This window comes from Aotus nancymaae, unplaced genomic scaffold, assembly GCF_030222135.1.
Source record: "Aotus nancymaae isolate 86718 unplaced genomic scaffold, 86718_ANA_hifiasm-v0.15.2.pri h1tg000051l, whole genome shotgun sequence".
Lineage (NCBI taxonomy): Eukaryota > Metazoa > Chordata > Mammalia > Primates > Aotidae > Aotus > Aotus nancymaae.
The window spans coordinates 7,577,422-7,699,317 of record NW_026988465.1 but is presented as its reverse complement, the minus strand read 5'-3'; the positions used below and the strand labels follow the sequence as shown (position 1 = coordinate 7,699,317).

Here is a 121,896-nt window from a genome sequence, read left to right as displayed (position 1 = left end):
CAAGGCTTAGTCTTTCTTAAAAAAGAAAGAAAGAAAGAAAGGTCTAAAACAACAAGTTGCAAAAAGTCATAATTTCTCATATTTATATAATCAATTCATTTTGAAAAAATCTGCCAGTATATCTATGCATTTGTGGTATTCCCACTGTATATACAAGCACATACACATAACTGATGCCTGCCTCTATAACTGTGCTGTCCAGTGTGGTAGCCATTAGTCACATGTGGCTATTTAAATTGATTAAAGCTGGCTGGGCGCAGTGGCTCACGCCTGTAATCCCAGCACTTTGGGAGGCCAAGGCAGGCAGATCACCTGAGGTCGGGAGTTCGAGACCAGTCTGGCCTACATGGTAAAACCCCTTCTCTACTAAAAACACAAAAATTAGGCAGGCATGGTGGTGTGAGCTTGTAGTCCCAGCTACTCAGGAGACTGAGGCAGGAGAATCACTTGAACCAGGAGGCGGAAGTTGCAGTGAGCTGAGATCACGCCACTGCAGCCTGGGTGACAGAGTGAGACTCTGTCTCAAAAAAAAGAAAAAAATGCTAGATAAAATGTGAAAGAATATTTTCCAGTCATACTAGCTGTATTTCAAGAGCTCATAGTTTATGTGAGTGGCAATTATATTGGACAGTGCAGTTGTAGAGCATTTTTATCATTGCAGAAATTCAACTGGACTACTGAACAGCCTGCTATAGGTTATATCAGTACATTGAGAAAGCACTTACGAAGATATAGCAGATAAGACCAGGTATGATAGCTCACGCCTGTAACCCAGCACTGGGAGGCCGAGGCAGGTGGATCACTTGAGCCCGGGAGTTTGAGACCAGGCAGGATAACATGGCAAAACCCTGTCTCTACAAAAAATACAAAAATTAGCCAGGTGTGGTGGTGCATGCCTGTGGTCCCAGCTACTTGGGAAGCTAAGGTGGGAGGATCACCTGAGCCCAGGAGGTTGAGGCTGTAGTGAGCTATGATTGTTCCACTGCACTCCAGCCTGGTTGACAGAGTGAGACCCCATCTCAGAAAAACAAAAACCAAAAAAGCAAATAAGTGATTACATCTGGAGAAGGTAGTTCAGTTTTTATTCTCTATTCTTCATTATTGCCATGTTTATGAGCATGTACATATTTATTATTATAGTTTAAAATTTTTTTTATGTTTTAAAATATTTTTTATTTATTTAAAATATTTTTATTTGAAAAAATGATGGATAAGATGTCCTTTAAATGAATTTTTTAAATGTTGGCACTTGATAAGTAATTATGGTAATAACAACATAAAACTTTTTCCTAGTGTATATCTTGATTTTTTAAATGAATAATAAAGGCAGGTAAATAATAAGTTAACCTATTCCTGTCTCAAATTTTAAAAATAGTTGTGCCCTTACAAAAAAACAAAAAAAGTTGTACCCAATTCAAATGATACTGATCTTCTATTGTGCCCTCTTCTCTCTCTGACTCCCACTTACTCTCCCCAACCCCCCACAATGGGAAAGTTTAATCATTTTTCAGTGGATGGTTGTTTCTTAGACAGACATGCCTATATGTATGAATGTAAATTTTGCTTAATACCAGGAGACTTGCCTAATTAGATATACTCTTTAGTGAATTTTTAACCAATTGTCAAATAAAAATACACAGTATCCCCAAAGTGGAAAACAATATATTAATTTATTTCCGAGAAAACAAAACATGGAATCTCATCGAAAACAAACATCAGATACAGTAGTTTCAGGACATTCCCATGGGCTGTCCGAGATCCACTAGCCCACACTACGCTCTTCCAGCATTAAAGTATTTAAGACATAGGAGAGATGCCCAACAACGGACATGTAAACATCTATTCCAGAAAGAGTTCTCGTTCTGCATTAGAAACATCCAGTGTAAAACATTTCTTCTCAGGTGCTGTCATTTAAATAAGTTGAAAAGAGACAATTTTTAGACTTCACTACTGACCCTGGGTGCATTCCCTATCTCTGCACCTGTTTTGTTTTGAGGCAAAGTCTTGCTTTGTTGCCTGGGCTGGAGTGCAGTGGGGCGATCTCAGCTCACTGCCACCGCTGCCTCCTGGGTTCAGGAGATTCTCATGCCTCAGCCTCCTGAATAGCTGGGATTACAGGTAGGTGCCATGACGCCCAGCTAATTTTTTTTAGTAGAGACAGGGTTTCACCATGTTGGCCAGGCTGGTCTGGAATTCCTGGCATCAAGTGATCCCCTCGCCTCAGCGTCCCAAAATGCTGGGATTCCAAGGCATGAGCCAGCACGCCCAGCCCAAGCCAGAGCTCTTAAAAGGGCACTCATCTCATCATGAGGATCACACCCTTGTGACCTTATCTGAACTTCCCTTACCAAAAGGCCCCATCTCAAATACCATCACTCTAAGAGTTAAGGATCCAACATATGAATTTTGGGGTGGGGGACACAGCCCCATCTATAGCAATGACAATGTGTGCTTGGAGCCCACTCTGGTCACCGTAGCGGGGCTGGCCTCTCTGCAAGTGACAGGTTTTCACATGTGGCCTTCGATGGTTGCTTGTGTGACGAGCCTTCTCTACTCCTTAACGCTTTACCACCCAAAACAATTCCATTTTTTTTTCAGTAGCAAGAAAAAAAGATTTTACTTCAAAGTCATTCCCTTTAAATATGATTAACATTCAACAAGTACAGATATAGAAAAAAAATAAAATTGTGTTCATTAAATGTATCATCCATTGTAGTAATTGCTTTTTGTTAGAATAAATAAATATTTAGAAACTCAATGGGTTATAGGAATAGTAAAGCAGACTTCACATTTTTTTCTGAGCTGACAGGACTTTTTTTCATTATTAACACTGAGACCATTCTTAAAATCTACCTTCTCTAGTATCCTAAATATGGCTTTATTTCACCTTCTCTCAGTAAATCCACCTCAGGAAATGAAATCAGGACACCAGTAACAGAGTCCTAATTCTCACAGAGAAATTATTCCCTGATGCTATTAACCTTTCTAGGCCTCAGTTACTTCATCTGCAAAATGGGAATAATTATATGAGGGCCTCACAAGACTGTTGTGAGGTTTGAATGAAATTCAATACGTAAAGGACTACCAGAATGCCTGGAACACAACAGGCCCTCGCTCTGTGTCCTCCTTTCTCTCTCTCTGTTGATTAAACTCTGATTTAACCCCTAATTTGTAATTACTGATCTCCTGGGCCTGGTATCATGCTACACAGACCTGTGCATTCCTGTATTAAGATACAATCACTCTGTAAGATTCTCCAGACGAGGCTTTGTGGTGTTGACATTATTGCCAAGATTTTTAGAGTGAAAAAGCTCTTGGCTGGGCGCGGTGGCTCATGCCTGTAATCTCAGCACTTTGGGAGGCCGAGGCAGGTGGATCACCTGAGGTCAGGAGTTCAAGACTAGCCTGGCCAACATGGTGAAACCCTGTCTTTATAATAAAAAAAAAAATTAAAAAAAAGAAAAAGAAAAAGCTCTTGTTTTTCCTTTTTGTCTCAGTACATGTCCTATACATAATAGACACTCAAGAAATGTTTATTGAATGCAGGCTGAATGAATGAATGGATGAATGAATGAGGGATAAATAACAAGAGATGCTCATGTACAAATGAAGGCTCTTAAAAATCGAGCCCCTCCTATCAGTACCAGACATTGTAAAGCTACTCAGAGAATATTATGGTGCAATTAAAAGCCTCACAGGATAGAATTTGGTCTCTATTTTGCAAGTAAGATAATACTGGGGAGAGGGGGTCACAGAAGAGGAAAGTGTTCCAGACTTCAGACAGGTCTATGCGATAGCACCTCTCTTGAATGCTTACCTTCATTCTTGCAAGGACTTTTCAGTGTTCTCAATGGAAAACACGACATAGGGACCAGCCTACATTCCAGCATATAAGAGAGAAATGTTCTATTAAGCAACAGACAGTGAATTCTGTCTTAAAGCACATCCTGTTTCTTGTTAATGACTTTATACTATATACAGAACTTTGGCCATGAGTAAACCAAAAATGCTAGTGTTGAAACTTGGAAACAAAATCAATTCTCCATTCAAGTAGCTTACGTTTTCAAGGAAATTGGTGAATTACCCAGAAAGCTGTTTCAATACCTGTCCGGTTGAGCGGAGTGGTGACTGTTAATGTGTTTATAAAAGATTCCTTCTTCAAAGAAACCTAATTCTTATTTTCCTAGACAGTATTATCTACAATTCTCTTTTTCATTAAAACATTTGTATATGATGAGTATCTGGTGCAAAGATCTGATATCATTTAAATTTATCGTTGATCATAACAATAAGCTAATATAGAGGTGAACATCAAGAAATAGCAAGACGAAAACTGGCCAGAGTGCCCATATTGCTCCACCCAGCCATCCTGTTAGCGTATTTCACAGTGTCCAGTGGATTTTTTTTTTTTTTGAGAAAGAGTTTCGCTTTTCTTGCTCAGGCTGGAGTGCAATGGTGCGATCTCGGCTCACAGTAACCTCTGCCTCTCAGGTTCAAGCGATTCTCCTGCCTCAGCCTCCCGAGTAGCTGGGATTACAGGTGCCCGCCACCACGCCTGGCTAATTTTTTTGTATTTTTAGTAGAGACGGGGTTTCTCCATGTTGGTCAGGTTGGTCTCGAACTGCCGACCTCAGGTGATCCACCCGCCTCGGCCTCCCAAAGTGCTGGGATTTACAGGCATGAGCCACCATGCCCGGCCTGTCCAGTGGATAATTTAAGTATAATTATGTAGCCAGGTCCTGAAGCTATAAATGTGGTCCTGAAACCATTAACATTAGGAAGGCAAAAATCTCTCCCAAAGACATGCTCCTCTTCCCAGCTGCAATTTCCCTTCAGTCAGGAGTTACCATAGCTCAAAAATACCAGCTGGGTTGTATGGCAGTTTCACTCTGATTGAGGGTTCTTTCGCGATGCCTCAGTTCTAGGCATTCCACAGTAAGGGGGTAGGTATTAAGCTCAAACTTGTTAGCAAACAGGCTTGGTGAATTAACCAGCCACTTTAAGTCTCCGTTTCCATAGATACAAATACCATGTACATAGTGGCCTGCAAAAGAAAGAACAAGAAACACAGTCAAAACATGCTTGCTTTCAAAAGGGTGATGGACTTAACAGAATACTAGAGTTACTCTCTGACTGAGTAACTACAACTGTGCCAATGCCACAGGATTCAAATGAAATATGACTGTGCAGTCTCAGCCCACAGGGAAATGGAACTCTAGTTAGAAGAACAACAGGTACAGCTGGCTGGGCACAGTGGCTCATGCCTGTAATCCCAGCACTTTGGGAGACCGAGGCAGGTGGATCACGAGGTCAGGAGATCGAGACCATGGTGAAACCCCGTCTCTACTAAGAAATACAAGAATTAGGTGGGTGTGGTGGCACGCACCTGTGGTCCCAGTTACTTGGGAGGCTGAGGCAGGAGAATTGCTTGAACCCAGGAGACGGAGGTTGCAGTGAGCCAAGATCGCGCCACTGCACTCCAGCCTGGTGCCTGGCAACAGAGCAAGACTCTGTCTCAAAAAAAAAAAAAAAAGAACAACAGGTACAAATCCATATTTGAAGAAAATGAGAGTTAAATCATACAAGGCATACAATAATTTTATATCATTTTAAATTTGTGTTAGTAACATTATAGGTGTTACTTTGGGCTGGATGATTCTTTGTTGTGGGGGCTGTCCTGTGTTTCGTAGGATGTTTAGCAGCACCCTTGGCCTCTACCCAGTAGATACCGATAGCATCTTCTCCTCAATTGTGACAACCAAAAAAACATCTGCAGATATTGCCAGATGTCCTATGGGTGAGCAAAATCACCCCATTTGAGAAACACCTGTTACTGTTTTCATTATTACGTTAATTGTTGTGGTCATTGTCAATATTAATATTAAAATTGTGTTAGTAACATTATAGGTGTTAGAAGGCCATTCATGCACAGTTGTCCCCTCTTAGCTGCAGTTTTGCTTTCTGAGGTTTCAGTTACCCCAGGTCAGCCATGATCCAAAAATAGTAAGATATTTTGAGAGAGAAAGAGAGACAGCACATAACTTTATTTTTCTTTTTTTGAGATGGAGTTTTGCTCTTGTTGCCCAGGCTGGAGTGCAATGGCACATTCTTGGCTCACCGCAACCTCTGCCTCCCAGGTTCAAGCGATTCTTTTGCCTTAGCCTCCTAAGTTAGCTGGAATTACAGGTGTGCACCACCACGCCTGGCTAATTTTGTATTTTTAGTAGAGATGGGGTTTTTCCATGTTGGTCAGGCTGGTCTCAAACTCCTGACCTCAGGTGATCCACCCGCCTTGGCCTCCCAAAGTGCTGGGATTACAGGAGTGAACCACCATGCCCAGCTAGCTTTAATTCACATAACTTTTTTATGCACATAACTTTTATTCACATAACTTTTATTATAGCATATTGTTATAATTGTTTATTTATAATTAATTATTATTGTTAACCTCTTACTATGCCTACTTAAAAATTAAACTCTATCATAGATATGTATGTACAGGGAAAAAAAGTATATTTAAAGTTCAGTACTGTCTGTCTTGAAATGTATCCCCTGTGGATGAGGGGGGCCTACTGTATTATTAAATGAGAGTTACAGATGAGAAGTTCTACAGTGATGCAGATGGGAGAGGTCTTTATGGGTTGCATTGGGTAAGTCTTTTCCCTGAGCTCTGGCCTACTATTGTGTTACACTGGGTAAGTCTTTTCCCTGAGCAAGTGCCTACCTTATATCTCTGCCTAGATGTGTAATAAACCTCAGAAATGTAACATGTAAGATTTGAATTTGTTTTTTAACCTCAATAACTTTTGTGGTGGGGACTTTCTGCTGGAAGAGGGGGTTTTGTAGGGTATAGGTTAGAAACAAGAATGGTAGGAAGTTATAACCATTTTCCAGAGATTGCTCTGGGCACACAATAGAACAATTGCTTTTTTTTTTTTTTTTTTTTTTTGAGACGGAGTTTCTCTCTTGTTACCCAGGCTGGAGTGCAATGGCGCGATCTTGGCTCACTGCAACCTCTGCCTCCTAGGTTCAGGCAATTCTCCTGCCTCAGCCTACTGAGTAGCTGGGATTACAGGCACGCGCCACCATGCCCAACTAATTTTTTGTATTTTTAGTAGAGACGGGGTTTCACCATGTTGACCAGGATGGTCTCGATCTCTTGACCTCGTGATCCACCTGCCTTGGCCTCCCAAAGTGCTAGGATTACAGGCGTGAGCCACCGCGCCCAGCCCTGAACAATTGCTTTTTGACCAACTTCACAAACTGAAGGGTTGGGCCTTGTATCCCATAAGCATGGAGAGTCCTTAAAGATGTTTAAATAGAAGAATCGAATTATGAAACTGATTTTAGCAAGATTAATTTTGAAGTGTTTTGCAGGTACATTAGAAACCAAGAGGCTGCAGTAATAACAATGTAAACTGTAGAGCTCGTTCAAAGTGAATGATTGATGAGTGGGAAAGGGAAGATATTGAAAATGCTAGTGCAGGACAGACAGAATGTCATGCATGCTGAAGAAAGTGGTGATTAATTCAGTGGGCAAGGAAGAAGCATCGTAGAGAGCGGCAATCAGGCCGGGCGCGGTGGCTTGCACCTGTAATCCTAACACTTTGGGTGGCCGAGGCGGGTAGATCACAAGATCAGGAGTTCAAGACCAGACTGGCCAACGTGGTGAAACCCCATCTCTACTAAATAATACAAAAATTAGCTGGGCACGGTGGCTCGTGCCGGTAATCCCGCTACTTGGGAGGCTGAGGTAGGAGAACTGCTTGAACCGGGACCTGGGAGGTGGAGGTTGCAGTGAGCTGAAATAGCGCCACTGTACTCCAGCCTGGGCTACAGAGCGAGACTCCATCTCAAAAAAAAAAAAAAATAGAAAACGAGTGGAAATCACAGGGGAAAGAAGTCAGAATTGTAGGAAGTTAAAGAAGTTAAAAGAAATTTCTTGGTGAATTGATCTAGTCTGAAGTCTGGAACGCTTTACCCTTCTGTGACCAGGCAGTGAGAACTGAACACACAGGCCTCATGCACACGCTTAAGGAAACAGAAGTGAACAAGGAAAGAGTATTTCAGCCTGGAGCAAGCAGAGGATTCATAGGCAACTTGATATCTTCAGGATGGGGGCAATAAGTACATGCTTTCAGAGAGAAGGCAAAGAGGCAGCAGAAAGGGAGAGGCTGAGAATGCGAAAGGGCAAGGGGAGAGAGGGTGCCTACCGATAGCTGAGACCATAGCTGGTGGCTTTGTTGGGGGGATGGGTGGCTTTTCTTCTTGAAACAGGAGGGAACAATAAGAAGGTGTGTCCACACTGCTCTAAGATGACGGGGCGGGATGACATGACAAGGGACTAGATGATGGAATTCTGATTACATATCTTGAAAGTTCTTTTTCAAGTTGAAATGGTCACTTTTGAGAATAGAAAGGCTGTTTTGGGATAACCTTGTGATATGATTTGGCTGTGTCCCCACCCAAATCTCATCTTGAATTATAGCTCCCATAATTCCTACATGTTGTGGGAGGGACACAGTGGGAGAAAATTGAATCATAGGGGGCGCTTTCCTCCATACTGTTCTTGTCATAGTGAATAAGTCTCATGAGATCTGATGGTTTTATAAGGGGTTTCCCTTTTTGCTTGGCTCTCATTCGCTTTTGCCTGCCGCCATGTGAGATGTGCCTTTTGCCTTCTGCCAGGATTGTGGGGCCGCCCCAGCCACGTGGAACTCTGAGTCCATTAAACTTCTTTTTCTTTGTAAATTGCCCAGTCTTGGGTATGTCTTTATCAGCAGTGTGAAAATGGACTAATACACCTTGGGAGCTTAAAGGTAAGCAGGAAAGCTGAAAAAGTGAACCTTAGGAAGGGCACTAGGAAAATAATGAGGTAAACAAAAGGATAAGTAGGTAGCCAGGAGGCCTAGCTGAAGTTAGATAACAGGACCCAATGTTAAGCACCCAGTCTGTGCTAGGCAGCCCTAGCAAACTGATATTCATGCCCACTATATGCTGGACAATATTCTGAATGTGCCAGGACTGATAAAAACTCTTTTTCATAAAGTTCTATAGAAATGGAACTGACTTAGGATTTCTAGTTCCCTTCCATTCCGAGGGGTACCCTTCTTGCTAGTGTCACCTGTCAACCACCATGCCAGAGCTGTGCAAACCCCGACAGCTCTCCAAGCCCCTGGGAAGGCTGCCTGTAGGGGGAGCAGGGACTGGCCTGAGGGATGGGGGCCCAGCTTGCTCCGTGGTGAGAACATGACATCACTTCTCCTCTCGACCACTTTCCCCTCTGAACAGCTGGGCTCTCAGAAGGCACAGCAAGAGGAATAAACAAAAGGAAAGCTGACTCTACAGGAAATAATAATAATAATAAAAATTAGCCAGGTGTGGTGGCACATGCCTGTGGTCCCAGCTACCTGGGAGGCTGAGGCGGGAGTCCTGAACCCAGGCTTTTGAGGCTGCAATGAGCTGTATTCATGGCACTGCACTCCAGCTTGGGTGACAGAGTGAGACCCTGCCTCTAAAGAAAGAAAGCTGAAAACTAGCAGGGAGAAAATGGCATCATGATTTGAACCCATCTTTTCATCTCCCTAGGTAATTGTAAGTTGGTGAATATCAGTGAAATGTTTAAACTTATTTTTGAAGGACTGTGTCTTGAAGCCTCTGGCTTCTCAAATAACTAACAGATCGATCTAAATATAGCAGCAGTTCTCTCTCCATGAGAACCTTGGATTCCACAGCTATCTTCCTGCTAACATCAACAAGCAGTATCCTAGAAGCATGGAAGGAGAGCCTCACCATGGCAGCCTCCATGTTTGTCTTCCATGTCATTCCACTTTATAGCTCTGAGGTTTCCAGTCCAGGATGCATTTGGCATAGAGCCAGGAACACCTGCAATGTAGGTAAAGAAGAAGTGAAGAGATGAGAACCATGAGAGAAGGGTATCAATTTCATCAATTAAGGCTCCAAGTCAGGCTTACTTTCTTTCAGTATATTACCTTTCACATTTCATGTGGATTGGTATGTACTGATCTACCCATCTTCTGTTTCCTCCAGTTGATCTTTTGACCAGAATTTTAGTTAGCTCGTAATCTAATTAGTATAACATCTAATTCAATCAGCATACAAATCAATACACTGATACAATCCTGATCCATTTACTAATACCTAATTCGGTTGCGGGTGGGGTGCTTAGGCTGGCATCTTGCTAAGCTAAGGTTTCTCAACCTCGGCATGATTGACACTTTGGGCTGGATGATTCTTTGTTGTGGGGGCTGTCCTGTGTTTTGTAGGATGTTTAGCAGCACCCTTAGCCTCTACCCACTAGATACCGATAGCATCTTCTCCTCAATTGTGACAACCAAAACACGTCTGCAGATATTGCCAGATGTCCTGTAGGTGAGCAAAATCTCCCCATTTGAGAAACACTTGGTAAGTGTTTCTCATATAACCCTGTCTATGTAATAAATTTTGGATAGGTCATAGAGATTGAAGGGTCTATTTATAGTTATACTCCAAGATTATAATATACAAATCATTACTAGTGAAGAAGAGGTCAGATATAGGGGCTCATGCCTGTAATTCCAGCACTTTAGGAGGGGGAGGTAAGAAGATTCCTGGGCAACATAATGAAACCCTGTCTCTACAAGAAATAAAAAAAATTAGCTGAGTGTGGTAGCACGTGTTTGTAGTCCCAGCTACTCTGGAGGACCATGTGAGCCTGGGAAGGTCTAGGCGGCAGTGAACCGTGATTGTGTCACTTTACTCCAGCCTGGGCCACAGAGCAAGACCCTGTCTCAAAATAACAAAAAATTAAAGGCCGGGGTGGAGGCTAATGTCTGTAGTCCCAGCACTTTGGGAGGCCGAGGTGGGTGGATCATGAGGTCAGGAGATCAAGACTGTCCTGGCCAACATGGTGAAATCCTGTCTCTACTAAAAAATACAAAAAATTAGCCAGGCATGGTGGCACGTGCCTGTAGTCTCAACTACTCGGGAGGCTGACGCAGGAGAATTGCTTGAATCCGGGCGGCGGAGGTTGCAGTGAGCTGATATTGTGCTACTGCACTCCAGCTGGGCAACAGAGCAAGACTCTGTCTCAGAAAAAAAAAAAAAAATTAAGAAAGAAAAGGAAAACATGGGAATCAACAAAAATGCAATTAAAAGATAAAAACTTTGCTTAAAAGCTGCAGCATTTTTCACCAGTGAGTAGTGTAATTTGGATGTAATGGCACTATGCAAATGTTATCAGTACCCAAATTGCAATAGTCCTCTCTTAGAAGATTCTTTTTAATTATTGATAAGATATAGTGTGGTAGGCAGAATAATGGCCTCTACCCACCCCCTCAAACACACACAGCCAGAACAGACAAAGATGCCCACATCCTAATCCCTGGAACCTGAGAATGTGTTATTTTACATGGCAAAGGAGAATTAAAGTTGCTGATCAGCCGACCTTAAAATAGGGAAGTTATCCTGAATTATCTGGGTGAGCTCAGTGTAATCACAGGGATCCTCAGCATTGGAAGAGGGAAACAGGAGAGCTGGACAGAGTGATGCGATGTGAGAAGGCTCCACTCTGACTCTGCCTTTGCTGTGTGAAGATGAGGGAAGGAGTCACCAGCCAGGAATGTGGGAGGCCTCTAGAAGCTGGAAAAGGTAAGGAAATGGATGGTATCTGGAGCCTACAGAAAGGAGCCTGACCCAGCCAATGCCTGGATTTCAGCCTCGTCAGGCTTTTGTCCTACAAAATTGTAAAACAGTATATTTATTTTGTTGAAGCTGCTATATTTGTGGTCATTTGTTGCAGTGCCAAGTAAAAGGCTAATACACATGCTAATGAGAAAAAAAGACTCAAGGGCTGCATGCAGTGGCTCATACCTATAATCCTAGTGCTTTGGGAGGCCAAGGCGGGAGGATTGCTTGAGGCCAGGAGTTTGAGACCAACCTGAGTAACATAGTGAGACCCTATGTCTACTAAAAAATTTTTTTTAAAAATTAGCCAGGCATGGTGGCTCATGCCTGTGATCCCAGCTACTCAGGAGGTGGAGGCAGAAGGATCACTTGAGCCCAGGAGTTCGAGATGCAGTGAACTACGATTGCACTACTGCACTCCAGCCTGGGCAACACAGAGAGACACCATCTCCACAATTTTTTTTTTTTTTAAATAGCCAAGTATGGTGGTACACACTTGTGGTCCCAGCTACCGGGGAGGCTGAGGTGGGAGGATTGCTTAAGCCTAGGAGCTCAAGGCTGCAGTGAGTTTGAGTACCACTGCATTCCAGCCTGGGTGACAAGAGAGAGGTCATTCCTAAAATAAAAGAAGAAAAAAACTACTTATTGAGTATTTTTAATAGCTTTTAATAAGGAAAAAAATTGGACAAAACCAGTATTTTAAAGAAATTTAATTGAATTAGGCTTTTAAAAATATTAATAAAAATGTGCCTTTTCAGAAGAAAAAAGGTCTGTTCTTCTGCCCTGATGTCATATGATAATTATATGATGATCTGATTTGTAACCAGGCTTCCTTACTAAAATGAAATTTTGTTGCATCCTTTCCTGTAAATAGCATGAGTCTTAAACCCTAAGGTCTTTCTATAAGGCAAGGGTCTTTTCTTCTTGCTACCTAAACTTGAATTTATTTAATACAAGTACTCAAGTATTCAAGAGAAACACTATTAAGCAATATGTCTTTCTTTCTTTCTTTTTTTTTAAATTTTTTTATTTTTTTGAGATGGAGTCTTGCTCTGTCGCCAGGCTGGAGTGCAGTGGCATGATCTTGGCTCACTGCAACCTCTGCCTCCCGGGTTCAAGCGATTCTCCTGCCTCAGCCTCCTGAGTAGCTGGGACTATAGGCATACGCCACCATGCCTAGCTAATTTTTGTGTTTTTAGTAGAGACAGGGTTTTGCCATGTTGGCCAGGTTGGTCTGGAACTCTTGACCTAAGGTGATTGACCTGCCTTGGCCTCCCAAAGTGCTGGGATTATAGGTGTGAGCCACCATGCCTGGCCTATTTCTATTTCTTTAACTTGCATTTTAATACTTTAAAATTATTTTGGTGCTTGCTTATCTAAAAATAATCTTCCTTGTTTTGTGCTTTTTTTTTTTTTTTTTTGAGACAGAGTTTCGCTCTTTTTGTCCAGGCTGGAGTGCAATGGCATGATCTTGGCTCATTGCAACCTCTACCTCTTGGGTTTAAGTGATTCTCCTGCCTCAGTCTCCCGATAGCTGGGATTACAGGCATGCACCACCATGCCCGGCTAATCTTTGTCTTTTTAGTAGAGATGGGGTTTCACCATGTTGGCCAGGCTGGTCTTTAACTCCTGACCTCAGGTGATCTGCCCACCTCGGTCTCCAAAAGTGCTGGGATTACAGGCGTGAGCCACTGCACCCAGCCCCTTGTTTTGTTCTTAACATGCATTTTAAAAGAAATTGGAGTAAAAGTTATCTGGTTAAGCTGTAGGGTGGGGAAGGAGAGCCTGGAAAGCAAAGAGAGAATCTGCCTTACTTATCTACTTCTGTGTGATTAGCTGATGTGTGTTATTATGAGCCAGTGTCTATTATATAACCACATTATAAAAGTATGAAGAGTGTGTTCCCATGACAAAAAGTCATTTAATGTTGACATGACTGTATTTTTGAGAACACAAGACATTTTTCTTCCTCTTTCAATCTCTTTACTATTGATCATCTCAAACTGACTCTTACTTAGAAACAGATTCCATTATTCCAGGGATAAGACTGTGACATTTATAATTAATGACCTGCTGTCTTTATAAAATGAATACATAACACCTACTAACTCCTGCTAGTGAAATTCTAAACCTCAACTTCTATACTTTCTGTTTGATGACAGGTGTCAAACATGTCTGTGCTTAGATTTTATTCATGTTTGTGCATTAAAACATTACATTTTTAAAAGCAGAAAGGGGAAGAAGGGCAAACAGAGCAAGTCGAATTCTATTCTTTTTGCAAAGAATTCTGAGGTACAGAAATATCTGGCAGGAGTGGGCACAGACCCTTGATATTCAAGTGTGGTTCTTGGAGTAGGGGCATCAGCAGCACCTGGAAGCTTGTTAGAAATGCAGAATCTGGCATTCTGCATTTGGGAGGCCAAGGCTAAGTGGCTCACACCTGTAATCCCAGCACTTTGGGAGGCCAAGGTGGGCGGATCACCTGAGGTTAGGACTTCAAGACCAGCCTGGCCAACATGGTGAAACACTATCTCTACTAAAAATACAAAATTACCTGGGTGTGGTGGCGCTTGCCTGTAGTCCCAGCTACTTGGGAGGCTGAGGCAGGAGAATCGCTTGAGCCTGGGAGGTGAAGGTTGCAGTGAGCTGAGATCGCGCCACTGCACTCCAACCTGGGCTACAGAATGAGACACTGTCTAAAAAAAAAATGCAGAATCTGGCCAGTTGCAATGGCTCATGCCTGTGATCCCAGCACTTTGGGAGGCTGAAGTGTCAGAGGCGTGTGAACCAGAGCAACTCCATCTTAAACAGGAGCTTGGTAAAATGAGGCTGAAACCTACTGGTCTGCAATCCCAGACAGTTACGGCATTCTAAGTCACAGGATGAGATAGGAGGTCATAAAATACAGGTCATAAAGACCTTGCTGATAAAACAGTTTGCAGTAAAGTTGCCGGCCAAAACCCACCCAAACCAAAATGGCGATCACCTCTGGTTATCCTCACTGCTACCCTCCCACCAGCACTATGACAGTTTACAAATGCCATGGCAACATCAGGAAGTTACCCTCTATGGTCTAAAAGGGGTAATAATCCATCCCTGTTTAGTGTATCATAAAGAAATAACCATAAAAATGGGTAACCAGTTGCTCTGTCTATGGAGTAGCCATTCTTTTATTCCTTTACTTTCTTAATAAACTTGCTTTCACTTTGCACTGTGGACTCACCCTGAATTCTTTCTTGTGTGAGATCCAAGAACCCTCTCTTGGGGTCTGGATCGGGACCCCTTTCCTGTAACAGAGGCAGGTGGATCTCTTGAGTCCAGAAGTTCGAGACCATCCTAGGCAACATATAAAAACCCATCTCTATGAAAAATACAAAAATTAGCTGGGTGTTGCAGTGTGCACTTGTGGCCCCAGGTACTCAGGAGACTGAAGTGGAAGGATCATCTGAGCCTGGGACATCAAGGCTGCAGTGAGCCAAAATCAGGCCACTGCATTCCAGCCTGGGTAACACAGTGAGATCCTGTCTCAAAAAAATGAAAAAAGAAAAAAAAGAAAGATAAAGAAGAGAGAAAGAAAGAGAGAGAAAGGAAGGGAGAAAGGAAGGAAGGAAGGAAGGAAGGAAGGAAGGAAAGAAGGAAGGAAGGAAGGAAGGAAGGAAGGAAGGAAGGAAGGAAGGAAGGAAAGAAAGAAGAAATTGAGCCCCATGCCAGGCCTCTTGTACCAACATCAGCATCTTCACAAGATCGCCAGGAGAGTGTTGTGTGTGATCGAGTGTGAGTAGCTCTGAGCTGTAAGCAACGCTGGGAAGAGGATGCAGCTTGTCCTGGGCAGCAACAGCACTATCCTTTTTTCTTCCCCTCCTTGACCTCCTTCTCTCAGTCTTCACCAGGCTTTTAGGTTAGTCTCTTACTAACTCTATTCTCACTCAAAATCTGCTCTTATGAACAAATCTGGTCCATATATCCTTGGGTTAATTGTAACTGACTTGTCCCCACTGCTAGGAATATATGCATTTTAACAGACTGCTCAAATTACCTCCTTGAAGGCATAGCCCACCTGTTATAGGAGAAAGCTGCACTGAGCAGAGGTCCAGCTCTCTCAGTGCCTTTGACTTCATAGCACTTGGCCACCAGGAGACTGTCAACCAATGTTAAAGGAATGAATGAGCGTCCATTCCCAATGCAAGGGTGGCCCCACTGACTCAGTCAGTCTTTAGTGCTGATGGGGAGGACCGTTTAACTTGTGTGAGGATCAGACAGGCCTGGATACTGTCTTGATTCCCCAAAAAGACATGGCAACTTAAGGTGGAATAATCTCTACTTCTCAGTATCAAAAAGCATTTCTTCTACCTTCTTTTTTTTTTTTTTTTCTGAGACAGAGACTTGCTCTGTTGCGCCGGCTGGAGTCCAGTGGCATAATCTCAGCTCACTGCAACCTCTGCTTTCCAGGTTCAAGTGATTCCAAGTAACTGGGACTACAGGTGCATGCCACTATGTCCGGCTAATTTTTTGTATTTTTAGTAGAGATGGTGTTTTACCATGTTGGCCATGCTGGTCTCAAACTCCTGACCTCAAGTGATCCACTCGTCTAGGCCTCCCAAAGTGCTAGGATTACAGGGGTGAACCACTGTGCCTGGCCTCCTCTACCTTCTTAGTAAGCACCAACCCATTTTGGTTTGCCCTGCAACAATAACCCGAGTGACCAGCAATCATCCATTCTCCGTATCTGTCCTGCTTCGTTCAACTTGCTTAGGGAAGAGATAAAATATTCAACAAGACTTCTGGTGACAGCTCAATTTGAATACTTAGTAAGTATCACTTGATTATTACTTTGAGGAGATAATGGCAAGTTTAAGATTGAAGACCCCGAATGTACAATGTGCCCACTTTTCAGTAAGTAATTTAACTTGACTTGGGCTGAAAGATACATGGAGATTCCAAAGCTAAGAGCCCCATCACTTGTGCCAATGTCCAACTGCTCCTTCTCTACTCCCTAAAAGCCTCTCTGTTAAGCCTGTTTCCTATTCCCACCTCATCCTGAGACTGACCCCAGGCTGAGCACCCCGATGGAGCAAGCACTGGTCTAGGGATTAGGGAACTTCTGTTCTCATTCCAGCTTGGTCATGAACCAGCTGGGTATCCCTGGACATCATTTAACATTTCCAAACCTCGCCTCTCAAAGGAAGGAGTAGGTTAGATCAATGGCTTTTCAACTTTTTGGACTGCAATCCACAGAAAAAAAACACCTGTATACCATCATACATACACACATATATAAAGCAAACAAAAGTTCCATAAAACAACACTTGTGCTTATTACATGCGGTGCACTTGTTAACTTTATATTGTTTTCTAGTCTAGTTTCATCTGAAAAATTCTGATCAAAAACTACTAAAGTGATTTCTGTATCCTCTAATGGGATATAACTAGTATTGGAAAAACACTGGACTTGATTCTATTATTACATTTGCTGTGAGGATCACTATTGTTGTTTGTCACGACTCTGGGAGGGTAGTTACGGGGAGCATGGGTAGGAACCTATCCTTCATTCACAAGAATCCTAGCAAAGGCCTATTTTTTATTATTTCTAGGATGGGGCAAAACAAATGTCAATATTATCTGAGAAAACATTTTAAACTATAAAATCCAATTCTCTCATTTGCTCTTCATAGGCTTACGTAAACAAAGCATTTGAGGCAAAGTTTACAGAGTAGCCAGGAATGTTTTTCTTGGGGCTCAGCCTTTCTTAGTCAAATAACTGTATTTATTAAATAAATGAACATGATTCTTTGAAATGCAAGCTTTATTTATATTGACTTGACTTTCTCCTTATTATTCTTACACAGTTTGGTCCTCATTTTGGGAGACCTATCTGTGGTAACAAGTTCCAGAAATTGCTTATTATTTAAGCTCATATATTTATATATATATATATATATATACACCTTTTAATTTCTTAAGTAAACAGGAATTTTGTTTTTAAATGTCAAATCGCCAAGGCTGATGAGAATATATTGAAAGAGCTTTCTCACAATTCAATGAGGGTGCTGAAATTGGTTCCGTTGTAGAAAATCAATTTAGAAACATGTAGGAAAAGTCACCATAACTGCCAATTCCCTTTGACTCTTTAAATTAATATCTTTGAAATAAGCTAAGGAAATAACTTTTAAAATGCAGAAATCTGTATATGAAGATGTTCATTATGACATTACACAAAATAACGAACTGCACAGGCTTTGAAGTCAGAAAAGCGTTGCTACTACTAACTGTATGACTCTGAATAACTCTTGAATCTCTTTAAGACATGGTGTACTCATCTTTAAAACCTCACAGGGTTTTGGGAGGGTTAAATGAGAAAAATGTATGTGCAGTGCTTTGCAATGCCCGGCATACATAACCACTAAATACATGGTTGAAAATATAATCCCTTTAATAAAATCATGGGGACAATGTCTGTGGGAGAGACTGCTTTTTAACTATAATCTAAAGCAGTCTTCTCAACCTCAGCACTATTGACATTTGGGCCAGGTAACTCTTTGTTGTGGGGACCGACCTATGTCTTTTAGGATGTTTAACATCGTTCCCAGTCTCTTTCCACTAGATGCCAGTAGCAGGCCCCCAACCACAGATGTGACAGACCAAAATCTCTCCAGACGTTGCCAAATGTCCCCTCAGGTACAAAATCACCCTGGTTGAGAATTACTGATCTAGAGTTAAAACAAAAATAAAAACACCAGAATATGAAATTGTATACTATTAATAAACAATGCACAAATATCTGCATGTGAAATGTGAGTGGAGGAAAATGCCAGTGTTTTTCTTACTTATAAAACTTACTTTAAAATGTCACATTGCTTTTATATCTTTTACAAAAGTTGATTGATATACATCTGAGTATTTTTGGGGCTTCATTGATTTAGTAATTGTGCTTGTGACTAATTCTAGTAAGTCAACCGATTATCTTTGACAAGAAAAAAATAGAAAATTACCCAATGGCTGAGAATTGTAGTGTTAAATAACTTGTAGGCTCTTATTCCACTTGCTAATTTGGATCATTTTTAGAAATTAAAGAATATATATTTGTTTCCACCCACTACTGCTTCATTGATCAATTGATCATTTAGGATTTTTTTTTTTTTTTTTAAATAGATATGGCTCTCGCTATGTTGCCCAGGCTGTCAAACTCCTGGACTCAAGCAGTCCTCCCACCTTGGCCTCCCAAAGTGCTGGGATTATAGGCATCAGCCACCACGCCTGGCCTATTTAGGATTGTTCACACAAGAAACTTACTAAAAGACACCCTGCTTTGTTTGATGTGGATGTTTCTAGTTTTGTAGTCCCTGAGACAATAGTATAGCATTCTTAATATGACATCTCTGTGTTCACCTCTCATAACTGCCAACAAATTCACTCCTTAGTTATAAAAGGAAAAGATGAAATGAAAGAAGGAAAACCCCTGAATTTTAGAATTGAATGGATTTTAGAGCTTTTTCTAATGTTTTCCCCTCATTACCAAGCTATGCAAATTAGAGCCTAGAAAATTCACTTAAATTTTCTAGGCTCTAGTTTAGGAGTGCAGATGTGCTAACGAACTTGTTGATTTTGTTTCCAGATCATTTACTCACTTACTCAAATACTTTCTTGCATTCCTCCAAGATTCCAGAGTAGATGTTGGAGGTAAAGCCATGAATGGGATATTCTTGGGGTTTTCAGCTTAATGTATTTAGAGAATTTATGTTTATCAATATCTTCAGGCTGGGAGTGGTGACTCACGCCTGTAATCCCAACACTTTGGGAAGCCAAGGTGGGTGGATCACGAGGTCAAGAGATTGAGACCATCCTGACCAACATGGTAAAACGCCGTCTCTACTAAAAATACAAAAATTAGCTGGGCATGATGGTGGGGCGCCTGTAGTCCCAGCTACTCGGGAGGCTGAGGCAGGAGAATCACTTGAACCCGGGAGGCGGACGTTGCAGTGAGCTGAGATCGCACCACTGCACTCCAGCCTGGCGAAAGAGTGAGACTCCGTCTCAAAATAATAATAATAATCATCATCATCATCAATATCTTTAGAAGCAGCCTAAACGCCTTCACACCAGAGTCATTCTTGGACGTCTTCTGGTGACAACTGGGCAAGGTCAGTAGAAAGTTTAGAAACATGGGCAATCCTTGGCTCAGAGAGTTCAGATTTCATTACAATGCTGACATGGTCCACTGGCCACCTGCCTACACAGCTCTGCTGTTTATCATTTTCAGCTCTTGTCAAACACTCCTCTAATTACAGCAAATTTTCCTGAGGTGGTGAAGGCCTTCAGGTTCCATAGTCCCAGATATGTAGCCTGAGAATGCTCCCTTCTTTGCTCCACTAACCCATGACATGCTTCAAAATCTTTCACCTGCATGATTAACCTGATCCACTAGTTATTCCCTTCCAGCTACGACTGTTGAAATTTTGCACAGTACAGGAGTCCCCAGAGGATTTCCATCATCTACCAGCAGTTCTCCAAGCTGGTTAATAGCATTGCTCAAACACATACCTTTTGCTTTCCTTTGAGGCCACAGCCCTCGCTCAGGTGCTCCATATCTCTCATCAAGACTATTGTGAATTGCCTGCCAATGGGTCTCTCTGCCTGCAGTCTTTCCACTAGATGCAGTCATACCACCACATGGCTCTTCCTATAATCAGCATTGATCCCATCACCCTTTTATTTGGTGTAGGGGGGTGCAGGTTACTTTGAATGGTTGACCCTGTGTCTGATTTTTCAAGCCAGTTTGAGATGCCCCACAACCACTCACCCTTCAACAAACTCAAACTTGCCCTCATCCTGGACCTCTTCTGTCACTTCTTACCAGAATTCCAACTCCTCATCTCATTTCTCTTTTTACATTTCTACATTTGTTCCTCCTGGACCCAGCTTCGTGCTTATCTCCTCCGTAAAGAGCTAGATTCTGAACTGTCATTTCTTTCCTTTGCTTCAAACTGTCACTAACCAAGCAGACTGCTCCAGCCAGCTCCTCAGAATTATAACCCTGGCCGGATCCATCACTTCAGTTCTATAGATCACATTCTGGCCAGGAAGATGCCAAAATGCTGACCACAAACACATAAGAGCTTTTACAATCTTGCCCTCTGCTACGGTTTGAATGTGTTGGAAACTTGATCTTCAGTGCAACAGTTTTGAGAGGTGAGACCTTAAGAAGTGATCAGGTCAAGAGGGTTCTGATGTTATGAATGGATTAAAGTCATGATTTTGAGTATGGGTTCATTATTGCAGGATTGGGCTCGTTATCACAAGAGCAGATTTACTGTAAAAGCAAGCATGACCCTCTCTTATGTGCTCTCTTGCCCTTCAACCTTATGCCATGGGATGATGCAGCACAAAGGCCCTCACCAGATGCCGTGCCATGTTCTTGAACTTCCCAGCCTCCAGAATCAGAAGCCAAATACATTTCTTTTCTTTATAAATTACCCAGTCTCAGGTATTCTGTTACACAGCAGGAAACAGACTAAGACACCTACAGACTACAAACAGTAGTCTGGGAGCCCAAAAGCCACATTTGATTGGTAGACTTGTTTGGTTTGACCCCTGCAGTAGGATGGAATGCAGCCAACATGGAACAACCAGATTTTCTATGGAAGTCTGAATTCCCACTGTCCCTTGACAACAATTCACTGGGGCTTTAGGCATCCAGGAGCTCTCCAGCCACCCTGGCCCCATCGTGTTTCACTCACCTACATTGTCTGGCCCTGTTGACATGTAGTTTCAACACTGGGTTCCAGGCCTCATCTTTCTTTCTTTTTTTTTTTTTGATTTGGAGTTTTGCTCTTGTTGTCCAGGCTGGAGTACAATGGCACAATGTTGGCTCACTGCAACCTCCACCTTCTAGGCTCAAGTGATTCTCCTGCCTCAGTCTCCTGAGTAGCTGGGATATAGGCATGCGCCACCACACCCGGCTAATTTTGTACTTTTAGTAGAGACAGGCTTTTGCCATGTTGGTCAGTCTGGTCTTGAACTTCCAACCTCAGGTGATCCACCCACCTCAGCTTCCCATAGTGCTGGAATTACAGGTGTAAGCCACCACACCTGGCCCAGGCCTCATCTTTCAACACTGTGCACACACACCCAACTGTCCTGCCATGTATCTGGGAATTCCTGAATTGAACTTTCATTTTCACATAGCTCTTTGCACCTTGGCTTATGCAAATGTCTAACATAAGAAAATATGCTCAAATTTGTTAGGAACTGAAGTTACTAAAGTTAAAACCCTAAGATAGCCTCTCTTTTTGTGTTTGTTTTGTTTATTAGAGATGAGGTCTCTGCTATGTTACTCAGGCTGGATTTGAACTCCTGGGTTCAAGGGATCATCCCATGTCAGCCTCCTGAGTGGCTAGGATTACAAGCATGCACCACTGCACCTGGTAATTCCTCTTTTTATACTTATCAAGCTGGCAAAGATTTAGAAAATAATAATGCCCTATGGTGAAACAGGTGAAGTAAAATGGACATCTCAAACCTGCAGGTGGGAGTATAAATTGGTACAATTTTGCAAGAGCAATATGACATTCTGTATTAAAAGCCTTAAAAATGTGCATATCATTTGACTCAGCACTTCAATCTATTGGAATTTGTCCTAAGGAAGTTATTTATAAATTACTGTTTGAGGCAGAGGAGAAATTCTGAAACCTAAGCAGGTTCTTGAACCTAAGCAGGATTCAAGTGCCTGCTCTGTCAATTACTGTGAGACCCAGGTTATCTAAGCTCTCTGTTCCTCAGTTTCCCTTTCTGTAAATTGGAGTTAAAAACAGCATGTTTACCACATAAACTTACTGTGAAGTACATAATATACTTAATACACTCTGAATGGTGCTTGGTACACAATAAGTTCTGCTAAAGTATCTATCATCATTATCAATTTTATTAACAAAACTATTACTAATAAGACCTTCCAAATGTCCATAAGTTAGGGCTTTTCTAAATAAATTATATTACATTCAAATGATGGCACACTACAGAGCTAATAAAAATTGTGACAAATTCTTCATGACATGAAAAGCCATGACATACTGTTAGGTGAGGTGAAATGGTTTGGATCTGTGTCTTTGGGCAAATCTCATGTTGAATTGTAATCCTCAGTGTCAGAGGGGGTGCCTGGGTGGGAGGTGACTGGATTGTGGGAGCAGTTTCTAATGGTTTAGCACCATCCCCCTAGTGCTGTCTCGTGATAGAATTCTTATGAGATCTGGTTGTTTAAAAGTGTGTGGCATCTCCCTTACTCCTCTTCCTCCTGCTCTAGTCGTGTGAGATGCTTGCTCCCTCTCTGTCTTCCGCCATGTTTGAAAGTCTCCTGAGGCCTCTCCAGATGCTGAGCAGACGCCAGCATTCTGCTTCCTGTACAGCCTGTGGAACTGTGAGCCAATTAAGCCTCTTCTCTTTATAAATTACCCAGTCTCAGAGGATCACCTGAAGTCAGGAGTTCGAGACCAGCCTGGCCAACATGGTGAAACCCAGTCTCTACTAAAAATACAAAAAGTTAGCTGGGTGTGGTGGTGCGCCCCTGTAATCTCAGCTACTTGTGAGGCTAAGGCAGGAGAATTGCTTGAACTCAGAAGGCGGAGGTTGCAGTGAGCCAAGATCATGCCATTGCACTCCAGCCTGGGTGACAGTGAGACTCTATCTCAAAAAAAAAAAAAAAAAAAGAATAAATTGATTAAATAAATAACCTAGTCTCAGGTATTTATTTATTGGAATATGGGAATACACTAATGCATGAGGAGAGCTGGTTATAAAAACCAGTAAAAAACTAAACACCGCATGTTCTCACTCATAAGTGGGAGTTGAACAACGTGAACACATGGACACAGTGAGGGGAACATCACACACCAGGGCCTGTCAGGGGGTGGGCAGCAAGGCGAGGGAGAGCATTAGAAGAAATACCTAATGTAGATGATGGGTTGATGGGTGCAGCAAACTACCATGGCATGTGCGTACCTATGTAACAAACCTGCATGTTCTGCACATGTACCCCAGAACTTAAAGTATATTTTTAAAAGAACAGTAGACATGTAAAAATACGCTTTTATATAAAAAACATATACTGAACTATTATCTCTAAGTATTGAGTTTAGTGATAATTTTTATTTTAGTTTTTATAGTTTTCTGTATTTTCTTTATTTTTAAAATGTCACTTTTATGACGATTGCTGGGTAGGTAGTGATTTAAAAAATTTCTTAACCACTATTAAATTTCTTGCAATGGAAGTTAAAGGTACATTCTCAAAATTAACTAAAAATATATATTATTTTTAAAAGAGATCCCAGTAAATATCTTGCTTTATGTCTCCACTAAACAAGGATATATTTTGATTTGTTGTGGCAGATTGCAAAAAATGGTCACAAATGTGTCCCACTGCTATACGCAGGCCGCTGTTCAGTATGACTTTGCAGCTTTTCCATTAAGAGGGGGGAAATGTTTCTCTACCTCTTGGATCTAGTCTTGGCCATGTGACTTGTTTTGGCCATTGGAACATGAGCAAACATGACATGAAAGCATCTGTCACCCAGGCTGGAGTGCAATCTCGGCCCAGGCTGGTCTCAAAACTCCAGGGTTCAAGAGATCCACATGCCTTGGCCTCTCAAAGTGCTGGAATTACAAGCATCAGCCAGCACACCTGGCCCAGAGATAATATGGTATAGTATTATCTGTAGTACTAAAGCACCAAGGATTGTGTCTCAGTAAGGAGAGAGTTTATTTTTCACCAAATACAGCCACTTTAGGTTTTGGAGATTTTCAAAGTACAGAAAAGTTCAAAGAAGCAGCCAACTGTTTATTTTCCAACTCCCTCAAATTAGCTAGTGTTAGCATCTTGGCATATTTACCTTATGAATCTTTACTTTTCTTCTCTTAAAACTAGTATTCTGTAACTTGTACCAAATAGAACAGTGGTTATTAGAATAATTTCAAATAATACATAAAAGGACAAAGAACAAAGATCAAATTTAAAAAAGCACATTATGAAATTGTTACTTACAAGTAACAATCATTAGCATTAAGAAAGCATTATTCAAAAATAATAATTCCAGCACTTTGGAAGGCCGAAGTGGGCGGATCACCTGAGGTCAGGAGATCGAGACCATCCTGGCCAACACGGTGAAACCCTATCTCTACTAAAAGTACAAAAATGAGCCGGGTGTGGTGGCTCGTGCCTGTAGTCCCAGCTACTCGGGATGCTGAGGCAGGGGAATTGCTAGAACCCAGAAGGCAGAGTTGCAGTGAGCCGAGATCGCACCACTGCTTTCCAGCCTGTTGACAGAGCAAGACTCTCTCAAACAAAACAAAACAAAACAAAACAAAACAAAACAATACAAACAAAAAAAAACTGTGTTAGCTGGGCAAGGTGGCTCACACCTATAATCTCAGCACTTTGAGAGGCTGACGCGGGTGAATCACTTGAGGCCAGGAGTTCAAGACCAGCCTGGCCAACATGGTAAAACCTCATCTCTACTAAAGATACAAAAATTAGCCGGGTGTGGTGGCGGGCGCCTGCAATCCCAGCTACTCAGTAGGCTGAGGCACAATAATCACTTGAACCCAGGAGGTGGAGGTTGCAGTGAGCCGAGATTGCACCACTGCACTCCAGCCTGGGGAACAGAACGAGACTCTGTCTCAAAAAATAAGTAAGTAGGCCTGGCTCGGCGGCTCATGCCTGTAATACCAGCACTTTGGGAGACCAAGGTGGGCAGATCACCTGAGGTCAGGAGTTCAAGACCAGCCTGGACAACATGGTGAAACCCTGTCTTCTCTACTAAAAATACAAAAATTAGCTGGGCATGATGGCACATGCCTGTAGTCCCAGCTACTCGAGAGGCTGAGGCAGGAGAATCGCTTGAACCCAGGAGGCAGTGGTTGCAGTGAGCTGAGATCACACCATTGCACTCCAGCCTGGGGGACAAGAGTGAGACTTCATCTCAAACAATAAATAAATAAATAAAATAAAAAATAAATAAAAATTAAAATAATTTTAAAAAAAAGACTGTGGCTTATGCCTTCCCCTCCCCGTTTGCATCTGGACTGACACGGGTGCTTCCTGCTGTGGCCCTGTGTGGTGTGCTGTACCTCTTGTTTCTAGGGGAACTGTGAATAACATTAAAGTTTTGTTCCAATGGCAGAAACAAAAGGAAGAAAACACGATTTCATAAAACATCTTTCTGCACAAATAAATACTTCCTTGTCAGCTTATGACAATAACATAACTATTAAATAGCTGACTAAACTGTATTGAACATAAATTGAAAACAAACTTCCTTTTTTTTTTTTTGAGACGGAGTCTTGCTCTGTTACCCAGGCTGGAGTGCAATAGTGCGAGCTCGACTCGATGCAACCTCCTCTGCCTCCTGGGTTCCAGCGATTCCCCTGCCTCCGCCTCTGGAGTAGCTCGGACTACAGGCATGCATCACCACACCCTGCTCATTTTTTTTTTTTTTTTTTTTGTAGAGACGGGTTTCACCATGTTGGCCAGGATGGTCTCAATCTCCTGACCTCGTGATCCGCCCAGCTAGGCCTCCCAAAGTTCTGGGATTACAGGCGTGAGCCACCGCTCCTGGTCTGAAAACGACCTTTCACAAGGGACCTGCACCATTGAGATATACGAGGTTTCCTTACATTAAATGAGGTCAGGCGTCACTCTTGTGCACGTTTATTACTTTGATGGGTTTTTGAGTTCAAAAACTGCCTCCTTAGGACTTAAGTTTTATTGGATTCCAGAAATGAGAGATTCTGTTGTTTACAGCACTTTAACATCAAGTAGTAAGCTTTTTCTGCCATCTACTTATTCAGATGTGTTTGTTCACAGTTTGACTTAGGTATTTTGCATTTCAAGTGGATTTCCTAGGTTTCACTGACTCTTTCAAATAAAAGTACAGCATTGATTTGCCTCTCACAGCAGGGTCGTCTCTCTCACTGAAATCAATAGAACACAGTATGCCCTGTACTGTTTTGTTTGCAAGCGGGAGGAAAGTTCTTAATGACTCCACTAGACAAATTTTCATCTTGCCTTGCACACAGTGCCTTCTTCACCTTCAAAACAAGGCACCAGGCTGCACCCAGCTGGATATAAATCAAGAATTCATTTGCAACTTGTAAAACCTTCCCTCCAATTCCATGTAAGAGCAGCCAAATAAGAAATTATGCTCACTTAAAATTCTTGCCTAATTTTAACCCCTATTTACAACCCAAGACAGGTCAAGAGTTGTTTAAGGTCATTGGTAAATTCCATTTGTTGCTGCCTGTGCTGGGGTATATGTAGGCTGCTAAGTCTGGGAACTAAGTCCCTATCTCCTGCAAGCCTAATGTTTTATAAAGAATAGTGGGGTAGTTCTGTTTACAGTGTTATTCTTCGAATATGGAAAAAACACCTAAATAAGCTTTTTAAAAAAGCAAAAACATGAGAGACAGAGTCTTTTAATGTGCTGGGGAAGCTCTCCCCGTCCCCTGGCCACAAAGAATATGCAGAAATACAGGGAACCTAGGCCTGGCACTTCTTCCTGAAATACCCATTTAACCTGGACATTTGGATGAAAAGCCCTGGCTTCAGTTAGAAGTTACACAGTGACCCAAAACCACACACATCTAATTCGGGATAATTGTTACTCTTGGAAGTGTCTGGGAAGGAGCCCTTGGTGGGTAGGGGGGATTATAGGAGTACCAGGAACATGGTTTCTTGGGCTGCTTATACAGGTAAGAGCAATGTGAAAATTCGTGATCTGTTCAATTCTGATATGTGCAGTTTTCTGTATGTAGTATTATATTTCAATAAAAAGTTTACAAAAGTTATAGAGTACAGAGAAATGTAATATTTAAATAACTTTGTAAACTAAAGCATGAGACTTCAAGGAAATGTCGACCTCTTCAGTGGCTTGCCTTCCTACCCTCTCCTCTGCCCAGGGCCAGTTTAGGGACTGTAGTAGAAGTTTTCAGTATCCAGTTTTCAGGCATTAAGGGATTTACTTTTTTTTAAGCCTCAGCCTCCTGAGTAGCTGGGATTACAGGTGCTGGCCACCACGCCCAGCTAATTTTTGTATTTTTAGTAGAGAAACCGTTTCACCAGGTTGGCCTGGCTGGTCTTGAACTCCTGACCTCAGGTGATCCACCTGCCTCAGCCTCCCAAAGTGCTGGGATTACAGGCATGAGCCACTGTGCCTAGCTGGCTTTACTTTTAAATACTTGCATGTTTTAGAAACAGAATTATGGGCATCTTCAGATCAAAACCAATGACTAATATATTCAATTTATAGGAAAAAATAAACCAGTGAGCCATCTGCAAACCTAAACAGAGCTTCTCCTGTATGAATTCTGATAAGAAACCATATTGGGATGTTGTGACATGCTCACCATGACACCCTTTTATGATCTGATTGGTTGATGGCAAGTTTTGTGAGTCAGTCACATGTGTTTTCAAAATAAAAGTGGGACACACTTTTGGTTGGTCTTGTTCTACCAATTAAGTTCATGGTGTTTCTACCATTTCTTCTGAATCACTGATATTGAAAAATTAAAGGTGGCTGGGCGTGGTGGCTCACGCCTGTAATCCAAGCACTTTGGAGGCCAAGGCAGGCAGATCACCTGAGGTCGGGAGTTCAAGACCAGCCTGACCAACATAGTGAAACCCCATCTTAAAAAAAACAAAAAAGAAAAAGAAAAATCAAAGGTAATAAAAGCACAAGTTTGATTACATAATTAAATGCTGTGCTTACTTTTGGTTTATTACGCCAAAGAAGTAATATTACTAAAAATAGCGCTACTTTAAAAAAAAATAACAGGCCCAACTGCTTCTGTTATTTATGGAGAAAACAAATAATATGGAAAGAGAAAAGCAGGGTAAAAGGAACCAATACTCAACAGATATTAAAACTACCAGAGGGCTGGGCACAGTGACTCACACCTGTAATCCCAGCACTTAGGAAGGCCAAGGCGGGTGAATTGCTTGAGTCCAAGAGTTTGAGACCAGCCCGGGCAACATGGCAAAACCCCATCTCTACAGAAATTTCACTGGGTGTGGTGGCATGTGCCTGTAGACCCAGGTACTGAGGAGGCTGAGGTGGGAGGATTGCTTGAGCCTGGGAGGTGGAGGCTGCAGTAAGCCAAGATTGCACCACTGTACTCCAGCCTGGGCAACGGAGGGAGATTCTGTCTCACAAATAAATAAATAAAAATAAAACTGCCAGAGGATCTATGAGAGACTCTCACGACCACCTTGTCACATACAAAAGGCATTCATTTAATAGAAAAGAAAGAATAAGCAGCTGCTTTTTCAGCCCCCAATGGCTACATACTCTATGATAAAAATACGATGTTCTGGAAAAGGCAACAACAGGGATGGGGAACAGGTCAGGATTTGGCCAGGGGATGCTGGGGTTAGGGCTGACTACCAGCAGCAGCATGAGGGAATGCTGGGGACTGATGGAATTGTTCTTGATAGTGGTGGTGGACGTGTGACTCTATGCCACTGTCAAAACACATAGAACTGCACACTCAAGAGGGTAAGCTGTATGTATATAAATCAAAAAATACAGGCCGGGCGCGGTGGCTCATGCCTGTAATCCCAACACTCTGGGAGGCTGAGGCAGGCAGATCGAGGTCAAGAATCAAGACCATCCTGGCCAACATGGTGAAACCCATCTCTACTAAAAATACACAAATTGGCTGGGCATGGTGGTACACGCCTGTGGTCCCAACTACTCGGAAGGCTGAGGCAGGAGGATAGCTTGAGCCCAGGAGGTGGAGGTTGCGGTGAGCTGAGATCGCACCACTGCACTCCAGCCTGGCAACTGAGTGAGAATCTATCTCAAAAAAAAAAAAAAAAAAAAAAAAGAAGCTGCTTCAAAGTCAACAACAATGTAAAAGAGAATGGATCTCCTTCATGGTAAGTGTATATATTTTTAAAGCTGTATTATATAGTACCCTGTAAGACTTTTTTGTGAGTAATATTAATATTCACTATCTTCTTCCATAAATTCTGAACACGTTTTAAGAATCCTGTCATTAAAACCTGTATTTCAGTATTAGTATAGATACCAAAATATTCATACTGCCCCTTTGCCTAGATTATCTGTGACATTTCAGAAATAAATTATAAGAAGCACTAAATATACAAAGACTATTGCCTTGAAGGACTTAAAAGTCCCATCTTTTTTCTTTTTTTTTTTGAGATGGAGTCTTGCTCTGTTGCCCAAGCTGGAGATCAGTGGTGCGATCTCAGCTCACTGCAACCTCCGCCTCCCGAGTTCAGGCAATTCTCCTGCCTCAGCCTCCCAAGTAGCTGGGACTACAGGTGCCCACCACCACGCCCAGCTAATTTTTGTATTTTTGGTAGAAGTGGGGTTTCACCATATTGGCCAGGCTGGTCTTGAACCCCTGACCTTGCGATCCACCTGCCTTGGCCTCCCAAAGTGCTGGGATTACAGGCGTGAGCCTGTGCACCCGGCCAAAAGTCCCATCTTTATAACCAAGTTCAACTGCTAAATCATGCAACATGAACAAATCATTTCGTCTCCCTGCACTTGGTTTCTCTAATTTTAAACGATGAGAGTATCCCTTCCAGCCCTGGCACACAATTACCCATTCCACTTCACAAAATGGAGCTTGAGTTTCTACTGCTTTCATATCTTCCACTCAAAAAAACTTCATCACCACAACCCTTCTCTTTCCATGCACCAGGAGTGAAGCTATTAGTTACGTTATTAAAGAGTTAGTAATTCATGGCTCACAGCATGTGCCTTCTCCACCCTTGCCACCATGAGATTAGCAGTTATTATCATTCCTTGGCTGAGAAAACCAAGTGGAGAATGGAAAAGATTTGTCCAAGATCATAAGCTACAAGAAGCCATGATGTGAGCCCCCTACCCTTGGAGAGAGGGGAAGCTACCCTCTTCATTCTACTATAGCTCTCAATTCCCTGGGGACCACTGGCAGACTCTGAAGGTACATGGCTCATGTCTAATTCATATGGCACACTTTCTCCTGCTCTTGCCTCTACTGGGATACAATGGATGGGAGCTGACAGGGAGATGGGCAAGGTTCCCCTCACTGAAACATCCTGTTTCAGTCCCCCTCATTCTGGTGGAAACAATACTGCATATTTTACTGAGGCAGGAAGAGAGAAGAGTCAGGTTATTTGGGAATTGCAGGTGTTCTTTTTTTTTTTTTTGAGACAGAGTTTTGCTTTTGTTGCCCGGGCTGGAGTGCAATGGCACGATCTTGGCTCACAGAAACCTCTCCTGCCTCAGCCTCCCAAGTAGCTGGGATTACAGGCATGCTCCACCGCAACCAGCTAATTTTGTATTTTTAGTAGAGACGGGGTTTCTCCATGTTGGTCAGGCTGGTCTTGAACTCCCAACCTCAGGTGATCTACCTGCCTCGGCTTCCCAAAGTGCTGGGATTACAGGGGTGAACCACAGCACCCAGCCAGGTGTTCTCTTTTTGAGAGTCAATCAACACCAGCCTAGGATTTTGCTGGCTACCTGTGTTTCCCAGCATTGCAGCACATGAACTGACGCGCCTATGAACAGTGCACATGGTGTAATTGGTCACACTTACTAATGCGAGATTCTTAGCTACTCTGCTCCTCTCATTCCTCTTGCAGGATGAGTCCTGGTAGTATGGGAAGCTGACAGACAGAGGGAATTCAAGCTGCTTTTGTCTGAGTTTGAGAAAATTGTCCAGATCCTTTGCAGTAGCATTTTGGGGAATTGCATTTTTTCCTAGCCTCTTAACAAGGGGAAATTGTTCATTGTTAATTTTACAAGGGCAATTGGTGGAATAAATACAACTAACAGTTATTTACACTTACTAGGTACCATGCACCATTCCAGGCACTTGATATGTATTCATACATTTCATTTGCACAATGGTAATATTAGTATTGCCATTTACAGTAACTGAGTTTATCTCTCTACATTTCTCTACATACAGAAACTGAGAATCAGAGAGATAACATAATTAGCTTCACGTCACACACATTAGGAATCTGCAAAGCTGGATTTGAAGCCAAATGGTCTGGCTCCAGAGGGTCCCCTCCCTCCCCAACACTGAATACACTACACTAGCCTTGTCCAGCTCCCTGTCCCTGGGCACATTGAGAAAATACTCTTGGAAACAAGGGGAAATGTGCTATATTAAGAACAACCAGAGAGGTGAGGATATTGTGTGAGTACTTGCTACTCAGTTTCCTCGTTGGTCAGAATTTTACAGCACAGAAATCACCCACACACACTGCCTAGGGTGACTGGCCTGAGATCTACATTGTGGCAGTGGTGGTGGCTGGCATCCAGATGTGGACACGGTGACCATGACAGACAGAAATTCGACGCCCAGAGGCCATTGTTTCATGAATTCTATGGGACACAGTGTAATATAAATAGGAATGTGGTGACATTAATATGCTGTAGAGAGGGAGAAGGGGGAGGGATAGAGGTGATAATAGAACAATGGCTGAGTGGGGAGATACACCCCTCATTGTCTGTAATTCTCACAACAATCTTAGGAAATCCTTGTCCTCGATTTACAGAGGAATAACCTGAAGCCCAGGGTTAATTGCTCAAGATCTGACAGCAATTAACCTATCTTAACTTAAGCTGACAGCAGGTAAATAAAACCTAAGTCTGTCAGCCTCTAATACTTTTGTTTTTTTCACTACATGTTCCAGAGTTATAGCAAAATACAGGAATCTCTTCTGAGACCACCTAGCCCAATTTCTTCATTTTATAGATGAGGAAACCGAGGCCTAGAGAGGTTAAGTCAAGGTCATGCCCAAGGTCAAACAGCTATTTAGAGACAAAGGCTAGAACTTAGAACAGAATTAGTGTGGGTATCATTAGCCTCTCTTACACAGTACTTGAAAGCACTTAAAATTCACAAATGGCTCATAATCCTTACTGTCCATTTGCTTAGTATTCTACTGTTCTTTTTTTTCCAGCAGTTTGCTAAATGCCCTGTTTATTCTGCAAACAAGGCTTAGAAATGTGTAGACACAATCTGTAGGTTGAGAAATCTCTGCCCCGGCGCAGTGGCTCACGCCTCTAATCCCAGCACTTTGAGAGGCTGAGACGGGTGGATCAGGAGGTCAAGAGATAGAGACCATCCTGGCCAACATGGTGAAACCTAAAAATACAAAAATTAGCTGGGCATGGTGGTGAGTGCCTTTGGTCCCGGCTACTCTGGAGGCTGAGGCAGGAGAATCGCTTGAACCCGGGAGATGGAGGTTGCACTGAGCTGCGATCACGCCACTGCACTCCAGCCTGGGTGACAGAGCAAGACTTCATCTCAAAAAAAAAAAAAAAGAGAAATCTCTGTGTAGCTGTGACTTCACAACTACCTCAAAAGCGGTAATAACGGCGGCATCTGAACACATTAACCGACCAATGTTTTGTTTAGAAAGAGCACAGTGAGAATGGATTCCTAATGGACTGTTTCTCTAAGAGATCATCATATTTTGCCGCTTTAGTCTTTAAGAACAAGTGGAGCCTTCACCTGAGCCGCCACCTCCCTACCGCTCAGGGCTTCAACAATTGCAAGTGCAAACTTGAAGCTGGTCCCAGGCCCCTGGCTCGTAAGAATCAGGCCGTCCTTTTCCACGCGATTCTCGGAGTAGGTGTAATGACCCCCATTCATCATTTTGTCTTTAGCAAGCAGGTGTGTTGTAACTTTACTTCCAAAACCTATTTCATGAGCCAACAGAGCAGTGGGACCTGCGCAGATGGCGGCTATCAGGCCCTTCCAGTTTTCCTGCTTGTTCAGTATCTCCTTCACCACAACAGATTCATAAATTCTGTGCACCCAGATTACCTCCTGGCAGAACCCCATGTCATCCATGCCTAGGGTCCCTCTTTTTTTGCATCTTCAAGACTGGCATCAGCACAAATGACAACAGCACAGCTACACTGTACTGGATCTTTTCCAGCCAGACCTGCAACAGTGACCTCAATCCCAGCTCTCCTCATGACATCTACAGGGATGATCGTCCCCATTTCCTCTGTTCCTTTAGCCAGCATGACCAGAGCTCTTTTGGAAGCCATTTTTATGTTATATGTTTTAAAGGTTGCACCCTGTGCCTCTTCCTGTGGACGCGGTACCCCGGCCCGTCAGGGACCACTCACCCCACAGCAGGCAGAAGGTGGACGCCAGTATTGTACCATTCTTAGCTGTGCAGCGTGAAGTGTTTAAAAAGTCAAAGTTCATGAGCTACTGTTCCAATCCTTAGTGTCTTCTGGGGTCATCAACACTCATATCCTGGCGGGTGTGGTGGCTCACACCTACAATCCCAGCACTTTGGGAGGCCAAGGCGGGAGGATTGCTTGAGCCCAGGAGTTCAAGACCAGCCTGGACAACACAGTGAGACCCCATCGCTAACAAAAAATCAAAACTACAACAACAAAAACCCTTCATAATCCTTGGAGCCACCCAGAGATTCTTCTGGTCCTTTTATACACATCTTTGAAAAGCAATGTTAGCAAGTCATAGTCACTGCTGTGAGACTGTCTCCAGACCAATTCCAGATATATTTTATGGGGTGGAAGTTGAATTAAGACAATTCCCGGGCCAGGCATGGTAGCTCTTGGCTGTAATCCCAGTACTTTGGGAGGCTGAGGTGGGCGGATCACGAGGTCAGGAGTTCGACACAAGCCTAGCTAACACAGTGAACCCCGTCTCTACTAAAAATACAAAAAATTAGCCAGGCGTGGTGGCACGTGCCTATAGTTCCAGCTACTCGGGAGGTTGAGGCAGGAAAATTGCTTGAACCCGGGAGGCAGAGGTTGCAGTCAGCTGAGATTACGCCACTGAACTCCAGCCTGGGTGACAAAGCAAGACTCTGTCTCAAAAAAAAAAAAAAAAAGACAATTCCTGGCCAGGTGTGGTGGATCACACCTATAATCCCAGCACTTTGGGAGGCTGAGGCAAGAGGATTGCCTGAGCTCAGGAGTTCGAAACCAGCCTGGGCAACATGGTAAACACTGTCTCTACTAAAAATACAAAAAATTAGCCAGGCGTGGTAGCGCACACCTGTAGTCCCAGCTCCTTGGAAGGCTGAGGGACAAGAATTGCTTGAGCCCAGGAGGCAGAGGTTGCAGTGAGCCGAGATCATGCCACTGCACTCCAGCCTGGGCGACAGAGTAAGACCGTGTCTCAAAAAAAAAAAAAGGCAATTCCTACTTTCTAATAAATTCTCAAACACTTTGAAAACTTTCTTTAATGTCCTAAAACCAAAATTAACTGAGGCTCAGGTTGGTTAAACAACTTGTTCAGTGATTGACAAGCTGTTAAATGACGAGGCCAGGATTCAAAAGATCTGTCGTATTCTAAAGTTTGTATTCTCTCATCCACATCACCCTGCAAGGTCAAAGTCCCCACGTAAAGTAACAAGGCTTAATAACTGGGCATCTCAAATTAAATCACAGATGTGAAAAATTACCAGAATATTGACTCTCATAAAGAAGCCTCTGTGAGAATACGCAGTAATGGAAAATACATTCAGATTTGGCTGAAGGCAAAATATCTTCTTATCAATTCTATATTCACACATACTTTGGTCTCATTGTCTTTTTTTTTTTTTTAATAGAGGAAGTGGAATATTCAGTCCGGAGAAGAGACGAAAACAAGGGACCCTTAATGGCTAGAGAGTACACAGGAAACAGTGTGCCCCACTGACCAATTTCCTACTCTTAATACCACACTCCTTTCCATTTTTCCTCCAGGAAAAGGAAGGCCAAGAGAATGGAAATCTTAACAAGCCGCATTCTGCCTCTTACTTTGAATGTCTAAGAGCTTGTGCTTATAGATTAAGCTTTGTAGCTGAAAAAGAAAAAGAAAACTCAGTCTGGTTCAGGTAGTATATCCTAAAAGTTGAAGTTGGATGAAAATATTTTCACTTTTCAGTGAACTGTTATTATGGGATGAGGAGATAGCCTCAGTCTGGAATATTAGAATTTTGCATTTTCTTTGAAAAGAGGAAGCTATTCATTTCTGAGAATTATAGAGTCGACTCTAAGATTTGTCATAAATGTTAAGTTTTTTTGCCTTGAGTTTGCATAACAAGTTGATGATTGTTGAAACCAGCTGATGAGTGCATGAGGATTACATTACTATTCTCTGCACTGTTGTGTGTGTTTATAAGTTTTCCTATTATAGTTTAAAAATTACTCCTGTGCAAGGCCAGCCAAAACCTGTATAGAATAATTGTGAAAAAGGCTTTCATTTTTTCCAAGTCTTGGCTTTGTTGATTTCTAAGAAATTGTATTATGTTCTAAACAGACATCTTAAGTCCCTTCTGGAACATGGTACAGCTTAAGAAAATAAAGCAACCAATTTAACCCAATTCCTGCTCCTTTCCTGTGATATGATTGATCTCAAAAATAGATACTATTGACATCCTCCATGTTTTTAAGGAAACACTCTTCTAATGGATAATACATACTTCACAGTGTCATGTAACGGGTAAGCGAAGCTTTTTGGTGGTTATAAAACTTATAACAATAATACTAATGGAAATCAAAATGATCAAAAACCGATATCCCAGTCTGGGCAACATAGTGAAACTCCATCTCTACAAAAAATTTAAAATTAGTGGGGCTTGGGGAGGCATGATTATAGTTCCAGCTACTAGGTAGGCTGAGGTGGGAGGATCGCTTGAGCCTGGGAAGTTGAGGCTGCAGTGAGCTGTGATGGTACCACTGCACTCCAGCCTGGGAAACAGAGCAGAGACCTTGTCTCAAAAACAAACAAGCAAACACAAAAACAGATCTCCGTCTGAACATGTCAATTTGCTTAAAGTTTCCCACATTTCCTCCTATCCATCTTTGGGTATATCTATATGTTTTCATATGGTTGGTGAGTCATGGCATGGACATCCTTCTCTAGTGAGATTTAAACTGCTTTTATTCAACACCTTGAGGCTCTTGTTAATATAGGAATACTAGACCACATTTAGGTTTTTCTCAATATATGTTCATATTAATAAGTGGATAAATACTTAACCTGTCATTTTACCTCATTTTAAAAATTTAATTCTCAAAACAGCCTTACTAAGTAGCCATCATTATCATGACTACAAAATGAAGAGTTTTAGGTTTAGGGTACACAAGGTCATAAAATGAACGGAGATAAAACTAAAATTCATTATTGGGTTTGTCTCACTCCAAGGCCCATAATAGTTCCCCAATATGAGTACTTCCCAAACATCAGTCATTTGCATAGCACTTTCATGAAGTCTGCCATATGTGATCAACACCATAAAGCTTTTGCTTATATCAACTTGTCTTGATTTTTACTGGTGGCTAGAAATGAACAGAATCGGCATTTGCTGCCAATCTATACACGTGCCAGCCTCTGTAAAAGATGGTCCGTGTCAGCAGTTCTCAAAGTGTAGCCCCCAGATGAGAAGCCTCAGTATAACCCAGCAAACTGTCAGAAATACAGATTCTGGGGACTGCTCCAGACCTGCTGAATCAGAAACTTCAGGATAGGGCTAAAAAATCTGCTTTAACAGGACCTGCAGAAGATTCTGAGGCATGGTCAAGTCTAGGAACCCCTGTACTATATGTACTAGCCTATTTAATACTCATAACTTCTCTAGGAACTAAGCACTATTTATTATCGCCATCATCACAGATGAGTAAACTAAGGCTCAGCATAAATTAACACCAGAGTCACCAGTTAGCAAATATTGGGAAGACAGACTTATACTATGTTTGTCTCCAAAGTCGTTTTCCCAGTATCATATGGACTCAACCAAAGAAGGATGGAAGGAGATGTTTTTGTATTGTGTAAAGAGAAATAGGGTAGACATATATATTTTCGAGAGATAATTTAGATGTTGCATATATATTGATATATGTATATGTACTATTACATTGTACTATGTACATTGACATATACATATATTATGTACTATGTATACTGACATATACATATATTGACATATGTATATGTACTATGTACATTCACATATACATATATTAATTATATATAGCTTTGATATACATCGAATATTTTATTGTTTTTAAGAGCCACTGAAATGCAATACTTTGTTTAAAACAAAGACAAGTGTCTAGGTGCGATGGCTCACACCTGTAATCTCAGCACTTGTGGGAGGCTGAGGGGAGAATCAGTTTAGCCCCGGAGTTGGAGACCAGCCTGGGCAACATATTGAGATCCCATCTCTACAATTTTTTTTTCTTTTGAGACAGAGTCTCACTCTGTCACCAGTCTGGAGTGCGGTGGTGCAATCTTGGCTCACTGCACCTCCGCCTTCCGGGTTCAAGCAATTCTCCTGCCTCAGCCTCCCGAGTAGCTGGGACTACAGGAGTGCGCCACCATGCCTGGCTAATTTTTTGTATTTTTAGTAGAGATGGGGGTTTCACCATGTTGGCCAGGATGGTCTCGATCTCTTGAACTCGTGATCCGCCCGCCTCGGCCTCCCAAAGTGCTGGGATTACAGGAGTGAGTCAGTTCGCCCAGTCTACAAAAAATTTAAAAATGAGCCAGGTATAGTAGTGCATACCTGTAGTCCTTGCTACTTGGCAGCCTGAGGCCGGAGGATCACTTGAGCCCAGAAGGTTGAGGCTGCAGTGAGCTGAATTAGTGCCGTTGTACTCCAGCCTGGGTGACAGAGGGAGACCCTATCTCAAAACAAAACAAAAATAAAAACAACTGCTGTTTCTAGAAAAAATTATCTTATACAATTGATAAGGAATGACAGAAAGTTGAATGAGTTGGAAAAATGATCTTGCCAGTACTGAAGCAGTGGAAAGGATGTTAATAATCCTTTGCGCCAGAATTAAATTCACGTTAACTTCAGTTTAGTGGATGTTTACCAGTCATGATTGTACTTATACCTAATTGAATTTTCACTTTAAATATACTTTACACTAATATGTACTTTAATCCAATTTTTCTTATTTTATAAAATGTTCTAGATATTAGGAATTAAGAGGTAATTAAGAGTAGCGTTTCCCAATTATTTCCTTTTTAGGGGTAGGGGACAGAAATGTTAGGGTACAGATTCCCCAATGAAGGAAATGATCCTTCCCAAACAGTACAGTGGAGCCAGTGGCTGGAAACATCACAAATGATTCTATAAATGGCTATAGTGTCAGCATAGCTTATCGTGTAAATACTTTATAACCTGTCTAAGGTTTCTCTACCAGGAGCTCAGCATCCTATGACGTAGACTCATCAGTCTAGGTACTCAAGAGCAGGGATACACTGTAAATTAAAATCTTCCCCTGTGATCCTACCTGAATTACTGACCTGAAAAGAACCTAGAGTCCTTTACTGAAGAGGTTAAATAAGCCAAACAGGTCCACATCACTAATACAATATTTTGAAAATCATGTTCAAATTCCTTATGCATACTTAATATTATCTGGCTATCCAAAAATATTATTTTAAAACTCTTGTTCAGTGGATATGAACCTATGGAAGTATCTGTTTTGTGGAATTTCTCCTTCAGCCAGAGTTTATCTCCATATTGAAAAGACAAATGCCAACGTGGATTTTCCTCTGGTCCCCAAAGATAGCATTATTATAGATTCGAATGTCTCGGTGATTGTTTGTTAAAACATGATTCTACCCTGTCACTCAATGTTTATAACTCTCAGTCGTCAATTCAATCAGCATGAGTGAATGCATCCTTTGTGGCCCTAGAAACTGAATTCAAAGTCCATGCACAGAGAACACAATACATACTTTGAAAAAGACTGGGACTGATCCAGCCACACCCAGATTTAAGGCCTTGGTAACCTTTCTGCAGAGAACACATACCTTCTAAATAGTTCAGTGTTTACAGTTGTTGAGAGCTGGAGAGATGTTTTGAGTTTCTTTCTTAAACTTCTCCTATTGTTTTTTTCCCTAAGCCAGCAATTCAGGAGAAGTCTAGATCAAATTAAGTCAGAAGATGCTCAGTGCATGAATGTGAGTAGCCCGGGAGTGGTACTAGCAGGAGGTGGGAGTGGGTGGCAGGTGTGGAGGAAACTCACACCAGGTGCAAGTGAGGCAGAAACTAAGTGGGGGCGTCCGCATGCACCGCCTGCCACAGCTTTCTCTTGGCATCAGAATCGGACTGCATCATGGACCCAGGTTGGCTGTGTGGGAGCCAGATTTTCTAAGGAAGGGCTCTATCCCATTAACATTTAATCTGGAGTAAAATGGGGCTTGCTAATTCTCTCAGGACTCTCTCATATTTGCTGATATCATTGGTTGGCCTGGCCGTTGTGGACTTTTATGTACAGTTTCTCTAATCCTTACTACCAAGAATTATCCCTCATCCTAGGTACAAGGTACACTTTTGTTCCACGCATCTTCTCGGAATTCTCCAGCATATTCCTGCTCCTCCTCAGATCCTTCCATATCCATCCGGCACCCTGCATATTGTCAGGTCAAGCAGGTGCATAGTGAGTCGTGCAGCATAGGAGTAGTGGTGGAGAACATAAAGACAGATGTCACTTTTCTTACGCTTAAGGAGCTCAAATACTGAGGAGGTTCGGTAGAAGAGCTATTCAGCTAATAGGTGACCACAATTCAATGCTGGCAGCAGTGGCATTAGGTCAAGGAGAACCTAGAGTTGAAACACATCTGGGAAGGCAGTGATCAGACAAGACTTCCAGAGGAAATGACTTCCAAGGTGGGCCATAAAGATGAAGAGTTAGACAGAGACTGTAGGAAGGGCATTCTTTATGAGAGGATGTCATAAAAAGCCATAAAAAAATAGATGAAAACTGCTGATATGTGTGGGACCAAGTAGTTGCTGGTACATAAAGTATGAGGCATCAAATAAAAAGAAATGAGGGTAGAGACAGAGGGGGTGCGGGGCCAGATCTTGAAAGTCATGTCACATGAAGAGCTTAAGCTTGGCCTTTTTTTTTTTTTTTTTGAGACAGATTCTCACTCTGTCACCCAGTCTGGAGTGCAGTGGTATGGTGCAATCATGCTCACTGCACCCTTGACTTTTCAGGCTCAAGCAATCTTCCTTCCCCAGCCTCCTGAGTAGCTGGGACCATAGGCACACACCATTACGCCCAGCTAATTTTTAAATTTTTTGTAGAGACGAGGATCTCAGTATGTTGGCCAGGCTGGACTTGAACTCCTGGCCACAAGCAGTCCTCCTGCCTCAGCCTCCTAAAGTGCTGGAATTATGGGTGTGAGCCACCTTGTCTGGTCAAGTCTTAAAGGTCCCTTAAAATCATGAGAAGCCAGGGCAGGCGTGGTGGCTCATGCCGGTAATCCTAGCACTTTGGGAGGCCTAGGTGGGCAAATCACGAGGTCAGGAGTTCATGACTGGCCTGGCCAACTTGGTGAAACCCCATCTCTACTAAAAATACAAAAATTAGCCAGGTGTGGTGGCATCTGCTTGTAATCCCAGCTACTTGGGAGGGTGAGGCAGGAGAATTCCTTGAACCTGGGAGGTGGAGGTTGCAGTGAGCAGAGATCGTGCCATTGCACTCCAGCCTGGAGAACAGAGCGAGACTCTGTCTCAAAAAAAAAAAAAAAAAAAAAAAAAAGTAAGGAGAAGCCATTGTAAAGCCTAGGGGAACAGCAGGTGTTCTACCAGTGAGAATTCTACACATTCACTGCGGTTGGATGCTGTGGGGCAAATGTCCCTGATAACTTCATTCCAGAAAGTTCCTCATATCTAGCTTTAAAAATGCTTCAACATAATGAAGAAAGAGCTTCTTAAATATCTGCATTTGATCTTTTTAAATAAAGAACACATCTTGCTGTATTTTGTTTCTCAGACAATATGGTACCTAAAATAAGGACACTTTTTCCTTTTCTGAGTATAACTGTAGTGAACTCAAAGTCCATATGTAATGTTCTCTACATGTTTAATTAGTTTTCTTGTCTATAAACATAATAAAGTACCTCTGGAAGGATGTACAAGGAAGTATTAACAATAGTAGCTGATAGAGGGAAAACTTTAAAAATTTGAGACCTTTAAAATATATTTCCTATTGTTTTTTAAAAGCTAACTTTAAAAAGTTTTAATTTTTTATTTTTTTTGAAATGGAGTCTTGCTCTGTCACCTAGGCTGGAGTGCAATGGTTCGATCTTGGCTCACTGCAACTTCCACCTCTTGGGTTCAAGTGATTCTCCTGCCTCAGCCTCCCAAGTAGCTGGGACTACAGGCGCACATCACCATGTCCAGCTAATTTTTGTATTTTTAGTAGATATGGAGTTTCGCCATGTTGGCCAGGCTGGTCTCAAACTACTGACCTAAAGTAATCCACCCACCCCAGCCTCCCAAAGTGCTGGGATTATAGGTGTGAGCCACAGAGCCAGGCCAAAAAAAAAAAAAAAAAAAAAATTGACATATTCAGGAAAAATTTTTTTTGCAAGTGGTTGAGGTGAGGGAAAATTAGCCCAATATGCTCTTAAGAAAAAATCACTAAAACTTAATACTCAACCATTCAAATCTGCCTGATTCCTTCTCACTCCCCAGCTTCTCTGAGAACATCAACCAAGGGCCACTTCCCATTGCCACTGGCCCAGAACAAAGCCTGCTCCAGATGCACCCAGCACACAGCACAGAAGCCTGTCAGGGATAGTGGCCCCGTAGAGAAAGGACACCTGGTGACTCTTAGGAGCACAGTGACCCTGACAAGCCTCACATACTTGCTGTCTACACACACACAGACACACACACCATACAACTGCACCACACATACCCACACACTACAAACACACCACGCACACACACCACACACACACCACACACACTACAAACACACACAAAACACACCCCACACAATACACACAACACACACACCAGACACATACACTACACACACACCACACACATACATACACCATACACACACCATATGCACACCACGCACATATACCACACATATACACCACACCCACACCCACCCACACACATACACACACATCACATACATACTACAAAAACACCACACACACACACGCCACATCCCACACAAGCATATTGGGACACTACACACACACACACCACATACATCCCACACACACTCCTTATCCCTGCTAACCTCATCTCCAGCTCTAAGTCATCGGGTGAAACTTCCTTCCACGACCCTCCTCACTTTTTCCGAACACCTTCATCCTTTCCCTTTTTCGGGATTCTGCAGGAAATTTGCTTTAGATATACAGGAAAAAAGAAATGGTCATTCCTTCTTTTCCTGGTGCAAGAGAAGTTTCTGTCCAAACTTCAGTCTACACAAATGCAGAGTCAGATACCAGCTTTGCCAAGAAAAGCTGTGTGAACAACGTCGACACAATAGTGCTTCAGTCTCTCTAAGCCTCATGTTCTTCATTTGTACATGAGGCTACCACATATCTGGCACCAACTATAGCAACAAAAATAAGATTAAATGCCATGCATGCAATGTTTACATGTGTTTAAAATAGGTGATTGTAAATAAAGGGTTAACACTCACCGCTAGGATAAATGTTGGTTCACTCCCCCTCCTACAAGTCTTTGTGACCTGACAGTTCAGCAGCTCTGGAAATAAACTACTCATGGGACAGCATAATTTTCTTGTCTCCAGCCACCTTGCCCATCCTCTTTCTGTCCCTCTCTAAGTAGATTTTTGTGACCACCACTCTAGCTCTTAGGAATGCTGTGTTATTGGGGAACTTTCCGCATCAAGTCTACTTTCAGGCATCAGGTGGCTTCAAGCAGCACTTGAAAGTGTGTGAAGGATAAGGACACTAGACAGAAGAGCCAGGAGTTATTTCAAGAATGGCAGGCATAGGGCCACCTCACACAGGACTGACACCCACAACCACGCTGGGTCGCTGTTGAAAACAAGCACATGAGGACACACGGGAAAAACGTATTGCAGGTCACAGACCACCTATGGGAAACAGAGTTTAGAAAGGAAACCCAGTCCTGAACCAAAGAGGGAGGCTGATGCTATTTTCTGCCTCAGCTGCCTGGCATACCTTGGACGCCTTCCCAAATCATCATAAACAACCGAAGACTTCACAGTATATAAAAACAAGAGACTGCACACTGGAATTTCCAATAAAAACCTATGACTTAAAAATTGAGAATTCTCTTTGGATCATCTTTAGCGAAATTCTCTCTCTGTGTGTTTCAACTCACTGTTACCTGCTCCTCCAGGCTAAAATACCAGGTTAGATTTGTAGAACTGAGAAGAGCTGAGACCTGGCTACTTGTTCCGATCTTAAACCAGAGATATTTCAGCCAGAATGATGATGTGTGAACATCCAAAGCAGCTTCTGAGATTCTAAAACCAGTACCCCTGTAACAGCTCCATGAACTTTGAGCAGTGGGACTGCATCAAGGGGAAACGATGTCTAACATTTGTCTGAGAGAAACACCACCTATTTCAACTCCTATGTTCTAGAATGCTTATGTTAAAAGTCAATTTTGTTATGTTACAGCTGTGTTTGTCAAGGACTATGAAAAGTATTAATTCAAAACACAGTTAAAATTCAGAAACCACATAATCAAAGTTAGTTTCACTGGGACAACTGCAACCCAGCATTTCTCAGGTGACTATATCACTCATACTTATAAGACAACAGAGTCAACAATACACTGTCGCTACAAGCAACCAAACTAATGGTTGTCTAAGTATTTAAATTTATTTCATAATAATTTCACATGAGTCAGTTTTCTAGGGAGAGCAGAATGTTAGCAAACTCAATCCATCAACGAGAAGAAATGAGAATGGAAATTAGTACCCACCGGAAATCCTATTGAGTGTCACCCAGAAATGCTCATCAGGACTGTAGGTATCTTTCGACCATTGTAGTAGCTCAATGGCCCTTTTGTCATGGAGAACGAAGTCGACAAACTCTCTAGTAAGCGCCACATAGGCAGTGCCGAAGTAGATAGTCAGATGATGTGGAGGTGAGGTTTTCAAAATACTAGTCTTTTTTACAAACGAGCCACCTTTACCTGTATGCTCTTGGTGGACATATTTAGTTCGCTTAATTGCATGATCAGGGGGTAGCACCCCGGGGGTGATATTTTTCCCTTTAAATCCTTTCAGATGCTGAACTATCTCCCGGTTGGTTTTCAGGGGGAAGTCTTGTCCACAGGTGTTGATGACGTACTTCCAGGGAACCTCGGAGGTGACAAGATCTTTCAGACAGTTCAGGTCAGCCTGGAGCCTGGAAATTCCTGCATAAACCACAGACTCTGTCTTTGAAGCAATGAAAGCATTTTGGAAGCAACTCAGTAACTGCCTCACAGATTCCTTGAACTCAGCTGGGGCTTTCTCATCCACGTGAACACAGTAGACGTTCTGGGGCATATAGATAGCCCTAAAGAGCCTTTCAAAGGTATCAAAGTCCTTATGGATGACCATGACATAGGCCAAAGGGAATGCAACCTCTTCTTCCGACAGGGGTCTTGTGATGTAGTGATTCTGGGTCAGGTAATCCTTGCAAGGGATGCTTCGCGAAGGTGATGGTAATATGTTTTCCCACAAAAAGATGGGCTTTTCCTCTAAGGCGTCATTACAGGCATTTTTCCTGAAATACCTTTCACTGGAACTGTTCAGCTTCTTGTAACTTTTTGACGGGCTCAAATGGCTATTGTAAAATCTCACAAAAATGACCAGACTGAGCAGAGTACAAGCAAGAAAGCAGTACCTCCAAAAGTTCATTATCTTCACTTCCCTGGGGAAGGAATCTCTTCTTTTCAGGGAATGAGAAATGATCGGTGTGAGAGGTTGAATTTACTTCTCTTGCCAGTCTCGAGTTTCGACAGCTTCTCCAGAGGGCTGGCTTGCTTTTCCCGAATGCTTTAATCCTCCTGTATCCTCCTCTACGGTGTCTCGTCCATCCTTTCTGTGGGATGTGCCTGGAGATGCAGTGCTTTCCTCTCGCACTTAGGTCTGCAGTTCCCCAGGGCTGAATCCCTGCTGTTTGCAGAGATTCAGCTAAGCCAAGCCAAGCCCAGCCCAGCCCAGCCCAGCCCAGCCTCCGGGAAGCCTCCTCATTTACATATGAAATGCAAGTGGTGGGTCTTGGCAAATTACGTTCTGGAAAGGAATGACGGGTCCTTTTCACTCGAGCTGAGTTCCTCTTGCTTCCCCCTCACCGCCCTTCTTCCATCAATCTATTCCGATCTGATCTCCCTTCTCTTCTCACGCTTTCTCCAAGCCTTCTAGAATCAGAGGCTCTATTTTTTCTGGCTAGCCCCACAACCTGCTAGCAGCCCTTGGAAGCCACAGCATTTAAGGATATTGGCTCCTCTGGCTTATTTCTCTTCCTGTTCTCTGCCACCTCTTTTCATTTTAGTGTTATCTCTACCTCTGGGAACATACAGGCATGGATAATGAAAAATGCATGTGTGCCAGGCATGGTGGCTCTCACGTGTAGTCCCAGCTACTCAGGAGGTTGAGGTGGGAGGATTGCTTGAGCCGAGGTGGTCAAGGCTGTAGTGAGCTGTGATCGCAGTACTGCACTCCAGCCTGGGCAACAGTGAGACCCTGACTCTTCAAAAAATTATTTAAAGGCTGGGAGCAGTGGCTCACGCCTGTAATCAATCTCAGCACTTTGAGAGGCTGAGGTGGGCAGATCACGAGATCAGGAGTTCAAGACCAGCCTGGCCAAGATGGTGGAACCCCAACTCTACTAAAAATACAAAAATTAGCCAGGCGTGGTGACACATGCCTGTAATCCCAGCTACTTGGGAGGCTGAGGCAGGAGAATCGCTTGAACCAAGGAGGCGGAGGTTGTGGTGAGCCGAGATCGCACCACTGCACTACGGCCTGGGCAACAGAGCAAGACTCCGTTTTTTAAAAAATATGATTTAAAAAGATACATTTGTAACATGTCTAAGTAGAAGATTATCAGTGACACAAAAGTATTTGGTGAGGTAGATTACTTGGATTCTAATAATGTGTCAGAATATAATACACACACGCGCACACACACACACATACACAGAGTGACTATGGGAAGAGGGAACCGTGAATTATATTCTTCGGAGCAGAGGCACGACACGAGGGCAGATGGAACCTAGGAGTGACATTTCATATGAAAGAGTTGGCGTTGTTATCATATAATGGTATGATAGCAAACCTAAGTTTGCACACTAGAGAGAAATGTGATCGTTAGTGTTCCCAGGGAGCAAAAGTTGGTTCCCATTTCACAAAGAGAGATTCAGACGACGTGAGCTGTTGACACAGTATTATCTACAATATGTGGAGTGACTAACCTATTGGCTCTCTTTAAAAGCCTGACAACCTCAGATTTGAGGTCATTTCAAAGAACTTAAAGGATTCTCATTCTCCTTTCAACCCAACCCCCTCTCCAACTTCCTTTTCTGAAGAAAGAGAAAACCATCAGGGCTGCTGCAAAATTCCTGGAAGTATCAGTGAGTATAATTCAGGGGAACCAGGAAGAGCAGGTCTGGTCGCATTACAGAGGGTTCTCAGAGTTCACCTGCTAGCATGGCTGCAAGCCATCTCGCAGCCAATGTGAAGTGCATCGGGGATTGATGTGGACGGTAAGGACACTTCCAAGGGAGAAAGTAACCGGTTCAACTAAAAGATCAACTGTGGCAGCCACGCGAGGCGTGTTAAGAGTGGGCCCTGCTCCTATCTCACTCCCACAGTCACCTAGTAATCCTACCTGCCTGGGCTTGTGGCAATTGGAACAGCTGCTCCTGTTAGGAAAACACTGGGGGCAGAATGCAGCCATTTCCCTACCTCCTCTGTTCCACTCCACCCCTTACCTTCCTACAGTGAACTGTAGGCATGAAGGGCAACAGTGCCCTGGATGCGATGGATATTGATTTGGATATTAATTTGAAGAACTGCTAGAGAGTTGGTGGGGATCTTTGAGATCACCCATCACAACCCCTTTATGTTTACAGGTGAGCAAATCAGGGCCTTAAAAATATTCTCCCCAGTATCATTCAGCTGGATAGAAACCAGAGCCTTAATTCTACAGCTCCCTGGTCCAGGTGCTGAAGCCAGTCCGTTTGGCTAAACCCCAGCACTGCTCACAGTGCCAGGGTAAAGTTACTTAACCTCTTTACACAACCAGGTCCTCCCACTGTGAAAAGATAAAGAACAGTGGCTCTTATTTCAAATGGTTGTCAAGAAGACTAAATGAGATAACTCTTTTGAGGGTTTGGCAGGAATCCAGGCACCTGGTATATATTCCATAGGCATTAGCTATGATCATTGCTGTTGTTTCTCTTCTGAAAAACGTCCAACACTTCTGATCCTGCTAATGAACTGATATTTTTATTTCTGTTCTTAGTAATGGAAAAGAAAAGTATTTATCTTAAGGCTTTCAAATGGTTTGATTTATTCCCAGAGGTTAAATTCCACTCTTTCCTTGCCTATCACTGCCTCCCCTTTACCCCATGGGGAAAAAAAATATATATATATTTTAATATAAAAATATTTATATATACACATATGTATGCATTTAAAAATATTTCTATGTAAATATATTTTATATATGTACATTGAGATATATTTTATGTATGCATATTTAAAATATGTATTACATACATATTTTAAAATATGAAATAAATATATACTATTTTAAAATATATATTTGTAAATACATACTATATATGACATATATATACATATAACATATATACACATATTTCTATATACATACAAGTATATAAATATATATGTTTATATATATACATATTTGTATATAAATTTATATATTTATATATACATATTTATATATAAAAATATATTTACAAACACATATATATGTGTGGGTCTATATATAGTATATATATATACAGTATATATAGTATATATAAGTGCATGTGTATCTATATATATTTAATATATATATGCTATATATAGACACACACATACTTATACACACACACACACACACACACACATACACACACACTAGAAATGTGACTATATGACAGGAACAATCCAAGAAACCATTTTGATGCCTTCAAGTCTCTTCATTCTCACTAGAACCACACCCTTTTCTGTAAAATGTGTCCTTGGCAGGTCTTGTGGAGACAGGAGGGGAAAGTTGGGGGTGGAAAAGGGAGGCAAAGGGCTTTCATTGCAGGTTTGGTGGTTTTTTTCCCTTCTCTTTGCCTCAAGCCCTAATCCTACAGTAAGGAGCTCTGATAAGCACCAATGCAAAACAAACTCCAGAAATGTTTCATCATGGTTTAGCCAAAGCAGATTACAGATGGGGGAGTGGCAGCATGATTTATAGTTCAAAACAGCAGTATCCAAAAATAAATAAATGAATAAATACATAAATAAAACCAAACCCCAAAACCACGTACATCATTTGTTCTGACTTACTTACAGTGGTTTAGATAAACAGACTTGAGATTAGCATGTGATGCCTTCTGAGCGACTGGCCTGAGCAGTAGGTTTGTTTTGCTTGGTATCTGTGGCAACAGAATAGGCATTTTTTTCCAGCAAATAATCGGGCAGGCTAAGCTATTAATTTTCAACCAGGGCATTATTTCTGCTCTGTCCACTCTAGTTGGCTCAACAGACTGAAAACTGTCGTTAAGTGGTCATTCTGTATCAGGCCCACCTCTCTCTGCCCCAGGATAACCTTTATGGTCACAAACAAGAAGACAGCACAAGGACTGTGGCTAATAACACATCATCTCAGCTCAAACATGAAAACCAAAGGCTGGGCTGCCTGGGGGGCCTTCGGAGCAGTGCTGACGTTTCTCTTCCCTCACAATGACTTAGTTCTCATTAATCTTCCACGAGCTCTGCTTCTACTGCAGAGGAGTTCACAAAGGCTGAGGCGGTCAATGGAGGGACAGGACTGGAACCCGAGTTTGATCTGCTCTCAAATCCCTGCAGTTCTTCATCACCCTCTACAGAATGAGTGGCTATTGAATCAAGGCAATGCTTTTCTTTATTTTTATTTTATTTTATCATTATTATTATTATTTGAGATGGAATTTCGCTCCTGTTGCCCAGGCTGGAGTGCAATGGTGTGATCTCGGCTCACAGCAACATCCGCCTTTCCGGGTTCAAGCAATTCTCCTGCCTCAGCCTCCCAAGTAGCTGAGATTACAGGCACGTGTCACCACACCCAGCTAATTTTGTATTTTTAGTAGAGATGGGATTTCTCCATGTTGATCAGGCTGATGGAACTCCCAATCTCAGGTGATCTGCCTGCGAGCTACTGCGCCTGGCCCCATTTTATTACTTTACTAGATCTATATCTCTAGTACTTATAGAGATCAGACAAGTTAATGTCTATGAAAGGATTTGAAAACTGTGAAGACAATAGGCCAACCTAGCTTGCTTTGAATATAAGCAGAATACAAACATTTAGTGAAACTGAAATAGAAATGGATTAATAGATACATTATACATATATTCTGCACATTCTATTTAAAAAGGCATTTCTGAAATATGTTTATTTAATATAGTGGGTTTTTTCATTGAGACATTGTTTTTAATAGCACAGAATACAGATAATAGATTGGGATAACAGTTTTGGAAGACTAGAGGTTAATATTCCTCTTGTGACGCAGTAGCCTAGAAATTAATAAGAAAAGGTAAATAACCAAAGAGAAAAGCAGGCAGAGTATATGACAATCACAAAGCAGAAAAAGCAAATGGCCAGTGAACACACTTCTCACACTCGAGGTCAGGGAAATTCATATTAAAACAAAAATATGCAATGCGGTGAATTCCTATAGTTTTATGTTGCCTCAGCATCCATTCTGAAGCTAAGTTGGACTTTCTCATACAGAAGCAGGGCTTAGTCAACCCTTACTTAACACAGTTTCCAGTTCTCCACCTTATCCTGGTTCCTCAATGTGGTTAATCCAGACATCTGCCTTAAACAAGTGCTCAAAAGCAATGATGATCTTAACAATTAAAAAATGGATCTAGGCCGGGCGCGGTGGCTCATGCCTGTAATCCCAGCACTTTGGGAGGCCGAGGCAGGTGGATCACGAGGTCAAGAGATCGAGCCCATCCTGGTCAACATGGTGAAACCCCGTCTCTACTAAAAATACAAAAAATTAGCTGGGCATGGTGGCGCGTGCCTGTAATCCCAGCTACTCAGGAGGCTGAGGCAGGAGAATTGCCTGAACCCAGGAGGCGGAGGTTGCGGTGAGCCGAGATCGCGCCATTGCACTCCAGCCTGGGTAACAAGAGCGAAACTCCGTCTCAAAAAAAAAAAAAAAAAAAAAAAAAAAAAAAAAAAAAAAAAAAAAGGATCTAAGTTAACCTCATTTTTGTATGCTTATCCTTTCCAATATTCTCTCCTCCACAAGAATGTAAGCTCCATGAAGACAAGGGCTTCATCTACTCTTTTTTTTTTTTTTTTTTTTCCCAGTTTTAGACAGTCTCACTCCCTCTGTTGCCCAGGCTGGAGTACAACGGCTCAATCTCGGCTCACTGCAACCTTCACCTCCTGGATTCAAGCGATTCTTCTGCCTCAGATTCCAGAGTAGCTGGGATTATAGATGCATGCCACCATATGCAGCTAATTTTCGTTTTTTTTTTTTAAGACAGAGTTTCGCTCTTGTTACCCAGGCTGGAGTGCAATGGCGCAATCTCGGCTCACCGCAATCTCCGCCTCCTGGGTTCAGGCAATTCTCCTGCCTCAGCCTCCTGAGTGGCTAGGATTACAGGCACGCGCCACCATGCCCAGCTAGCTTCATCTACTCTGTACCAGTGAAAATGGCAATGCAGAACGGAGGTACCCAACAGATGTTTCTTGAATGAGGTCAATCAACTACAGAAGTTAGAAAAAAGACAACAAATAAACCCACTTTTGGGTGAATCCATGAGGGGTGGTCATAGTGGTGGTGGGTTAAATCAAGGAATAATTGTTTACAAAGCGCTAATTTTAAGGTGCACCTCCTACAACCACAAAGTTCAAAAACAATGACCTGGTGTTTGTTTTAAACGCATTCAACAGGCCAGGTGTGGCGGCTCACGCCTGTAATCCCAGCACTTTGGGAGGCTGAGGCAGGCAGATCACCTGAGGTCAGGAGTTCAAGACCAGCCTGGCCAACATGGTGAAATCCCATCTCTACTAAAAACACAAAAATTAACTGGCATAGTGGTGGGCGCCTGTAATCCCAGTTACTTGGCAGGCTGTGGCAGGAGAATCACTTGAACCAGGGAGGTGGAGGTTGCAGTGAGCCAAGATCGCTCCATTGCACTCCAGCTTGGGCAAAAACAATGAAACTCCGTCTCAAAAAAATAAAATAAAGTAAAAAATAAATGCATTCAACAAACCATGGAATTCGAGCACCTTAGCTTGGCCCGTGAGTGCTTCTGCTCCTGGGGCTCTGGGCAGACTGCTTGGTGGCCTACCAGGAAGGAGGTTTCCCTAGCATCTCGCCAGTTTCCCAGGGTGACAGATTCTGCTCCCTTTGTGACTGAGCTCCCTGAAGGTACAGAGCAGACGCCTTCCATGGCTTCTCTGTCTGTTACACCACCTGCCCCCACCCAGCTGACCTTGCTCTTCCAGGGCCTCCTGCCTTCTCTACTTCCCTAGGAATCCCATTGGGGGAGAAAATTTCTTTCCCTTCTGGCGTTAACTGCCCAGCTGTTAACACTAAATGGCCAAGCAAAGATAACAACAATAAAACCCACAAATAAACGCTTTATCTTTGACTATATTCTGTTAAATGTCCAGGAACAACATAGGTAACTATTTTTTTTTCTGTGCAACTTTTCTCTGATTCCAAATGTCTCATCCGAGAAAAAAAAAGATTAGAAATTCCAAGAGACACTATTTGACAATCCAGCTGCTGCCAGAGACCTGTATCTAGAACATCCATCCTCTCGATCTTCCAAACACTTTCAAATAAATGGAAACAAAAGTCTTAAAATAGAGATAGGCAGTGATTTCCTCCAACTTCTAATTTTAATAGCCCTATTAAATTCTGGACTCATTTTCTGTTTATTCAGTCCGCTCTTATACTAGCTCCTTTCCCACAGAGCCGGCCATTTGCCTGAGTTTAGACAGTATATTAGGGCAGAGGGCTTGGATAGATCCCAAAAAGCAGACGTTTCTTTTGCTTTCCTAGAAATTAAATCTGGAACAAACTCGCCTCCAAGATACATCCTGTGTTTGTACCTAACTGGAGACAATTTTTGCATTTGATTCTCCCACTGGGTAATGTGGTTTTAAGTTCACATTTTATATTTAGCCATCTATCCTTTTAGATGACATCCTTAAACTCTATACTCTCTTCTCTCAAAAATGGGGAAAATCATTATAAATGGAATAGGCCCAGTCCTGGTCCACTTTGGTTGGGTCTTCACAGCTGATATTGTAGCTTTATTACTACCCTTCAATGTGTTATAACCTACAGAAATGAGTGGTTTCAAGTGTCATGTTTTTCCAGGTTATTGATCAGTGCTGTTCTGTGGAACATAAATATTTTGGGCACTGAATTCTTCATCTTGACATGGAAAGGTGAGCAGGAACGGGCTGGGAGGTGCTTAGAGTGACCAACTGTACCGGTTTGCCCAGGGCTGAGGGGTTTCCCAGAACATGGGATTTCAGTGCTAAAACTAGAGAAGTCTTTGGCAGACCAGGAAGAATTGGCCACTCTAGATAGCATCAGTCCTAACCATGCCAGAAAGAGAATTACTACTGAAGGTTCTACTGATTAGGGATATTCAATAACCAATCAGTGTGACAGAAAAAGAAACATTCAAATCATTATCTCAGGGGGTGTGGACGGGGGAGGTGTGCAAATCATCACCAAGTGTATAGTGCAGAAAATCTCTGCGTGATCCTTCTTCACATTTCCATGAACCACTGAGGCATGGGACAAGTGATTAATATTCATGGGATGGCTTTACAGTGAACCCAAAAGAATGCATTTAAATTATACCAACTACACAGATGTTTCCCAGTGGATATAGGAAGGTTTTAGTAACAAATAATAATGAGAGAACCTAAAGAGATAATAATTTATACTATAGGGCTGGACGTGGTGGCTCATACCTATAATCCCAGCACTTTGGAAGGCCAAGGTGGGCGGATCACCTGAGGTCAGTAGTTTTAAGACCAGCCTGGCCAACATGGCAAAACTCTGTCTCTACCAACAATACAAAAATAAGCCAGGCGTGGTGGCAGGCCCCTGTCATCCCAGATACTCTGGAGGCTGAGGCAGGGAAAATCACTTGAACCTGGGAGGCAGAGGTTGCAGTGAGCCAAGATTGTGACATTGCACTCCAGCCTGGGTAACAAGAGCGAGACTCCATCTCGAAAAATAATAATAATAATTTCTACTATAGCATTACTAGTTTCTAACTGTCCTCCCTCTATACCACGTGTCACTTGAGAGATCTTTCTGTATGGGGTGGGATTAATTGAAACATATGGGATTGTAGGAATGGAATGCTCATTCTAAGCTTTATAAGAAATAGGCAGTGAGTCAAGAAAATGTAAACTCATTTTAAGAAGCAGGACAATCAGCCAGCCACCTGATCTCTCCGGCTCACAATCTCCAAGGATTGTAGGATTGGAAGATGCCCTCTGAGGCTCCCTGTGGTTCTAAATGATGTGATTATTTTAGATTCAGCATAGAATAAAGAGGAGGCAGTTTTTATGGGAATATTATACTTGAGATGCTTGGTTTAGATTGAGTACTTGAAAAAGGAAGTCCATAAACTGGTAGGAAAACGGACAAGAGATAAATCTAGAAGGCTTAGAAGTGGGGAGGAAGCTGGTTAACTCCAACAGACCAAAATCCTGGGAGAGGAGAAACCAGACAGGGACATGCTCAGCCTCTCTCGGAGATGGCCCAAAACCTAGCAAGGACTTCAGGGTCTTGGGAACCGTAGTTTTCACATAGGACTTAAGAGGGGATTTGGACTCTAAGGCAGGAGGCCCTTTTTACTGTAGGCCCCCAAAGAGCTTGAAGAAGGAACTCAGACTTGGGCCAAGTGCAGAATTACAGATTTTCTGTGAAGGAAGAATTATGTGAAGATTGGGTCTAAGGAAGGAGATGCCTAGAAAGCAAATGAACCAGAGTATGTCCAGAAGAGGGGACTGATGGTAGCACAAAGCTAAATTTGTCAGGATGACCTGAGTATCTCCAGCTTACTCAGGAGAGACGGAAGTTGCATCCTCCGATATTTTCACAGTTAAGTTCTGATCTTTTAAACCTGGCTGAGGAGGAAGACTATGGGAGAATAAATTTCACAAAAGTACTGAGCTAAATGACAAAGCTTTGAAAGCACAATTCTTATCCATCCATTCTCCAGAAATGTGGTGTCAAAGGAGACACAAGGTAAATGGATTCAGGGAAAGCCTTCTGCCACTTACGGCTTTGTCCGAAAGCACCTTAAGAAAGAATGCCACATCCTGGGTGCCGTGGCTCACGCCTGTAATCCTAACACTTTGGGAGGCTGAGACAGGTGGATCGCTTGAGTCCAGGAGTTCAAGACCAGCCTGGGTAACATGGTAAAACCCCATTTCTACAAAAAAAAAATTAAAAAATTGGGCCAGGCATGGTGGCTCACACCTGTAATCCCAGCACTTTGGGAGCCTGAGGCGGGCGGATCACGAGGTCAGGAGTTCAAGACTAGCCTGGCCAACATGGTAAAATCCCATCTCTACTAAAAATACAAAAATTAGCTGGGTATGGTGGCACGTTCGTGTAATCCCAACTACTCAGGAGACTGAGGCAGAAGACTTGCTTGAACTGGGACCCGGGAGGTGGAGGTTGCAGTGAATCAAAATTGCACCACTGCACTCCAGCCTGGGCTACAGAGTGAGACTCCGTCTTAGAAAAACAAAACAAAACAAAACAAAAACAAAAATTAGCTGGGCATGGTGGTACATGGGAGGATCGCATGAGGCCAGTAAGTTGAGGCTGCTGTGAGACACGATCAGATCATGCCATGCACTCCAGCCTGGGTGACAGAGCAAGACTCCATATCCGAAAACAAAACAAAACAAACAAAGCAAAAAACCGAACAGACAAAAACATCAGATCTGGTATTTGAAGCAAGAGCCTCCTCTGTCAGGCTGTTCTTTTTTCTTTCTTTTTTTTTTTTAACTTCTTTGGTGCAGAATGGGGAACCAATTTGGCAAGCACATGATGGTGGCTGGACCTTGGTTGAAGAACAACCTCTCTGGAGCAGGTGCTGCCCCCAGGCTGGGCTCAGCATGGGAAGCATTCCCAAAATAAGCAAGATGCTTTGGAAAAAACGAGTGGGAGAGAATTATCTCATTGCTGTTGCCCAAGAGCAGAGGAGCATTTAGGAAACCTCAATAAAAAAAAATTGAACATGGGCCAGGTGCACTGGCACATGCTTGTATTCCCAGCTACTTGGGAGACAGACTGAGGTGGGAGAATTGCTTGAGCCTAGGAGTTTGGGGCTGCAGTGAGCCAAGATCACGCACTGCACTCCACTCCAGCCTGGGAGACAGAGTGAGACCCTGTCTCTAAAAAACATGGCTGAAAGCTACTGTTTGAGGTTGGCCCTTCAAGATTTGGCAAAATAACCTAGGGTGTGTGTGCGGGGTGGGTAGTGCGGGTAGCAGGCGGTGACGTAGGTGGTGGCGATTTGCAGCTAACTCAGCAGCAGTGCTGAGGGTTACCAGCATCCTAAAATTATTTCCATTTGACTCAATTCAATAGATGTTTCCGGTCAGCCCACTGAATGCTCATTATGCTGGGCTGCCAAAAATATAAACAGCCTCAAAGACATGGTAGTCTAGTCAGGGTAATATGATATTCACATTAATAATGATAATCCAGAAATTCTAGAGTGACATAAAAGCATTACAAAAGAGGTTTATAAAGGTATAAAATTGGCCAGGCACAGTGGCTCACGCTTGTAATCCCAACACTTTTGGGAGGCCGAGGCGGGTGGATTATCTGAGGTCAGGAGTTCAAGACCAGCCTGGCTAACGTGGGGAAACCCCATCTCTACTAAAAATACAAAAAATTAGCTGGGTGTGGTGGCGGGCGCCTGTAGTCCCAGCTACTTGGGAGGCTGAAACAGGAGAATCACTTGAACCTGGGAGGCAGAGTTTGCAGTGAGCCGAGATCTCGCCACTGCACTCCAGCCTGGGTGACAGAACAAGGCAAAAAAAAAAAAGGCATAAAATTGAGAAAAAATAAGATCAGAAAAAGCTTCCTAAATAAGACACCATTGTGTGTCATCATTGAATGACACACCATTAAATAAGGCCATTATTTAAATGGAGAGTTGGAGGACAATGGCCCAGAGAGGGTGACATGAAGAAAAGGACCCATGGCAGGATGACAGGCAAGGTGGCTTTTCTGAAATGTCCCTTTCAGGGAAGCCAGCGATAGGAGTTGACAGTGGGGTACCACAGGTAATACTGAGAGGATCTCCAACTGGGAGATTCTGACATCCAACCTGCCATGTTGAGATGTCTATACTGAATAATTCAATAAATTGTTGACACTCATTGAAGCTTTTGGAACTAAGAAAATGTTTTTCTTAGAGCTATGTCTTAAGAAGCAAAATATGCTATAGTGTTAGAATGATTTGAAGAGGGAGACTCGGGTCAGAGAGACCACTTGGAGTGGGTCTGACAATAATCTGCTTGACAGGTGTGGCAAGCCAGAGGTAAGAGCAGCAAGGATGAAAACAGGAAGGGTAGAACTTGCTGGAAACCTCTCACAGACAAAATGTACAGAATGTGCTGGTTGGATCTGGGGATACCAGAAGCGGGGAGGTTGACTGACTTGATGGCCATACCATAGAGATTGTGAGTGGAAAGCTGGGTGTGTAGGGAGGAGGGACATGTCAGCAGGTACTCATGAAAGCTTCGAGAAGAGATATCCAAAAGACAGAGAGATGTGGCAGAGGGCCTGGGAGCTCACCATAGGGAAATGAGTGGTGAGTACTGAGGTGGTGGTGAGGAACTGTAGATGTAAACCAGATCACCAACGGGGGAAGAACTGCAAGAGCCACGAAGGAAACTGAGGAAAGAACTGAGGAGGATGTTTCCTCAAAACTTAACGTTTCTCAAATTCCGAATTTCACTGAGAGTAGTGGCTCCAAAAGTCAATAGATAGCTAAGTCTCATTTCAATAGTCAGCAAGAAGGTGAAAAGAACAGAGCTCTCTGTAAGGGCGGTTGCCTCTCCAGGAGCTCAGACACACACCCCTCCCCCCTGCCCCACCGGGAGCTCGGACACGCCCACCCCCCTCACACAGCACCTAGCTCTCCCTTAAAGAACCCCGCCAAAATGCAAAAGAAGTCTTGTAAATCTACCCAATAGCATTCGAGTCTTAGTTACCCAATAGCAGTCGAGTCTTGTAAATCTACCCAATAGCAGTCGAGTCTTGTATCCACCCAATAGCAGTCGAGTCTTGTAAATCTACCCAATAGCAGTCGAGTCTTGTAAAACTACCCAATAGCATTCAAACCCTGCCTACCTGCCAATAGCAAGCTTGCCTTGCCCACACCCTGCTCTCCCACAACCAATCAAACGCCTCCACTCCCTATAAAACCCCATGTCTGAGAGGAGTCCATGCGACTTCTCCAGCCCCTCCTGTGGACTGCAGAACCTCACCCAGGAGCTGAATAAATTCGCATTGGATCTTCTTGTGCTGGCCTCAGTTTCTTCATTTTAAACTCGGCAAGAACCCAAGGACCCTTACACTCTCCATTTACATTCAGGTTTCTCAGAGAGAGATTATAAAATCTCTTTATAATTGGCAACATGACTGCCTTTTCATCATCTTGAGGTTTAGGCTCAAAGTTTGAGGACAAAGACAAGATTCTATGATAAACTTTGCTGGCTTCAGTCTTTAGTAATTGTCTTGCTAGCACTTTTAACCATCTCTGCCTTTCTTAGTAGCAACTTCTAGAAAAGATCAGTTGTGGACAGGAGACAGAGCACAGGATTAGAAGTAAGAAGAGACGAATTTGTGCCCCGGCTGTGGCAATTATTAGCTGTTCAATACATCTAAGAAATATGTACACTAGCTATACATCCTACACAGAAGTGAGGTTACAGAGTCAATGAGTAAAGGGAGAAAAGTCTAACAGTTAAAATTCCTCTAGAGACATCCCTTAAGAATGCACCACATTCCAACAGGGTTAGTCTTCCCTTTAATCTTTTTTTCTTTTTCTTTGAGACAGGGTCTTGCGCTGTTGCCAAGGCTGGAGTGCAGTGTCACCATCATAGCTCACTGCAGCCTTCACCTCTGGGGCTCAAGTGACTCTTCCACTTCAGCCTCCCAAGTAGCTGGGACCACAGGCATGTGCTACCTTGCCCAGCTTTTTGTATTTTTTGTAGAGATGAGTCACTGTGTTGCCCAGGCTGGTCTCCAACTCCTGGGCTCAAGCGATCCTCCCACCTCAGCCTCCTGAGTAGCTGGGGATACAGGTGTGTGTCACCAGACTCAGCTAATTTCATTTTACTATTTTATATTTTGCTGAGATGTGGTCTCACTATGTTGCCCAGGCTTATCTTGAACTCATGGGCTCAAGTGATCCTCCCGCCTTGGCCTCCGAAACTGGTGGATTATAGGCATGAGTCTAAGTCTAACCTTCTTTATAATCTTGGTCCAGATGGTTATTTTTTCTAATGAGCAGTAGATGAAGAAGTTGGTTTGAGCTGAGGAGCTATGCTATGAGATAGACATAGACAGTCCTTTAACTTTAGTAAGACCTGAGAAGCAAACTCTATCAAGAGAATGAGCAGAATTTTTGGCTCATTCTGGACCCTACTCATTGGGTGAAATGAAAGGCAGGGTAGCATGGCCAACATCTTCTAAACCCATATAAAATGTGTGCACGTGCATGCGTACATGTGTGCATGCATAAGTTCAGTTTGTGTCGGTTAAACAAATATAAGTTGGGACTCCATCATCTTGAGTACTGCTCATGTGCCAGGGGTAGGCTAGGTGTAAACAGAAATAGGCATGTACAGCTGCTGCTCTTGAAGCCTAGTCTAAAAGTTCACTAGGAATATACAACACAGCACCGCAAAACTTTTATGGATGGGCGCAGTGGCTCACGCCTATAATCCCAATGCTTTGGGAGGCCAAGGCAGAAGGATCACCCGAGGCCAGGAGTTCAAAGCCAGCCTGGGCAACACAGTGAGATTCTATCTCTATAAAGGTTTTAAAAATTAGCTGGGCATGTAGCACCTATAGTCCCAACTACTTGGGAGGCAGAGGTGGGAGACTTGCCTGAGTCTAGGAGGTCAGGGCTTCAGTGAGCCATGATGGTACCACTGCACTCCAGCCTGGGTGACAGAGCCAGGCCTTGTCTCTTAAAAAATTTTTAAAACATAAAAATAAAAAGACCAATAATAGTACAATGTGGTACAGGAGTCCAGAGGAGTGAGAATTAAGAGAAGTATTTTAGGCCGGGCGTGGTGGCTCACGCCTGTAATCCTAGCACTTTGGGAGGCCGAGGTGGGTGGATCACAAGGTCAGAAGTTCAAGACCAGCCTTGCCAAGATGGTGAAACCCTGTCTCTACTAAAAGTACAAAAATTAGCCGGGCACAGTGGCAGGCTCCTGTAATCCCAGCTACTCTGGAGGCTAAGGCAGGAGAATTACTTGAACCTGGGCAGCAGAGGTTACGGTGAGCTAAGATCACGCCACTGCACTCCAGCCTGGGCAATAGAGTGAGACTCCATCTAAAAAATAAAAAGAGAGAAAAAAAAGAATTTTACAGAGTATGACTCTAAGCTGAATCTTAAAAAAAGAAGCACATGTCAGTCAGATGCAGGAGAGGGAGGAAGAGCATCCAGGAGCCTCCTGGGAGACTGGGGACTGGGTGCGTCAGGGCAAGAAGGCTGGAAGCGGCAGCACAGGGTTCCACAAGTTATCTGGGGAAGGGCGCAGCTAGAGACATCACTGGAAAGGCCAAGGGGGCCAGATCGCGCGGAGCTCCCCATGTTTGGCAAAGGCGCTGGGATGCTACTCATACACCCTAGGGGAAGGGAATCCATAGACTGTTTCTAAGAAGGAGAGGGCTGTGTTGCATGATCCCATTGGGTGCATGTTACAAAGGTCATCCTGTCACTGTGGAGGATGGATTAAAGCATGGGTCAGGGAAACTAGTTAGGAAGAAATTATACTACTTTAAGAGAAAGAAGAGGGGTAGATGATGGCGCCAAAACTGGAAAGTGTCACGAGGGGTGATGACTATCTTGGCCGGTGGTGTGGGGGTAAAAGAATTTACCAAGACAGCTGTAGGTAGAGAAAGGTAGATTTATTCAAGAAAGTGAGAAGATACATTGCAAGAAGCCAACGGGCAGGCCATCAGGAGCTGACTGCAAAGAAACAAAGGCTTGCTGGAGATGTTATAGGATAGCGTTCATGCTGAAGAGAGATTTGTGTGGTCCTAATGACACCAAGGTTGCAGGGAGCAAACCTGCAGCTGTCTGGAGATAGCTGGGCATGGGAAGATTGTGAATTATTTGCTCAGGAGCTGTGTCCTGGACCCTGAAGAAAGCTGGACTTGCAGCTTATCTGCTTTCCCTTGGTCCCACCAGCTTGATTCCTTTTTCCTAATTAGGACTCCACAGAAAACAGTCACGTGGTAAGATCCAGTTTGCTGAGTGTTTACTGCGTGCCCAGCACTCGCCCACGAGCAGGGCGCTGTCAGATCTGCTGTTCTCTGGCCTCCTGCAAGGGCCTGTGTGGTTCAAGCACTGCCTGCCTCATGCCAGGTCCAGCTCCCAACCTCATTTGCTCGGCCACAGCCACGTGGGCTGCTTTTCTGGCTCTGCAGACACCAGGCTCACCCAGGACCTTTGCAATCCCCAGTCTCTCTGCCTGGGACCTCTTTCACAAGTGCGTGGCTGGCTCACTCTCATTCTGGGGGGCAGTTCATGTGCTACCATTGCCAAGAAGCCTTCCTGTCCCATTTCATCTGCAGTAGGTTGCTCCCTATATATTTCCCTCACAGCACTTCTCATCCTCTCTAATGATCCGGCTTCTCTCTCTCTACTATGTATTAGTGTCTTTCCCTCCATGAGGTAGGGGCCTTATGTGTCTCATTCACTACTATTTCTCAGTACCCAGCCAAGTGTCTGGGCGCTCCATAAATATTTATTAAATGAATATCCATTTTATAGATGAAAATACAATAACAATAACTAACTCATTTACACCTTACATATTTGATATCTATTATTATTTTCCCCATTTTACAGATGAAGTCACTGGGACACAAAAGTTAAGTACTTTGTCCAGGGTCACACAACTCATTAGGGACAGAGCCAGGATTCACATTCAGCCTGTCTGGCTTCAGGGTCCAGGCTTCTGCCATCTGTGCCATATTGCAATGCAAAGATTAAGATTGACAGATGTCAGGGGGTACATGACTAGTGATGGAGGAGCCAGGAGTCTGACCCCGTTCTGTCTGAGTCTGGAGCCTGAGCCCTTGATGCCTACACTCCAGGAAGAGCCAGATCAGCAGGGGTGAGGGTAGGGAGAGCTAAGGGAGAGAGAGAACCCAGCCCGCAGGTCTGAGCTAACAGAACAGTGTTGAATTCAGGGACTTGCAAAGGGAAGAGTCTGAGTTTAGTTCAGAGCGTATAGAATTCGAGGGTCTCCCCCGCACACATTCTCTACTTTGCTTCCTGCTTTCAGAACAGGGCACATTACTCGGCCCCTCGAATCCCATCTTCACATTTGCAAAATGTGGGTTTAAGTACCTACTGAATGGTATTCTTGTGAAGAGTCAACCAAGATACTCTAAACCCATAGGTACATGTTCAGTAAACATTAATTGCCTTCATCTTTCCTGCACCTCTGCTCACATGAAAAAGCCAAAATCTCCAGGAAAATGGGCTGAATGTCAGAATGAAAGAGAAAGTTTCAAATCAGGTCTAATTATAAAACCATCCTGCAAGCTGAATAAGACTTAGAATTAGCCAAGTTTCATCTTCAGAACGCTTGCAATAATCGCAATCATTAAATGGAGAATTCATTACACTGGGTTCAATTTAAAATAAGCGAATAACATGTGTTACCTCCTTCCCTTGGATGTTTCTTTTTATTCTGATTTCTTATTAGGCATATGCAATATTTGTCTTTGGACAAGTCACATATTTTCTTTCTTTTTTTTTTTTGAAATGGAGTCTCACTCTGTCGCCCAGGCTGGAGTGCAGTGGTGTGATCTCGGCTCACTGCAACCTCCATCTCCTGGGTTCAAGCAATTCTCCTGCCTTAGCCTCCCAAGTAGCCAGAATTACAGGCACCCGCCACCATGCCTGCCTAATTTTTGTATTTTTGATAGAAACGGGGTTTCACCATGTTGGCCAGGCTATTCTCGAACTCCTGACCTCAGGTGATCCATCGTCTTGGCCTCCGAAACTGCTGGGATTACAGGTGTCAGCCACCACACTCAGCCAAGTCACATATTTTCATCTTAAATTTTCTCATCTGTAAAATGGGAACAGTTCCCCTTTTATGTGGTTTTATGAGAATTAAAAGAGATAATGTATAAGAAATTTCCCTTGCAAATTAAGTACTGTCCAAATATAATAGAGTGACATTATTATTAAACATGTTTTTATGAGAGAAAAGGGTATGCTTAGGTCAGTTAAAATTGCTCAAGTGGGGCTGGGCACAGTGGCGCACGCCTACAATCCCAGCACTTTGGGAGGCTGAGGCGGGTGGATCACAAGGTCAAGAGATTGAGACTATCCTGGCCAATATGGTGAAACCCTGTCTCTACTAAAAATACAAAAATTAGCTGGGCATGGTGGCACGCGCCTGTAGTCCCAGCTACTCATGAGGCTGAGGCAGGAGAATCCCTTGAACCCAGGAGGCGGAGATTGCAGTGAGCCGAGATTGCACTACTGCACTCCAGCCTGGCAACAGAGCGAGACTCCGTCTCAAAAAAAAAGTTGTTCAAGTAGTTAAAGTTGTATCCACCCACACACCCACACACACCATATCACTAAATCTTGCCCCTCTAGTATCACAGGGGATGTGCTTGTGAACACCCCTACCCCAGTGTAGGACAAGGAGGTGTCCTGTAGGGGCCTGTGTGTCACTCTGCCCAGCGTCACCCTGAGCAGCCTCCTCCACCAAAGCCTGTCCCCAGCCCTTGGCTTCAGGGTAGGAAAGGGACCCAAGAAACATTGGTGAGCATTCTTTATCCCTGTGATTTGTTTACAGATAGAAATTTGGTTTTGTGGGTCTGACTCTGTCAAGTGATCCTTTCTGCCTGGGCCTCCTGAGTAGCTGGAAGTACAGGCGCGTACCACCGTGCCTGGTGAATATTTTATTTTTTATAGAGACAGGGTCTTGCTTTTTTGCCCAGGCTGGTCTCAAACTCTTGGGCTCAAGTGATCCTCCTGCCTGGGCCTCTCAATGTGCTGCGACTACTGTTGTGAGCCACCGTGCCCAACCAGGGATGGGAATTTGGACCAAGCAGGGCCAATCTGAGGTCTCCCTTAAGCTGCTGCTGGAACTCTCAGGAAAAAGGGTTTCTTGTCCCCCAGGAGCAACCACTGTGAAAAGCAAGTGCACTTGGAGCTGCTTCTGGCTTTCAGGGGAGAACTTGCCTGATGGAAGCCAGCACAGAGATGCTGAGAGACAGGGGGACCATCTCGACCTGACTCTACCCGTCAAGGTTCCACGCCCAGGACTGCCCCTCAGACCTGGGCAAACAGGGACAGTTGGTCACCCCACAGAGAGACAACCTAGCAAGAAAGGGCACCGAGCACACTGTTTCACTCGCGGATCCGGCTTGATTGGGAGCTCCCTTGGGCATCTCGAATATGTGACCTGAGTGCTTGTTTAAGCTCCTTTGAGTTTTGTTTCTGACACTTGCAACCGAAAGAGTCCTGACACCCTCCCAAAGAATGTGCACATGTAAATAAAAGTCACAGTTAAAAAAGAAAAATAAATCAAAGTAGGAAACATGATATTTTTAGAATTAAAAATGAGGAAATGGGATCACGTGGTCCCTTCTGAGGTCAAGAGAATTTGACAAAGGGGCTTTGAAAAAAAATAAAAACGTATACAAAATGGAAAAAGGAAAAGAGACAAATGAAAACATTCTTATGGAAGGAAAACATCATGGCATGAGAAAGGTCAGGGTAATGAATGAGCGAAGATTCAAGAAAACACACTTAGTGCAGCAAGGGAGAGAAAGTAGCTGAAGCCAAAGAGGAGGGTAGCTCTCTTCCTTAGAGACGAAGCCGCCCCGAAGTGTAAGAAGACAATCTGGTTGTGGTAATGGACTGGGAGGAAGCTAGCCCAGCGGCCACTGGGATAGATGATGAACGATTTCACAAAGCATAAAGCGAACATCTAAATGGCTTCAGGTGCTCTGTCTTAAGGAAAGTAGGCAGATAAAAATGCTGGAAACGTAGCCAAAAGAGCTAGAGCATATGGGCATTTCTTAAAGTGACTCAGAGTAATCATTACAAAGATCTGAGACGTTAGAAAATATACGGGCACTCCGGAAGTCAGGGAAGCTACTGCTGTCACAGCATGGTGCTCTGTAGTACAGGTCAGAGAAAACTGTGATCCTGGAGAATTTCCTTTGAGAATGTGGCCAGGAGCGAGGGGGCTAGACCCCCTATCTGTGCACAAGCCACACAGAACAGAAGGACAGCCACTCTACCTGGTTCCCCTGAAGAGGAGTGTGAGACTGGGGTCCCCAAGGACCTCTATCACCATTTCTACCAGCGTGGAAAGAGCCTAACGGTTGAAAACCAAGACAGAAGTCACTCTCAGTAGAAAGACGCCATCAAAAAAAAAAAAAAAAAAAAAAATGCAGCATGAAGCTATGTGATTGAGTGCTACTTCTGCGAATATCCTTTCTATTCAGTTTTGCCAATTCTAGGATACTAATCATTTTCTTGGTCACATTGCTCTTGGGGGTGCTTTGGGAAACTTGAAATGCCTGCACAGGGTCTTGCCAACACATTTTAATTTAAGGTGTTTAGGAGAGAGGGAGGCAGTGACTTTGAGGGAAGAAATGTACACCACCACCTGCACTTGCAGACTTGCAAAAAGATGTTTACGTTGTACGGACAGAAGAATTCTACCCCTTAAAATCTGACATTGAAAACAGAAGAGCTCTGCTGGGTGCAGTGGCTCATGACTATAATCCCAGCACTTGGGGAGGCCGAAGAGGGCGGATCACATGAGCTCAGGAATTCCAGACTACCCTGGGCAACATGGTGTAACCTCATCTCTACTAAAATACGCAACATTAGCTGGGCGTAGTGGCGGGGGCCTGTAATCCCAGCTACTTGGGAAGCTCAGAATCACTTGAGCCTGGGAGTTGGAGGTTGCTGTGAGCTGAGATCGCCATTGCACTCCAGCCTGGGCTACAGAGTGGGACTGTCTCAAAAAAAAGTAAATAGAAAAGCTGATATTGACCGAAGGCTGTGTGGTTATATAAGAACTAGATTCATGAGCCAAATCTTAAATCACAAAGAATGCTCAAGTGTAAAACCATGGTAGTTACTTGAGCATGGGATTGGATTTTACATTGCGTTTGAAGGTAGAGAGAGGCACCGCTAGGGCTAGGACATTTGAAGGTTTGTTTGCTGTAATTCACTTGTAATTTAAGAAGGCCCTATCTAGAAGCAGGATATCCTTTCTCTCTGAACCAGGATGTTGCCCAGAGTCTAAGAAAGGAAGGAGCCAAAGCCCCAGGACATGCCACATTATCCTGAAAGGTATCCTTTGCAGAATCAGACAGGACAGAGCACTGCCATGGGTCGCACTGGCCTTCCTCTCCAGGCAGTTGCTCTCTGGAGGAGCTCTTACCTCCAATTCCTGCAAGGGAAATGGTATGTACTCGCCAAAGCTGACGGGCATACATGGTACAGGCTCACCAGCACTTCCGCCTTTCTCTCTGCAGATTCCCGGTAGCAGCGTAGGAGGTCTTCACGCAGTTCTAGGCAATGTGTCTTTTGCAAAGACTGGTATGCATATATGAAAGGAGTCTTTCTACTTGGGTTCCCCATTTTGTAGCTGGGAAGATTTGAGGTCCCATGAGGTTCTGTGATTTACACGGGGTCACACTGTTGCTGTGAGAAGGTAGAAGCCGTATGCCATGGCACAAACCTACAGCCAAAAGGGTGTTCTCTCCTATACCCATCTAGGTACCATTCTCACCTATGCCCATCTAGATGCCATTCTCCCCTATACCCATTCAGATGCCATTCTCCCCTATATCCATCCAGATGCCATTCTCTCCTATACCCATCCAGATGCCATTCTCACCTATACCCATCCAGATGCCATTCTCTCCTATACCCATCCAGATGCCATTCTCTCCTATACCCATCCAGATGCCATTCTCTCCTATACCCATCCAGATGCCATTCTCTCCAATACCCATCCAGATGCCATTCTCTCCTATATCTATCAGATGCCATTCTCTCCTATACCCATCCAGATGCCATTCTCTCCTATACCCATCCAGATGCCATTCTCTCCTATACCCATCCAGATGCCATTCTCTCCTATACCCATCCAGATGCCATTCTCACCTATACCCATCCAGATGCCATTCTCTCCAATACCCATCCAGATGCCATTCTCTCCTATATCTATCAGATGCCATTCTCTCCTATACCCATCCAGATGTCATTCTCTCCTATACCCATCCAGATGCCATTCTCTCCTATACCCATCCAAATGCCATTCTCTCCTATATCTATCAGATGCCATTCTCTCCTATACCCATCCAGATGCCATTCTCTCCAATACCCATCCAGATGCCATTCTCTCCTATATCTATCAGATGCCATTCTCTCCTATACCCATCCAGATGTCATTCTCTCCTATACCCATCCAGATGCCATTCTCTCCTATACCCATCCAAATGCCATTCTCTCCTATATCTATCAGATGCCATTCTCTCCTATACCCATCCAGATGCCATTCTCTCCTATACCCATCCAGATGCCATTCTCTCCTATACCCATCCAGATGCCATTGTCTCCTATACCCATCCAGATGCCATTCTCTCCTGTATCTATCCAGATATCGTTCTTTCGGTCTCCCAAGAGATCAGAAAGCGGGTAAGGAAAAAAGGGAAATTCCTTTTCCCTTGATTTTCTTATATTATTTGACACTGATAAAACTGACCAGGCTTCTGGCAAAGTAACCACAGACATTTACATCTAACAGAAACCAAAACCCATGTTTTTCTAAAAAAAAAAAAAAAAAAAAAGCAACAATTCAGACTTTTGCTAACTTACAAAATGCCTTCATGTCAGCACAATACTTAAGCAACCATTTGACTGGTACCCAACTTTTATGAATTTTAAGGAAAGAATGAAAATAGAAAGGAAATAATATTTAAATATGAAAATCAGCTCTTAAGTACCCAATGCTCCTCAATGATATGAATGGTAGAAAAAACAGATCACAGGTGAAAGGAGGATGAGCCCAGGGAGAGGCAGATGAGGAGAGTGTGCGCAGCACATGAGTGAGCCCCATTCACCAGGCAAGCCATTCTGGGACTCAGACACCAGGCATGGTATTTTCCAGAGAATGCCGGCGTGTTTATCACCCAGCAGGCCCTGCCCTGCAGCCTGAGAGCACCTACCAGCCTTTCCAACTTGGCAGCCCCCCAACAGCCAGAACAATGATTGCTTTTCTCTTGCTATAATAATGCTGTCTAGTTCATCAGAGATCCATTTTGTATTTTTCATTGAGTCCAAAGCACACTGTTTCCTTCAGAAGAAATCCTATCATGTTTTATACACTTTAAAAAAACAATCGGTCTGGTAAATTAGTTAAGATAGGAAAAGTCTGATGGGAAAGCAAGGAGTTTCTCCTAAAATCTCATTATTTTATCTGAAATAAAATGTATTTTTAAAAATCCTACACATACAATACGGCATATGCATGATCCAAATATTTCTCAGCTTAACAATGTCTTAGGGAGACAGCTCTGGTGCCATAGGAAAGCCTCATGCTTTACCACTCATTCATTCACTCATTCACTCACTCATTTATTCATCTAATATATACTTGAGCATTTACTATCTGTTCTAGGCACAGAGGAGCATTTAATGAAACAGAAAATAACCCTGGCTTCATGGAATAAGTGCAGAGAAGACCAAGAACAAACCCATGCAAATAGGCAAACATCCTAATTCCACATGGCAATAAACTCTTTGAAGGAAAAACAGGGTGGTGTGCTGGCCAATGAGGGGGCATGTCAGAACTGCTGACACCTGAGAGCTGAAATCTGGCTGAAGAGAATGAGCCTGCGGAGACCTGGAGTAGGCAGAAGGGTGGCCCAGGCAAAGATCCTGGGGTAAGAGCAAGCTTGACAAATTTAGGGGAAAGAAAGAACACCAGTGTGGACTGAGAACAATAATAGCTATTGTGGTAAAGATGTAATAAGATGATGTGTGCAAAAGAACTTGATGGACCACAAAGTGGTACCATGGAAAGGTATTATTTAGTACTGCTAGAACATGTGAATGATCACATAAAGAGCATCATTCTGGGCCAGGCATGGTGGCTCATGCCTATAATCCCAGCACTTTGGGAAGCCAAGGTGGGGAGGATAGCTTGAGCCATGGAGTAGGAGACCAGCCTGGGCAACATGGCGAGACCCTGTCTCCACAAAAAATTTTTTAAAAATTAGCCCAGCGTGGTGGTGTGCACCTGTAGTCCCAGCTACTCAGGAGGCTGAGGTGGGAGGATTACTTGAGCCCAGGAGGTCCAGGCTTCAGTGAGTCGTGATGGTGCCACTGCACTCCAGCCTGGGCCACAGAATGAGACCCTATCTCAAAAAAAAAAAAAAAAAAATCATTCTGTGTTTAGAAAGGACTATATATATACTCCAGTTTTCATCTTCTACTTCCTAATAAAAAGTGGCTGGTTATTCCAAAGCCCTTTCAAATATGACACATTTCTTTTGCATGAAATAGGGAACTGTACGTACCTGGAATCCTATTGAGTGTCACCCAGAAATGCTCATCAGGACTGAAAGTGTCCTTGGACCACTGGAGCAAATCAACAGCCCGTGGGTCATGCAGAACAAAGTAGGCAAACTCTCTGGATAGAGCCACATAGGCAGAGCCAAAGTAAATCGTGAGGTTATGGGGGGGAGGCGGTTTCAATGCTGTGGTTCTTATCACATAGGAAAGCTCTTTGCCCAGGTGCTCTTGGTGGACATATTTAGTCCGTCCAATTGCATGAGCCGGGGGCAGCACTCCTGGGGTGATATTTTTCCCTTTAAATCCTTTCAGATACTGAACTATTTCCTTGTTGGTTTTCAGGGGGAAGTCTTGCCCACAGGTGTTGATAACGTACTTCCAGGAGACCTCCAAGGCAGAAAGATCTTTGATGCAGTTCAGGTCAGCCTGGAGCCTAGAGATCCCACCATAGACAACTGGTTCCATCTTGGAAGCCAGAAAAGCATTTGGGAAGCAGCTCAATAGTTGCTCTACTGCTTCTTTAAATTCAGTTGTTGCTTTTTCATCCACATGGACACAGTAGATATTTTGGGGCATGTAAATAGCCCTGAAGAGCCTTGCAAAGGTGTCGAAGTGATGATGGATGACCATTATATACGCCAAGGGAAATTCAGCTTCTTCCTTAGATAAAGGGGTTGTGATATAGTGGCTCTGGGTCAAATATTCCTTGCAAGAAGACTTCTCATGGATCATTAGTTTGTTTTTCCACAGGAAAGGTGTTTTCCCATTGATAAAAGATGTGCAAACTTGAGTCAGCATCAAAGAGTCTGAGATATTTAGCCTCTGGAAGCTCTGATCACCCCCAAAATTGAACACAGAGAAGACGATGAAAATAATTACACTAGAGACAGAAATTACAAAGAGGTAACGCATTGATAAAGGCATGCCTCAAAGAAGGGTGAAATGTCAGAGACCGTCAAAATCTGTAAGTCTTTTTTCCAAACTCACTCGTTTCTCTGAGTTCTTATTTTGGAACATACTCCAGACATTCCTGCCCCGATGGAGACGCTGGGAATCGATTCCGTTCCATCCTGAGAGTCCAGCAGCTGTCTCTGTGTGCCCGTTCCGATATTACAGCCGGATCCGCCTCTCTCAAACCTCCTTTGTTTAAATTTCCGTGGCAGGTTGCTGAAGCCCAGCCTTCTCTCCTCCCTCTGCCTCCCCGTTTGCATCTGCTAGCTGTTTTGCTAAAACTCCGGTAACTCTCTTTCCCCGGGCAGATTTACTTTCCCAGATCTCTTTTCTTTCATTTCCCATGCCACCCCCGCCCCCCGGTTATTGCCATTCAGGGAATGAGCGCAGTGAAAGCCAGAGTTGAAGTGATGAGCTCTGGCAGGCGTGCCGCTTCCTGCTAGTCCCCTAGCGGGCGGCTGGACTTGCCCTCTCTTGTTGCTGGTGGCAGAGATCCACAGCCTGGTCTCTCGGCTCTTCCAGCGCAACCCACGGGACAGAACATAGCTTCTGTTTTCCAATGCACTGTTTTATGAAACCTGACACAAGTGACATTTCAAATAAAAGAAAGCCTCATCCATCCCAGCTCCATTGTAATGCTTTTTGGCCCCACCCCACTGTTTTTCAAAAACAGGAGCTTACTGGAGGAGGAGTTGCAATCCCAGGGAGTCTGAAATTGCCAGGGCACCTTGGGCCCCTGACTTTGAAACAAACCCCTCCTCTCCTGTCACTTCCAGCATCCGCTGTGGTGTTTGTCTTAGAATACTGGGGTCAGACATACAAGTCGTGAACTACATCTACTGAGTCAGATGAGACCTTAGAGCTTCATGGGAGAGAATTTGAATCTTGGTCACAGATGATGCTGAGATAGGGGATTTGGTGGGCACTCAGGCTTTAACCACCCAGAAAACGGGACTGAATGCTCAGAAGTGTCATATGCCTGCCCAGTTAAGCTTATCGAGTGCCTAGGAAGTGAATGTTTTATCCCCTATTTGTAAATACTGTGTTCTGGCCAAGGAGTATCAAGCTGTTTTACTTAGAAGGTTCTTGTCTTCAACTTTTCACTTTCCTACCAGCTAATTTTTAATGAAATGCAGATTAATGCATTTTATTTGGTATCGTCTTAAAATGACTTGTAAAATACCAACTTCACCACTGACTGCCTGGCTATTTCCCCTCACTATTTACCTGGCCTAAACAACTCCGTGCCTGAACCCCAAGGCATTCACTACCCCACCCCATGAAGAAAGAATGTCCTTTAATGCACATTTTCTTCCATTTGAAAAGTCTCTACCCTGCCCTGAATGGAACCGATAGGACAACACGCCTATCATTGTGATTCCTTGCCTTCACAATGGTCAGGAAAACCAGTGTTACCCTCCCTGGACTCAGGGCACCCTGACCTCCGACAAAATGACACATCATTTCCTGAGCACATCGTCGCTTCCATTCCTCTAGCTTTCATTGTTTACATGTTTCGTGTTTCCAGATTGTATATAATTTTTCTCTCTCCCTTACCAAAATCTCCTAAGTAAACTGTGTAACCCACCCCTGGATTTTTAGGTCAAGTAGAAAAAAATAAAGAAAGCAGATCAAGCTAATTCTTAGTGTCTTCTATGGAGTAGAGCAAAAAGAATCATCTAAAATTTATGATAAAGAAAATTCAATCTCAAGATTTTCGTCTTCTGAATAATACTTTTAAATATAAGGTTATTGTGTATTCTATTCCTAAACAAAAGAGAGTAATTCAGTATCTTGTTTGGCAAAGACCTGCGGCTTAGAATGAATATTAAAATAGTTACAATTTGACAAAGCATTCAGTGCACATAATTAGGGCAACGGAGTCTGTTTACATTATTATTTCCAATTGGCCAATGACATAGGGGGTCAGATTTATACAAACTTAGGAGACAGACTTTAACTATTACTATATTAAGAAATATAGACACTAACCAAATTAGGAATGTTGGGAATACTTCTATAATCAATCCAGTACTTCAAATGGCATTGTTTGTGTGTTGAAAAATGTAGTTGATTTTCTTCCCAGCTTTTTTGTCTGTCTTTGGGCCAATTTTCTCCACTCTCAGATTCTGGTATTTAAAAATATCAACAGGAGGACTTCATCTGTGGTCCTGGGGCATGGTTTACTCTCCTTCCAAGGCAGGCAGATCACGAGGTCAAGAGATCGAGGCTATCCTGTCCAACATGGTGAAACCCCGACTCTACTAAAAATACAAAAATCAGCTGGGCGTGGTGGTACGCACCTGTAATCCCAGCTACTCAGGAGGCTGAGGCAGGAGAATCGTTTGAACCCAGGAGGCAGAGGTTGCAATGAGCTGAGATCACACCATTGCACTCCAGCCTGGGCAACAAGAGCGAAACTCCGTCTCAACAACAAAAAAATCTCAACAGGAGAACTTTAAAAAACATCACTTACTGTCTTAGAGGAAAACTGTTACCTGTCACCTTTCTTTTCTAATAGGCTGTACAACCCGCTTATCCAGACACCATGCACTTTTTTGCTACCAAGACTGAACGAGTCAGCCCTCCCAGCCTGCCTTTAACTATAGCCGAGGACAAAGTTGACACCAGCCAGCCCTGCCTTGTCACTCACTTTGGAAACAATTATTCCCAAACTAGCCAATTAATCGGGCTAGACATGTCACTGCTCCCCTGGGGCCACCTTAGAGGCTTTCTCTGTATTCCATTCAGAAGTCTTTATTTCGCAGATGTTACTTGAGGTGTGTTTGGGTTTTTTCCTTTGAGGCAGTGTCTGACTATGTCACCCAGGCTGGAATGCATGGCACCATCACATCTCACTGCAGCCTTGACCTCCTGGGCTCAAGCAATCCTCCTGCCTCAGCCTCCCGAGTAGCTGGGATTACAGGCATGTGTCACCACGCCCAGCTAATTTTGTATTTTTAGAAGAGACAGAGTTTCCCCATGTTGGCCAAGCTGGTCTTGAACTCTTGGGCTCAAGTGATCCACCCACTTTGGCTTCCCAAAGTGTTGGGATTACAGGTGTGAGCCACCACGCCTGGCCTATTTAATGATTTTTTTCCACTTACGAAGATATGTAGAACATAGCTCCAAAGTGAAGAGAGTATCCTTTCTTTGAAATGACAGAGGACTTAGAATCTCAATGAAAAAAAAAATCAAAGGGGGAAAAGATCACCCTCCTCCACATGCTCAGTGTTAGGGACAAGCTGCCTTAGAGAACCCCCTCCGCCCAAGCTGGCCCCTTCCCCGACTCTCATGGCTCTGCAGCTGCATTTCTGAACTCCTACCTAGGCACCACATCAAGGCTGCCAGACGTGCTACAATTAAGCAAAGCCTGATTACACCCATCCTGGCAGTTCCAAGGAGGACAGGGAAAACAAATGTTGGTTATCTATACTCATAAATTCCTGTTTGATGCATATCTGTAAAAAATCCTGGTTTCTCTCTTATTTTAAAACTGCCGCCACAAAAATCACAAGATGATGTATTGTAGGTCTGTTACAAGTTGACAAACTACCTCTGTGCCTGTTACCAGTGGATAGATGACCTCAGTCCTGAAACTCCCTTATGCCCCTCTCACCTCATATAAACTCCTCATTTTGTAAGCTCAGGGCTGCCTCCTCTGATGGTTACGGAGCAGCCCGGTAGGTTAATAAAACTTGCTTGCCTGACTCTGGGTCTATCCTCTTTTCTCTTGGCCACCTTTACACTCAGCACCTCTTGGCTTCCCATCTGAAGGCCGAGGTACACAAGAGTTGGAGGCGGATGACACTGAGAGTTTGCTACATGCCAGGCTAAGTCAACCAGTGAGGAAGGTGGAAAAGACCTTGCATCATGGGCTAAAAAACTGGGACTTAACTCCAGAGGAGCACATGACGGGCTTTCGGTGGAGGAGCACCTCCAGGCAAGGCATGCCAGCTGGAGGAGGGTTGTGTACACATTCCCTCCTGCGTCTTTCCTCTATTAATTGCATGTACGAATGCAAACTTCATTGCACCCTCATAATGGTTCTGTGACTTGTTTGTCTATTGCCAATTAACTGCCATCCTTTAGTTGGGAAAGGCCTTGAGGGGACACAGGTTTGAGCAGCAACCCTAGACATGTAAAGGTAAATGAAAGTAAAGATGGCCTTGAGAAGACTGGCTCGGAGAGAGTTTGTTAAAGTAGCGTTGAGAGGCTCAGCTGCATCGGCAGAAAAGGTTAGATAAATGGGGTGAGATTGTATCCATTCCGAGGCTAACTGATGGCTTTCCTTAGAAGGGATTTTTTTGTTTTGTTTTGTTTTGTTTTTGAGATAGAGTCTTGCTCTGTTGCCAGGCTGGAGGGCAGTGGCATGATCTTAGCTCACTGCAACCTCTGCCTCCCGGGTTCAAGTGATTCTCCTGCCTCAGCCTCCCAAGTAGCTGGGACTTCAGGCGCACGCCACCATGCTCGGCTAATTTTTGTATTTGTAGTAGAGACGAGGTTTCACCCATGTTGGCCAGCATGATCTCGATCTCTTGACCTTGTGATCCGCCCACCTCACCCTCCCAAAGTGCTGGGATTATAGGTGTGAATCACTGCACCCGGCCTGGGAGGGTATTTTTATGTGGTTTGCTTTGTTACTGAAGCAAGTCAAATGACTCAGGGATTCATTCTTAATTATACAATACAGGGATTTGTTTTTACCCCTGACCTAAGAGTAATACATGGAAAAGTAGAGAATGCTGGCAGTCCCATTCATTTTGGACAGCCTATGAAGTACAGTTGTCTCTCAGAGGGGTGAGTTCCAGGACGTCTGAGGATACCAAAGCCCACAGATGCACAAGTCCCTAATATAACATGATGTAATATTTGCATATAACCTATGCACAGCCTTGCTTGTACTTTAAATCATCTCTAAATAACTTATAATACCAAATACAATGTAAATGCTATGTAAACAGTTGTTATGCTGTATTCATTAGGGAATAATGCCAAGAAAAAAAAAAAGCCTGTACATGCTCAGTACAGAAGCAACCATTCTTTTTCCCTGACCAAGTATTTTCTATCTGAGGTTGTCTGAATCCAAGGATTCAGGCCCCAGGGAAACAGAGCGCTGACTGTAAATCTGTTCTGGGTGGACATGTGGTTTGTAAATGGTGTTTTTTATTTTATTTTATTTTAAACATGATAATGATCATGATACTAATGTGAAGAAAGAAGACATTTCCAAAGCACATCTTTAACTAAAACAACAATCCTCCTGTAACTGAGACATTTCCCAACTGGATTCACAAGAAAATCCTGCTTCTCCTGGGGCCCAATCATTTTACTTTCTACACCATTCATCTAATTAGCAACAAAAGAAGTTGCTGTCTAGATCACAGAAGCATTATTTTATTTTATTTTATTTTATTTTGAGATGGAGTCTCACTCTGTCGCCAGGCTGGAGGGCAGTGGCACGATCTCCACTCACTGCAACCTCCCCCTCCGGGTTCAAGTGATTCTCCTGCCTCAGCCTCCCAGTAGCTGGGATTACATACACACACCACCACGCCCAGCTAATTTTTGTATTTTTGGTAGAGGCAGGGTTTCAACATGTTGGCCAGGATGGTCTCAAACTGCTGACCTCGAGATCTATCCACCTCGGCCTCCCAAAGCGCTGGGATTATAGGCATGAGACACCGAGCCCGGCCCTAAAGCATTATTTTAAATTCTCATCTTAGGCTAGGTGTGGTGGCTCACACCTGTGATCCCCACACTTTAGGAGGCTGAGACTGGCTGATCACCTGAGGTCAGGACTTCAAGACCAGCCTGGCCAACATGCCGAAACCCCGTCTCTACTAAAAATGCAAAAATTAGCTGGGCGTGGTGACAGGTGCCTGTCATCCCAGCTACTCAGGAGGCTAAGGCAGGTGAATGGCTTGGGAGACCGAGGTTGCAGTGAGCCGAGATCACGCCACTGCACTCGAGCCTGGGTGAGCAAAACTGTGCTTCAGAAAATAAAAAATAAATTCTCATCTCACAGTGGGGGAAAGAAGTTTAACCTGCATAATTTTAAAGACCCAGACAGCAAGTCTAGAGGTGGTCACGCCATCTCTGTGTGAGCTGGTATGATCTGTACCTGATTTTGATGCGGCAAAGTTATGATGGAAACACTTCCTGGATGCTGAATGCTGCCAAGCAAATACTTACAAAAGACAGTATACGAAGTATTTAAGTAGGCAAATGTTAAGGCACATGAGGCTAGGGGCAATCTTCTATTAGCATACATCTAGCAATTGGAAATATGAAAATCCTAACATCTGGGGCCTTAGAAAATGAAAATAAGTTGCCAAAAATAGGTCATGGCCAATGAACATTTCAAGACAAGACTTACTATGGAATTCACTTGTGGCAATTGTTTAACACTGGGTGGGTGACTGACTCATTAATTGTATTACCAAACCACTGGTTTCCACAACTATCAGCCAAATTGGGTGTGCCTGTAGCTTGAGGATAAGGATAGTACTGATCAGTGGTTTGCATATTTTACCTTAACATCTCATCACCTGGAGGGGCTGTAGAAATACAGGTTACAGACCAGAAGCCGTGGCTTATGCCTATAATCCCAGCACTTTGGGAGGCCGAGGAGGGCGGATCACTTGAGGTCAGGAGTTCAAGGCCAGCCTGGCGAACATGGTGAACCCCCGTCTCTACTAAAAATACAAAAAAATTAGCCGGGCGTGGTGGCAAGCACCTGTAATCCCAGCTACTTGGGAGGCTCAGGCAGGAGGATCACTTGAACCCAGGAGGCGGAGGTTGCAGTGAGTCTAGATGGTGCCACTGCACTCCAGCCTGGGCGAGACAGCGAGACTCCATCTCAAAAAAAAAAAAAAAAATACAGGCTACAGGGTCCCACCCTAACAGTTCAGTATGTTCCAGGTGAGTTTAATAATTTACGTTTCTGACAGCTGTGGTAGCTCATGCCTATAATCACAGCACTTTCGGGAGGCTGATGGGGAGGATTACTTGACCCCAGGAGTTTGAAACCAGCCTGAGCAACATAGTGAGACCTTGTCTTTACAATAAAATTAAAAAGTTAGCCAGGTACAGTGATGCATGCCACCTACTTGAGAGGCTGAGGTGGGAAAATCACTTGAATTTGGTAGGTCAAGGCTCAGGGGGCCGTGATGGTGCCTCTGTACTCCAGCCTGGGTGACACAGCAAGACCCTGTCTCAGTAATAATAATAATAATTTGCATTTTGGTCCCAGATGAAGCTGAAACTACTCATCCTAGGACCAAAGTTTGGGAGTCAAGGAACCAGAGACCAAAATCGCTTGATTTTTTTTTTTCCTCAATGGCCCCATCTGATCTACTTTTCCTATAACTAAGTAATATACTGTAAGAAAAAAAAAATGTTAGGCCAGATGTGGCGGCTCACACCTGTAATCCCAGCACTTTGGGAGGCCAAGGCGGGCAGATCACCTGAGGTCAGGAGTTTAAGACCAGCCTGGCCAACATGGTGAAACCCTGTCTCTACTAAAAATACAAAATTAGCCAGGCATGGTGGTGCGCGCCTGTAATCCCAGCTACTCGGGAGGCTGAGGCAGGAGAATCACTTGAACCCGGGAGGTGGAGGTTGCAGTGAGCTGAGATCAAGCTATTGGACTCCAGTCTGGGCAACAAGAGTGAACGCCGTCTCAAAAAAAAAAAATATATATATATAAAATATATTTATATTGTATGTATATAAATATATAATATATATATTTGGGGGTAAACTGTACGACTTGGAAATACTTGGTAAACAAGAACTCAAATGACAGATAATCTAACCACTAGAGCAAAATTTACTATGGAAAACTAATCGGTGGTAGTAGAGGGAGAAAATGAATACGCAAACACCTACTGCTTATCTTTAAAGAAGAGAAACACTGGTTACAAGTCATCTCCCAAATGCCATCTCTAATTACTATACACAGCAACCACACCTGGGCACAATCCAGCTTTTACAAAGTATAGAACAGAATTATTTAACAACAAACACTGCTGCACTGAGTAGTGGTCACAAGCTGAATTCGAAGACGGTGTAGGGAAAGGATTAAAAAAGAGACAGAGAGCTACTCAGGAGGCTGAGGCAGGAGAATCGCTTGAACCTGGGAGGTGGAGGTTGTAGTCAGCCAAGATTGTGCCACTGCACTCCAGCCTGGGTAACAGAGGGAGACCCTGTCTCAAAAAAAAAAAAAAAAAAAAAAAAAAAAGACCAGGCACGATGGCTGACACCTGTAATCCCAGCACTTTGGGAGGCTGAGGCAGGTGAATCATCTGAGGTCAGGAGTTCAAGATCAGCCTGACCAACATGGTGAAACCCTGCCTCTATTAAAAATGCAAAAATTACCCAGACATGGTGGCTCATGCCCATAATCCCAGCTATGCGGGAGGCTGAGGTAGGAGAATCGCTTGAACCCAGGAGGCAGAGGTTGCAGTGAGCCGAGCTCACACCATTGCACTCCAGCCCTAGCAAAAGAGCGAAACTCCATCTCAAAAAAGAGAGAGAGAGAGAGAGATTGAAAGAGAAAGGAAGGAAGGCAGAAAATTCCAATTTAATTCATGAAGAATCGGAGCAACTGAAATCCTCACGCCCTGATGGAGAAGTGTGAATTGGTATGACAACTCTGAAAAGCCAACGATGTCTACTAAAGTTGAGCATACCTATATCCTATGACCTAACAATTCCATTCCCCAGTATTTACTCAACAGAAATGCAGCATGTTCATCAAAAGATATCTAGGTCAAGATTCACTGCAGCCATATTCATAATAGAGCCAAACTGGAAACTACTCAAATGCCCACCAACAGTTACTATACAGCAGGGTTTCTCAGCCTTGGTACTACTGGCATTTGGGGCTGAAAGATGCCTTGCTGTGAGGGCTGTGTGTCATAGGGTGTGCTGCTCTGTGCATTGTAGGATGTTGAGGGGCACCCCTGGCCTCTACTCACTAATGTCCGGAGCACCTTTTGCTTCCCTCCCTGACCTCTGACAACCAAAAATGTTTTCAAATATGGGTTCTTCTCTCAATGCAGCAATGAGAATGAATTAAATACAACTGCCTGAAACAAAAAAGATGAATCTCACAAACATACTGTTGAACAGAAGCAAGCCAGATAGAAAAAATAATACACGCTGTATATTTCCACTTATATAAAGTACAAAAACAAGATTTTATAATCTAGACTGTACAAGGGGCTTCCCTGGCAAGTGGAGTGGATGGTATAACTGGGTACCAGGAAAGTATGAGTGATGATGCCGATAGCTGGCATTAGGTGCTAGACGCAGAAGTCACTGGTGTTTGCCCCCAGTCACTCAGCTAGAATGTGAACGGCTTTGCTCCCAAGCTCTTGCTACTGTCCTGATATTTTTTTCTAGTGCCCTTTCTGAGAGGCCCAGAAATATCTTACTGTCAGGGCCCAGGTCTGTTTCATGGAAAAATCCTGAGACATAAGGAGAACTGTGTTCACTTTCATTTATTTTTAATTTTTTGTACAGATGGGGTCTCATTTGGCTGCCCAGGCTGGAGTGCATGGAGTGCAGTGGCAGGATCTTAGCTCATTGCAGCCTCAAACTCCTGGACTCAAGTGATCCTCCTGTTTCAGCCTCTCAGATTTTGATCTCTAAATACCATTCTCTATTCAATAGAACCAGGGCTTCAGATCTCGTAGTTCAAGACCAGCCTGACCAACATGGAGAAATCCTGTCTCTACTAAAAATACAAAATTAGCCAGGCATGGGGGTGCATGCCTGTAATCCCAGCTACTTGGGAAGCTGAGGCAGGAGAATTGCTTGAACCTGGGAGGCGGAGGTTGTGGTGAGCCAAGATGGCGCCACTGCACTCCAGCCTGGGAAACAAGAGTGAAACTCTGTCTCAAAAAAAAAAAAAAATTGCATAAATAGAAATCTAAGTCCCTAGGGCTATAAATAAATAAGCCAACAGGCAGGAGAAGGGATGGCTCTACCTTATAGTTGAATGCCAACTAATAAACAGAGAATAAGGATGAATTTTATTTAAAAATCATGATTTGGTAAGTATCAGAGTAAAAACTGAGTCAGGCAAGATCCTATGAATGGCAAAACTGGGGAGTGACTGTTTGATAAACAAGTTAGCTACTTAGTAATAAATAGACACACTTCCTATCTTTTCACTGGAGAAATGTGACAGGCACTATCTTAGCCAAGTGTTAAAAAGTCATCATCATTATAAGGCTCTGCAGTATTATTTCTGCCATATCTTTGCCCAAAGGGCATAACCTAAATCTAATGAGAAATCATCAGAGCCGCACTCTTCAAAAATGAGATATTGGAAGACAAAGACAGACTGAGAAATTGTTCCAAAGTGGAGGGGACCAAAGAGATATGACGGCTAAGTTCAGCTCAAGATTCTTGATCAGATCCAGATTCATGAAGGACATGATGAGTATAAGCATGCACACTGGAATAGGGTCAGTGGATTAAATAGTAACACTATTTATCACTTGATGATTGTAGGTGGGCTGTCTTTGTTGCTAGGGAATATGCTTTGAAATATTAAGGGATAACTTGCAGATCATTTAAGAAAAATATATGAATAACAGAGAGAGCAGAATATGATTAGACAAGTGTACAGAATATTACGGATTGGGAAATATGGGTAAAATGTATACAAGAGCTCTTTATACTATTCTTGTAAGTATAGAAGTTTGAAATAGTTTAAAATAAAAAGTTAGCCGGGCGCAGTGGCTCACGCCTGTAATCCCAGCACTTTGGGAGGCCGAGGCGGGTGGATCACGAGGTCAAGAGATCGAGACCATCCTGGTCAACATGGTGAAACCCCGTCTCTACTAAAAATACAAAAAATTAGCTGGGCATGGTGGCGCATGCCTGTAATCCCAGCTACTCAGGAGGCTGAGGCAGGAGAATTGCCTGAACCCAGGAGGCGGAGGTTGCGGTGAGCCGAGATTGCGCCATTGCACTCCAGCCTGGGCAACAAGAGCGAAACTCCGTTGCAAAAATAAAATAAAATAAAATAAAATAAAATAAAATAAAAAGTTGAAGGAGGCCAGGCACAGTTGCTCACACCTGTAATCCCAGCACTTTGGAAGGCCAAAGTGGGCAGATCACCTGAGGTCAGGAGTTCAAAACCAGCCTGACCAACATGGTGAAACCTGTCTCTACTAAAAACAAATACAAAATTAGCCAGGTAAGGTTGCAAATGCCTGTAATCCTAGCTACTCGGGAGGCTGAGACAGGAGAATTGCTTGAACCTGGGAGGCGGAGGTTGCAGTGAGCTGAGATCTCCTCATTGTACTCTAGCCTGGGCAACAAGACTGAGACTCTGTCTCAAAAAAAAAAAAAAAAAAAAAAAAAAGTTGAAGGAAATCTTTGTGATTGCAAGAATTTCTTAAGGTAGGACATAAAATCATGAACCACAAAAGAAAAAATTGTGTAACGATCCCATAAAGTATATTTTTATATATGGATGGGTGTGCCATAGATTACCAACATATTATTAATGTTGATTATCTCTGGAAAAAGATGTAATACAGAGAAGGATAAGGAAGTATGGACATGTTTTATTTTTCTTAATATTTTGTGTACTGTTTAAATTTTTAAAATAAGGATATACTACTTTCATAAAAATAAGCTTCAAAATATGAAAAGTAAATAAAAGGTTGAAAACTCACTGAGACCTTTAAACGTTTTATAGATCTTCAAAGAGTAATATTTTCTTTTTTTTTTTTTCCTTTGAGACGGAGTTTCGCTCTTGTTTTCCAGGCTAGAGTACAATGGTGCGATCTTGGCTCACTGCAACCTCTGCCTCCGGGTTCAAGCCATTCTCCTGCCTCAGCCTCCCAAGTAGTGGGATTACAGGCACCTACCACTATGCCTGGCTAATTTTCTTGTATTTTTAGTAGAGACCAGGTTTCACTATGTTGGCCAGGCTGTTCTCAAACTGCAGACCTCAGATGATCTGCCTGCCTCGGCCTCCCAAAGGGCTGGGATTACAGGCATGAGCCACCACGCCCAGCCAATATTTTCATTAAATAAGATGCATGACTTATAGGAACTTTAGAGAGGAAGTATGTAGATTAGAATGATCAGGAATTAGGGGTTAAACACACTTAGATGAAGTAATTTTACCTTTTGGAACCTCAGCTTCCTCATCTGCAAATTGGAGATAATAATTAACCACCTTCCTCAGGTTTTCTGTGAAGTTCAGATGAGTTAACCAAATAAAGCATCAATGTTAGTCTCTCTGCTCTCTCTCTGAAAAAACATTTGTTCTATAGAATTTCCTCTTTAGAAAACATTTACATTCCCATCAACAAAACAGTGCTGGAGAGAGATCCACTCGGGATTGTAGCTCCCAGAGAAAGCGCACAGAACGAGAGGACACCACACTTTCAGACGAATTTTTGTTACCCACGGACCGGAAGATTCCCAGTGGAGGAGCCCCATGGGTCGCCAGCGTGACTCTTGTGGCTGGCGTTGCGGTTTTGCCAGTGCCCTGGCACGGCGGTTCTTGGTACAGAGTAAATGGGACTGGGTCTCATTTTGATCTACGTTTGGAGCTCCGGGAAGGCAGAGTCTCCCATTTACCTGATTGAAGAAGGGACTCAAGAGGGAAGCCAGACCGGAGATTCCCGGGCAGAAAAGCACCACGAATCTTAATACCGCTGTTTTGGCCAGTGCAGTGGGTTGCTCAGATTTCGGCCCTGGGAATCAACAAGTTGGACGTCCACTCAGAGACCTAATTTGAAAGTAGGCAATTACAAAGACGACAGGTGGATGAACTTACAATGATGGGAAGAAACCAGCATAAAAAGGCTGAGAATACCCGAGATCAGAATGCCTCTCCTTCTACAGGTGATCACAGTTCCTCATCAACAAGAGAACAAGGCCTGATGGAGAACGAGTGCGTTCCAATAACAGATTTAGGCTTCAGAAAGTGGATAATAAGGAACTTTAGTGAGCTAAAAGAACATGTTCTGGCCCAATGTAAAGAAACTAAGAACCTTGAAAAAAGGTTTGACGAAATGCTAACGAGAATTGACAACTTAGAGAGGAATATAAGTGAATTAATGGAACTGAAGAATACAACACGAGAACTCCACGAAGTATGCATAAGTTTTAACAGTCGAATTGATCAAGCAGAAGAAAGGATATCAGAGGTTGAAGACCAACTTAATGAAATGAAACGAGAAGACAAGATTAGAGAAGAAAGAGTAAAAAGGAATGAGTAAAGTCTCCAAGAAATATGGGACTATGTGAAAAGACCTAATTTGCGATTGATAGGTATATCTGAATGTCATGAAGAGAATGAATCCAAGCTGGAAAATATTCTTCAGGATATTATTCAGGAAAACTTTCCTAATCTAGTAAGGCAGGACAATACTCAACTCCAGGTAATCCAGAGAACACCACAAAGATATTCCTCAAGTAGAACAACTCCAAGACACATAATCGCTAGATTCACTAGGGTTGAAATAAAGGATAAAATTCTAAGGGCAGCTAGAGAGAAAGGTCACATTACCTATAAAGGGAAGACTATCAGACTCACAGCAGATCTCTCAGCAGAAACCCTAAAACTAGAAGAGAGTGGGGGTCAATATTCAATATCCTCAAAGAAAAGAATTTTCAACCCAGAATCTCGTATCCAGCCAAATTAAGCTTCATAAGCAAAGGAAAAAGAAAATTTTTCGCGAACAAGCAAGCACTCAGAGATTTCATCACCACCAGGCCTGCTTTACAAGAGCTTCTGAAAGAAGCACTACACACAGAAAGGAACAACCAGTATCAGTCATCCCAAAAACATACCAAAACGTAAAGAGTATCTCTATAATGAAGAATCTACATCAACTAATGGGCAAAATAGCCAGCTAGCATTAAATGACAATATTGAACTCACAAATATTAATATTAATTCTAAATTTAAATGGATTAAATGCCCCAATCAAAGACACAGACAGGTAAATTGAATAAAAAGTCAAAACCCATTGGTACGCTGTATCCAGATCTATTTCACAAGCGATGTCATACAAAGACTCAAAACAAAGGGATGGAGGAAGATTCACCAATTAAATTGAGAGCAAAAAATACAAAACAAAACAGGAGTTGTAACTTTCATCTCTGACAAAATAGACTTTAATAATAACAAAGACTAAAAGAAACAAAGAAGGACATTACATAATGGTAAAAGGATCAATGCAAAACAGGAGTTAATGATTATAAATATATATGCACTCAATATAGGAGCACCCAGATACATAAGACAAGTTCTTAATGACTATTTATAAAGAGACCTGGACTCCCACACAATAATAGCGGGAAATTTTGACACCACATTGTTAATATTTGACGGATCAACAAGATAGAAAATTAATAGGGACATCTGTGATTTGAACTTAGACCTGGAATAAGTAAACTTAGTGAATATTTATAGAATTCTCCACCAGGTCCACAGAACATAGATTTTTCTCAGTATCATATTATACCTATTTTGAAAGTGACTATATAATTGGAAGTAAATCACTCTTCAGCATTTGCATAGTATTTCACAGACTTAAATGAAATATTGGTTGGCTGTTTGTTATTTTCTTCCCTTATTTCTTCCTGTCTCCATTGTTAAGCACAATTATCAGCATAAAAGAGGTTTTTAATACCTATTTTTAGATTGCATTCCAGCCCGGGCAATAGAGCAAGACTCCTGTTCTCTCTCCCCCTTTTTCTTTCTCTTTCTTTCTTTCTCTTAGTAAAAAAAAAAAACAAAAACCAGTGCTACTAGTGTTAGAGCTGCCTAGGTTGTCTGATTGATAAAAATTGTCTGACTCAATAAAATTAACATAGGGTATTTATTAAAATATGATTCCACCTAAAGATTGATGCTCTATTAACAGATATGGCTCTTCTCTGCCTCTTGTGATCAAATGGAAACTGCCTCTCTGATAGTTTGAATCTGGTGATTAATGTGGAATGAGTTGTTCATTAAGGAAGTACTTTTCAATGATTTTCACACAATGACACATATTGAAAACAATTAAAGTTGACCTTGGCAAACATTTATTTACAATAGCTTCTTTACTGTAATAACACAGTATATAATTGTTACTGGTAAAGCTTCCATTCAACAGTAGGTTTTTTTTTTTGAGACCAAGTTTTGCTCTTGTTGTCCAGGCTGGAGTGCAGTGGTGAGATCTCGGCTCACTGCAACCTCCGCCTCCTAGGTTCAAATGATTCTCCTGCCTCAGCCTCCTGAGTAGCTGGGACTACAGGCACCCACCACCATACCTGGCTAATTTTTTTTTTTTTTTTTTTTTTTTTTTTAGTAGAGACGGGGTTTCTCCATGTTGGTCAGGCTGGTCTCAAACTCCCAACCTCAGGTGATCCGCCTGCCTTGGCCTCCCAAAGTGCTGAGATTACAGGCATAAGCCACCGCTCCGACCCTCCACACACACTTTTTCTGAGACGGAGTCTCACTCTTTTGCCCAGGCTGGGGTGCAGAGGTATGATCTTGACTCACTGCAACCTCTGCCTACCAGGTTCAAGCAATTCTCCTGCCTCAGACTCCCAAGTAGCTGGGACTACAGGCTTGCGCCACCACACCCAGTTAATTTTTGTATTTTTTCGTGTAGACAGGGTTTCACACCATATTGGACAGGCTAGTCTCAAACTACTGTCCTCATGATCTACGCGCCTCAGCCTCCAAAAGTGTTGGAATTACAGGCATGAGCCACCGTGCCTGGCCAACAGTAGGTTTTTAATAGTTAAGTTTTTGAGGAGTCAAAAGCTATACATTTTTGGCTGCATGGGGGTTCAGTGGGCTTAAGCCCCACGTTGTTCAATGGTCAACTGCATTTATCTTACTCCCATAGATACAATGGACAAAGCTGCTCTCAGCCAGAGGTATCTGACCAAAAGGCTTCAACTGCCCTGGGTTTTGCCTGCCATATATGCTGCTGAGATCAACGTGTAGCTGATCAGTAACTCATTCCCAGCCCGTCAGCATGCACAGACATGGCAAGGAAGCTCAGCAGTGAGGAATAAAGAACAGCAAAAGAGGCTGCCGTTACAGGAATCAGTTTAAGAAGCTAAAAACACACATTAAGGCCAGGCACGGTGGCTCATGCCCGTAATCCCAGCACTTTGGGAGGCTGAGGCAGGCAGATCATGAGGTCAGGAGTTTGAGACCAGCCTGACCAACATGGTGAAACCCCGTTTCTACTAAAAATACAAAAACTATCTGGGCATGGTGGCGCACACCTGTAATCCCAGCTATTCGGGAGGCGGAGGTTGCAGTGAGCTGAGATCGCACCACTGCACTCCAGCCTCGGCGACAGAGCAAGACTCCATCTCGGAAAAACAAACAAAAAAAATTGGAAAAAGATCACACTCAAGGAAAAGATCAAGCCGTTTCTAACTGTCGTTGGAACTAGACCCTTCAAACTTTGGAACAATTAACTCTAGGTTTCTACTTTCAGGCCTCATGTCTTATCAACAGTGACCTGTCATTGTAACTGATTTTATTTCTTAACCTTGCCTTTTCCTTAATTTCATTTCCCTGCCATCTTAACCATCTCTTGTATTGCTTGGGAGGTGAAAACCAAGAAAGCCTTGCACCCTACTCCACTCCTGGCTTTTGCCTGATCCACGAAGCTGAAGACACTTGAGTCTCCCAGACCAGGACTAACCTCGGTCAAGTCACTAGAGCAGCTAAAAACAGCTCCACGTGGCTCAGCATTTGAATGGAAAATTCTACAAGGGTGACCGATTTACCCTTCATAAAAACTGTTATGATTTTTCACCAAGGCTTGAAGGAGGTTAAGATTGCAACCATCATAGGAATTTGAAGTTCACTTTATTCCTAATAAGGAGAAAACTAGAAAGAGACACATTTATGAATCCTTCGAGGTAAAAATAAAAGAACAGGAAACCCTGTCAAACACTGTCCTAAATTTGTCAAGCTCAGGAACACAAAAGGTAGCATTTTAAGCAGCAAAAGTCACTAAGGACGTTTGAAGTGAGCTGGACTGATGTGGATTTAAACAAACCTCCAAAGTTTCTAGGTCGTCAAATGTAGACCAATGAGCACACACAAAAGGCAATCACAGCTAGGGGGCAGCTTTTGCAAAATAGAAAGAGCCAAAAAGGAACAGCAAAAAGCACTAACTAGGACTTCAGCACAAACCCTTCAGCTCACTATGCAAGAGCTGGGAGGAAAAGGACAGACACTAGAAACAGAAGATAACAGTTTTATTAGAAAGGAGGGAGTTGTACCCACTTGATTCTTAAAAAGAGAAATGATAGTTTGCATAAAATCACAGAAAAGGAATCTAATCACAGTAACTACTTACCAGGATTAAAATAAATTGCTTTATTTATTTATTTTCCTAGCAGCTCTCTGACCATCTTATTTATTTATTTATTTATTTATTTATTTTCAAGACCAAGTTTTTGCTCTGTCGCCCAGGCTGGGGTGCAGCAGTACAATCTTGGCTCACTACAACCTCCACCTCCTGGTTTCAAGTGATTCTCCTGCCTCAGCCTCCCTGGGATTACAGGTGCCCCCCACCACGCCTGGCTAATTTTTTGTGTTTTTAGGAGAGATGGGGTTACATCCCATTGGCCAGGCTTGTCTCAAACTCCTGACCTCAGGCAATCCCCCCAACAGAGTGAGACTCCATTTCAATTAAAAAAGAAAAGAAAAAAAAAAACATAAGGACCAGCAGTTTCACTCTTGATATCTACTCAGGAGAAATGAAAACATGTGTCCTCCTAATGACTTGTTCAAGCGATTCTCCTGCCTCAGCCTCTCAAGTAGCTGGGATTACAGGTGCGTACTATCATGCCTGGCTAATTCTTGTATTTTTAAATAGAGACAGGGTTTTGCCATGTTGGCCAGGCTGGTCTCAAACTCCTGACCTCAGGTGATCTGCCCACCTCAGCCTCCCAAAGTGCTGGGATACAGGCGTGAGCCACTGCACCTGGCCCACTTATTTATTTTTTAAATAAGTCTTAGCTATTTTCTTGGTCACAAGATTTAGGAGGTAGAGACCTAAACTAACATTTTTGTCCATGTAGTGTGTCCTTAATTCAATGTCAGACAGTTTCATCTCATAATCGACCCCATTTCTAATTCAAATGTAATCATCTTGACACTGACATTTACTAGCTGGGTGTCCTTGGGCAAGTAATAAAAACTCCGTATCTTAGTGTCCTCAGCGACTGCAACAATCTTAATTCAAAGAAATAATGTCCAACAGGCACTTAGTCCTCTTCTAAGACCATATATCAAAGGTCAACAAGCACATGATGTCTAACATCATTGCTAATTAGGGACATGCCAATCAGAACTATAAGAGGATCCCAGTTCACACTCATTAGAAGGGGTAAAATAAAAGAGATAGACAATAACAAGTGTTGACAAGCATGTGAAAAAATTGGAACCCTCATACACTGCTGGTGGTCATGCAACATGTTGTAGCCCTTGGGAAACCAGTTGGGCAGCTCCTCAAAATGTTAAACATAGAATTAACATTGGGGGCCGGGTGCTGTGGCTCATGCCTATAATCCCAGAACTTTGGGAGGCTGAGGCAGGCGGATCACTTGAGGTCAGGAGTTGGAGTCCAGCCTGGCCAACATGGCAAAATCCCATCTCCACTAAAAATACAAACAAATTAGCCAGGTGTGGTGGTGCGCGCCTGTATTCCCAGCAACTTGGGAGGCTAAGGCACGAGAATTGCTTGAACCTGGGCGGTATAGGTTGCAGTAAGTGGAGATTGTGCCACCACACTCCAGCCTGGGCGACAGAATGAGACTCTGTCTCAATTTAAAAAAAAAAAAAGAATTAACATAAGGACTCACAGTTTCACTGCTGGTATCTACCCAGGAGAAATGAAAACATGTGTCCCCACAATGACTTGTTCAGGAATGTTCACAGCAGCATTCTTCACACAAGCCAAAAGACAAGCCAAAAGTAGAAACAACTGTCCATCAGTGGATGAAAAAATAAACGTGGTCTATCCATGCAATGAAACAGTATCCATTCCTATAGAAAGTGAAGTACTGATTCACACTACGACATGGATGAATCTCAAAAGCATGGCAGTAAGTAAAAGGAGCCATGCGTGAAAGAACACATATTGTGCGATTCAGTTAATATGAACTGTCCAGAAAAGGCAAATCCATAGAGCCAGGAAAGTCAGGGTTGGGTGTGGAAATGGGAAGTGGCTGTAAATGGTTGTGAGGTTTCTTTTTGTAGTGATAAAATGATTCTAAATTAGTTTGGGATCATGGTTGCACAACCGTAAAGGCACTAAATATCATGACATTGTACACTTAAAATGGGTGAGTTTTATGATATGTAAATTATGTGTCATAAATTTCACACTGTGTAAATTATGCCTCAATAAAGCTGTTACATTTAGGTGGGGAAAGGCAATTAGTTTAGTGCCTGGCATTGTAAGAACTTACGGGATGATGATTGACAGACCTTCTAGGAAGGCCTTATGGTGCCTAAAACTGGGGCTGGAAACAGCTGTAACTCCGTCGATCTGGACGGTAGAAAACTGCTGGATTTTTTTTTTCTTTTTCCTTTTTAAATTTTACATTGCAGGTCTCATTAGCAGAAAACTGTTGGATTTGTATGAAAGCAACAACACAATTTATTTCATACTAGCAACATAAGGTGAATTTGAATTCAATCTGACGCCAAGCTTTGCGTGGGTTGAAGCTCTCAAAGATATAAAGCTCCTTACCCTCCAAGACTCTGCTTTCTGGCAGCAGCAACAGATGATTAAACCACAAACCCTAACAAGTCCGTAAAGTGACAACAAAAAGTACCTGGGGCACAAAGGACAAACTGCTCTGCCTGGGGGTAGGGGCTTGTCAAAGGTTTAGGAGCAAGACCAACTCAAATGAGTCCTCAAAGATAACCAGGATTTTTCCAGGCCAAGAAACGCCTAGGGGGAAAATTGGCTCAAAGGCAAAGAGGTCTGTTTGGGGAATAGCAATTACACAGGGAATTCAAATCCAAGCCAAATAAACCACTTCAACCACATTTTCTGGATTTTTTTTTTTTTTTTTGAGACCGTGTTTTTGCTCTTGTCGCCCAGGCTAGAGTGCAGTGGTGTGATCTCAGCTCACTGCAACCTCTGCCTCCCCATTCAAGTGATTCTCCTGCCTCAGCCTCCAGAGTAGCTGGGACTACATACAGGCACAAGCCACCATGCCTGGCTAATTTTTATATTTTTAGTACAGACGGTTTTTCACTGTGTTGGTCAAGATGTTTTCCATCTCTTGACCTTGTGATCCGTCCACCTTGGCCTCCCAAAGTGCTAGGATTACAGGCATGAGCCACCACGACTGGCGTTTTCTGGATATTTTAAATCACAGCCTTTCAGGGCCAAAATGACCCATCTAAATTCCCTTAATTGTTGATTTTACTTTTCTAGATCTGAATTAAAACATACAGGAATTTGACCCAGCAATCCCATATACGCAAAGGAATATAAGTCATTCTGTCATACAGATAGATACATGCATGTGCATGTTCACTGCAGCACTAGTCACAATAGCAAAGGCATGAAATCAACCTAAATGCCCATCAATGACAGACTGATAAAGAAAATGTGCTACATATACACCATGGACTACTACGCAGCCATAAAAAGGAACGAGATCATGTCCTTTGCAGCAACATGGATGGAGTTGAAAGCCATTATTGTCAGCAAACTCATTCAGGAACAGAAAACCAAACACTGTATGTTCTCATATGTGGGAGCTGCTTGATGAGAACACATGAACACATGAAGGGCAACAACACACACTGGGGCCGGTGGCGGGTGTCAGGGGAGGTCGGGCATCAAAAAGAGGAGCTAATGGAGACGCTGGGCTTAATACGTAGGTGACGGGGTGGTCTGTGCAGTAAACCACTGTGGCACACATTTACCTGTGTAACAAACCTGCACATCCTGCACATGTACCACTGAACTCAAAATAAAAGTTGAAAGAAAACAAACACAACATACAACTTCAGTCCTCAAAATGCACGGAGGGTAATTGATACTGACCTAGCAATCAGATGACTGATAACTCCCAAGAGTGTTTTCTAATGGATTTAGCATATGTGGCAGCAAAGGATGTTTGTCCTTCGGAAAAGTTGGTGGAGGTAATGGGGGAGTGGGGGCTTAGGTTTAGGAATCCCACCCTGTGGACTGCTTAAAAGCTGAGCTAGAATGGAAAAATGAGAAAATTAACTTCCTGCAATGCTGAAGGGGAACATTCTCCATTTGTTGAGAATATTTTATTAGACACGCAGACCATTTCTCTCCCATTTCTCTGTTCCTGGTGCAAAGTGATATTGGAAGCCTGCCCAGTGATGAAGCCGGATAAAAGCCTAGGTCCTGGGCTAATCATTTGGTTACATGTTCACATTTGGTGTATGGGTGATAGGGGGTGGGCAGGGCCTGGGCGAGGAGGGGACTGAAATGCACACAAATAGTTAAGATGCGACGGAGGAGGCGCTGCAAGAGAAGTGTGGACCAAGTGGGGGCGGGTGAGCTGGTTCTGCAGGAGTGTAAAGCAGCTGAGGCCATCACATTTCCACTGGATCTTGAAGAGAACTGATAAGAAAGAGCAGCAAAGATAAAGGGCATATCAGAACAAGGAGACAGCATGAACAAGGTTGTAGAGGCCATTTGACTTCAGACCAGTCTAAAGTGAGAAGCCTGGCAAGGTGGGAGCTTTAGTCATAGAACACTGCTTCCTGGTACAAGACTACACAGGTGACATAGCTAAGAGCAACACCCAACAGAACCTCTGCAGCCACATACCTAATTTACTCCTTTCTTTTCCCTCCCCTCCCCTCCTTTTTCCTCCCCTCCCCTCCCCTCTCAGTCCCACTCCTCCCCTCCCCTCTGCTCCTCTCCCCTTGCTCCCTCACCTCCTTTTACCTCCCCTTCCCTTCCCTTCATTTTTTCTTTTGAGATAGGGTCTCACTCTGTCACCAAGACTAGGGTGCAATGTCACAACCACCCCTCACTGCAGCCTCGACCTCCCGTGCTCAAGTGATCCTCCTGCCTCAGCCTCCCAAGTAGCTGGGACTACAGGCATGCACCTCTAAGCCCAGCTGATTTTCGTAGAGATGAAATTTCACTATGTTACCTACGTTGGTCTCAAGCAATCCTCTGATCCTCCTGCCTTGGCCTCCCAAAGGGTTGGGATAACAGGTGTGAACCATCACACCCAGCCTCACATACCTGATTTCTAACAAAACCATTAGACTTTATGCTTTCAAAACCAAATGTTAGTGGGTTTTGTTTTTTGTTTTAGTTGCACATAGAATTTTTAGAGTATAACATTAAAAGCTCAAGAATCAATAGCTGAGAAGTTAATCTGTTCTCTCTCTCTACATTTAATGAGTTTCTGTGATGTGGCAGGTATAACTTGTGTTCGTTCTTTCTTTCCTTTCTTTCTCCCTTCCTTCCTTCCTTTCTTTCTCTCTCTTTTTTTTTTTTTTCAGAGTTTCGCTCTTGTTGCCCAGGTGCAATGGTGCCATCTCATCTCACCGCAACCTCCGCTTCCTGGGTTCAAGTGATTCTCCCGCTTCAGTCTCCCAGATAGCTGGGATTACAGGTGCATGCCACCATGCCCGGCTAATTTTTCGTATTTTTAGTAGAGACAGGGTTTCTCCATGTTGGCCAGGCTCATCTCGAACCCCTAGCCTCAGGTGATCTGCTCGTCTGGGCCTCCCAAAATGCTGGGATTACAGATGTGAGCCACTGTGCTCAGCCGGTTTGTGTACTTTCTAATCCTTCAACAGTCCTACAAGGAGATATTTTATCCCCAGGATATCTGAAGAATCAGGCTTAGTGAAATGAGGCATTTGCCCAAAGTTAAAGAGACAGTGAGCCGTAGAGCCAGGCTTTAAACTCAGGCCTGTTTGCTTGTAAGCCCCACCCGTGAGCATGAGCTACCCTCTAACTGTAATAGAGAGTAAACAAATCTTCAGACTATTTTTCCAACCCATTCACCAGTCCACTTAAATCTTAAAGGAATTCTAATTGATGTCATCTGACTCTAGCCCAGCTGAGCCCAACTCTTATTTTTTTCTTTCTTATCAATCTATTTTTAGCTTCTTCAGTATAAAGTTAAGATAGGTCCCCACAGAAAGAAATGCTATTTTTTGGTTTTAAAAAGAAAATTGCTACCTAAAGGGGCAACAAAATATTAAATAGGGTCATGTCTTTGGTTATTCCTCAGAGATCCCAGAAGATGGTGTAATTAGCAAAGCAAGACTATTCATAGTTTTCTTTCCTTCCTTCCTTCCTTCCTTCTTTCCTCCTACCTTCCTTCTTTCATCTTTCTGGACGGAGTCTTGCTCTGTCACCAGGCTGGAATGCAGTGGTGTGATCTCAGCTCACTGCAACCTCTGCCTCCCAGGTTCAAGTAATTCCCCTGCCTCAGCCTCCCAAGCTCCTGGGACTACAGGGGCACACCACCACGCCCAGCTAATTTTTTTTCTTTTAGTAGAGATTGGGTTTCACCATGTTGTCCAGGATGGTTTCGATCTCCTGACCTTGTGATCTGCCCGCCTCAGCCTCCCAAAGTGCTGGGATTACAGGCTTGAGCCACCGCGCCCAGTCCTATATTATCATTATTATGCAAGTCATTTCTGATGGTAATGTATATGGATACATAAAATGCATATGAATCAATGAAACTACATATTGGGGCAATTTCTGATCTGGGGAAATTGCAATCTTTTTACAAACTCAATAAAATGTCAAAATCACTAGCAGTCCTCAGTTGTGCTATGGCACTTTATGACTTCCAGCAACTAAGCCTGTTATTCCATAACAGAACATAGATGGCATGAGCTCTATCAGGGTTTATATTCAAGGTGTCATGGGGATGAATTCAGGAAAGAATACAGATGGTCCTGACTTATGAGAGTTCAACTTATAATTTTTTGACTTTATGATATGTGAAAGCAATGGGCATTCAAGTAGAAACCATACTTTGACTTTTGAATGTTGGTCTTTTCCCAGACTAGTAAGGTGTGGTGTGATACTCTCTCCTGATGCTGGCAGCGGCAAGCAGCCCCAGCCCCCAGTCAGCCACGAGATCATGAGGGTAAACAACTGATACTGTATTCTACAGTGTCCTGTATTCAAGAAATCACATGGCATAGGCATCACTTTATTATAAAATAGGCTTTGTGTGAGATGATTTTGCCCAATGATAGGCTAACAATGTAAGTGTTCTGAGCATGTTTAAGGGATACTAGGATGTTTGGTAGATTAGGTTCATTAAATGCATTTTGTTTTCTTTCTTTCCTTTTTTTTTTTTTTTGAGATGGAATCTCCTGTTGCCCAAGTTGGAGTGCTGTGGCACAATCTCGGCTCACTGAAACCTCCGCCTCCTGGGTTCAAGCGATTCTCCTGCCTCTGTCTCCTGAGTAGCTGGGATTATAGGCACCTAGCACCACACCTGGCTAATTTTTGTGTTTTCAGTAGAGACCGGGTTTCACCATGTTGGCCAGTCTGGTCTCAAACTCCTGACCTCTAGTGATCCACCTGCCTCAGCCTTCCAAAGTGCTGGGATTACAAGCGTGAGCCACCCCGCCCGGCCATTAAATGCATTTTGATTTATGGTATTTTCAACTTGTGATGAGTTTCTTGGGACATAACCCCATTGTAAGTCAAAGAGCATCTAACTTAGCTGGGAAGGAGGAAGAAGAAAGTAAGGACAGGGTGCGAGCCACACACTTCTCAAAGAACAAACCCAGTGATGGGTGAAGAGGAAAGACAACGGGTAGCAAAGATCAGATTGCTTGCGGTGAAATGCCTCCTTTCTTCCTCTAGGGAAGTCATAAAACGAATGCCATTGTTTTTGATCATCTACATGTTTAAAAAACGAATCAGGCCATTTACCACCTTCCTAAGAAACTGTTTCCTTGAAAAGAATTCACAGGTGTCCCAACTCTGATTTCCTTTCCTAGAAGTTGAGAAAAATTAGTATTTCTGGTATTTATATAAAAACGGAGATTGTTTAAGGCAAGCTAACAGTAAAAATCCCCAGAGTTTCCTCCTCTTCAAGTCTGTCCACACGCCCAGCATCTCAGAAGCTCCGTGTGCACATTTGGTTTGGGGAACATTAATTCTCTCTGGACGCAGTAAGGTCCCAGCCACATCCCTGGGCCTCGAGTATGAGTTCCCAAGACCACCTTGATTCGATCAGCCCTTCTCTGCTCCCAAAGTTGCATCTCTCAAGGTCTCAGCACCTGGCATTGCACTTTTACATATAGAGGAACTAGCGGGATATGCCAGCCTCAAATAGTGACAAAGAGTCAGGCCATGTGGACTGTACAGCAAATAGAAATACAATGAGCCACCCACATTTAGGGTTCAGGGGAAGATGCCTGCCATGGAATATCAACAGGGCTGGTCCACCTGCTTGCTCCAGAGGGAAAAACAAATTGGAAGCAGGGAGAGTCTGTCTTCCAAGCCCCCAATCACCCACCAGGTATATTCCTTTCTCTATTCCTTCCCCTTTGGACACCCCGGCACTCTTTCTTCCTCCCACACTGTGCAAAGCCTGCTCCCAGGAAAGGCTGTTTTTGCATTCATTCCTATTTTAATGTGAGTTTGAAATAAACTCCCATGGAGTTATATTCAAAATACTCCTTTGTAGCAAGTGAAAAAGAAATCATTGGTCATTTTTGAAATGTGTAAAATTCAAGGCACATGACCAGTGGAATAAACTCACTGAATGTCCCTATCACAGGCAGAGCCATCGACCCAGAGGATCAATAGCTCAGGATGAAAGTGGGAGGTGGATGAACTTGCAACCTTGGGCCTATAAATGGAAATCATCCACAGCTGAGTCAGACAAGAAACTGAAAGGCATGACATCTTGTTGTGGACCAGATTAAGGAGGAGAAGGAGTAAAAGACGGAAGCAGGGAGAGGAAGAAGAGAGGGCAGGAAGCCCTAATTTCACAATAGCTAGTGAGGCTTCCCATCGTTTTTTTTTGAGATGGAGTCCCACTCTGTCGCCCAGGCTGGAGTGCAGTGGCGCAATCTCATCTTACTGCAAGCTCCGATTCCCGGGTTTAAGCAATTCTCTTGCCTCAGCCTTCTGAGTAGCTGGGATTACAGGTGCCCGCCACAACACCCGGCTAATTTTTTTGTATTTTTAGTAGAGACAGGGTTTCTCCATGTTGGCCAGGCTGGTCTCTTAACTCCTAAAGGTGATCCGCCCACCTCAGCCTCCCAAAGTGCTGGGATTACAGGTGTTAGCCGCCGCGCCCGGCCAAGGCTTCCCATCATAAAGCCACATGTGAACTCCCTTTCTGTAACACTGTTCTCCTCATAGGCACCTTCACCTGAGCAGGCCAGGCAGAGAGACCTATGAGAGGCCTTTAGAGGAAATGCTGCTTCTTAAGGGACCTCTCATGTATAGGGAATGGACCATGTTTTTGTTTTTGAGACGGAGTCTTGCTCCGTCGCCCAGGCTGGAGTGCAGTGGCATGACCTCGGCTCATTGCAACCTCTGTCTCCCAGGTTCAAGCAATTCTCCTGCCTCAGCCTCCTGAATAGCTGGGATTACAGGTGTGCACCATCACACCTGGTTAATTTTTGCATTTTTAGTAGAGATGGAGTGTCACAACGTTGGCCAGGCTGGTCTTGAACTCCTGACCTCAGGTGATCTGCCTGCCTCGGCCTCCTAAAGTGCTGGGGTTACAGGCATGAGCCACCGTGCCCAGCCCCATGTTTTGTTTTGCTTATTTATTCATTTTTGAGACAGAGTCTCACTCTGTTGCTTGGCTGAGTGTAGTGGTGCTATCGCAGCTTGCTGCACCCTCGACCTCCTGGGATCAAGCGATCCTCCTGCTTCAGCCTCTCCAGTAGCTGAGACTATAGGTGCGTGCCACCATGCTTAGCTATTTTTGTGATTTTTTGTAGAGACAAGGTCTCACTGTGTTGCCCAGGCTTTGCTTTTTTGAACAACATGACCCTGCCATCCTGATCACCGCTGATTGGACAACTTGGGGCTACATAAAGGGCAGTTGTTCGCAAAGAGGTCAGCAGCAGCCTGAGAAGTGGAGTGGATTGAGAACAGGGATCCTCATTATGTATATATACAATGGCTGCATGACCCGAGGAAGGACTCTCTGGGAATATCTGAATAGGACACAGAGGGCACTTGCTGTCAAGAGAGAAGCATGGGTCAGCGCGGTGGCTCACACCTGTAATCTCAGCACTTTGGGAGACTGAGGCGAGCAGATCACCTTAGGTCGGGAGTTCAAGACCAGCCTGGCCAATAAGGTGAAACCCCACCTCTACTAAAAACACAAAAATTAGCCAGGCAGGATGGCATGCACCTGTCATCCCAGCTACTTGGGAGGCTGAGGCAGGAGAATCACTTGAACCCGGGAGGCGGAGGTTGTAGTGAGCCAAGATCACACCACTGCACTGCAACCTGGGTGACAGAGCGAGACTCTATCTGGGAAAAAAAAAAAAAAAAAAAGAGAGAGAGAGCAGCACGGAATCTGGCAGATACCAGGGGAAGACATAGGAAGTAGAAGCCACAGGGTGGAGGAGCCCATAAGCCAGAGGAAGCCCTGAAACACAGTGAAGAATTTCAGGTAAGGTAAAAGAGGCAGGCAAAGCAAAACCAGCAGAGGTGGAGACTCTGAGACACGAGTCCAGCCAACATCTCAGTGCTGCTAAGGCATCTCCTGACCACTGCGCCAGCAGTGAGGACGCATGGCCCACCTCCCCTGCCCGTGGTTGTAGCCACAGGCCACATGCAGAAGTGATATTTCAAATTCAGTTAAATAAAATACATTCCTTTTTTTTTTTTTCTTTTTTGAGATAGAGTCTTGCTCTGTCATCCAGGCAGGAGTATAGTGGCATGATCTCAACTCACCACAACCTCTGCCTCCCAGTTCAAGCAATTCTCCTGCCTCAGTCTCCTGAGTAGCTGGGATTACAGGCACCCGCCACTATGCCTGGCTAATTTTTGTATTTTTAGTAGAGACAGATTTCACCATGTTGGCCAGGCTAGTTTTGAACTCATAACTTCAGGTGATCCACTCGCCTCAGCCTCCCAAAGTGCTGGGATTACAGGCGTGAGCCACCATGCTCAGCCTGACTAGTTAACTTTAGAGAATCCTAATCATAAGCCCTCAATCACTATAATCAATTGGAACAATCTCAAAATATCCCTCCCATCCCCTGCCAAAAAAAAAAAAAAAAATCGAAAACCAAAACACACACACAATCAACCAGAAGGATCCTTACAAAGGAAAATGGCTCAGATCTCCACATAGCAGGAGTAATAATTACACAAGCCAACCCTTAAATTTCTAATTCCCTTACCTCCTACATTCAGCCCTGTCTCTGGTCAGGAAAGAGTGGCAGGCCTTGCTGGACATGGTGGCTCACGAGGCTGAGTCAGGAGGATTGCTTGGGCCTAGGAGTTCAAGACCAGCCAGCCCTGGCAACATAGCGAGACCCCGTCTCTACAAAAGTTATAATTAGCCAGGCATGGGCACACACCTGTAGTCCCAGCCTCTTGGAAGCTTTGAGCCTGGAAGGTCGAGACCAGCATGTGCCAGGTGCTGTGGCTCATGCCTATAATCCCAGCACTTTGGGAGGCTGAGGCCATGAGCCATGATTGTGCCACTGCACTCTGGCCTGGATGACAGAGTGAGATTAAGGAAAAAAAAAAAAAAAAAAAAGTAAGAAATAAAGATAAGTTTCAAAAAGAAAAGAAAACAGTTGGCAGGGCCGGTTGGGGTCCTCTGGCAGTGATCATCCACACACATAACATAAAAATGATTTCAGGGGCGAACTTTTGTAAGTTTCTGAAAGACGTGAATGGGTGTATTTGTGTTCTATTGCTTTGCCAATCTGTTACTGCTACATGGGGTGTACAAATACAGCACCAATAGATAGATGGAGTGGAGAAGTCAGGGTGTTTCCCTTAAGTTTCTGTTCAGTAAGCTGATTAGGATCACAGACCCTGAGAGCGGCAAGGGACTCTGAGGCCATCCTGTCCAATCCTGGAGGTTTCCTCTGCAGGACTTCCCCAGCCCTGATTCCCTTGACTTTGCTCACCATTGAGGAACCTGCTCATTCTATTCTCAGCTCCACGTGTTCTCATTTCTCATCCGCTGGCCCTAGATTCTACTTCTAAAATGACAGAGTTGGTCTACTTTCTCTTTCCTGAGCAAATCTTTTAATTAGGTGAAGACATTGATCCCTCTTCAAGTCTTTTCAAATCAATCAACCTTTTTGTTTGTCTTGGTATTCTCTCTTAAAAAAAAAAAAGTGGGGACTGGCCTTTGTACTTCTCTGGCTGCTCTCTTCGGAACTGCTGTGTCAATGTCCCCCCGTACAGCAGGGTGGCCAGACCTAAAGAGTCTACATCTTACTCCAAGCACATGGGAGGGAAGTGGAGCTTTCACTTCCCTTACTGTGGACACTGTCATTCTATTTAAACAGCTCTGTGCCTCCCCCACCCGACTTTTTTAAGCCTCAATTTCTTTTGATCACTACATTATCCCTTCTGGATCTGAGAAAATCACAGATTTAAAGAGAATTCTAAGCCTATGAAGCTTTGTATACCAACATCTAAAACAAGCACCTACAATGGTTTACACCCCTTGCCATATGGGGGAATCACTTAGAAGCTGTACAAACACCATAAGTTATGTCTGGCCCCAAGGAGGGAAACGAGCCCTGGCTTAGGTTATTTTTAGAAGTCCCAGATGATCGTAGTATGTATCCAGGGTTGAACCACCAATCCAAAGAAACCATGACTATGATCTTCATATGGGTTCCGGTTACTTTTTCCTTTGAACTGCAAATATGAATTATTGTTTTAAATTGAACAAGCAGAAGTAAATTGGTTCACTATAAACAACTTGAGATTATTCAAAAATCATTTGGAACTTGGACCGAAGGAGAGATGGAATTGATTTAGTAACAACTGAGACCTAACTGAAAGTCATCCTAAAAAGAACATCAGGCTTAGGAGATGCAGTTTATAATTGGTGCATGTGCTTACTTGCTAGCTGCGGGACTTGAGCACATCATGTAATCATATTGAAGTTTCTTCATCTGCAAAATAGAGGCCCTGGTCTAGAAATCTTTAAGGTACTCTAAGGGTTTTTTTTAAACTTCTTGAAAAAAAAAAAAAAAAAATAGAGACAAGGTCTTACTATGTTGTCCAGGCTGGTCTCAAACTCCTGGTCTCAAGAGATCCTCCCGTCTCGGCCTTCCAAAGTGCTGGGATTACAGACATGAGCCACCATGCCCGGCCATGCTTTAAATTTTTGATTCAAGACCAGAAAATAGCTTGCAAATAAAAAATTCAAAAGTTGTATCTTGCTTCCATTTTGAAAGAATGGGAGCTTCAACAGGGACAAAAATATTATTGAAACGTTCAAATTGTCATTCGAATTTTATTTATAATACTTATTCCTGATTTTAAATGCATTACGCTGAAAGGTGAATAGGGTTTATATTTTTACTTATTTATTTTATTTTTATTTTTGAGACGGAGTCTTGCTCTGTCACCCAGGCTGGAGTGCAGTGGCACGATCTCGGCTCACTGCAACCTCTGCCTCTCAGGTTCAAGCAATTCTCCTGCCTCAGCCTCCCCAGTAGCTGAGATTACAGGCATGCACCACCACACCTGGCTAATTTTTTTTATTTTTTTATTTTTAGTAAAGACAGGGTTTCACCATGTTGGTTAGGCTAGTCTCCAATTCCTGACCAAGTGATCCACCTGCCTCGGCCTCCCGAAGTGCTGGGATTACAGGCTTGAGCCACCGTGCGGCCACGTTTTTATTTATATGGCCAGTGTTTCTTCCATCTTTTGTCCTGTGAACAGAGCTGTTCACAAGAGTGGGTGATAGAACACATCTCCATTTTACCATTTTACAGAGGAAAGATTTTTAAAAATATTTAACATTTAAAACTGTAAAGAAGTTTGTTAACATTTTTTCCACTCTTTTCAAAGCAACTTATTCAGTATTGACCATACAGTGTCTATTGGTAAAAATAAAAGCTAAGAGATGTACGTACCGGGAATCCTGTTGAGCGTCACCCAGAAATGTTCGTCGGGGCTGTAGGTGTCCTTGGACCAGGAGAGTAAGTCAAGTGCAAGCTGGTCTTGGAGGACAAAGTTAGCAAAGTCCCTTGTGAGAGCCACGTAGGCCGTGCCAAAGTAAATGACCATGTTGTGAGGAGGAGGAGTTTTTAATTCTGTGGTTTTAATCACATAGGAATTTTTGTGGTCTAACAGTTCTTGGTGGACGTACTTAGTCCGTCCAATTGCATGCTCAGGAGGCAGGACCCCAGGAGTGATATTTTTCCCTTTAAATCCCTTCAGATACTGAACTATTTCCCTGTTGGTTTTCAGGGGAAAGTCTTGCCCGCAGGTGTTGATGACGTACTTCCAGGGAACCTCAGAAGCCACAAGGTCTTCCAGGCAGTGCAGGTCAGCCCGGAGCCTGGAGATACCCCCATAGACGACCTGCTCCATCTTGGAAGCCAGAAAAGCATTTGGGAAGCAGCTGAGTAACTGTTTCACTGCATCTTTAAAGGCAGCCGCTGCCTTCTGATCCAGGTGTACACAATAGACATTCTGGGGCATATAAATCGCCCTGAAGAGCCTCTCAAAAGTGCCAAAGTCTTTGTGAATGGTCACTGTGTAAGCCAAAGGGAACCCAGCCTCTTCTTCAGAGAGTGTTTCTGTGACGTAGTGGCTTCGAACCATGTACTCATAGCAGGTAGCTTCATCAAGGGTAGTTTTTAATGCATTTTCTGTTGGGTAAAAAACTTTCCCCTCAAAAATCTGATGACAGGTTTCTGCTAACAGTGAAGCATTGGACAGAGCTGCCCTCAGAAAATGTTTATTCTCCCATAACTTAGTATTGTAAACAAGTACAAAAATCAGGGCAGAAATAAGAGACACGCTAAAAAGACAGTGCTTCCAAGAGCCCATCATTCACAACCAGGAAGTGAGTAAAATGTTTCTCTCTTGAGATAGGATCAGAGTGTCGATATATTTAACTTACATGTTCTCCAGGTTCCAAAATCATCCTCTTGATGGCTGAAGCTCTGGTCTGACTGTTCCCCGTCCCTTCAGTTCATGGTTTTTGTCCCTTTTCTTTCTTCCTCCCCTCTTCGTTTACCACTAGGTTGCATTTTCACTTTCCTTTGACACATTTCTGAAATGGCTCCTTTGCATTTGGCTGGCCTGTTCACCTGCTAACCTGCAACCTGTGTCTACACAAAAACAAATGGCCTCAGGGAGGTTCTGATTCCTGGAGGTCCACCTGTCCCCATGGTGAAGTCACAAGTGGGCGAGGTGACCATTCTGCAAGTCATCAGCTCTCAGACCTTAACCCCAGCCTCTTCTCCCGGCCGAAGTCTAGTGACTGTGTCCCCTCCCCTGCTTCCTGTTAATCATTGTGTTCAACAGCCTGAGTTTGTTTGCTTAAACTGCACTGCCAAGCTAAGAGCTTCAGTTTGAAGCATGTGAATACTGCCTGGAGAAATATTCTGTCAATAAATATGTAGGGCTTTAAAAAAATTGTCTAACCCTGTCTTTTTCCACTGTCACACCTCGTCCTCCCAATTGGCTGGGTATGCTGTAGGGCATGGCATCTGACTGGTTATTGGGCCAAATTCTTTCCAGGGCTTAATTTTATCGCAGCTGGGTAAAGTCCTTTAAAAGGCACATTATTTGTGGAACTTTGAACTTGAGAAAAAATGAAAGAAAAAAAAGGCACTCACATTAATTAATTAGCAAGCTTACCTCACCACCTAACTTACTGCACAATGACTGTGGCACTCTGATGAATAAAGGCTAACTTCTTTTTTAAAGCACCAAAATAACCAACAGCCCATCATCACCCAAAATTGCATAGAGGCTAATGTGAGTGAATTTCAAGTTTATTTTGCCCTGGTCACATAGGATGCAGACGGAGAACCCTAATGCTTAGAGGAAGGAGAGAAGAGCATCTCAGTTTTGTTGTCATTGTTGAGATGGAACCTCCCTGTGTCTCTGAGGCTAGAATGCAGTGGCACCATCTTGGCTCACTGCGACCTCTGCCTCCAATGTTCAAGCAATTCTCCTGCCTCAGCCTCCCAAACTCACGTATTCCTCATATTTCTAGCTCCTAGCATTGTCTGTATGTGGTAGACATTTTTTATTTATTTATCGAGACAGAGTTTTGCTCTGGTCACCCAGGCTGGAGTGCAATGGCACGATCTCAGCTCGATGCAACCCCCACCTCCCAGGTTCAAGTGATTCTCCTGCCTCAGCCTCCTGAGTAACTGGGATTACAGACACCTGCCACCGTGCCCAGCTAATTTTTGTATTTTTAGTAGAGATGGGGCGTCACCATTTTTGGCCAGGCTGGTCTCGAACTCCTGACATCAAGCGATGCACCATCCTTGGCCTCCCAAAGTGCTGGGATTACAGGGGTGAGCCACAGCGCCTGGCCATCATCAATCAACTATTTATTGATTGAATGCTCAAGTTTTCATTTCCCTGTTTCCCTGATCACATTAGTGAGAAATTCCAGGTAATACTGATTTGTAGGAGACACATATTTGTATCTATGAATGTGGTACAGTCAACATACCTAATTTTTCCAATGTCTTCTAATTTTTATTAAATTATATTAATTAAATAATTTACTCTTTCGTAGAGATGGGGGTCTTGCTGTGTTGCCCAGGCTGGTCTTGATCTCCTCAAGAGATCTTCCCACTTCATCCTCCCAAAGCTTTAGGATGACAGCTGTGAGCCACCACACCCAGCTCATTTTCTTAATCTCAAAGACAACATGATATTACAGATAATTGATAGTGTTTCCACATCCTGTACTGATAAATACAGTATTTCCACCTCATGCCCATAGGATGTACACGTTTACTTGATCAAGAACACAGGTGAGACTGGGTGCAGTGGCTCATGCCTGTAATCTCAGCACTTTTGGAAGGCCAAGGCAGGAGGGGCTCTTGAGGCCAGGAGTTTGAGACCAGCTAGGCAACACAGCAAGGCCCTATCTCTAATAAATTAAAAAAAAAGAAGCAGGCAGGGAGATGCAAGCTTCCATCCTGCATTTTGCACTTAATATCACACCATAACATTTTCCATAGTGCTTCTTGGTGTGTCTTCACAATCATTAGTTTAGAACGTAAGATTGGAGTTATTCTTGTTGGTTTTTCCACCACCCCAGCTGAAAGTGCATGCATTGAGACGGCGGCCAACTCGGTTTCATAGCATCAGGAATACAGGAAATGATGACGAGAAAGGACCCAGGAAAAATTCTCTAGCACTCAGTGAGTCAGTTTTCAGTTGCTTCTGGAATCAGATTCTACAGCATGACTCAGGTACACCCATTCATGCTCATAGAGACCCTAAAATAGAATTGAATCAATATTTTCTTAACTGTCTTTCATGCGTTTATCCAGAATTCTTTTGAACAAATCACTTCTTCAATACAGTAGGCATACAAAATCAATTTTTTTCTGAAATGACTAAAATTTCTCTAATTTTTTAGTTGACTTTTAATGTCTCTTTAGACCCTATCCATATCAAATGAAATTGACTATAGGAATGATTAAAGGAAAATACCAGTGCTGAACTATGCTTATCTAAACTAGTTAAGTAATTTTTACCATATTTTCTCCTAATTTACCTAGACAATTACATCAGATCTTTCTTTGACTCTCACCTCATTCTTGGCCTAGTTCTATCCCTCCAGACATTGCAGGCATAAAAGCATCTTGAATCATTTGCTTGCTCTCTGAATTTCCAGCTCACTGGATTTAGTTGCAGGGTAATGAACGCTTGCATTTTGTGCTCTGCTGAAGGTACAAGCAAAGTTCGGGCATCTTTACTTATCCTTACCTGAAATGCATGGGAGGCCCTTGATTTTGAGCTCTGGAGCATTTACCATCATGCAAAATAGTATTGTTGACAATGATAGACATTTAAATAAGAATTAATATGAGCCGGGCGCGGTGGCTCATGCCTGTAATCCCAGCACTTTGGGAGGCTGAGGTGGGCAGATCACCTGATGTCAGGAGTTTGAGACCAGCCTGACCAACATGGAGAAACCCCATCTCTACTAAAAATACAAAATTAGCTGGGCGTGGTGGTGCATGCCTGTAATCCCAGATACTTGGGAAGGTGAGGCAGGAGAATCGCTTGAAACTGAGAGGTGGAGGTTTCGGTGAGCCGAGATGGCGCCATTGCACTCCAGCCTGGGTAACAAGAGTGAGACTCCATCTCAAAAAAAAAAAAAAAATACAGAATTAATATGAACCTATTTCCTTTTCATTTTTTCATTTTCATTTTCTTTTAAAAACGGGGTTTCACCATGTTGGTCAGTCTGGTCTTGAACTCCCCATCTCAGGTGATCTGCCTGCCTTGGCCTCCAAAGTGCTTGGATTACAGGTGTGAGCCACCACACCCGGCCTGAACCTATTTCCTTTTACTTCAACCCAGTGCCAGCTGATGCGTTTTCTTTTGGTAGGCACGTGGGACATGCTGGTCTTCCTGACCCTCCGGCTTTCCCGATGCCCTTGTGCAATCTACCACTAATCACTCTCCTCAATTCTGGGCTCTAGGCGCTTGCATTTGTGTGATATAATGGGAGGAGACAGTAATCAGAAAGTGACCAAAAAGAATAGAGATTGTCCATCCCAGCTTGAACTTTAGATCAAAATTAATACCCTCCAATTCTAAGTTGGAGGTGCTGATCAGGTGGGATAAATAGAGTTCTGAACAAACTGGAAACCAGCAAAGACTTCTAGTTTGGTTGCTCGGTAACTGACCACGTGTATATTATGTTCAATCTCTAATTGCTTATTTCTCCATAACACATACTTTTATAAATTCTCACTCCAGAACATAAACTAATTTTTATTGCACTAAGATACTGCACTTGGAGTATAGTCTCAATAACTGATTATAGAAACAGAAGCGGAAGAAAAGGGGTTCCTTTCTACAGTCAAGAATCCCGTCATCCTCACCTTAATTATTCATGGACCATATGACGCCCAAAGCGCTTTTCACATATTCATTTTACCATGAAATCACCTGTGTGCCCAAATTAGAAACCAGGGGGCCAATGGAAACTTTCTCAGCATCTTTGAAGCCTGAGGCGGCCTCAGAGGAAGAACAGCTTGGATTAAACTGGTTTTTAATCCAAAGGGCAAAACATTTTGTCATTTTTCTTTTTTCCTTTTTTTTTTTTTTTGAGACAGAGTTTTGCCTTTGTTGCCCAAGTGGAGTGCAATGGAGCAATCTTGGCTCACTGCAATCTTCACCTCCTGGGTTCAGGTGATTCTCTTGCCTCAGCCTTCCAAGTAGCTGGCATTACAGGCATGCGCCACCATGCCCAGCTAATTTTTGTATCATTTTGTCCTTTTTCAAAAAGACACTGTTTTCCTGTCCTCCTCTCTGCCTCCTCTTTCTCATTTATGTGTTTTCTTTTTTTTTTTTTTTTTTTTTTTTTTGAGGCGGAGTTTCGCTCTTGATACCCAGGCTGGAGTGCAATGGCGCGATCTCGGCTCACCGCAACCTCCGCCTCCTGGGTTCAGGCAATTCTCCTGCCTCAGCCTCCTGAGTAGCTGGGATTACAGGCACGCGCCACCGTGCCCAGCTAATTTTTTGTATTAGTAGAGACGGGGTTTCACCATGTTGACCAGGATGGTCTCGATCTCTTGACCTCGTGATCCACCCGCCTCGGCCTCCCAAAGTGCTGGGATTACAGGCTTGAGCCACCGCGCCCGGCCTATGTGTTTTCTATTGACTAGCTCAGTGCTGTTTTATCCTCATCACTATTCCTTTTTAAGCACGGGTTATAACCACAGGCTTCAAGCAACAGGCCTTAAATAGTACAATTAAAAAGAGCCCTGGAGGCCAGGTGCAGTGGCTCATGCTTGTAATCCTAGCACTTTGGGAGGCTGAGGCAGGTGGATCACCTGAGGTCAGGAGTTTGAGATCAGCCTGGCCAACAGGGTGAAACCCCGTCTCTACGAAAAATACAAAAATCAGCTGGGTGGCCTGTAATTCCAGCTACTCGAGAGGTGGAGATGGAATAATTGCTTGAACCTGGGAGGCGGAGGTTGCAGTGAGCTGAGATCGTGCCACTGCACTCCAGCCTGGGCGACAGAGCGAGACTCAGTCTCAAAAAAAAAAAAAACCCTGGATTCTGTGTCAGAAAGTCTCCATGGACCAAGGCCACTCATGACAGGCTTGGAGCTCTTGAATAAGTCATTTGATTTATAATCACAGCTTCCTCTTGGAGTGAATTTGAGAAAACAACACCCTCAGATCTCGCAGGCTGGAGGGAACTCTGCAGTTACTCAGAGCCTCCAACTCCCAACTGTGGCTTCCTTCCTAGCCAGACCACATCAGTCTTGGGTTTGCAAGTCTAAAGTCAAGACAACAGCAATCTGCGGGCCATGCTGGGAGGATTCTGGAGGTAAGGCACCCAACATGCTCAGCTCAGGACTGGTAGAGAAGTCAGAGCTAATTCTAGACCTGGATGGAAAGCTGTGGAAAAGAGGCTATGAGAGGGGAATGAAGTGGGCTGTGACGGTTTAACAAAAATATACCTGGAAAAAAAGGTAATAGGGAATTGCAAGAGAAAGCTGGTCTTTTTTTATTTTTGAGATGGAGTTTCCCTCCTGTTGCCCAGTCTGGAGTGTAATGGCGCCATCTCGGCCCACTGAAACCTCCCAGGTTCAAGCAATTGTCCTGCCTCAGCCTCGTGAGTAGCTGGGATTACAGGCGCGCGCCACTACGCCTGGCTAATTTTTGTATTTTAATTTTTTTTTTTTTATTTTTATTTTGAGATGGAGTCTCACTGTTGCCCAGGCTGGAGTGCAATGGCACGATCTCGGCTCACTGCAACCGCTGCCTCCCGGGTTCAAGCAATTCTCCTGCCTCAGCCTCTTGAGTAGCTGGGATTACAGGCGCATGCCACCACGCCCAGTTAATTTTTGTATTTTTTTATTTATTTACTCATTTTCTTTTTTTAAAATTTTTATTTTGAGATGGAGTCTCACTCTGTTGTCAGGCTGGAGTGCAATGGCATGATCTCGGCTCACTGCAACCTCCGCCTCCCAGGTTCAAGCCATTCTCCTACCTCAGCCTCTTGAGTAGCTGGGATTACAGATATCCACCACTGTGCCTGGCTAATTTTTATTTTTATTTTTTGTGTATATATACACACACATATATATTTTTAAAGTAGAGACAGGGTTTCATCATGTTGGCCAGGCTGGTTTTGAACTCCTGACCTCAGGAGATCCACCTGCCTCAACCTCCCAAAGTGCTGGGATTACAGGCATGAGCCACACCACGCCTGGCTGAAACCTCGTCTTTTCAAGCTCAGCCAGTTAAATAACTTTGAGGTAATGTAAGGCTGAGGAAAGTTAAATAGCAGCTCAGTTACTAGGCAGAGTCCAGGCCTTAAAGGCACATTCCACCTGCGTTTGCACATGAAAAGATATCTGACCACCCCAGGCTTTCCAAGCCAGAGGCTAGGTGAGAAGCCTGAGCCTGAGAACCTCGTTCGTTTTAGCAGTTTAATTTTTCTGTTGCAGAAAGCTATCCTGGAGTTGAGTTTTGAGTGTATTCTGTAGGTTGGATATTATGAGAAGCTAGAACAGCAGCCCAATCTCAGTGCCCCAGGCTTTGTCGTTTTCCCCTTTCTGGAGTTTTGCTCTTTCCTTCCTGCCCTCTATCACTCAGAAAGCCCTTGATAGGATTTTGAAGTTATAGGCACTAAAAATCACCTCTGTAGGTAGAATACTTCCACAAGTGAGACCTTAAGCTTCTGATCACTACGAATAATTATATGAAAGCATGCAGCCTCCCTTCTTCCAATAATTGCAATATGCCATTCAATCAGGACAGAGTGCAAAGAAACAGACCCTTTATGCAGTTGGGTTCCCAGGTCCTGGGATTATGGTCTCCCTGTCTTCTGGAAAACCATATCCTACAGGTAACTAGTCTCTACTGGGCCAATCTGCCACCAGGTGTGGAAAGACTCTCTTTACAAGCGACGACTCTCAAAGGCCCACATTTGAAAATAAGGAAACAGAACAGTAGCTTTGAATTTGGCTAAGCCTGAATTGACTTAGTAGACCTGTCTTTAATATCGGAAGACGGATTTTCACAGAAGGGCAATACAACTCTACTACTTTTCTACTTCATTTTCTGAAAATGAAGTCCAGAGCTTCATTTTCAATTTTCCCTATTATCAAATGAGGTTCATACCTCACAGGAATGCTTCAAAAGCAACTAATTAAATAAAATACATTTTAGGCTGGGTGTGGTGGCTCATGCCTATAATCCCAGCACTTTAGGAGGCCAGGGTGGGTGGATCACAGGAGGTCAGAAATTAGAGAGCAGCCAGGCCAACAGGATGAAACCCCATCTCTACTAAAAATACAAAAAGTAGCGGGGCATGGTGGTGCATGCCTATAGTCCCAGCCACTTGGGAGGCTGAGGCAGGAAAATTGCTTGAACCCAGGAGGCGGGGGTTGCAGTGAGCTGAGATCCCACTACTGTACTCTAGCCTGGGTGACAGAGTGAGACTCTGTCTCAAAAAAAAAAAAAAAAAAAAAAAAAATGCCAGACAGTGCCAAGTACCTTATCAAATTCTGGAAACATTTTCCTTTGCCTGAAGGGAACTGAGAAACAATGTAAACCATTAAATCAGAAGTGAAAGCTGTCCTTTCCTAAAAAGTTAAAAGTTTTAACTAAGATATAGAAGGATACTAATGATTTAACGAGACATACGGAAAATCCTAGTGCCCAGTAAGCTTATCACATAATGTAACAACATACAAACGTGCCATTCTTTGCAAGAAGCCCCTGGAAACAGAAATCTCATGACCAAATGACTCATTCAACATTTTTTCATGTACTTACTTTATGCCCGGCACTGTGCTAGGTTCTGGAAATATAAAACATCCATGCAGCCCACATGAGTCCCAGCCTATTGGACCTTAAACTTTTGCATTGCTGTCGGCAATGCAATAGAGGTAACCTGGGAAGACCAGCTCCTCACCAGTTTCCTCCGTCCACCAGATTCCCAACACGGTGACCTCTACCTACCTCTCTCGGTTCCCGGGAGGATAAAACTGCCCAGAGGTGTTCTGCAGTGAACACAGTAAGCCTGTTTAAGGTAAACGCAGTTTAAGCATAGTGTTTTAAGTGGAATAACAAAAGCTGGAATGTGAAAGTGGAAAGGTCTGTTTGCCTTCAGTTCCGCCCCCAAAGGCCTGCCCTGAGAGTCCCCGAGACTGGAGAACGCATGTCTGCAGGGAGCCTGCCTGGAGTCTGGATTCCTTAAACTGCTGGAGACCAGGTGCTACCTGACACCAGCTCATCCCCAGCCTCCAGAATCCTGGAGGGCTTTGAGTTCATTGCTTTCCGCTCTAGGAATGTTAGAAGAAGAAACCGCTCAGAAAGATAACTGCCCCGGGTTTACCTGGTCTTTTCATGAGGATACTCCAAGAGAGACCTCAGGATAATTTTTCTTGGGTGTTTTCCTAAGACTACCCTCCAGTTTGCCCCAAAAGAGGCTGCTTTTTCCAGAGGGGAAGTTTTGGATTCCCTGACAGACTCCTCGTGTTTAAGGTTCCACCTTTCCATTTAGTTACTGGTAGGAAATCTTACAGTCTCTGCCATAGGGTAACCTCTAACAGATTTAGATATGTGTTCCACCCAAATGTTCCCCCAACAGGGGAAGGGAAATCCTGAGGGACAACAGAATTTAGTAGAAAATGCCCTGGGTTGGAGTCAGAAGGTAAGTTCTCTCCTCTCTAATGCAAGCTGTATACCTTGAGCAAATCACTTTCTCTCCCTGAATTCTGACTTTTCCTAGGCCAGGCAAACAGGCTCTTTACATACCCTTCCAGGAATGAACTGATTCCTGTCCCAGGGAACAAGATAGTCCTACCGTGCATTTAGCCATGTTCCTCTCTTCTGCCAAACACTTTGCAGTTGGAAGCAGCTTATAAAATTCAGTGGAGATAAAGCAGGGCATGGTGGTATGCACCTGCAGTTTCAGCACCTAGGGAGGCTGAGGCGGCAGGACTGTTTGAGCCCAGGAATTCCGAGACCAGCCTGGGGAACACAGTAAAACCTCAAAATCCAACGGAGTTAAAAAAAAAAAAAAAGTTTGTAATCATAAAGCCAGGATAAACTGAAGAAACAGCAAATCAACAATTCTTTTTTTTTTTTCTGTGACAGAGCCTTGCTCTGTCCCTCAGGCTGGAGTGCAGTGTCGTGATCTAAGCTCACTGCAACCCCTATCTCCCAGTTCAAGCAATTCTCCTGCCTCAGCCTACCGAGTAGCTAGGACTACAGGCACCCGTCACCATGCCCAGCTAATTTTTGTGTTTTTAGTAGAGATGAGGTTTCACCATGTTGGCCAGGATGGTCTCAAATGCCTGACCTCGTGATCTGCCTGCCTCAGCTTCCCAAAGTGCTGGGATTACAGGTGTAAGCCACTGCGCCTGGCCAATTGTACATTTTAAAACAACTAAAAGTGTAATTAGATTGTTTGTAACACAAAGGATAAATGCTTGACATGATAGAGCCGCCATTTACCGTGAAGTGATTATTACACATTGCATGTCTATATCAAAACATCTCATGTAATCTGTAAATATGTACCGCTACTATGTACCAACAAAAATTTTTTAAAAAGATGACGTACAATGCCAGCAGAAATTTAATAAGCATGTTCTATAAGCTAACAGTATATTTAGTGACACATAGAAGTATAATTTGTTTTATTTTATTTATTTATTTATTTTTGAGACGAAGTCTTGCTGTACTGCCCAGGCTGGAGTGCAGTGGTGCAATCTCAGCTCACTGTAGCCTCCACCTCCCGAGTTCGAGTGACTCTCCTGCCTCAGCCTAGGAATTACAGGCCAGTGCCACTACACCTGGCTGATTTTTGTATTTTTAGTAAAGATGGGGATTCACCATGTTGGCCAGGCTGGTCTCAAACTCCTGACCTCAAGTGATTCATCTACCTCGGCCTCCCAAAAGTGCTGGGATTACAAGCATGAGCCACTGTGCCTGGCCAAAAGTATAATTTATTTAACATTAATTCATTGAAACAGACATGCAAAGGATATTCATGTGCCGGGTGTGAGGGCTCACGCCTGTAATCCCAGGACTTTGGGAGGCTGAGGCAGGTGGATCACCTGAGGTCAGGAGTTTGAGACCAGCCTGATCAACATGTAGAAACCCTGTCTCTACTAAAAATACAAAATTAGCCAGGCGTGATGGCGTATGCCTGTAATCCCAGTTACTCAGGAGACCGAGGCAGGAGAATCGCTTGAACCCAGGAGGCGGAGGTTTCAGTGACCTGAGATCGTGCCATTGCACTCCAGCCTGGGCAACAAGAGTGAAATTCTGTCTCCAAAAAAAAAAAAAAAGATATTCATAAAGTCTAGAAGCATAGGTGGGTATATATAATGTCATCAAGACCATTTTCAATGTGTAACACACAAACTGCAGACTTTATGTAGATTGGAAATCAAGTTCCACATACCTGGAATCCTATCGAGTGTCACCCAGAAATGCTCATCAGGAGAGTAGGTATCCTTTGACCACTCAAGTAAGTCAATGGCCCTCTGGTCTTGAAGCACAAAATTGGCAAATTCCTTTGAAGGGCCACATAGGCAGAGCCAAAGTAAATGGTTAGATTGTGGGAAGGAGGCATTTTTCTCATCCAAGTCCACAGCATGAAGGAAAACAAACTGTTATCTCTGCTCTAAGTGCACGTATTTGGTCCTTCTGATAATACGAGGAGGAGGCAGCACCCCGGGGGTGATATTTTTCCCTTTAAGTCCCTTCAGATGCTGAACTATCTCCCTGTTGGTTTTCAGGGGGATACTTGCTTGCAGGTGTTGACAGCGTACTTCCAGGGAACCTCAGAGGCCACCAGGTCTTTTAAGCAGTGCAGGTCAGCTCGGAGCCTGGAAATCCCTGCATAGACCACAGACTCCCTCTTAGAAGCCACAAAGACATTTGCGAAGCAGCTCAATAGCTTTCTTACAGCGTCTTTGAAAGCAGCTGGGGCCTTCTGATCCACACGGACACAGTAGATGTTTTGGGGAGTGCAGATGGCCCTGAAGAGCCTTTCAAATGTATCAAAGTCTTTATGGATGACCATGACATAGGCCAAAGGGAACTCGGCTTTGTCTTTGGACAGAGGTTCCATTATGTAGTGCTTTCGGATCAAGTATTGCTGGCAAGTTATATTTCTCAGTGGCATCACAGGTATATTTTCATCCAGGAACATTTTCTTGCCTGTCGCACTCATGCCACACACTTCTGCAAGGACTGAAGAGTTTGAGATTTTCCCCTGTGGAAGGTATTTTTGCGGGATTAATGGTTGGTATATGGGAATAAAAGAGTTATGAATGTGGCCATCAGTCCCAGGACCAAGCCAAATGCCCTCACCTTCATCTTTCCTATGATCTCTTCTCGGTTCATCGCTCACTTGATTTTATGCCATTGCTGAAGTCAGTCTGCAGGTCCCTGCCCTGACTTGAGAAATCTGCTCTAGCAACTATTTTCAGCAAGAAGAGCAATATGACCATTTATCTAAAAGAAGGAGGATCAACCACAAGACTGTAGCTCTTCTCTTACATTGAAAAAATCAGGTGAATCTCTGAACATGAATCAGTGGTGCCAGCTGACCACCTCGCAAAAGCCAGGCACAGTTGGGCACCTCTGAGTAGGTCAACCTCAAATTAAGACCCTAGCAAATCAGCCATGGCTGCCAGCTCAGGGTGTTTTTTCCATGTTGAGTAAGGGTGAAATGTATGTTCATTTGGCACCTCTTTTCCCCATACAGAGACACCATCACCATCACTGATGTCACCTTTGAATGCAAGGGACACTATATTTCTTTAACTTCAGGCAATCACAGTTGTCCTGAGGTTGGTTGCCATTTACATGGACAGTACCCAGAACTGCTCAATAATGGAGTCTCTTTACCTAAAATTAAGGATTAAGGCCGGGTGCGGTGGCTCATGCCTGTAATCCCAGCACTTTGGGAGGCCGAGGCGGGTGGATCACGAGGTCAAGAGATCGAGACCATCCTGGTCAACACGGTGAAACCCCGTCTCTACCAATACAAAAAAAATTAGCTAGGCATGGTGGCGCGTGCCTGTAATCCCAGCTACTCAGGAGGCTGAGGCAGGAGAATTGCGTGAACCCAGGAGGCGGAGGTTGCGGTGAGCCGAGATCGCGCCGAGCCGAGATCGCGCCATTGCACTCCAGCCTGGGTAACAAGAGTGAAACTCCGTCTCAAAAAAAAAAAAAAAAAAAAAAAAGGATAAAGAATATATAGTATTTCAGGATTGGAAGGAATCTGGCAGATTATTCCCACCAACTTACTCAATTTACATATGGAGAACACTGTCAATGGACTGTAATGACTATTCTATCACACTTTGTCCCCATTTTCTCACTGATGGCCTGAGAGGTAAGCATTGACATTATATCCACTTTGCACATGAAGAAATTAAGCCCGAAGATATGCTAACTTGTCTGATATCTGGTAATGACTTAATGGTAGCATGGGGTTTTCAAACCTAACTCTTCTTTTTTCTTAGAGATGGGGTCTGGCTCTCTGCTCAGGCTGGAGTGCAGTGGCACAATCATGGCTCACTGCTGCATCAACCCCTGGACTCAAACCAACCTTCTGCCTCAGTCTCTTGAGTAGCTGAGACTAGAGGTGCGAGCCACATTGCTTGGCTAATTACAATTATATATATATATATATACACACACACATACATGTATTTTTTTTTGAGACAGTTTTGCTCTTGCTGTCCAGGCTGGAGTGCAATGGTACGATCTCAGCTCATTGCAACCTCTGCCTTCCAGGTTCAAGCAATTCTCCTGCCTCAGCCTCCCAAGTAGGTAGCATTACAGGCGCCCACCACCATGCCCAGCTAATTTTTATATTTTTAGTAGCTGGTCTTGAACTCCTGACTTCAGGTGATCCACCCGCTTTGGCCTCCCAAAGTGATGAGATTACAGGCGTGAGCCACTGCGCCTGGCCTTAAAATTTTTTTTTTTTTTTTTTTTTAGAGACGGGGTCTCACTATGTTGCCCAGGCTGGTTTTGAACTCCTGGGCTCAAGCAGTTCTCCTGCCTTGATTTCCCAAAGGGATTATAGGCATGAGCCACTGTGCCTGGCCTCAAACCTAATTATTCTAACTGGATAGGCCGTCTACCTGGCCCCTGCCTTTTCTTGAGTTCCTACTCATCTTTCAGGTCCCTACGTGACACTGCTTCCCTGGTGACCCTTCCTTGCCCTTCCAAGTCTGGGTTAGAAGCCTTTTCACCTGCCCTAATAACACCTTGTACTCCCTATAGTTGCTTGTTTGTTTGCTCTACCACTAGTCTGTGGAGGACTATTTGTTTAAAAAAAATTTTTATGTATGTATGTATGTATTTATTTATGTTGAGATGGAATTTTGCTCTTGTTGCCCAGGCTGGAGTGCAATGGCACAATCATGGCTCACCGAAACCTCCGCCTCCCAGGTTCAAGCGATTCTCCTGCCTCAGCCTCCCGAGTATCTGGGATTACAGGTGCGTACTACCACCCCCGGCTAATTTTTATATTTTTAGTAGAGACAGGGTTTCACCATGTTGGTCAGGTTGGTCTCAAAATCCTGACCTCGTGATCCGCCTACCTCGGCCTCCCAAAGTGCTGGGATTACAGGTGTGAGCCACCGTGCCCAGCCAATATTTTATTTTTAAATATTATGATTTACATATAGTAATTATACATATTTATGGGGTGCAGCATGATGTTCCAATACATGTATACATTGTGTAATGATCAAATCACAGTAATTAACATATCCATCGCCTTAGACATTTATTGTTTCTTTGTTATCAGAACATTCAAAAACAGCTAATCCTGGTATTTTGAAATATACAATGCATTGTTATTAACTGTATCCCTCCTCCTATGCAATAGAACTCCAGAACGTATCCGTCCTCTCTAACTGTCCTTGGCACCTGTTCCCCAATCTCTCATCACCCTGTTCCTTTCCCTTCCCATTCTCTGGTAACCACTGTTCTACTCTCTGCTTCTATAACAACGTTTTAGATTCCACATGAGTGAGATCATGCAATGTTTGTTTCTTGGTGCCTGGCTTATTTCCCTTAACATAACGTCCCACGGAGAACTATTTCTGTCTACTGGTCACTGCATTTTCAACACCTTGTCTCTGGTAGGCACTCACGGAATTGAGTTCAGCCACTCTTCTTTCCTTTATTTCCAGAGATCAGCAAAACCACCGCTGTGGGCTCCCGTCTGGCTCGCTGCCTGGACACAATCTCTCAGCTATAATGGTTTTATATTTTAAAAGGGTTGGGAGAAAATGCAAAGAAGAAAAATATTTTGTGACACATGAAAATTATATGAAATTCAAATTTCGATGTCCAGAAATACAATTTTACTGGAACCACAGCCATGCTCATTTGTTTACATAGGGCCTGTGGCTGCTTTCACATTACAATGGCAGTGTTGAGTTGTTGCCACAGCTGGCCACCGAAGCTTAAAATCTTTTCCATCTGGCCTTTACCAGAAAAGACTTGCTGACCCTCTCCTCTGTATCTACGGATGTCCCTTGCATACCATTATGTTTGCACTACATCAAGACATCTATTGTGGACTTGATGCTATTTTGCAACGTTTTGCTTTGTTTTCAAGATTTCCTTGTGAATGCCAGAATGACACGGTATTTGGTAGCAAAGCATGAGCTTCAGAGGGAGATTTGTGTGGGTCTAGATCCTGGCTTTGCTGGTTCCTAATTGTGTGACCTTGGGGGAAGTCACTTTTCCTATCTGTCTTAATTTCTTTATCTGTAAAATAAAGATAATACCAGTAGGGCTGTTTTGTGAGTTGATGTGTTAATAAGTAGAATGTTCTTTGAGCAGTATTCACATGTAGCGAAAACTCTCAAATGTTAGCTATTCTTCTTACTGCGCACGGTCACTTCTAGGGGCTACCTGTACCGCCAGTGAGCTGGAAACTCACATCACTGCTCTTTGCCTGAAACTGGCTGGCCCAAGCTTTGGCAAGATGCAGTACTGCCACACAGTGGCCCTATAAGGGGTGGCTTGGCATGCCCTTCCTTTTTTTTTTTTGAGATGGAGTCTTGCTCTGTTGCCGAAGCTGGAGTGCAGTGGTATGATCTCGACTCACTGCAACCTCTGCCTCCTGGGTTCAAGTGATTCTCCTGCCTCAACCACCTGAGTAGCTGAAATTACAGGCAGGTGCTACCACACCCAGCTAATTTTTGTATTTTTAGTAGAGATGGGGTTTCACCATGTTGGCCAAGATGGTCTCTATCTCCTGACTTTGTGATCCGCCTGCGTCAGCCTCCCAAAGTGCTGGGATTATAGGAATGAGCTACAGTGCCTGGCTGCCCTTCCTTTTTTTTAGGTGACTGCAAATCTGTGGATTTGCAATCCATCATAACATTCTATTTCTCACCTGACTGGGAGTAGCTCGAAGGAAAGGACATGTCTCCAAAAACATGACGAGTATTCAACATGGCATTTGAGGGGCATAGAAAAACCTGCCTATTCCAAGGTCTCAGCCGCATCAGCCAGCCAAGGGATCACAATGACGTTTAAGAGGTTTCATAAGGAAGCTAATTGCTTAAATGAGATTTGAGTCCAGAAGGATGTCCTAGCAATAACCTCTGTATATCTCATTATACCATGAGTAAGTAACCAATGCCATTCAATAGAGTTTCAGGAAAAATGGGACAAGAGACAGGTTAGATTAGATGGAAGAAAAGCAAGCAAGGCCTGGCATGTGGGATGCTAGGGTGGGCCCTCTGGACTGTGCTGGCAGGGCAGGCTAAGCAGCCAGGAGAGGACATGAAGGTGAAAAGATGTCCCGGGGTGACGTGCCATCACTTAGATTATTTTTATTTATTTATTTTTTGCGACCAAGTCTCCCTCTGTTTCCCAGGCTGGAGTGCAGTGGCACAATCTCAGCTCACTGCAACCTCTGCCTCCTGGGCTCAAGTGATTCTCCTGCCTCAGCACTCCGGAGTAGCTGGGATTGTAGGTGTGCACCACCATGCCTAGCTAATTTTTGTACTTTTAGTAGAGATGGGGTTTCACTATGTTGACCAGGCTGGTCTCGAACTCCTGACCTCAGCTGATCTGCCCACCTCAGCCTTCCAAAATGCTGGGATTACAGGTGTGAGCCACTGCACCTGGCCAGATAATTTTCAGAATTAGAGATTAATCTTTTTTTGTTTTTTTTTGAGACGGAGTCTAACTCTGTTGCTCAGGCTAGAGTGTAATGGCAGGTGTGAGCCACTGTGCCCAGCCTGAGATGAATCTTAAAAATCAAAATTTCCCCAGTGTCCCAGGCACACTCAAAGCAAAATTAAATAGAGGTTCAGCATCCCTAGTCTGAAAATCTGATATCTGAAATGCTCCAAAATCTAAAACTTTTTGGGAGTTGATGCGACACCATCAGTGGAAAATTCCACACCTGACCTCATATGATGGATTGCAGTCTAACAGCAGTCAAAACTTTGTTTCTTGGACAAAATTATTTAAAATAGTGTATAAAATTATCTCCAGGTTAAGGTGTATATGAAATATAAATGAATTTCATGTTCAGATTTGGGTCCCATCCCCAAGACATCTCATTATGTATATGCACATATTCCAAACTCGAAAAGATTTGAAATTTAGAACACTTCTGGTAGCAAGCATTTTGGATATGGGATACTCAATCTGTAGGTTCATTTTAATTATTTTAATGTAACTTAACTGAGCATCAAATTTTAAATTCCTTTTTTAAAAAATTTAGAAAACTTAAATGGCTACAAAAGATGACAGTCCAGTGACAGACATGGCAAAAGGCTTAGAGGTCATCTAACCCATCACATCATTTTATAGAGGAAAGGAAAATGCCATCCAGAGAAGGAAAGTCACAAAGCCATCTAGCCCTGGACCTGGGAGTGGTGGCGGACCGCAGCTGGTCGGACACAAAAAGCTGCTTCCAAAAATGTTTCTTTCCATTTGTCCCACAATGAAGACGTCAGAAAACAAACAAAACAAATTTTTTTTTTTTTTTTTGAGATGGAGTCTCACTCTGTCTCCAGGCTGGAGTGCAGTGGCGTGATCTCGGCTCACTGCAACCTCCACCTCCCAGAGTCAAGCGATTCCCCTGCTTTAGCCTTTTGAGTAGCTGGGACTATAGGTGCGTGCCACCACACCTGGCTAACTTTTTGTATCTATAGTAGACACGGGGTTTTACCATATTGGCCAGAATGGTCTCAATCTCCTGATCTCATGATCCGCCTGCCTCGGCCTCCCAAAGTGCTGGGATAATAGGCATAAGCCACTGCGCCAGGCCTAGAGAACAAAATTTTATAAGCATGTCTCTAGCTCTAACTCACTATTCAACTGAAGGACAAATTAAATAGGGAATGAGATAATCTTAACTTCATGAGATTTGTTCTTATATGTAGTTCCTACCCTGCGAAACCAATCTATGGTAAAGATAATATTTGTGCTTTTCAATGAGGCTGGTAAAACATTAGAACTTTGAAGCTCAGAGCGATAACATTTATTCATTCGTGGGAACCTTATCAGGATTAAGTAAATCTAATCAAAGCAAAACAAAATGATCTGGAAAGCTTTGTGACCAAAACCAATAGGTGTATTCAATACTTCTTTGAAGGGCACCTAATTCCAATAACATTTATATTTATAAATGTCCTCTAAGTCTTTTATCTTCTGCAAATAAATTATTTCTCACAAATACCAAATACAAGGGTTAGTCCAGTACATCAGCCTGTTTTCCAGCATGTACTCAGTGTCTCCAGGATGGGGACATGTTGTGGGTCTTTTCACACTTCTCTCTCCCATCACCCACCCCTCTCCTTCCGGATTTAACATATTGTTGTATTTCTGTCAAATTAGCTGGAATGGAACAGTAGTGTTTAATCAGGTATACACACTGCCACGGGAACCTGCAACTTCAAATTCTACCCCTAATCACCGATGTTGACTTGTTAAAACATATATATATTTTTTTGAGACGGAGTCTTTCTTGCGACCTCACCCAGACTGGAGTGCAATGGTGTGATCTCGGCTCACTGCAACCTCCACCTCCCAGGTTCAAGTGATTCTCATGCCTCAGTCTCCTAAGAAGCTGGGATTATAGGCATCTGCCACCATGCCCGGCTAATTTTTGTATTTTTAGTAGGGACGGGGTCTCACCATTTTGGCCAGGCTGGTCTTGAACTTCTGACTTCAGGTGATGCACTTGTCTCAGCCTCCCAAAGTAGCTGGGATTATAGGTGCCCACCACCACACCTGTGAGCCACCGTGCCCGGCAGTAGTTTTGGGTTTTTTTTGTGTTTTTTTTTTTGAGACAGAGTCTTGCTCTGTTGTCCAGGCTGGAGTGCAGTCGTGCTATCTTGGCTCATTGCAAACTCCGCCTCCTGGGTTCAAGTGATTCTCCTGTCTCAGCCTCCCAAATAGCTGGGATTATAGATGTGTGCCACCACACCTGGCTAATTTTTTGTGTTTTTAGTGGAGATGGGGTTTCATCATGTTGGCCAGGCTGGTCTCAGACTCCTAACCTCGAGTGATCCAACCGCCTCAGCCTCCCAAAGTGCTGGGATTATAGGCATGAGCCACTGCACCTGGCCCAAACAGTTTTTAAAATGATGTAAATAACACATATCATAAAATTTACCATCTGAACCATCTTCACGTGTGCAATAGAATAGGGTTAACTATATTGCATGTTGTTGTATGACAGATATCTAGAACTTTCTCCCCTTTGCATAATTGAAATTTCATACTCATCAAAGAACAACTCCCCATTTGCTGTCCCCTCAACTCCTGGCAACCATATTCTGCTTTTTGTTTTCATGAGTTTGATTATTTATTTAGAGATGGAGTCTCACTCTTGTCACCCAGGCTGGAGTGCAATGGTGCCATCTTGGCTCACTGCAACCTCCAACCCCTGGGTTCAAATGATTCTCCTGCTTCAGCCCCACCTAGTAGCTGACAGGTGCCCAGCTCATTTCTGTATTTTTAGTAGAGATGGGGTTTTGCCACGTTGGCCAGGCTGGTCTTGAACTCCTTACCTCTGGTGATCCACCTGCCTCGGCCTCCCAAAGGGCTGGGATTACAGCATGAGCCACCTCGCCTGGCTCAAGTTTGATTACTTGAAATACCCCACATTTGTGAAATCATGCAATATTTTTCTTTTTGCGA

General features: G+C 43.4%; 2 protein-coding genes and 1 pseudogene across 4 annotated transcripts; all 3 read right to left on the bottom strand.

The window, feature by feature from the left end:
• Positions 1–1,651: 1,651 nt before the first annotated feature.
• Positions 1,652–72,741, bottom strand: GCNT2 (glucosaminyl (N-acetyl) transferase 2 (I blood group)). Of its 2 annotated transcripts, none has more exons than XM_021672676.2 (3): positions 69,562–72,741; positions 9,793–9,885; positions 1,652–5,044 (listed from the first exon to the last, which is right to left on the bottom strand). In XM_021672676.2, exons 1-3 carry the CDS (start codon positions 70,478–70,480, stop codon positions 4,854–4,856), a joined length of 1,203 nt encoding a protein of 400 aa, XP_021528351.1. In that variant the 5' UTR covers positions 70,481–72,741; the 3' UTR covers positions 1,652–4,853. The 2 variants fall into 2 exon arrangements, with proteins under 2 accessions (XP_021528351.1, XP_012295761.1); XM_012440338.3 differs by lacking the exon at positions 69,562–72,741 and adding an exon at positions 44,428–46,299.
• Positions 9,809–105,847, bottom strand: LOC135268130 (N-acetyllactosaminide beta-1,6-N-acetylglucosaminyl-transferase). 2 transcript variants are annotated; one of them, XM_064362977.1, is made up of 3 exons: positions 101,625–105,847; positions 38,236–38,353; positions 9,809–9,885 (listed from the first exon to the last, which is right to left on the bottom strand). In XM_064362977.1, the coding sequence occupies exons 1-2, from the start codon at positions 102,547–102,549 to the stop codon at positions 38,313–38,315; spliced, it is 966 nt and encodes a 321-aa protein (XP_064219047.1). In that variant the 5' UTR covers positions 102,550–105,847; the 3' UTR covers positions 9,809–9,885; positions 38,236–38,312. The 2 variants fall into 2 exon arrangements, with proteins under 2 accessions (XP_064219047.1, XP_064219046.1); XM_064362976.1 differs by lacking the exon at positions 38,236–38,353 and adding an exon at positions 11,447–11,640 and having other exon boundaries at positions 9,818–9,885.
• LOC105708731 (Parkinson disease protein 7-like) lies at positions 33,077–33,917 on the bottom strand (annotated as a pseudogene).
• Positions 105,848–121,896: the final 16,049 nt, after the last annotated feature.

Excerpts from the sequence above, each read along its gene's own strand:
- GCNT2 (XM_012440338.3), bottom strand. The coding sequence starts at position 45,352 with ATGAACTTTTGGAGGTACTGCTTTCTTGCTTGTACTCTGCTCAGTCTG. Across the intron at positions 9,886-44,427 it reads GACACTCAATAGGATTTCCG|GTGTTCCTGGCTCTATGCCA; the intron begins GTGGGTACTAAT and ends CCTACATTGCAG. Across the intron at positions 5,045-9,792 it reads CAAACATGGAGGCTGCCATG|GCCACTATGTACATGGTATT; the intron begins GTGAGGCTCTCC and ends TTTCTTTTGCAG.
- LOC135268130 (XM_064362976.1), bottom strand. The coding sequence starts at position 102,549 with ATGATGGGCTCTTGGAAGCACTGTCTTTTTAGCGTGTCTCTTATTTCT. Across the intron at positions 11,641-101,624 it reads GACGCTCAACAGGATTCCCG|CTTCTAGAGGCCTCCCACAT; the intron begins GTACGTACATCT and ends TACCTTTTCCAG.